This window comes from Leopardus geoffroyi, chromosome B2, assembly GCF_018350155.1.
Source record: "Leopardus geoffroyi isolate Oge1 chromosome B2, O.geoffroyi_Oge1_pat1.0, whole genome shotgun sequence".
In the NCBI taxonomy this organism is placed as follows: domain Eukaryota; kingdom Metazoa; phylum Chordata; class Mammalia; order Carnivora; family Felidae; genus Leopardus; species Leopardus geoffroyi.
Genome location: NC_059332.1, coordinates 78,278,010 through 78,399,905, shown reverse-complemented (window position 1 = coordinate 78,399,905; position 121,896 = coordinate 78,278,010). Strand labels below are relative to the sequence as shown.

General features: G+C 37.9%; 3 protein-coding genes across 4 annotated transcripts; 1 reads left to right on the top strand and 2 right to left on the bottom strand.

The window, feature by feature from the left end:
- Positions 1 to 413: 413 nt before the first annotated feature.
- On the bottom strand, positions 414 to 96,913 carry ZNF292 (zinc finger protein 292). Of its 2 annotated transcripts, XM_045498961.1 has the most exons (9): positions 96,801 to 96,913; positions 96,403 to 96,599; positions 46,009 to 46,163; positions 45,745 to 45,823; positions 43,385 to 43,520; positions 27,001 to 27,203; positions 20,362 to 20,498; positions 17,913 to 18,054; positions 414 to 9,921 (listed from the first exon to the last, which is right to left on the bottom strand). In XM_045498961.1, exons 2-9 carry the CDS (start codon positions 96,568 to 96,570, stop codon positions 2,770 to 2,772), a joined length of 8,172 nt encoding a protein of 2,723 aa, XP_045354917.1. In that variant the 5' UTR covers positions 96,571 to 96,599; positions 96,801 to 96,913; the 3' UTR covers positions 414 to 2,769. The 2 variants fall into 2 exon arrangements, with proteins under 2 accessions (XP_045354917.1, XP_045354918.1); XM_045498962.1 differs by lacking the exon at positions 96,801 to 96,913 and having other exon boundaries at positions 46,104 to 46,163; positions 96,403 to 96,492.
- On the bottom strand, positions 96,573 to 100,048 carry LOC123608699. Its single transcript, XM_045498963.1, has 2 exons — positions 99,296 to 100,048; positions 96,573 to 97,055 (listed from the first exon to the last, which is right to left on the bottom strand). Exons 1-2 carry the CDS (start codon positions 99,647 to 99,649, stop codon positions 96,573 to 96,575), a joined length of 837 nt encoding a protein of 278 aa, XP_045354919.1. The 5' UTR covers positions 99,650 to 100,048.
- Positions 99,741 to 100,942, top strand: LOC123609926. The gene is made up of 3 exons (XM_045500927.1): positions 99,741 to 99,938; positions 99,983 to 100,427; positions 100,804 to 100,942. Exons 1-3 carry the CDS (start codon positions 99,741 to 99,743, stop codon positions 100,824 to 100,826), a joined length of 666 nt encoding a protein of 221 aa, XP_045356883.1. The 3' UTR covers positions 100,827 to 100,942.
- The last annotated feature ends 20,954 nt before the right edge of the window (positions 100,943 to 121,896 follow it).

Here is a 121,896-nt window from a genome sequence, read left to right as displayed (position 1 = left end):
TTCCTCTCTCAAGACTGATCTTTTCTACAAAAACTTTCATTAATACCCTCCCCCAAATAGAGCATTCCCTCTTTGATATCTCTAGCTGTAGTATTTGAGTAGTCTTAACAGCTATAGCAACTGTGTTTGCTTACCTGATAGTCAAAAAATTGCCTTGCTAAAACTTGATCTGTCTAGCCCTTTAAAATAATTTAGCTATGCTGAATTTAACACTGCTGAAAAATTCCCAACTGTTACCATTTCACTTAACACGATGTATTTTGAATAATCTGTTCTGTAAGATTCAAATTCTTTGGATTTAAAAGAGGGAAAAAAATCCATTTTTAAATGATAAAAGCTTAGGTAAACTGAGATTACAGGAAGAAAATACCCCAAGACAATAGACTGAGGAAAAGTATACCATGAAAAATATATACTTTATGATTCCTTTTTAATACTTAGGCATTACATTCCATATCAAATTTTACCAACATGCTGTTTTATAAATTCATATTTTATACCATAATTTGAGTTTTCTGTTCCATGCTAAAAAGCCCACTCTTCCATAATTACTTTTAGCATACAGTACCTGGAATATAAAAAAAAAAATAACTCAGTGTTGGCAAACTTTCTCCTGATACGTAGGAGAACAATTACAGAAATGTCTAGTTAAGCTAATGAGCAAAAGAAAAGCCCCAATCCACTGGTATTTTCACGTAACTGTGGCTCATCACTACATTTATCAGAAATAAAACTACTTGCTACTGCACTATTTAGGGCAGTTTTGCCCAAGGCCTATCTTTAAGAGCTAGGTCAACTTCCAAGAAAACTGTACAGAAACATTCAGTTGTTAACAAAAATTTAATTTTAAAATCATTCAGAGTTAAGTTATTGTTAATTTAGAAAAAAAAAAACATGTATTAATCACCCATAAGAACAACTTTTATTTTAATAAATAACAGTGGGCTTGCCAAAGGGAAGGGATTTTAATGTGTCAAGTTTTATGCATATTGGTAATAAACTTTAAGAGGTGAAACCAACTATTCAATATAACCCATTAGGCCCTAAAAATAAAACTACAATACTTCAATAAAACTTAAAAAAATATTTTCCAAAAGAAAATAATTCACTCCTTGACCATGCTTATTTATTCAGAGTACCAGCAATTTCAGTTAAGTGCTTCATTTGTCCTGCAAATCTGATGTTGCACAGGGAATATACACATTTTCATATTATCACAACATCATCAATATCTCAGGCTAATAATATTGTGAATGCAACTAGTTTATAACAAACACAAAGTCAAAAATCAATGCTACTATATATGGCAAACAAAAACAAAAGTAAATCTGAGAAGATGTTTTGTTTCCAGTACTGACTTAGTTGGACTTCAAATGAAGGTCCTAAACTCCCCTGAAATAACCTCTATCTCTGGCCGTGAATCCACAGTATAAATATGGTGAATAGAGCTAACCTATACGAGCTAACTATATACTGAATAACCAAAATAATCAATTATGACAACTAATACTGCTCTGGAAGACCAATCTAATGAAAAAAGTATCATTAGATATGGTGGGAAAATACAAATCTGTACAATCTAACATCTATAAACAGTAAAATCAAAACATCCAACTTCCTTATAGAAAGTGTTTCATCTATGTAATTATAAATGTTAAGGACTCTTGCATTTTATAAACACAAGATGGGCTCACTTTGATGATACCAATTTTAAGATTTATAAAAATGTTTAAAAAAATCTTTCCACAAAAGTTTATACAGTTTAAAGCTATACACCAATCTATAAATCTCAGAAAATGGAAAAAAAAAAACTTTATAAGATCACATGTATAAAACAAGAAATGAAATGTGATTTTATTTAAGGCAATACTGGGCTACTTCACAAATCACCACCTCAAATATTTACACTGCTCCACACTACTAGTTTCTATCACATTCACAACGGATTTTTTTTTAATACCAAATGTTTAAAATCTTTGATGTAGTAAATTCTTTATTCACATTTCCATTATATTTCATGGAACCATAATAACTATATCCAATTAGAAGCAATGAAAAAAACTGTCGCTATAGGAAACTGCTAAAGAATCTGCTATAATTTCACATGAATACCATCCCCATATCCTAGAGGATAAATTTACAAAGCAGAGCAAGGTGTTGATACAATGTGCCTACTTTGTGAAAAGTAATTTTGAGATCTTGTAAATAAATGTTTTATGTAAAAATCAATGAACTATGGCAGAGTTTCTACTTTTAGTTTGAAAAATTCTTAATTTAAAACAATAAAAGAACAGTTTTAAAAACTTGATCACTTAGTTAAAAATTAAAATTCCAAATATAAATGTGTCATTTAATAGTTTAGACTTACACACTGCTGGTGGCAGCAAATGATTTACAATAATAAATATATACAAAAAAAGATATCTACAGAGTACTGTTCTACATGAGCAGTGACCTGGTGAAACATATCAATCACACAGATAATTCAGATTAGTTCATGGAAAGGGCAACTGGCTGATAGAAATCTGAGGTGTAGCTCAACTATTTACAATAACTGAAGTATTGATTCTGTTCCTCAAGTCCCATAGGGATAAAAAAAAAAGTTTTACATGACAAATGTCATGGTTTTTTTTTTTTTTTTCCTTTTTTCGGCCAGGTTAATTCATGTCAACAACAAAAATTAATGAAGAAGTGTCACAATTCTAGCATGCGTGATAACTTCCTATTTAAAATAAAACCGTAAATGATGTATTTATATTACATTAGGTATCAGTACTGCCCTCTCCCTGTTGCTTTACCCAAACTAATTTCTTTCATAACAGACACATCTGGATCATTTGAATGTACTTCAAGTTTTTTCAGACTGACGGTAGGTTTCATTTCCTGAAGCTGTTTTAACACAAGTTCAGTGCAATCTTTAAGAGTCTTGTCTAAAACAATTTTTACATTATCACTGCACTGAAGCTGTGATGGATTGGCAAACTGTACAAAGGTTTCACTTTCTTTACAAGAACATACATGATTTCCACTAGTCACAGCAGTCTTGTCAATATTTTTTCTTGAATTTGAATGGGACCCTTTCTTATTTCCACTATTTGGATGGTCTTTGTCAGAATTTTTCTTCTGCTTCACTGCAGACTCTTCAAGAAACTTCAGAAATGATACTTCAAATCCCATTGGTTTAAACGAGCTCCAGTCAAAAGATGCAGGATGCTCCTCCGTAGTCTGAATTGCAACAGCAGTTTCTTCTTCTTTATGTGTGCTACTTAACTCAACTGCCGATGTTGGTTCAGCTTTTTCAACTTTCCTCTTTTTATTTTGGGAGACATTTTTTTCTTTATTAACTCTCTTCAAATTACTTTTTTGTTTTTCTGACTGGCAGGGGTTACTTTCCTGAAAATTATTACTTACATTTGAAGAGGTATGAGCTTGGGTCTCCACACTTGCATTGTCTTCGTTTATTAATTTTGTAATAAATAATTCTGTTAGCTCATCCATTTCGTCTTTTTCATTTTTTTCAGTTTCCCTCTGTGGAACTGTAGCTGTTCTGGAGTTATCACTGCTCTCTGATACACATGTGTCAGAATTTTTCACATCACTCTTATCAACTTCTTGCTCAGAAGTTTCCTTTAATTGTGAGTTGCAACACCGTTTGAAGACAATGAGAAGATTACGGTGTTGTGATGTAAATGCCTTTGATAATTTATGGCATTTATAATGTCTAATTATATTGCTTTCACTTGTAACAACTGATGTACACCCCTTTATCATACATGGATACTGGGTTACAAATCTGCTTGTACACTCAGACAAGGCATCGTTCCTAGCCTTTATAGAATATACATGCTTTCCACGTTTCAGAGAATAAGGTTTATTTTCTTCAATCTGCACAATTTTCGCAGTCTTGTTTTCTAAATTATTTTTTTTCTTTCGTTTAGTCTTAGGCATTTTTATTCCTTCCTTTCCAGATCTGTGTTTTGTACCCCGATGTTTAGACTTTGTCTTTTCTTGGTTTGCCTTGCTTGATATATTTTCCTGACCAGGTGTTAATCTTCTTGGCCGAATCAAATGAGCTTTATGTTTGTCATTATGCTTATTAAAAATGTGTCGGAGGAGATTTGACCGAGTTGCATATATACGGTCACAGCCTTCACAGTCACACTTGTATATGCCGTCTTCTTCAGTTTTATTTCCCTTTATCCCAATTCCATGATCTGCCTCAAGATGAACAACATAGTTCAAATATGTAGTAAATGAAGATTTACACTCTAACTGGTCACATGGAAATTTCCCAACATCCACAGAAGCAGTCATACTTTCAATTTCCTCAGGAGTCATTTCATGAAGTTTCATGTAGTGCTGGATCAGACCAGTAATTGCTTGGAAGATTCGAGAACAGTCACTCACCTGACATCGAAATTCTTTCACAGTTTGTTTAGTTTCAATCTCTTCACTTTCTTTACCAGCTTCACTTTCCTCTTCAATCTCTGCAGAAAATGCAGGTAGATCTGATTTGTGGACAGCCTGGTAATGCAGAATTAAGTTTTGCTGTATAGTGAAAGCGGCAAAGCAACCTTGGTGAACACATCGATAAGGTCTGTAGGGACTGTATCTTGTTGGAAACTCATGGGAGTGGGAAACTGGCTTCTTGCGTTTTTTCTCCTCCTTTTCTTTTTTATGTCTCCTAATTTTCCGCCCTTTGGTTTGTATGTTTGTGAGAGAATTTGTATTACATTGTTCTGAAGTAACTGTAATCACTTGCAAAGAACTTTCTGTTTTTTCAGGACTTTTTTTTTCTACAAGCTGTTTTTCTGGGATCACTGCTGTATTACTGAGGGCATTTTCCTTCATTGCTCCCAATTCTAAAGCAGGCTGGAACTCCCTTTTATTTTCCTCTGTCATAGTTAGCTGTCTTTTTACTTGTGCAATTCGTGGAGCTGACAAATTTTCACTCTGAGATTTTCTTCCATAAGGCCTTTTTATTTTTAACTTTACCATTTCTTCTGTTGTAAAATGATGGACCAACTGGCAGTGTGCTCGGAGATTAGAATTTCTTGTAAATGTTTTTGTGCAGGTAGGCACTACACATTTAAATGGAGCAAATTTCAACTGATTCTTCTTAATTTCAAGAATCATCTCTGGAGTGTATTGATGAATCTTACCATAGTGCTTAAATAAAGCATCCTTTGTCATAGCGCTGTAATTACACCCTTGGTTTTGACACACAAAGGGTTTATTAACTTTGTCACTAAACTGAATGTTGCTTATCATTTCAGAAACTGGTTGAACCACTGTGACATTTGGGATTGGTTTAATGGGAGTGGGAGTCAGTGTCACTGATGTATTTATTAGTACACACTGAGATGCTGGAGTGGACAGGTCATTTTCTAATTTTAATTTCTGTAAGCCTTCTAAAATTTCCTGTATTTGATCCTCCTTATGCAATACTTCAGACTGAGGAATGTTACTTTTTGCTGGCAATACACCTATGAAGGAGGAAAACTGAGAAGAATCAGGTAACTTGCTATTTTGTACAGTGTTTACTGAAGGAAGCTGAATGTTATAATTTATTTGAGCATTCTGTGATGTTTCACCAACACCCTGAGATCCACTTTTTACTTCTAGTATTTGAGAATTCATAGCACTTTTAATAATTTCAAGAGTCTTTTCAAAGTTTTGTATAACATTGTCTTCAGGAATCTGCAAATCAGAATTTATTGAAGTTGTGCATGAATTCAAAGCCATCATTTGGGAATCCCCATTTTCAGTTTTTAATGTTAAAGGAGCTAACACCGTATGGGACTCAAGATTGGTTTTAAAGTTTTCTTTCACATCAGTAATAAATAACTGATTGTCAACATTATTTAATTTCTGTGCTAGGTTTTCCACCAAACCCTGAGGCTCACAATTTGGAATTACATTTGAATGGAGGTTAGTGGTTGGTATCTCAATACTCTTTGCTATAAGTCCCATTGCTGTCAAGTCACTTGTTACCAAGTTTTGGGAAGCATTGGGTGCAATTAGGGGAGGGGCAACTTTCTTTCTTCTCTTCGAAGCACTGTTTCCCTTTTTATTTAAATGACTAGACCTTGTGTTCTGAGGACCACTTATAACTGAAACACGTGAACTGTTACTGGTAAAATTTTGTGATGGCCCACTAGAATTAGGGAATGAACTAGAACACAAACCATTTTCAACAGTCTTCAGTAGTAAGTCATTTGTTGGGAAAACAGGTAAACTGCTGCATTCCTCAATGGAGGAAGTTTTGGAGTTTGGTGTCCTATTCTGGTTTGTCAGCAGGGTGTTTGGGTGGCATACAGTCTGCAACAGGGGTGGCACAGCTGGGTTTGGCATCACTGTTGCATTTACTTGTGCTGCATCTGAAACACAACCTGCTGGAACATGAGAAAGCATTTCAGCACCCTCAAACGTACTGGGAATGCCAGCAGTTTCCAAAGCCTGTTTAATAATTTCACTTCCTTCTTGACTAACACTGGTACTAAAGCTAGTCACACCAGTCCGGGGAAATGTATTTGGTAAAAATGTTGATGAGCGATTTTCAGCAGCAAGAAGTTGCAGGAATGATGGATCTTTAAAACACGCTTCTGGGTTGAAGGTAGACTGTTGAGGCTGCTGCAAATTTACCGCATTTGTGGAGAGAATCATGCTGGCAAGAAGAGAAGGCTGTCCATTATTCTGTAGAAGTTCTTGAGCAATTTCTGCTCCATCCAGTGGTTTACAGTAAGATCGCTTAGACAAGTGTCCACCCAGAGATCTGGGATTAGTAAAAGCCCTGTAACACCTGCTACAGATAAATTTCCCATCTCTGATAATTGCAGGCCATTTGGCCCTTTTGTTGTGCTTGGGTTTTCTTTCCTTCCCATTTGGGCCCCGCCCACGGTCTTTTTTAACTTTTTCAGGGGCAGACTGTTGGGCACTGGTGCTATTAAAGTCATTTGCAACATTGACTTGCGAAGGAAAAACTGCATTTTCACCATTGCCTCCCTTTAGAAAGGAGGAATTGGTGTTTCCTTCAATCTGCGAGGAAAAATGATTTGTATTATTTTCCAGCTGGGAAAAAACAGAATTAGCCCCATTATCTGCTGGTGAAGGGAAAAGAGACATTGAACTACTTTCTGCAGGTAAAGGAAGGAAAGGATCCGAGCCACTGTCAATATTCAAAGGCAAAACTGTTTTGGTTAGATCTTCCATTTGTGCTGGCAAGGCAGTAGTAGATAAATTTTCCATTTGGGAACATATAATACCACCACCTTGTTCATTTTTATCCTGAGAAGGTATATTTGGATTTATGACACTTTCCACTGAGGGCAACAGTGGAGCTGACACACTTGCTAAATGAGCTGGAAAAATGGAAGGCGAGACATGCTGCAACTGATTTGAACAAGTAGGATTCCCATTGGCTTTGGTCTGTGGTGTAAAAAATGCATTGTTAGAGCTGCTCACCTGTGATGGCAAAAAATAAACAAACTTGCCATTATTTGGTGTATTTAAGTTGTTCGATTTTTGACCTTTTTTACTTTTGCGCTGCATTTTAAATGCCGCATACTGGTCAGGGTGTGCTGTCTTCATGTGTTTCCCAATACTCTGTGAAGAATTATAGGTTCGAGTACATCCCTCAACCTGGCAACTGAATTTCTGACCTGGCGCTTTTGGAGGCACTGATGGAGTTCCTAAAGAACTACTTGGGTTGGGCTGTGATGGAACAAATGTGATACTTTCCAATGTCTTAAGAGGTAAATTATAAAGACTGGATGATGTTTTAACATTACCTCCACATTCAAACTTAGAAGCTGGTAAACTGTTTTGAAATCCTGCCTGGTTTTGCACAGAAAAGGTCATCAGGTTGTTCACTTGCCTTTCTAAGTTTTGTGGGGTAAGGTCACCTATTTTAAGGGTTTCTGAATTTACTAAAGGATTCTGAGTTATCTGGGCTTCATTAAAGCAATCCTGTTCTTTTCTTTCTTGAAAACCTGGACGACACAAATCATTACAAGTATCTTCAACCGGTGTATGTAAGTTTGTAACCAATGATTCACCAGTGCCTTCCACAGTTGAGTTTTCTTGCTTTCCAAAGTTATCCTCGATCCCCTGATTGAGGGACACTTTAATGGACACAGCCACTTCACTGGCCTGAAGCAGAGGAGTAGTCACTGGGTTTTCCAAACCATTTGACAATGGTCCATCAGCTTGCCTGAGCTCTGATGCAGAAATCTGGTCTTGTTTGGTCACAGCTGATTCTGTTTTGCTCTTATCCCAAGCATCACTTCTCTCTGCTGGTAAGGCGTTTTCAATGTTATTTTCTGAAGGAAGCATAGACCTCTCTTTCTCAATGCTCACTTCTGTGTTCTGATTCACTTTAGAAGGCTGAACACAATCTCCAGATGAATTAAGTTGGTCTTCAGGAGGCAGCACTTTTTCAGGAGTACTGTGATCATCCAGATGCTTTTCTAGCTCACTCTGAGAACGATAAACTTTACCGCAACCTGTGAACTTACAAGTATAGGTATTATAATGCTGTGCTTCATGATCATATAGTAAGTAAGCTTCTGAAAAAATTCTGCCGCATTTGGGAAACATACACTTCGCTCTAAAGACCTGATGTTCCTTTCGGTGTGTTAAGAGCTCTGCGTAACTATTAAAACCAGCCTTACATTTCATCTGTATACAGATATATGGTTTACTGCCACAGTGCATTTGTAGGTGATCATTAAGATGAGTAACACTTACAAAATGCCGTCTACAGTATTGGCAAATAACTTTTTTGCTTTGCATTTCAAGAAAGCGCTTGGCATCTTCATTATCCTTATGTCCCTTTACATGAGCAATTAAATTTTTAAAGTACTTAAAGCCCTTTTTACAAAAAGTTACAGGGCAATTAAATTCATTAACAGGTACTGGTTTCTGGACTGGGATCACTTCTGGCTCGTAAGATTTATCTTTGTCATCATTCTCATCATCTGAACCATCATTGTCATTAAATACTATGAAATCTGTTGAATAGAGACTATTCTTTTTTATAGGCCGCTGTTCCTGCTTGGTCACAGCATTAGTCTTTTGATTCTCATTGGTAGTTGTGATCTTAGGTGGCCTCCCCAATCTTCTTAATGGTTTCATAGCTGCTAGTCTCTCTTTACTAGATTGTTTAACATGCAATGTGACATGAGGGACAAAAGTTTCTTTAGAATTGAAGTTCTTTGCACATATAGGGCAACTGTAAATCCCATCTTTGTAATGTTTTTGAGCATGTCGTACTATTCTATGACCAAGGAATTCTTTGTCACACAACACACAATACTGCATGTAGGCTTGCCAATTCCTAAACCTAGCAGATATAAATCCTCTCTCTCTTAATTGTTTTATCTCTCTCTTCTTCTGCTTTTCATCACAGATGTCTCTGAGAAGGCCAGAATTAGCACCAACTCCACCAGAAAGTCCATTCATAGAAGCTTCTTTTATCTCTTCCTGGTAGTCTACTGCTTTCTCATAAACTTCACTGTCGTTTAGTTCATCTATTGAAGACACAATGGATGCTTCTTCCCCCATTAATGCAAGACATTGTCGTTTTAAGGTTTTCCAATCCCAGAATTCTGGATCAAAGGGCCACTGGGTTTTCAATACCAGTAAGAGCTCACAGCGTAGAGAATTTGGTATTGGAAGATTTTCTTCATCATATTTCTGATCTGGCTGGTTATACAACATTTCCACAGCATAATATGCATCTACTGTAGGCTCAAGAAGAAATTCACTCAGTTGACAAGCACGTTTAACTTCCAGATCATCAGGCAACAAGCAGGAAATGGTCTTGCAAATAGATATTTTCACTTCAGTGTTTTCTGTAGATTCCAAACGAAGGGCTTTTACACATAGTTCTATACAGGTGGCAAGTCCAGCCCCTTCAGTCTGTGAAAAAGCAAACAAGAAATGTCAAATGTCAATTTATACTTAACCAACCCTTATAAGTGAATTTGGTTATTTTTAAATTGAGGTTTGCTTTTCTCAAATTTTGCAAATAGCAACATATGAAAAACTGCCTCTTCTAAAGCATCGTAGCTTAGCCGTGTGTGTGTGTGTGTGTGTGTGTGTGTGTGTGTGTGTGTGTGTGTAAAATGAATTATAAAGAATAGCAGAAAATGGATAAGCACTGGGAACTAAGACAAGACCTGGGTATAAAATCATCTAATACAGCTAGGTAAACTTGGAAGTTATTACCATCTCTAACCGTTCATAGCCCACTTATAAAAGACAGATCAAAACAACACAAACTTCATAAAACTGCTGTATTAGTGAATATTATGTATTTAAAGTATCTGCTATAGTATAACGTCTGGCACATAGGAAGTGATCGATAAATGTCAACTCTATCACAAATTTCATTTCTTAACTTTGTATTTACAGTCCTTCTGAAATAAAAAAACTCTTAATCCAATTACAGAACTGAGAATGTCCCCCTATTTCCTAACTTACTAGTAATGAAAGGAGATTTTCACTTTTAACAGAATAATCTGATCCTTCATGGGGGAAGGGGTTGTAGTTCTATCATACATTGGCTGAATGCCATATCACCTACCTTGCTGCTGAACCATCTTAAAAATGAGTAGAAGGAGACACAATAAATGTTTTTCCTTTTGAATTAGCATTTTTTAAAGTTTATTTATTTTGAGAGAGAGAGAGAGAGAGACAGAGAGAGTGTGTGTGTGTGTGTGTGTGTGTGTGTGTGTGTATGTGAGAGAGAGAGAGAGAGAGAGAGAGAGAGAGAGAGCGCGCACGAGCAGGGGAGGGACAGAGAAAGAGGAAGAGAGAGAATCCTAAGCAGGCTCCACGCTGTCAGCGTAGAGCCCGACATGGGGCTCAAACTCACAAACTGAAATCACATAACCTGAGCTGAAATCAAGAGTTGGATGCTGAACTGACTGGGCCACCTAGGAGTCCCTGAATTAGCATCCTGAACTATTATTACAAGACAGCAGTAATGAAGGTAAAAGTTATTTGAAGATATATGAAGTGAAGAGATAAAAAAAATGGGTTTTTAAAGACTAAGGAGAACATAAATATAAGAAATAAGCCAGCTATAAGGTGTGGCCACGTTCATGGGAATGGAATATATGTTATATAGGATCAAAAGGCAAGAAAAAAGTAAGTAAAAAAAAGCTGATAGGGTCTGTATTTTCACAGACTAAGAAGGAAATAAAGTTTTTTGTTTTTTTACTAAAACAGAAGCTTAGATTTGTGATCCAAAAGGAAAGTGAGGGGAAGATAAATTGGTCTTGACTTTAGGAAAAGCAAGGACATAAAGACCAAGAAGAAAATGGACAAAAATAGATATGAGACCTATTAAATTTTTTTTAATGTTTGTTTATTTTTGAGAGAGAGACAGAGGATGAGCAGGGAAGGGGCAAAGAGAGAGGGAGATAAAGAATCTGAAGCAGGCTCCAGGCTCTGAGCTGTCAGCACAGAGCCCAACATGGGTCTTGAACTCACTGACTGCAAGATCATGACCTGAACCGAAGTCAGATGCTCAAGTGACTGAGCCACCCAGGTGCCTGAGACCTATATTCTTAAAAGTGACAGTGAAGAAAGGACAACTAGGAAAGAACTGGGACCATATGGTTGTCTCTAGCTTTCATATCAAACCTGTATAGTTATTTTATACTATTCCGAGATAAATCTGAGCCAGAAAACTTTTGTAGTAAAAAACATTTGCACCTCTGTTACATGACTTAGGGGCTACTTCTAATAATGCACAAGTGATGATGAAGGCACATATCAAAAGGACTAGTAAATATGTAGGGGACGAGAATTCTGAAAAAGGCTGTAATTATTTAGAAAATTCAGGAAATGGTAGAGAAAGAAAGTACTTTAAGAAAGGATTCAGGATATAGGGGTTTTGTGGATGAAGGACACCTACTCTGATGAAGCTGACTGTAACTATTCCATCACGTGAATGTTGATCTCTTTCTCTATAAATGACAAAAGTGGATTCAAAAATTTTACTTATTGCTTACAAAATGCAACTAAAATTATTTCAGAGAGAAATTCAACTGACAGTTCTATCCTAATACAGTTGGCTCCTGGATTCAAGGGTTCATTTCAACTCATTAAGAGCAAATGGCTTTGAGTAAATTTGCTTTAAAAACATCTTAATGTTGTGTAATTAAATGTGAAACCTTAGATGATGCCAACAGAAGTACAACAAAATTTTTATTCTTTTGAGTTTTCATCTTTGCGTGTGTATGTGTGTGATTGAAAATTAAGTTTACAGGCGATATTCAAATCATAAACTTGTTATATAACAAGTGTTTTTATTTTTTATTAATTTTTAAATTTTTATTTATTTTTTAAGTAGGCTCCATACCCAACATGGAGCCCAATGCAGGGCTTTAACTCCCAACCCTGAAATCAAGACCTGAGCTGAGATCAAGTGTCTGTTGCCTAGCCGACTGAGCCATCCAGGTGTCCTTATAATGGTGTTTTTTTTTTTATTAATTTTTTTTTATATTTACTATTTTTTAATTTTTTTTTAAATCTTTTTTTTTTGAGAGAGAGAGAGAGAGAGAGAGAGAGAGAGAGAGAATGCAAGTGGGAAAGGAACAGAAAGAGAGGGAGACACAGAATCCCAAGCAGGCTCCAGGCTCTGAGCTGTCAGCACAGAGCCCAATGCAGGGTTGAACTCATGGACCACAAGATCGTGACCTGAGCCAAAGTCACTTAACTGACTGAGCCACCTATAATAAGGGTTTTTAAAGATGAGTCTGAATTCACAATTTTCCATAAATATGTGATTAAACAAGTAATTAGCCTATAATAATGTACTTAATCAATAACATTAGTTAATAAAAGTACTGATAGCACCAGCCTGAATTTAAGAGTCACAGGAACAGAAGAAAGCTAAGTGCTAAAAACTCAGAGGGAGGAATAGAGACCCACCCCCTTCCCGCAGCCCCCAGACAGTGGTCCAGCACCAGGCAACCTTCTGAAAAAGACAAGGTTTTATATTTGGTATCCACCCCCCTGCCTCCATTTCTCTGTTCCTCTCCTCTGACTGCCTAGTGTCCTTGACCCAAAGCTACTTAAGGCTTACAGACTGGTTAGTTTCCCCATGAACATCCTATTCAGCTCTTCGCCATCTGTGCATACCATGTCTTACCCTGCTTTAAAATTCTTAAATGGTTACCTTTGTATTTCAGAATTAAATATATATTCTTAATTGGTAATACAAAAAGGCCTTAACAATCCTACCTATGCCTCATCTGGTCTAGACTCATCTTTTATCTTTTGCCCTACACCCAAATAGCCTATACTGCAGGTAAACTAAGCTAACTGTAGATCCCAAAATATGCCATTCTCTCATTTGCTTGATACCACTTGTGATATTGTGATATAAGAAATACATATATATTTTTTCATCCAGGGCTCCCAGCACATAGTCCTAAAACCTTGGTAATTTCCTAAATGATAAGAGCTATAAGGGAACCTTTTGTTCCCAGCTCCTAAAATAGCTCCAGAGCCTTAAACCATGAAACAGGTGTTGCTATTAATAAGTCCCTTTTAACCACAAAGGAGTTTGTTAATGAGGGGCTTTTGGAGAGCCCCCAGATAACCACCGGATGGTGTCTGGTAGTCAGGGGAACGAACTTGTAATTAGAGGGTTGGAACTTTCAGGTCTTGCCCCCACCCCCACCTCCAAGGGAGGGAGAGATGCTGGGTTCTGAATCAATCACCAACGCTGGCCAATGATTTAATCAACTGTGCTTATGTAATGAAGCCTCTGTAAAAACCCAAAAAGAACAGGGTTCAGGGACCTTCTGCACTGGTAAACATGCAGAGATCTGGGGAGGCAGCTTGCCCTTTCCCCCATACTTTGCCCTGAGCATCTCTTTCATCTTGCGCTTTCTAAGTCGTATCCTTTTACAACAAACCAGTAAGCTAGTAGGTAAATTGTCTTCCTGAATTCTGTGAGCCACTCTAGCAAACTAATCAAATCTAGGGAAAGATATTGTAGGAACTTCTGATTTCAGCCAGTTGGTCAGAAGCACAAGTGACAAACTGGACCTGTGATTAGCATCTGAAAGGGGTTGTGTGTGTGTGTGTGTGTGTCAGTCTTGTGGGATTGGGCACTTAATCTGTGAGATCTGTGCTACCTCCAGGTAAATAGTGTCAGAATTAAGTTGTAGGATACCCAGCTGGTGTCCAGAGAATTGTTTGATGTGAAGAAAACCCCCACACATTTGATGAACAGAAGTATTCAGTGAGTAGTGAAGAAAAGAGAAGTTTTTTCTTCACACTACTTTACATGCTTTTTCTAATACTAGGGACACTTTCTCCTCCCATTCTGTCTGGCTATCACTCAGTCAAAACAGACAAGTGGGTTGGATGGCCCACATGTTTGTGTGTCTCCATCAGTAGACTGAGTGCTATAGTGCAATACTGCTATATTTTTCAACCTTTTAATTTCAAGGGTCTAGGAAAAAGCATGAATAAACTGGCCAACAGTCTTCAACAAACCCTGGAATTGTGTTTTTTAAATTCATTTATTTATTTTTTTTAGAGACAGGGAGTGTGTACAAGCGGGGAACAGAGGCAGAGAGAGAGAAAGAGAGAATGAGAATGAATCTTAAGCAGGCTCCCATGACCCCAGGATCATGACCTGAGTCAAAATCAAGAGTCAGATGCTCAACCAACTGAGCTACCCAGGTGCCCCTAACTCTTGGATTTTTTTTTTTTTTAAGTTTATTTATTTTTGAGATAGAGAGAGACAGAGCATGAACGGGGGAGGGTCAGAGAGAGGGAGACACAGAATCTGAAACAGGCTCCAGGCTCTGAGCCGTCAGCCCAGAGCCCGACGCAGGGCTCGAACTCACGGACCGCGAGATTGTGACCTGAGCTGAAGTTGGACGCTTAACCAACTGAGCCACCCAGGCGCCCCACTCCTGGAATTTTTAAAAAGGGCCACCAGGTAACCCAAATCACTGACCTTGAGACTAAATTGCATCATGTGAAAACTGAGAAGTTTTACTAGAACCTAGTCACTATAGCATTAATTTTAAGGTCTCTTTTGGTCCTTAATAATAATCTAGGATTCTAGTTTTAAGATAAAACCTCTGCTTGATCAGATTTCAAAAAGTAAAAAACAAAGGGAAAAAATTTTTATGGAATGGGAAACAAGATTTTTGGGGCAGAGTAATTAGCAAGTTGCAAGTTATTCTTGTCAGTAGGTGTGCTCCCCTGACCAACTCTCTAAGCTATTATTCATGCTTTTAAGTGTTTTATATAGGTGCTTTACTTCTGAATCCAAAGTCTCTCCAGAAAGGCACTACTCAACAGAACTGTGACGATGGAAGTCTTTTTTATACTATTCAATATGGTAGTCACTAGCCACATGGGGCTACTGAGCCCCTAAAATGTGGCTACTGGCTACGACAATGCACAGTGTAGCTCTTGTCCAAGTTCTTCCCCTCTCTAACACAATCTCCTTCTAAGTGGGGTGTAAGTTTGACGGAGGAGAGTCACTTTTTACTTAACGTCCTTAATTAATCTAATTAAGAAATGAGGGGCGCTTGGGTTGCTCAGTCAGCTGAGCATCTGACTCTTGATTTCAGCTCAGGTCATGATCATATGATCACGGGATCGAGCTCCATGCTCAGCATGGCGCCTGCTTAAGATTCTCTCTCCTCTCTGTCAAAATAAATAAAAATGAAAATAAAATTTTAAAAAATGTAACACAAAGTGGTTAGAGTTAACAGGTGGTCAACAGAACATCAAGTTTCATACCCAATTTGTCTGGATTCTGATTTCAAGCTCCTTCTACTTTGCTACACTGTTCTTTAAGTGAGACATAAAGCCACTAGTGGCACAACCTATGTTTTAAAATTGCACATTAATTTTTTAAGAAACTTACTATTGTAAGTTCATTTTCTTTTAACTGCAACACTACAATATAGAAAATGGAAAATCAGAATGAATTAACAAGGCTGACAGAGGAAAAACTGGAAAGCAGGACTCATTCCTGTCCTTTACTTTGAGAGAAATTCTTTTCTCCTGAAAAGAAATTATTTCAGGAGAAAAAGTGAAGATATATGTAAAATTTATGGACCAACTACAGATTTAAAAAGTTACTTTTAAAGGGGGACAGAAGAGTATCTTTCGGTCCCTCCTTTAAAAAAAAAAAAACAAAACTACACATGAATTAAAAAATACTTCTTGTCATGCTGCACACCAGATTGTAAGGATTCCTAAACACTGTTTGGCATCCCATTCTATGCAATGTAGCAACTATGGAAAGTGTCTTCTGTGTACATTTAAAATGGGAACCAACTGCATTACTGCAAGGGTTATGCTATAAGAAAATAAATTAATCTTATAAAACTTGGATTCCAATTTAAATAAATAAATGGAAACACATAGGCAACCTCTGATTATTACGTGCCTCTTCAGTTGTATTTAATTTGTTTAATCTACTTATTAAATGTTTTCATTTCAATGACTTGTGTTTTATTTGCAAAAGTTTTTCTGACTCTTTAAAATCTGATCATTTTGATAGTGTCTTTCTTATACTTCAATCCCTTATTTTATGTCTTTAAATACATGTATTTTATAGAATTTTCCATAATTGTGTTAAACTACTAGGCAAATCTATTCTTTTTGTCTACCGAAATTTAGTCATGTCATGTTGTTTCACATGCTTTATAAATCTTGGTGGTTAAATTTACTTATGTCTTCAAATATATGTAATTTATAGTTTCTATCCTTTCATGTTTAATCCTATTGTTACTTCTCTCTGACAGAATTCCCTCATGACAAACTGCTTCATGTTCTGTAAATCTTGATCACAAACTCATCGTTAAGCAGGGCTTTATCTAAGAATCCTACATTGAGAGGGTATGTCCCTCCAAAGTTCTGCATTTGCTTCTGCCAGGTATCCCAGCTGTTACCAGCCCAGTTCCACCCTTACCTTCTTCAACATTACTTATTCAGCATGGGGATTTCTGGACTATACAGACAGGGTAAATCTGGACCCCAAATCTGTGTAAGGATAGACCTATGGGTACAACTGCTTAAAGAAAACTTTTTTCCTTCTGTGACCCACAGTCCAGTTGGACATGCACAAAGTTTCCTATCATCTATCTGTGTTAAATAAAAAGTAGTATTTTTCTAGTCTACTTTTTCAGTGAAATTATAGGACTTCAAGGTTGGGGAGGGGAAGGGGGACAGGGGAACTCACTTTCAGCTCCCTAACATGAGAGGGCCGAGCCCAAGATCTTATCTCCTATCCCCATAAAGCAATCTCCTACCCCCATGTGCATATTAAAACTCAAACCCCTTAGTTACCACAAGTAGTAACATACCCTAATCCCCACCCAAGCCAGAAGGGGCCCAGCATCAGCTCAAGCTTTCTGCTCCAGTTTTTAGGTTCTTCTTCATTTTGAGCCTAAGGATTTCCCCTCCCTAACATTCATGCAATCTCAGATGCTATACATCAATAGAAATGTTTATGTCATCAAGTATTTTGGGGCATTTTGTAGAAAAAGGATTTTTAGACAATGTAATCTGCCAAACTACCAACAAAGGAAGCTATCTCTCCATTTCTCTTCACACTTTCTAAATCTCTACAGAGCCAAACTATCAAAACAGCAGAACACATAGGAGTAAAAATTATAGAATGATAAAATACTAGAATATTACTTTTCTTCAGGCCAAGAGCAAGACTCTGGCTCTCATTTGCATTTTTAAGTTTCTCTATAACAAATCTCTATTATTAGACTAATAAGGAAAGCAATGTTGAAAACTCTAAATGAAATAAACAAAAATCACTGGAAGAAGTACCAAAATAATGTCTTTTATTAAAGATTATTTATATATCTTAAATTAAGAAAAAATAGCTTGATTATTCTTACCTCAGAATTAATAACTTTAATCAGGAAGAAAATGTGATATACCGTCTTGGTTAACAGAGAAAGCTGACGACATCTTTCTAGGTACACCTGTATAGATGGTTCTACTCTTTGCTGTAATTTACTCCAAAAGAGAGTGAGTTCCCTAAAAAAAAGAAAAAAAAATAAGTTGGAACAATAACGTAACAATCATGGACTATGTCAGTCCGGTCATTACATCTGAAATTAAAGCTGGTTTTAGATTCCAATTCTACATGTGAAGTTAAGTTTAAATAAAATATAAAATAGATCTCAATTTTTTAGAGACTAAATAAAATCAGGATATGATTTATCACTTTATTGACTGATATTTTTCAATCTCAGGGAGAAGCACTGCCTGTCACTAATGAAGCACCTCTCATTTAAACTAAAAGTATACAAATGGTAACTCTGAGTCACATCTGTGACTTTATATAATAAAGTACAAAACGTATGTATACATAAAATGCATATACATATATATCAATGGCATATTTTAAAAAGCATTTCATTTTATCTTCTACCTTAAATTTAAAATTGACCAACTGGTCAATTAAATTTAAAATTTTAAATTTAATATTATTAAATGTTAACAATCAATGATCACACAGAACCCAAAAGAAAGTAATTTAACTAATTTCTGTCAAATTGGTAAAATAAAGAAATTTTTGAAAAGGGACTTTAAAATTGATTTCAAACGCAATTAGAATGTATCTTTCATAGAAAATAATCCTACTGAAATGATGAATTTTCCTCCCTTTTACCTATTGTCCTATTTCTCTTCTGTCCTCTGTGGTTAATTTACACAAAAATCTTCTTCCTTGTTTCAAATGTTTTCACCAAGTATTCTCCTCAATACATGCCTTTCCTATTATTATTTCCTCAGTCTGCACTTCTAGGAACTCTGCTCTTTCACCACCCAATTGAACAACTTGCTCATTTACTGGATTTTAACCTATCTATGGAGGACTTCAAAAATCTGTCTCTCCAGTCTTGACCACTTCCACCTCTCTAGTTCTTTATAAGACTTCTCCACTTTGATCTCTTCTGAAACCTGAAACTTAATATATGAAAAAGATGATTAACATTCTTTCCAGTTCACCATCTTTCTAATTTAATGCATCATTATCACTGACCCTAACAGCCCCTGCTTTTTACTATCCTAAACACAGCTATCGTCATTTTTTTCGCCCCATCCAACATCCATAAGGAAGCCTTCGTAACTTCCCAGATGGACTGCTGTACTGGTTTTCTAGTTGATTTTCCTATCTCAGCTCTGTCCTGCCACTTCTTCATCCCAACTCTACCCTCACCATTCAGCCCCCAACCCATTTTTCTCCATTACTTGTATTAAACAGCATTTCTTACACATAAACATCTACTTTGCCTTCCTTCTTAAGACCTTATAATAGATTGCCTGTGTTGGTCATATGAAATACAGACTTTGATGCCTTTTTTAAAGCAATAGCACACTTAATTTCTTAGTCACTACTATTTATGTTACATAGAAAATATACTTGTCCTCAGTAGTATATGCATGTTATTTATTCTCCCTTCAGAATCTTCCTACCTGCCTTTTATATCAATCCTCTCTGTCCTGCATTTATGATTTTCCCTTCATAACAAAATTCACAGCTGCTCAGAAAACCTTTATAAACTTTATTCTTCTTTAATTACACATTTATTTAGCTTGCCTGTTCCATATTCATTTGTATGTAATGTGTTAGTCACTTGGTAAAAATTCTTAAATGTTAGAATATTGTAAACTAAATTTTGTGTTCCCATATTACCAATACAACACTGAAGACTAATAATGCTGTTCACTGAACAGATTGTCAGCTTTAGCTAACACATTAAGACAGGTGACCTTAAGATTTTTGAATCAGCTGAGGTCAACGGCTCCATTAGTTGCAAGCTCCCAAAAGATTATATAGAACAGGCTTTGCAGAATTGAAAATGTATCATATAAAGTAATGTGCACTGAAGAAGTTAGTGAAGTAAAATATCTCACAGACAGAAAATGAACTATATTTCTATACACGAATGATTAGCAGCTAATTATGTAATTGAAAGTGTATAATATGCAGAGGGAAAAAATACAGACATTCAATCATAGATTGCTTACATATCTGAAAAAATTGTTATTGTGGCATCAGATAAAATAAACCTTTCTTTCATCTTCTAATATCTATTAATTATTATACAATCATTACTGGTATACTAAGGAGTTGTGTGGTCCTTAATAGAAAAAAATTTTTAAGTTATAATATGAATTAGTTGACAGTTTACATAGCATGTAATAACTGCAAATAAGCTTTTTGTCTTGTTAAGACTTTAAAAGATTAAAAATATGTTCTTGAGCTCTCTGCACTCTCACAACCTATCTTGTTTTTTTGTTTAACAAAGTTTTCCTTACAAAATAAAATCAACTCACCAAGCACAGTACATATCTCCTTGTTGGAGCTGACGTGATAGAAATGCAGTACATAAGACAAGAGCACTTTTTTCATCACCCTCAGATTCTAAGTTACAGATCATTTCTAGTGCATCTTTGCAATCAACTTCTGAGATCTACAGAAAAAGGACACAGAAATATGCCATAAAATGGTTTGTATTAGGATATATAGCAATACATGTTAAAATCTTCACTAGATATTTACAGATCATTTTTATCAGTAAAACCTCATACTCATATACTATCAATTCATAGTTTGTCATTACTAGGCTGCAATAAAGAAATCTTTTTTCAAGTCAAAAACCAACTATTTTCAAGAACTTTACAAATATCTATATGTAAAAAACTAATGCTCATTGTAAGTACCCTCTACCCATTAATCAAGTCTATGATACTGAAAAAGAAAAGCTGTATTTTTCCCCTTTTTCATCTGGTAATTTAAAAAGCATTAGAATCAGCAGAAAGACACAGAGATCTACTGGATATAAACTAATAAAGTGTCTATTCATCTGAGGGAAAAAGGTATAATATGAAACATTTTATACTGTAGTTATACTACCTTTAAACTCATCTCAGCTTTCTATAAATCTCCATTATTTTTCTTTTCATATCAATTCATTTCATCTCAAAGCCTGTCAACAGCCATGCATACATAAGTATAACCTAGATGAAGGCAACTTCATTTAATTACACACATCTTATTGCTTATTTTTTGAAAAGTTAAAATTTACTATCATATTACAATGATTTACTACATAAACAGAACTTACATATGATCTCTACAAGCATTTGCTGTAAAACAAGAATATGGCAAACATCACATAATCACAAATCACCAGTGTTCCACAAAATAAAAAGATTAATTCCAACATATCATAAATGACAAATGGCCAAAAAAAATTGAAGACGATACAGAGCACTGGCACCCATGCACCACAGAGGTAACCATGCCCCTCCTTATTGATCTTATGTCTCTCCTCATCAACTTCTGAGTATGTCAGTGTGAGAAAGAGGGTGTGTGTGTGTGTGTGTGTGTGTGTGTAAAATATGTGTTTAGGACTGAATAAGTATCTAAATGAGGATAACTTTGAGGCTTATCTTTGAGAACAAAGGTTGCATGAGAATAGATTCAGAGGTCCCATTCTATACCTTAAGCTGCGCTAGAAAACACTAAAACAAGAGAAGACACAGCTCGGAGTTTGTGTGTTTAACAACGACTTCTGAAAGGAATTATGAAGTTAGTGGCAGCGTTAAGAGTGAAACTGGAGTCTTGGAATTCCAACTCCCTGGTGCAGTGCTCTTTCCACTATGCCTCTATCTAACTCCTTCTAACAAATCTTTAAGTGAGCTCATTTAAAAAAATTAAAAAGGGGCTGTACAATATGTAATCATACAATATTTTCAAATATCTATATCACATTAAGTGCACTGTCAGACATATTTTATTATTTAATCAGAAATTTTCTACTAGGTAGGCATTATAATTAACATTTTTTACACAATGAATGTGGTGTTCAAACAAATTATTTGCCCAAGTTGCAAAAGTTAATTAAGTGGTAGAACTACAAATCAAATTTTGTCTGATTGACATCAAATACTCACATTCTTTCCATTTAATCACATTATCTTTTACTGCAAACTGTGTTAATTTTAAACAATTATCCTGGTACACACATACAGACAATTATTAGAAGTCAACCTATGAGTTTTGTTTACTTTTTCATGTTAATAACAACAATAATAGCAGCTTCTATTTATTTGTGCCAGCTTCTTCAGAAATAGTATTGCTAAATCTGCACAATATCTTGCCTGGTAGATATTACTATTAACTTTTTAGAGATAAGGTTCAGAGAGGTTACTTGTTCAGTCACATGCTTAATTAGTGGTAGTCAAGATTTCAACCCAGATATAGCTTCAAAGTCTGTATTCTTTTCAGAATTCTCCATGCACAAGCAAGTTGAGGCCCTTTATTGCTAAATATTGATTTTCACATGTTCAGGTTTAATAAAAAAATCTTATATCCTGAAAATCTAATTTGTTTTGAAACCGATCTTTTGTTGTCATTCTTCTACACTATTTTTTTTTAATTTTTTTTTAATTTTTTTTTTTTCAACGTTTATTTATTTTTGGGACAGAGAGAGACAGAGCATGAACGGGGGAGGGGCAGAGAGAGAGGGAGACACAGAATCGGAAACAGGCTCCAGGCTCTGAGCCATCAGCCCAGAGCCCGACGCGGGGCTCGAACTCACGGACCGTGAGATCGTGACCTGGCTGAAGTCGGACGCCCAACCGACTGCGCCACCCAGGCGCCCCTACACTATTTTTTTTTTAATTTTTATTCATTTTTGAGAGAGAGAGAGAAAGAGAGAGACAGAGCGTGAGTGGGGGAGCGACAGAGAGAGAGGGAGACACAGAATCCAAAGCAGGCTTCAGGCTCCGAGATGTCCATAGAGCCCGACGTGAGGCTCAAACTCACGAACTGCGAGATCATGACCTGAGCTGAAGTCGAAGTCGGACACTTAATCAACTGTGCCACCCAAGCGCCCATGTTGTCCGGTTCTTCTAAAACCTAAGCCACTCTTCTTGCTCCAATGATGTAAAATGTGTATATTATATATAAGGAAACCTATTTTCCCAATGCCATTACTTACATTAGCTTACAGTTAATCATTAGAAATATATATTTTTATGTTAGGTAGCCTCTACATACTTATTTCATACATATACAACATATCGACTGAAACATTTGCCATATTCAATAATACAGAAAACCTCACTTTTTATAGGTATGCTAAGAAAACAATTTTTACTGTCTTTCATTTCCCTGATTTGCCACTAGACAGTCCTCTCAAAAAAACAGGACACTAAAGAGAATGGCAGGGAAAATGAAACTGTATTTAGACTAATGAATGGCTCTATTCAAACTATGAAAGTGAAATACAAGTCAAATATAGCTATCAATGAACAAGAATTATTATTTTTTTAAATCCAAGGCAGCATAAAGTAGCAATTACCAGTGTTTACCTAAATAGGGACTATTTATATAATATGGATATCTTTTCTCTATTGCTTTGAAAAATGAGCAAAAATTTAAGTACCAGAAAATTTAGAACTGAATAAATTTTTAAAATCAGAATGATCTGTTAAAGACATATTATGCTAAACTCTCTGTAAAACAGAAAAACCATTTCAAAAACATGAAAGATGAGGGGTGCCTGGGTGGCTCAGTCGGTTAAGCGTCCAACTTCAGCTCAGGTCATGATCTCGTGGTTCTTAGGTTCAAGCCCCACATCAGGCTCTGTGCGAGCCTGGAGCCTGCTTTGGATTCTGTGTCTCCCTCTCTCTCTGCCCCTACCCTGCTCATGCACACAGATATAAACATTAAAAAAATAAAAAAAAAAAAAAACCATGAAAGATGACTTTTAGGTTTTAATATGGCTCTTTATGCCAGGTATTCAAAAAATATAGAACATTTCACCAGTATTTATATACATTTACTGAGTATACTTTTAAAATGTATTGGCTCTAATCACATTTTAAGAAGTCTTTTTTGCTTACCAAGATAAAATTGCTTTCCCTCTATAAAATAATTTAAATGGTAAACCTCTCATACTAATAAAACATAAAATCAAATAACGAGCTTTTTTTTTTTTTTTTTAACTCTCAGGCTAGCAAAAATTTAAAAGACAAATAATCTCCAGTGTTAGGGAAGAGGAAATTTCATATGCTGTTTATGGGAATATAAATTGGCATAATCTTTTTTGGCTGGTAGTAAGTCCCTATCTATTAATTTAAAAATTCCTTGATCCAGGAAGTCCACTTCCAGAAATCTGTCCCACCAGTGTACCCCTGACAGGAATGAAAGGATATATATACAAGACAATAGTTCAAATGCCCCCTAGTCTGACTAAAGTTATTACAAATACATACTATGGAATTATGCAGCCATAAGAATGAGGTTGATCTATATGGAACAATATGGAAAGATGTTCATAATAAATGGGGAAAAAGTAATTAGCTGCCAGGGTGCATACATATATAGAAAAATATACAGAAAAAAAAATATATATATAACTATCAGAAAGGTTATATATCAAATTTCAAACTGAATGATTACTTGGGGGAGTATTAAATTGAGAAGTGATGGTTAGAGAGAAAGAAAATTTTACTTTTTAAATTCTATGTTTATTTTAATGACAAAACCAAGAGAAATACTGGATCTAAAATAAACAATGCTCACTTTGTTTTATACCTCTATCAAGATTACAGACCAAGCTAGTAATTCCAGAGAAGCCAGACAGACACTCCACTCTCTCAGCCCCATTCTTCAGCCATCTACCAGGGCTAGCTGCTAATTCTATTACAATGAAAGGATCCCTGGGGGAATAGTCAATCCCTTGCCTACTGGCTCACTTGGACAAGGATTTCCTCAAAAGGACCACAGAATCCAGCCTATGGTTGACTCTTTCCAGTATCTATTCCCACCATACTATAAGGAATGGGTAAAAACCTCAAATGCTTATAAGAACCAGACAAGTAAAGGTAAATGAATGTGTGTGTGAGAGAGAGAGAGAAAGAGAGAATACCACCTCTATCTTTGGGCAATTGTTCCAAAGTGACTACTTTTCCCTGGGGCAGAAATAAAATAGACCTTGGTGACAGCCAATCTTAACCCACTTCACATGGGAAATGAAGAAAAAGTTTCTATATGTTTGTAATAGGAACATAAAAGAATAACCAAACAATCTCTAAGCAAAGGGAGACTTTTAGCAAGAATGTGTAGACTTGGGGTGCCTGGGTGGCTCAGTCGGTTAAGTGTCAGAATTCAGCTCAGGTCATAATCTCACAGCTTGTGCATTTGAACCCCGCATCAGGCCCTCTGCTGTCAGCATGGAGCCTGCTTTCGATCCTCTGTCCCTATCTCTCTGCCACTCCCTTTCTCTCTCTCAAAAAGAAATAAACATTAAACAAACAAACAAAAAGAACATGGAATGCCTTAATTCTATCTGCTTAATGTAAGAAGGAAAAAAATCATTTCATAGGATATCAGAGATACTTGGGGTCCTCACAGAGAATTTTCCTGAGGACGTCCCAGAGCAAGCTGGGTTGCTACTACTCAACTAAACCAAAAGGAAACTTAGGTTCAGTATTGCGAGATCTTTTGATTATTCAAGAGAGTTAGAAATACAGATTCTTCCTGGAAATTACAAATTCATACTCTTCAACTTCAAACAGGACTTCAAAGCTAATCCAATGACCCTATGTTTAGAAAGTTTTCTATTAGAAGTTAAAGATTCTTTAGGCCAAGGCTTATGCCTTAACTTACATTTAACCCCACAGTACTTAATAAAAATTTGCTGAAGGGAGGATGGATGGACGGACAGATTGACATAAGGACAAGAGCTGAACTGATAATGAAAGCTTTATTTGAGTTGAAAAAAATCCAAGATGTAGCAGCAGCACAATAGTTAATTTAAGAATTTTAGAAAAACTGTTAAATACATTTCAAAAGCTATCTTAAGAAACTATATATCTGCCAATTAACTGTCTGCATAGCTATTCTGAACTAATAAGAAAACTTCAGTCTCCTACTTTGCTCTGATATAGAGACTAAAAAGCCAATTATCTGAGATAAAAGAGAAATAAAGAAAAAAATCTATGGATTAGCCAATGTCTAAACTAATGATATAATTCCCTAGGCTACAGCCCTGGGAGCTATTCTATCCAGCCTAGAAAATGCCAGACATCACTCTTCCCAGTATCCTCATTATCCTCACCATCCACAACAACCTTATTGGACCTAATCTTGGTCCAAGGCTACCATCTTCCTCTTCATTTTCTAGTCTTAAAAAAAAAAAAAAAAAAAAAAATCACACAATTACCTCTACAATTACAACCTGTAACCTCATGTAGGCGTTCAGGTTTCTGTCTGAGGCTATATTATGCAAATTCCCATTTGGACCATGATTCTACCTCAGAATTCTGTAGTATAAAACAAATAAATGAATACTATGTTTTATGTCAAACTAGAAGTAAAAATATCGTATGTCACACAGAGAAAATAAAGCTTTACATTAAATATACAAGTAAAATTGTGACCTATATATAGACATTTATCTATCTGTATTTATAACTTCTTCCTAGGATACATTATGTTTTTGAACACATTATGTGTGCATGCATGAGTGTGTGTGTGTGTGTGTGTGTGTAAAACAGAAAACATATTCTTAGTAAGAAGTCAAATAAATTCCAATAGTTACTTAAATTAGCCAGTTAGAAAGATCTACAAGTATCCTACAAGTATCAGGTAAAACTAAAGTTAAGGCCCAACTGCTGACAAATATAAACATCCTACTAAATTGTTAAGCCACCTCCATCTTTCCCATAATTTAACCAAAGCAGTAAAAAGATTCGAATTATTTAAAACAGAAGCTAGATGAAATCAGTTTACATATAATTCTGAAAGCTGCTTAGAATCACTACCCAAGAGCATACTGAAAAGTTAAGACTGACAATAGTCCCTCACTATCTAAAAGAAAGAGAAGTCAAAGACATTCTAATTGAAAATTAACTTCTTCATTTTTAAAATTAATTACTAACAAAAGAAAATATACTCACCTCTTCCATTAACTTTTCATTTGGTGATGATGTACAAAGACAAACAAGGTAAGTTTGCTTAAAACTACCTTTTGTACCAATCTCTGGATGGTCAGAACACAGCTTTGCTAGAGCAGTTGCTTGACTTAACTGATTGGTTTTGATTAGATGTTTAATTCTCATATCCAACAAGATGGGACCCTCAAAAGCTAAAAATTCATTCACTTTAAAAAACAAGACATAATAGATTATTAACATTTGAAAATTCATTTGCAATACAAATACTTATCAGGAATATATATATTTTTTTTAAGCACAGGAACTACTACTCTTTTTTCTTTGCAATTTTCTATTACTGTCACACTATTACAAAATACTTGACCTTAATAAGCAAAAGGAGATTACACTGCTAACTTTTAAAAGTTGCATTAAATATTTTTACCTGAGAGTACCATTTAGAATGAAGTGAATTAACTTAAAAATAATTTTGTATTGAATTCTAATAGCTATTGCTATTAAAATTATACTAAATTCTTTTCCTCACATTTATTCTTGAATACCAGAAAGTAGCACCCCTAGAAGTTTGCAGTACTGGAGCATTACACACTCATACTGGTAACCACAAAAGGATACTTGGATACGCTAGAGGATGAGATTCAACCAATAACTGTGTTCAGTACTGATGATGTATTTTTTATTTTACAAAGGTGAGGTCTATTTTGCTTTAATAGGTGTTCTAAAACAAATTAAATATCTATAGAAAAATTAAGGGAGTGGGTGAAGTCTGCTGAAACTTCCTTAGGTTTGTAACTTTTAAAACATTAACTGATAAACCTCAACATTTCCTCACGACCCACTTAAGCATAATACACTTCTACTCTGTTCAAGTCTTTGAATTTCTTACTGCCTGTTTGATGAACTACAAATAAGAATCTTTACTTTTTGTATTTGTGAGGGAGAGTCTAAATTTTAACAGTGCAAATTTAAACTCTTCCCTGTTTTCTTTATCACAATGAGAAAATCATGTTTAAAAATCTACTGGGTGATGGCTAGCCTGAAACCTTTGGAAGGCTTTTGGGAATACAATTTTAATACTCCAAATAAAACACACAATTTCTCTCTTTATGAACAGACTGGAAGATACGTCTAGTAAGCAATTTGTAAGTTAAAAGATGGAAAGTGAGAGATGTTTTTCCTTTTTTAAACATCCTTTGCTACCCACTAGTACCTTTATTTTTTAGGTATAACTGCACTATATTCCTGTATTCCACTGTAAAAAGACTCTCCTATAAGACAGTATAATAATCATGGCTCCTCAGTATTAAAACCATGAGCGAAGCATTTTAACACAGAAACCCAAATTCCATCCTTTTCTTGAAGTCTAGACCTTTGTACTTGCCACTTTCTATTCTACTCTCTGCCACATTAAACTAAATCAAAAAGTATAAAGACTGAACACAGAGAAATAAAACTAAACATAACTTTACAGTGCCTCTGACTATATGTCTTACATATATGGAGCATTACTTTTTTTTTTTAATATCACATGATTCTACTGGGGACAATTATATTGCAAATATCTTTTAACAGTTTAGTTCACTGCCAAACCAAAATCAGTAAAGATTTTAAATGAGAACTTAAAAAAAAAAAAAGTGAAAATAAAGTTGTTCTGGCTATAAGTAAGTCACAGACTTAAAAAAGTTTTACTTTCCTAGTCATTCTTTCAAAAGGAAAAAGCCAGCAATACAAAGTCTGGGAATTACTTAAAATATTCCCATTAAAACTCAAAATCAACAAATTCTGAGGACTGTGGCAAAGAAATTATTTAAAGGTGGCAAGTATTTAACAAAACTGATGACACTCTGAATAGAAACTCAAATCGTCCCTAAAATCTCAAATAGCAACATATAAATTAGAATGACAGATTGTACAAAATAATTTCTGTGCTAGTTCAATATATAGGAGGATATATGTTAATACTGTAAAATGTCAAAAACATAGTTGCACGTGGATTTTTTTTTTTTTTTAATGATAAGAAACCACTGCCACACTTAGGGCAAAATTGATTCCAAAGAAATACAGAGTATTAGAGCAGAAGGGACTTTACAAATCATTTTGTCCAGCTCCATCATTTGGCAGATGAGTAAACTGAGGCTCACAGAAGGTAAATAACGTCCTAAGGTCATACAGCCAGTTAATGACAGAACCAGGACCAGAAAGAAAAAATGGGTCCTCTGACTTCCAGCTTAATACAGTGGTGGCATTAGAAAACAAAATTCACATTTAACTAGTGTGTCTACTTTTTTTTTTTTTTTTAAAGTAGGCTCCACGCTGGGCATTTTTTAAATAGGCCCCAACAGGGGACTTGAACTCACGACACTGAGATTAAGACCTGAGCTGAGATCAAGAGTCAGATGCTTAACTGACTAGGATGCCCCTAGTGTGTCTACTTCTAATTAGAGTGGCACTGTATAGCAGTAAAGAGCTGTGAGGTGGCATTAACTTTTAAGGGAAAATAATTCTGAAGCACGGGGTTCAAATGGATCAAAAGTAGATTATATCTTAATACCCATTTCAGAACCTAATAAATGCTCACTCTCCCCCGCCTTTCTCCATTTCTTCCTCACTGCTTTCCTTTTTCCCATTCCTCTGTATCTTTCTCTATTCCTCTCCAATCCAGACATCACAGATGTTATAACATCACCTCAAAGACTACCTGTTTTAGTGCTTGCCAGACTTACGAAAAAAGTTTTATATTTATCCTTGAATAGCTAGTCATAGCACATCTCATTCCTCACCTTGCTTTTCCCATTCCCATTCTAGAAAAGTAAAAATATCCTGAATTTTACTGGTATGTAACCTTTTAATCTATTTTACCTGTATTTATGGACTTGAACAGAAAAGCAGGTTTTACCACATTTGAGCCTGTCAAGAGAGCTGGATTACATAAAATGACAATGTAAATGAATGTTTAGCCAGTTCAATTGAGAAAGTAAGAAATGGCCTCTTCTCATAGAATGCCACATACATAATATTTAAAAATACTAGTTCCTACATTAAAGATAATTAACTTTAAATATATTACAATATATATGTTGGATTTTTGTGATAAATCATTCCACAAATACCAAACGAGCATGTCCTATGCACAAAATCTTAATTCAGACTAGGTCCTGAATTTTCCTCAAAGTGGAATGAACTTATTAATTGGATGTGTATCTCCACGCCAAGATCTGCACACGATTTCCTCTGTAGCATCTCTGAACTAGCTATTTAACAACCATCTCAAACTCTGCATACAAAAATCTCTATACTGGGATGCCTGGGTGTCTCAGTTGGTTAAACATCCATCCGACTCTTGATTTTAGCTCAGGTCGTGGTCTCGCAGTTTGTGAGATGGAGCCCTCACTGGGCTCTGTGCAGACAGTGCAGAGCCTGCTTGGGATTCTATTCTCTCTCTCTCTCAAAATAAATAGATAAACATTTGGGGGGAAAAACCTCCATACCACAGCATATGTCATCTCAATCCACTTAGTTGTACTCAAAGCCAGGAATCTAAGAGTTGGCCTTAAAAATGCTCTCTCGTACTTGCTTCTCACCCACACATCCAATCCACCACCTAATTCTGTCACTTATAATTCCTAAATACTCAATCCATTCACTCTTCCCCATCTCTACTCCTGCCATTCACCCACTCCTCCCAGCCCAGTCTTTAATCTACCAGACCACTTTGTTGCACTTTGTTAGTCTCCTGCATCCACTCTTAAGCCATCATCTCCACTAGGACTTGCGTCTTCTTTTCTTTTCTTTTTTTAAATTTATTTTTCTTTTCTTTTCTTTTCTTTTTTTTTTTTTTTTTAAAGTACACACTTGATTGTCTTCTCCCAGTTTAAAATCCTCCAATGGTCCCTTTGCCTTCAGAGTAAATTCTAAAATCTTCATCATGGCCTACCCGAATCTGCATTACCTATTCCTTTTTAAAAAATACAATTTGTATTTATCATAAAAACAATTTAGCATTTAGATAAGAGAGAAAAAAAAAGAAAACGCATTCAAATTGGAAAGAAGTAAAATAATCGGACTGCAGATGACATGATCTTACATATAGAAAACCCTAAAGATTCCACACACACAAAAAAACAATTAGAATAAATGACTTTAGCAAAAAGTCACAGGATACAAAAATAAATTGCATTTTTATACACTAGCAATGAACAACCTGAAAAGGAAATTAAGAAAACAATTCTATTTTACAATATTAACAAAAAGAATAAAATACTTAGAAATAAACCTAACTGGGGCACCTGGGTGGCTCAGTTGGTTGAGCGTTCGACTTGGGCTCAGGTTGTGAGTTCGAGCCCTGCACTCTGTGCTGACAGCTCGGAGCCTGGAGCCTGCTTCAGATTCTGTGTCTCCCTCTCTCTCTGCCCCTCCCCTGATTGTGTTCTCTCTCTTTCTCTCTCAAAAATAAACAAACACGAAAACAAATTAAAAAAAAAAAAAGAAAGAAACCTAACCAAGAAGGTGAAATACTTGTCCCTGAAATCTATAAAACATGGCTGAAAGAAATTAAAGACACAAGTAAGTGGAAAGATTCCTGTGTTCATAGATTGAAAGACTTAATAATTGTCAAAATGTCCACCTATCAAAACAATTTAAGAATTCAATACAATTCCTGTCAAAATTTCAATGGCATTTTTTGCAGAGATAGAAAAATTTAGCCTAACATTCATATGCAATCTCAAGGGATTCCAAATAGCCAAAATAATTTTGAAAAAGATCGAAGTCTGAGGTGTCACACTTCCTCACTTCAAAATAATTTATAAAGCTACATTTTCAAAACAGTGTGGTACTGGCCTAATAACAAAGATATATAGGCAATGCTGTAGAACAGAAAGTCCAAAAATAAACCCTCACATATATAGTCAAATGATCTTCAACAAGACTGCCAAAATCACTCAATGAGAAATGGACAATCTTTTCAGCAAATGGTGCTGGGAAAACTCATATCCACATGTAAAAAAATGAAGTGGGACACTTACTGTATACCATATAAGAATTTAACTCAAAATGGATGGAAGATCTAAATTTAAGACACAAAACCATAAAACTCATAGGAGAAAACAAAGAGGATAAGCTTGAAGACACTAGACTTGGCAAGGATTTATTGGATATGACACCAAGGTACATACAAAAAACCCAAACACGGACAACTGGAACTACATCAAACCTAATTTTTATGCATCAAAGCACAGAATCAACGGGGTGAAAAGGCAGCCTACATAATGGGAGGAAGTATTTGCAAATCATATACCTGATAAGGAGTTGATATCCGGGATATATAAAAAATGTTTAGAACAATAAAATATCAAATAATCCTATTATAAAGTGGACAAATGACTTTAACAGACATTTCTGCAAAGAGGATATACAAAAGTCTAACACATGAGAAGATACCCAACTAATAATCATCAGAGAAATACAAATCAAAACTACAATGAGATATTACCTCACACCATTAGAATAGTTATTATCAAAAACAAACAAACAAACAAACAACCCAGAAAATAAATGCTGGTGAGGATATGGAGAAATTGGAACCTTTGTGCACTGTTGATGGGACTGTAAAATGGAGCAACTTCTATGGAAAACAATATGGAAGTTCCCCAAAAAGTTAAAATAGAACTAGCTACCATACGATCCAGCTATCCCACTTATGGGTATATACACATAAGAACTGAAAGGAGGGTCTTAAAGTGATATGCACATGCACCCCCATGTTTACAGCAATATTACTCATAACAGCCAAGAAGTGGAAGCAATCCCAATGTCCACCAATAAATGAATAAACAAAATGTGGTATATACATGCAGTGGAATATTATTCATTTTTTTTTATTTTTGAGAGAGAGCATGTGAGCAAGGGAGAGAGACAGAATCTTAAGCAGTCTCCACACTCAGAGCAGAGCCCAACACAGGGCTCAATCCCACAACCCTGGGATCATGACCTGAGCTGGAATCAAGAGTCAGACACTCAACTGACTGACGCACACAGGTGCCTTAAAAAGAAAGGAAATCCTGTCACATGCTACAACATGGATTATCCTTGAAAACATTATGTTAAGTGAAATAAGCTAGTCACAAAAAGGTAAATATGGTATTAAAGTAATCAAATCATAGAAACCAAAAGTAAAATGGTGCTTAACTACTGGCTGGTAGAAGTGGGTAGGGTAGAAGGAGTTGCTATTATTACAGAATTTTAGTTTTGCAAATGAAAAAGTTCTGAGACCTGTTTTACAACAATATGAATATACTTAACACTGAACTATACACTTAAAAATGATTAAATGGTATATTTTATGTTACATGTTTCTAACCACAATAAAAAAAATAAATTAAAAAATCAATGCAGCATTGTTAGTCACAAAAATCCAAATTTAGAAATTTAATAAAAACACAACACGTCAAGCTCTGGATAAGTGGCTCTTAACCCTGGCTGTACAATTATCTTGATCTTACAAAACACTACTGATGCCTGGGGCTCAGACCCAGAGACTATGGTCTGAGGTAGGCCTCTTAAGCACTGAAATGTCTGAAAACTGTCCAGGTGATTTAGGCACAGCCAGGATTGAGTACCACTGCTGTAGGTATCTAGATTTCAGTGCCCAAATTATACCAATTAGGGATAATCTTAATATTCACCCCACCCCTCATCCTTTCTTGAGGGAATATATTACATTTGTAAGAAATAGAATTTTTACTTAAAAGATTTCAGTCTTGCTTCCTTTTTCATTAATCTGAAACTTTATGGTCATAATGGATTATAGTAAAAATTTATGATAACTGAATTTTTGACATGATTGATATGAAACAGAATTTTTAAAAATTAAAAAAAAAAATTCTCTGTCAGAGCACCTGGGTGGCTCAGTCGGTTAAGGGTCAGGGTCTTGGTTTCAGCTCAGGTCATGATCTCACAACTTGTGGGTTCAAGCCCTGTGTCGGGCTCTGCGCTGGCGACACCAGCCATGCTTGGGATTCTCTGTCTCCCCTGTCTCTCTCTGCCCCTCCCCCACTTGTGCTGTCTCTGTCTCAAAAATAAACATTTAAAAAGAATTTTTTATTTAATAAAAATCCACATCATAGATGAACCTAGTTAGTATGCAACATTAAAATTTTTGTGTGAAGATCTCATTATGAGTTTTATGTTTAAGTTCTGACATATTTATCCACGTAACATTATTATAAGATACACTCATTAATGTTTCAAGATGTTTCAAGAAACCAGTGAGTGTATTTTAAAATCATTTTTAGTGAAAATGAAAATATGGGGGTCACTATGTTTATATTTAATTACATAATAGTAGAGTATAAATACAAATATGTCATCAGCCCAAAACTGTGAGTGAATACTTTTATAAGCTTACTGTAGTTTAATTCTGTCAGCTTAATTTTATCCCATCACTGATCCTCAAGGATCTAAGGGTTATATACAAGTAAAAGGCAATCTAATTTAGTAGTGATTTTTAAAATTTTTTTTTTTCAACGTTTATTTATTTTTGGGATAGAGAGAGACAGAGCATGAACGGGGGAGGGGCAGAGAGAGAGGGAGACACAGAATCGGAAACAGGCTCCAGGCTCTGAGCCATCAGCCCAGAGCCTGACACGGGGCTCGAACTCACGGACCGCGAGATCGTGACCTGGCTGAAGTCGGACACTTAACCGACTGCGCCACCCAGGCGCCCCAGTAGTGATTTTTAAAAATAAAATCTAAAATGTTCCCTTCAGTTATTTTGTATACCAAGACAAGGTCAGTTAAGGGCAAAGAAGAGAAGGGGACACAAAGCAATAGAAAAAGGAAATTAAACAAACAACAGAGGAAGGGAGGGAGGGACAACCAAAGAGAAACAAGTTAGGTCAACTGTATTCTTAAAAGTACTTAGTACAGTCTTTAAGGTTTTCTTTTTAGTAACTTTCTGTAAGAAATGTCCTAACACAAAAAAAATTGTCAGTAGATTTATTTATTTATTTAAAAAAAAATTTTTTTTTTTTATGTTTGTTTATTTTTGAGACAGAGACAGAGCATGAACGGGGGAGGGGCAGAGAGAGAGGGAGACACAGAATCTGAAGCAGGCTCCAGGCTCTGAGCTGCCAGCACAGAGCCCGACGCGGGGCTCAAACTCACAAGCTATGAGATCGTGACCTGAGCCGAAGTCGGACGCTTAACCGACTGAGCAACCCAGGCGCCCCTGTCAGTAGATTTAAGTCTAGGTTTCAGAGTCACCTCTTCTGGCATTCTCTGTATAGACAGGTAAAGATATATATATATATATATATATATCTTTATACAAAAAATATATATATTATATATATCTTTATAAAAAAAATATATTGTATATATTTTTATATAAAAAAAATACACCAAAAATGTACCAAAAGAGTGAAGGAACTACAGATTTCTTATCCAAAAGTAAATGCAGCTGTAATCATATCTGGCCTCATCCTATTTACCTGGAAAGTATGAGTTATCACCTGCTCTCTCCTCCCATCTCCCCTCCCTTCAAAATATTATTATATCTTATGTATACTAATACCTGATAAACCAAGGAACAATTCTCTACCTTCACTTTTAAATGCAAAGTTTATTACTGAAATAAAGACTTATTTTCTCACAAAACTCTTAAGGATTTACAAGTACTGTGGTAAAGCTTAAGCTTTAGAAATTTCCTTTGAAAAAGAATGGGTTCTGGGGGGAAAGACACTGCTGGGCTTCAAATTCAAGAAAGGACTGGAAAGATGATAAAAACTTAATCTGTGCAACTGCAAATTATCCCAATATATCAGAATAAGGGGAAAGGCTGAAGGGATTCAGTGTGACTGTAATAGGGAGCTCTCTCAGAGTCTAGATTGTAAAATGATGACATATACAAAAGAAGGGGAAGCAGGCTCAGGACCAAGGATACACACACCCTGAGTGTTATAGACCTGGTACTAATCTGTGTGAATTGTTATTAAAGCTAGAACCCAAGATGGCCCCTAGCTCACCAAAAATGTTGAGAACAATCAAACTGGCAAAGGTGGGTACCTTCTCGAGAAAAGTCTGTTGCTTGGGTTTGTCTATGTATTATTTATAATGACAGAGAAAAGGGAGACTTCCTCTTTTCTTATGGTGGTTCTGATAATAATAAACTTTAGATTTAAAAGGATAGATAGGAAAATGTAATTTTCAAAATGGGGCTGAGCAATAGAAATAATCCTAAATAAGAGTCTCAAAATTAATTATATTAAAAACATGGCTTGTAATTGTTCAGAAGAAGGTATGTGAGTGTTAAGTGACAAGACAGAGTCACTGAACACAAATTAGGTTATACCTGTCAAATTATCCCAAAATGTCCCCAAATGTATCAGAGACCCAAATATAAAATGCAAAACTTCTATGAGAAAAAATCTATAGAACTCTAGGTTTGGTAGTGAGGATGTATGTATTTATGTATGCATGTACTGTTATTCTATTTTATTTTATTTCAGTATAGTTAACACAGTGGTAATGAGTTTTTAGATAAAACACCAAAAGCATGATCCACAATAGAAAAAATTCCTAAGTTGGACTTCCTTAAAATTTAAAATTTCTGCACTGTTAAGGTAAAGGATAAGCCACAGACTGAAAGAACATATTTGCAAAACTTATAAAGGACTTGTATCCAAAATATACAAAGAACTGTTAAAACTTAACAATAAGAAAACAAATGATCTGATTAAAAAACAGGCAAGAATTCTAAAGGGATGCCTCATCAAAGAAGATACACAGATGGCAAGCATGCATATGAAAAGATCTTCAGGATCTTATGTCATTACAGAAATTGTTAACTGAAACAAAAATGTGGTATTACTATACACCTATTAGAATGCTAAATTCCCCCAAATAGGTAATACCAATTGCCAGTGGGGGTCTAGAGCAATAAGAATTCTCATTCATTGCTGGTGAGAATACAAAATGGTATAGTCACTTTAGAAAAAGTCTAGCATGGGGCGCCTGGGTGGCGCAGTCGGTTAAGCGTCCGACTTCAGCCAGGTCACGATCTCGCGATCCGTGAGTTCGAGCCCCGCGTCGGGCTCTGGGCTGATGGCTCAGAGCCTGGAGCCTGTTTCCGATTCTGTCTCCCTCTCTCTCTGCCCCTCCCCCGTTCATGCTCTGTCTCTCTCTGTCCCAAAAATAAATAAACGTTGAAAAAAAAAAAAAAATGTCTAGCAGATTCTTACAAAGCAAAACATAGTCTTACCATAAGATTTAGCAATCTTACTCCTAGTATTTATCCAACTGATGTGAAACTTGTGTCCACACAGAAACTTGCATGCAAATGTTTATAGTCGCTTTGTTTATAAACAGCAACTTGTAGCAAACAAGATATCTTTTAACAGGTGAATGGATAAAGAAACGGGATGAAGAATCTTTTTTATTGCTAATCAGCAATAAAACAGCAATGAACTGTTAAGGTATTAAAAACATAGAGGTCTTTAATAAGCAATAAAAAATACTCAGCAACAAAACAGAATGAGCTGTTAAGGTATCAGAGACATAGATGAATGTTAAATGCATACTGCCAAGTAAAAGAAGCTAGACCAAAAGCCTAGAATTATGAAAATCTCGAAAAGGCAAAACTATAGAGATGGTAAATAAATCAGTAGTTGTCAGGTGTTCAGGAGAGGGTTAAATGGGTGAAGATAGTAGATATTTTCACGGCAGTGAAACTATTCTGTATGATACCGTAATGGTGGATACATGGCCACCATGCATTTGTCAAAGCCTATAGAACTTTACAGAACAAAGAAGGAATCTTAAGACATGCAAATTAAAAAATTATTTAGGAGGTTGGGGACACCCAGGATGAAATGCAGAATACGGCAAAAAAAAAAAAAAAAATCTAACTGTACTACAAGTGTTACGAAAAAACTTTACTGGAAGAGGTGGGGAAATACTCATCTAACTTTGGATGAGTGGAGCCTATCAGAAAAATGGCAAGATACTGTACACAAGCATTGTACTCTAATCAATAAAGCCGTTTTCCACAGAGGTAGAAAACATGTACACTAAGACTGATTAAGTACACAGATGGCCAATGGTGTAGGAGGTCAGTCTGAAAAGGCTACATTATTGCATGACTCCAATTATATGACATTCTGTTTATGTGAGAGGTTATAGATAAGAGAAGGCTAGAATGATCCTTGTGGTATGGATTTGAGTGAAATACATCAGCATGAACACACTCATATTTAGTTTAATACACATACAGCTGGTTACATATAGAAATATTTACAGATGTGTATATACATGGCTTAGCATACCTACATATATTTTCTTGCTTTGTCTGTTGAAAGGTCCTAGAAGCAATGACACCTCCACAGCAATGAACACACCCAGTTATCAGATCTTAGTTTCTAATACTAGTCTCTAAGAAAAAGAACAAGGGCTCTTTGGAAAAATAGCTGATTCTAGGACTGGGGTAGAAAATATGCAAAATAAGCTGGAGCACCTTACAGTGTCAGAAAGCAAGGAAGTACTCAAATGAAAAACATAACCCACAATGAAGGGGATATGTAAAAGGGACGCAGAAGTTAAATCAAAGAGTTCCCAATGGCCAAAGCTGGGACAATTTGAGCAACTAAAATAAAGTAGTATTGGATTATCACCAAAGTAGACAATGAATATCCATTAGTCCATACTGATATAAATAAATGACTGAATAAAAGGGTTAAAAGACAAATCTGTGTAGAATTCCAAATAATTTGTATAGATACTGCCCCCTCAAGAAAGTGGAGCTTAAATTTCCACCTCTGAAGTGTGGTCTGTATGTAGTAACTTCCTTCCAAAGAGTACTGTATGGAAAGGGAGGAAAAGAATAACTTTGAAGTGGAGAAACTTGATAAACACATTACCTCATCCAGGTAATCAAGTAATGTTAATATCAACAATGAGAAGTCATGTGGAGAGTATGTACCCTTGATATGATGTGATAACAATGACATTTTACCTCTGTGATCTTCCTCCCCAAATCCATAAGCCCAGTTCTAATCATGAGAGCAACATCAGATAACTCCCAGTTAAGGGACATTCTACAAAATACCTGACCAGTATTCCTCAAAACTGTCAAGGTCATCAAAAACAAGGAAAGTCTGAAAAATTGTCACAGCCAAGAGGAGCCTAAGAAGACATGACGACTAAATGTAATGTGGTATCCTGGATGGGATCCTGGAACAGAAAAAGGACATTAGGTAAAAACTAAGGAAATCTGAATAAAGTATGGAAGTTAGTTAATAACAAAGTATAAATATTGGTTTATTAATTGTGACAAATGTAGCATACTAATTTAAGATATGAAGAGTAAGGAAAATTGGCTGTGGGGTATATGGGGACTTTTCACAATTCTAAAACTATTCTAAAAATAGGAAGTTCATTTTTAAAAATAATAAATTAGGTCATAGTAACCTGAGTATTAAACAACACTACTTAAAAGAACTCTAGCCAAGTACTTGTTATGGTCTTTCACCCAATCCTTATATACAAAAAAGGAGAACCATGGAGCAGACAAAAAGAAAAACAGGAATATTTGATCAAACAACCATAATCAAACAGTACTGATTAAAGGACTAAAAGCAAGAAGGAAGATTTCTAGAAATATCTCAGGGGCTAGGTTTCTGGACACGACCATTTTATGGTTATTATCAAGGACATGGATGTCAACAGAATATATGTTAATAAGAGGAAACTGGTAAGGACAAAAACCTTGAATAACAAAATCAAGACTTAAAAGAATATTGACAAGTTGCCGAGACAGAATAAATCTAACAGTGAAATTAAGCAGAACAGGGAAAAAAAGGCAATGCCTTGTGTGCCAAAAGACAAAGTATAAAAATGTAGTTGAGGGGTGCTTGGGTGGCTCAGTCAGTTGAGTGTCCAACTCTTGATTTTGGCTCAGGTCATGATCTCACAATTCTGGAGTTTAAGCCCCACACTGGACTCTGAGCTGTCGGGCTCTGTATTGACAGCACAGAGCCTGCATGGGATTCTCTCTCTCCCTCTCTCTCTGCCCCTCCCCTGCTCATGCCCCCTCTCTCTCTCAAAATAAATAAATAAACTTAAAAAATGTAGTTGATAATTTAAGGGTAGCATTTGTTTTTTAAAAATTTTGTGTGATTTTAGTAATGTCATCAAGTTGTATGATATGACTACCCAAAACGATTAATGTCATCTCAAGTCACACTAACATGTATAAAATGTTAGGATGAAAAATACGAGAGCACCAATGACTTCAAAGCTGGCCAGATCATATTTAGGGTACACATGAAGTTCTAAGAATTATACATTAAAGAGAACAACAAAATGCACTGAAAAACAGGAATCATGGGGACGCCTGGGTAGCTTAGTCAGTTAAGTGTGACTTCAGCTCAAGTCATGATTTTGCAGTTTGTGAGTTCGAGCCCTGTGTCGGGCTCTGTGCTGACAGCTCGGAGTCTGGACTCTGGAGCCTGCTTCGGATTCTGTGTCTCCCTCTCTCTCTGCCCCTCTCCTGCTCGCACTCTTTCTCTCTCTGTCTCAAAAATAAACATTAAAAACAAAACAAAAACCAGGAATCATGAATGTAGATTTAACATCTTTAAAAATCTCAATTGCTATGGCATGAAAGAGGGATTTATACTTTGGCATGGCTTTAGGGGTAGCACCAGATCCAAAAGATGGAATTCTAAGAATGTAGTTTTCGCAATTTTCACAGTGAAGATTTTCTAATCATAGGTTAAGAATGGACTGAACTACCTAGCAAACCATTCTCTAGAAGTGTTCAAGCAAAGGCCAATTTATTATCAGTGATGTTTTAAATGGGAGTTAAAAGTGGGCTTTAAAAAAAAAAAAAAAAATTCAGTCTTTACAATCTTGAGATTATGACCAAAGAAAGACGCAAGTAACATGTAAGCTTCAAGTTCCTGTGATATTCAAAGGCCATCTACCTGAATGTGTTGATTTAGTTATTACAGTTACTTTATTCTAGGATGCTAAAACCTTAAAGTGAAACCAGCATTTAAAATTTTGAGTTCCACCCACGCTCAATCCCCCAAATCAAAGAGCATTTCTTGGTTTAGCTGGGTTGTAGTGGGTCCAAACTTAGTCAATTAAAAAAAAAATTCAGAATTAAGTAGATTACTGTTCAAATGCATGAAAACTCTAGAGGCTTTACTATAAACTAATGAGCACAGCCTATTGAGGTGTACTCATTCTCTCAGCTCTAGCTCTTCACTTCACACTTCCTGTAGGCTAAATTAAGTTAAACTAAGGGGCTAGAGAGGTAAAACTAAAAGCTCCCCATCCTTTTCAACCATCAAGTTTGAAAATGTAAATCAATTCGTATTTTTGTGTAAAATGTTAATTCCTTCAAGTTTTCCAAAGCAGGTAATAAACATACACTTCTAGTTTATGTGTGTGATTAGCCATAAAATAACTCCCATCAAAGAGACATTCTAAGTAAAAGAGGACCAAGTAAAGACTATGGATGCAAAATCTCTGTCATTTCACATCTGAGTTGTATTAAAGTCTGGCTACCTATAACCCACTGTACTGTAAGAAACTCCTCTTGGCTAAATAGTCCACAAATTACTCTAGTAGCTATGTCAGGCAAAGAACAAGAAATAGAGCAGCACAGAAATGGGCAGAGACTTTGTTAATAGAAACAATGTTAAGCACGTTTAAGCAAGTAAGGAAACTGAGCACATGCTCTTTTAAAATAAATCTTAAATCTCTGCTAAGGTAAAAATTCCATTTTCCTGTTTAGCGTAATGTGTAAGTTTGGCAAAAATGCTATTCAGAAACTAACAACAGAGAAGAGGAGTTAATTCTTTAATTTAAGCTAGATGCAATTTTATTTACAGGTTTTAGGCTAGGTGCAACAGGCATGATATAAAAAGGAGAAAAGTCCTGACTTCAATTCCTGGCTCTGCCTCACATCACTGGCAATGTGATATAGAAAAGACAGCCAATCTTCCTGAGCCTCCATTTCTCATCTGTAAAATAGGGACAATAAAGATCCTGCCTTTTTCACAGGATCATTGTGAGGGTTAAATGAAACGAGTACTTCTAAAAGCACATTTCAAACCGTTAGGAACTATACAATGCAATTTGATATTATTATTAATATATTACATCCAATATTTCCAAAAGCTGGATAGATCAGGAAGTATAATTTGATTATAAGAACAAAATCACAGTGGTGTTAGTATACTAGGATAAAACTAATAAGCCAAAGGCAAAAAAAATCTAAGATTCTCAACTTTTACATGTTATTATTAACTTAAGTAATGAGAGTCCACTCCCCATTTCTCCAAGGTCTTGAGAACACTGTGGCTAATCTGTAGGTATCCATGATGGAAGGCGGTACTAAAAATCATCTGGCTTATGAAAATTAAGAAACAGATAACATTGCTAGAACTATCAGAAAAGCATGGAGAAATGGTTAAGAGGGGAGCCAGGTAGAAAAAAACCAGCTTGAAGAGAAGTTGGAGACTGGCTGGGAAGACTGTTTGGTAAATATCAAAATACCAGAAGAATTCACAAGCAATGGCCCTAACAACACTTTCTCAGGGCCTTCACAATTTGCTATTACATAGCAAAATACCTAGGGTTCGCCATCAATCAACAAGCAAAGCAGCAATAAACAACAGAAGTAGTTTATTTACTTCTTCAGTTAAATACCCTGGGAAAGGTCTGGATGAAATCTGGGTACTTTCCTAAACAATTTCAAGAAAAGTACCAAAGACTGTAACTGTGGTCTTCTTCATGGTGTATATAATTTTTGAACTCTTTTGAACATTAAGTGTTATACATATTATTAGTGATTTAGCCACCTACTTCAACAGGGTATCTGCCAGTTTTACTGGAATCATTACTGCCCAAGCTCATCCAATAACAACAAAACAGAATAAAATAAGATGGAGCAACAAGCTGAGAAAGAGTACTAATCTTAAAGGCAAAGACTTGAGAGTTCTAGCATGAATTTCTGTCTCTGTTTTAAGGAAAATCATTTAACTACCCTACTTCTGCTTCTCCATCTGTCAAGTAAGTTATCAAATATAAGCTAGACTGCCACCTGTCAGGATGTTGCAGAGTGAATTCCTCTACTGAAAAGATGCTGGGAAAATTTTTAGTTTTTCTGTTACTCTAAGATTGTGTAATATCCTATAAATACATCTTCCCCCAAATAAAATAAAGGTGAAGGGCCTGAAGCACCTCAGCTAAAACTTAATTAAATGGTCCTTCTCTGGGAAATCTTGAGATGAATTATACTTATCAAAACAATTTTTTTAAGTACTCATTTTTTTTTTTCTAGTCTAGTGATTTTTATTTTCTCTCTCTCTAGAAAATTTACCTTTATCCTTATCCAATGGTTCCTGGGAAAGAATAGTGCACAGTACCGGGTTTTTCCACACCCCAGTCTCTTGAGCTAGAGTAGCTAAAAAATGCAATTCACAGCTGCCATTCTCCATCAGCTTTTCATGAGCTACCTATAAATATTAAATAAACATCCAAAGAATTACAACAGATTTTTAAAAGCAAGCTTATCAGGCTCTAAATATAATACTAACTTTTGAAAAGACTTTTATCTTAAAATTTTCACATCACATTACAAAGTGCTGAATTCCTTTACTTCTGATTTTTTCAAGATGAATCTCCAGAACTGTACCAATTATAAATTTTAATAAATACAATGTATTTCTAGAAATAAGTCAAACTTATTTTTCCTCCAAAATCTAAACCAAGAGCAAAGTTATTTCTCAAGGAAGCTATCAGAATATCCATAGCATAAAAGACCTTACACATTTTATATCCTGTGTTAGTAAAAAAAAAAAACAAAAACAAAACTTTTTCCAAAAAACTACCATTAATAAGTGACAGATCTGCATCAAGGCCTAAGTGACAACATACACATATCCCAATAAAAGGGACTTTTGAAAACAACTAAATGCATGATTTTTCATTTATTTATTACATAGCCTTGGCAATATTCTATTTAAAGCTACGACACTAAAACTTGCTTACTAGTTGTTTCCAAGTGTTCATGCATTTAGTGTATTCTTCGAAACACAAAAGGACCAATAGTTTTTACCCAATTCAGAAACTGTTTATTGGGAATGTCTATGGGCAAAGGACTAGGGAAGAGAGCAACTGGTCCTGCATTTATGGGGCTTATCCTCTACTGGGGTAAAGAAAGGGGAAGCACAGGCTAAATGAAACAAATGCTGTTAAGCAGGTATAAAATAACCCCAAGGAAGCTCTGAAATAAGAGCAAAGTGTTATGGAAACTCTTAAAGCTACATACTATGTTTATACAAAAAGTCTATTCCTCAGAACCATAGAATCTTCCCACTGCAACAAGTTCCAGGGCTTGAAGAAATTTTCTTTAAGTAATTGCTGAAAGCTACCATATAAGGATTTAAAGAGTTATTTCCTTCTCATTAACCCATATGGAAAATATCAACTAGTGCTTCTGTTTCAAAAAGGAAAGTTTAAAAGTTTATCTTATGTCAACAAACAAAATAATGAGAAATTCAGTATTATATTTGCATATAAACAACTTAATTCAGGGATAGAGTGCCAAACAATGAAAAGTTCTACAATAATTATTTACCTAAAAATAAATACTTGCTGGGGAAATAACCTAAGACATGAGGTACTGACATGCTGAAGTAGAAACTACATGATCAAAAAGTTATTTGCAACGTGACAAACAAGACAAGACACCTTCCTTGCCACAAACAATTAAGTATTATGTGTAAAATACTATGTGAAATCCTATAATATTAAGATATGAATCCTACCTTCAAGAATTTTGCAACCGATGAAGATTTTAATGGTTAATATTGAAATAGGAAAGCTGATTTCTCTACCTAAAGATAGTTTATTTCACATGCTTCTAAAATTTGAGAATAAAATTCTCTTTAATGTATCTCCTACAGAAAAACATCAAGCCAAAACATATTTTAAGAACTCTGGTTAGAGAAAGAGACAAGTGTACTTTGTGAAACTAGCTAGCAGAAACATTCTTTTTAATTAATCAATTAATCAAAATGTACTTGAAGCTATAGTATATCCAGCACAATCTAGTGCTTGAAACAAAATTTAACATTCTTGAAAATATTCCAAGACAACTAAGTACTAAAATGTGTAGTACTACGTAAGGCAGAATAATAGCACTAAATAAAAAAGACAAAGCATGTGTTTTCAGTTATAGGAGAAAAGCATGAACTCTGGAATAAAGAACCTTGATTCAAATGACTACTCTGTAAAATCAACTGTACAAATTTGGGCAAATAAATATTTTAAAGTATGAGCCTCAGTTTCCTCACCTTTAAAATGGGAAAAATATACCTACCCCCACAAAGGATTATATGCTATATTAAATTCTTATAAAAATATTGCAGATGTTCAGCAATTAAACTGTTTCTAAATACAAATTAGGGCATTTTCTTTTGTTTTCCCTTACTGGTCTGGCAAAGTCCTAAACTGATCTTAAAGAACAGTGCAATATTCAACCAATCTATCTAAATGTATATATTCATTTAGCACACATTTATTGAACATATATTATATGCATGACATTAGTGTTAACAAGAGCTGCAATTAATGCTTGTTATTAGTTAGATGTTTTAAAGTGTAACCAAAAAATTTATATAAAGAAAACAGACATAAGATATGCCTATATGAAATCTAATAGGTAGATATTCTCACCTGCACCAGTGTCTGAAACTGTTCCCACTGTTTATCTGATAACTCGACAGGTAGGCACAATAAAAGTTCAACACAGCTTCTAAAAAACAAAAAATTGGTAACGATAGAAATAATTATTAAGATTCAAAGTAAAATAAAACAAATAATTCTAGTATCAGTAGGTACCCCAAAACTATTCTATTTAAACTATCATAAAAGACTGAAATACAGAATTAAAACAAAAGAGCTGTATCTGATTTTTTATTTACTCAAAGGTCTACTCACAATGCCAAGCGTTCCAGAACCAATGCTACATTTTCACATTCAGAGGTAAGATAAGGTCGGGCTTTAACATAACTTTGGATAGCCACTGTGTATACCTCCAATAAAGGTAAAGGATCTTCTGAAGTTTTCCATTTCTCTGCATATTCAAGGAGTGTCTGTTTTGGAAGGAATAATAAAAAATATTCAACGTAAATCAAAATACATACTGGCTAATTAGTTTTTCTCTCCTCCCTGAGAAATTCTGAAAAATATCATGCTTTATCTATGAAAACAAAAAGTAGCTTATACCAATTAAATTATTAAAAGTAATAAAGCCATAGTCTTACTTCTAGCAGCTCTATAGAGGAGAAAAGATTAGTGTTAAATCATCCAACAACAGCATCATTTCACGAAGGATGACTTCCTTAGTCAAAATGTCACCTTTCACCCCCAAACTTCTAAGATTTAAAAGTTGTTTTTTTTTTTTATTTTTTTTTCAACGTTTTTTTTTTTTTTATTTATTTTTGGGACAGAGAGAGACAGAGCATGAACGGGGGAGGGGCAGAGAGAGAGGGAGACACAGAATCGGAAACAAGCTCCAGGCTCCGAGCCATCAGCCCAGAGCCTGACGCGGGGCTCGAACTCACGGACCGCGAGATCGTGACCTGGCTGAAGTTGGACGCTTAACCGACTGCGCCACCCAGGCGCCCCTAAAAGTTGTTTTAAAAACAAGATACCTAGACCAGCTTGACCAGGAGGCATGTAGTAAAGAATTTCAAATATTTACACTTCTATTTTTCATATAGGGAGCATAAAATTGAACACCTAAAACAAATAAATTGCATATATGGTCAGAAGAAATTAACTTTTCAGTTAACAAAAAATAACGGTACAACATATTGCTATTTTTTATGACAAGTTTTATCATTTTAAAAAAATCATCTAAAGAACTTCAACAAATATAAAGTCAAATAACTTGTATAATAAAGTGCTTATTTTTTTTTAAATAGAAACTACTCCTCATCCCTTAATGAAGTAAATATTTCAAATGCACCATATCAGAATTACTAAAAGGAAAAAACCCTGTTTATTCTATAGAAAGAAGAGATGGAATAAACTGGCAGCAGCATTTAAGCAGACACCCACATTTAAGATTCTACAACTATTAAAATCGTGGGTTACTAAAAAGTATTATCTAAAAGGTTCTATAAGTATGCTAAATAAAGGACTCTAATTGTTTTTATAATATAGAAAACTGCCATAATTGGTCCTCTTCACACTTCAAGATTTAAGACTCGTCTCATCACGTGTAAATTCAGTGTCCTTTCCTAGAAAAGAGGGTATCTTGAATGAAAACTCCATGAGGGCTTATATTTTTTGGCCTACAGAAGCAGTTTTTAAAAAAATATGTAGGGGTGCCTGGGTGGCTCAGTTGATTGAGCATCTGACTTCGTTCAAGGTGATCATCTCGCAGTTCATGAGGTCAAGCCCCATGGCGGGCTCTGTGCTGACAGCTTGGAGCCTGGAGCCTGCTTCTGATTCTGTGTCTCCCTCTCTCTGCCCCTTCCCTGCTCATGCTCTGTCTCTCTCTGCCTCTCAAAGATGAATAAATGTTAAAAAAAAAAAAAAAAGTAAAAACAATATGTAGATAGGTAAGAAGGTAGGAAAGAAGTTAGGAAGGAGGAAGGAAGAAATTACATTCTACCATTAAACACTCAAAACACTGCCTTGTCTTCTCTACTACCTCTAATAGTAGTTAAGTGATCAGAGAGGATAAGGAAGGAAGAAAGGACTAGAAAGGGTAATCTGGTAAATTTAAGAGCAATGCAGCAACAACTCACTTTATGAGCAGTCATACATATATCCACAGACCCTGACCCTCTCCAAGTTGGACAGAAGTGCAGGTAACCTGGAGACCCAAGCACTCACTTGGCCGCTGATATCGGAAGTGAGGACAATCTTGAGGGACTGAATCCTTTAACCTATGGAATGTGATGCTAAGTTCAGGTAGTTAGTGTCAGGCGTTAATTGTAGAACACCTATTTGGTTTTGGAGAGTTAGAGAAATAGTATTGGGAAAAACCATGTATTTCATGTTAGCAGTAAAAAAAAAAAAAAATTCCTGCAACAAAACTTTTAAAAATCTAAACAAAAGCTACCAACTGAATGGAAAGATATGCATTTAGAGGTTCTTCTGTGATTATCTGTCTATTTCTAGGAATGAAATGGAGTATAATATTCTGTGTTTCACACATGCAAATGTTGGCAAGGTTGGTTTTAATGTTTTCCTTGGACATTTTATGATGATGTGACAGAGGATGACCTTACTCACATGTTCAAGAATTTCAGAAGTAACACCAACGATGCATACAATTCTTACTTCAGCTAGCACTTGTTTTTCTACAAAAAATTATTAAGTATCATTTTCCTTTTTCTGGAAAAACATGTTTGGATGTCTAGGGAATTTCATGCCTGGCAAATGTTCCTAATCTAACATAGATTAGATTGAACACTTAGGCCTCTTGCAATAATGAATCAATTTCCATAATAATAATAGCTTTTGCTAGAAGAGAAAATATATCATACCAATTTCCCAATAGTTCTGAAATTGTAAGCTTCCTTTTTAAAATTATCTCCTAACCTCCCAAAAAAAAAACCCTAAAGAAGGTGATATATTTCTACATATATATACATATCCAGGCATACCTCATTTTACCGCACTTCACTTTATTATGGTTCAAAGGTATTGTTTTTTGGTTTTTTTTGTATGTTTGTTTTTTTTACAAATTGAAGGTTTTGGCAACTTTGCATTGAGCAAGTCTATCAGCACAATTTTTCCAACAGTATTTACTTACTTTGTGTCTTTGTCACATTTTGGTAATTCTTGCAATACTTCAAAATTTTTCATCATTATTACTTTGTTTGTTACGGTGCTCAGTGATCTTTGATGTCACTACTGGAATTGTTAGGGCACCACAAACTGTATTCATAGGACAGTGAACTTAATCTATAAACGCGGCATGTGTTCTGACTGCTCCACCAAACATCTCTCTCCTTCTCCTTGGGCCTCCCTATTCTCAGAAACATAACAATATTGAAATTAGGGCAATTAACCCCGCTGTGGCGTCTAAGTATTCAAGAGAAAGAAGAGTCACATGTCTCTCTCTTTACATCAAAAGCTAGAAATGACTAACCTTAATGAGGAAGGCATGTCGACAGCCAAGACAAGCTTAAAGCTAGGCCTCCTGTGCCAAACAGCCAAATTATGAATGCAAAGTTAAAGTTCTTGAAGGAAATGAAAAGTGCTACTTCCATGAATACATGGATGCTAATAAAGTGAAACAGTCTTATTACTGATAATGCAGAAAGATTTAGTGGTCTGAATAGAAGGTCACCAGCCACAACATTCCCTAAACCAAAGACCCTAACTCTCCTCAATCCATGACAGAGAGGTGGGTAAACTGCAGAAGAAATGTTTGAAGCCAGCAGAGGTTGGTTCAAGAAAAGGTTTAAAGAAAAGAAGCCATCTCTGTAACATAAAAGTGTAAGGTGAAGCAACAAGTGCTGATAGAGAAGCTACAGCAAGTTATCCAGAAGATCTAGTTAAGATCATTAATGAAAGTGGCCACAGTAAACAACAGATTTTCAGTGTAGACAAAACAGCCTTCTATTTCAAGAAGATGCCATGTAAGACTTTCTTAGCTAGAAGGGAGAAGTCAATGACTGGTTTCAAAGCTTCAAGGGATAGGCCAACTCTCTTGTCAGGGCCTAATACAGCTGGTGACTAAGCTGAAGCCCATGCTGAAGATTCTAGGGCCCTTAAGAATTATGCTAAAACTACACTGCTTGAGCTCTACAAATGGAACAAAGCTTAAGGGATAACATATCTGTTTACAACATGGTTTACTGAATATTTTAAGCCCACTGTTGAGAAAAAGATTCCTTTCAAAATCTTATCACTCATTGACAATGCACCTGGTCACCCAAGAGCTATGTCAGAGATGTACAAGATTCATGTTGTTTTCATACCTAACACAACATCTGTTCTGCAGCCCATGAATCAAAGAGTTACTTCAACTTTTAATTATTTAAGAAATACATTTCATAAGGCTAGAACTAACTGCCCTAAATAGTGATTCTTCTGATGGATCTGAGCAACATAAATTGAAAACATTCTGGAAAGGATTAACCATTCAAGATGCCATTAAGGACATTTGTGATTCATGAAAAGATATCAAAATATCAACATTAAAAGGAGTTTCGGGGCACCTGGATGGCTCAGTTGGTTAAGTGTCCAACTCCTGATTTAGGCTCAGGTCGTGATCTCATAGTCTGTGAGATGGAGCCCTGTTGAGTCAGGCTCCATGCTGGCAGCACAGAGCCTGCTTGGGATTTTCCACCCCCACCCCCTCGTTCCTACCCCACCTGCATGTACGTATACTTGCTCTCTCTCTCAAAATAAATAAACATTCTTATTTTAAGAAAATGTCACTGTCACCCCAAACTTTAGCAACTATTATTCTGATCAGTCAGCAGCTACCATCAAAGCAAAACTCTCCACTTGCAAAAAGATTATGACTCACTAAAAGCTCAGATGATGGTTAGCATGTTCTAGCAATTTTTTAAACTAAGTACATATTTTTTAGACTGAATACTACTGCACACTAAATAGACTGCAGTATAGTATAATTTTATAAGCACTGGGAAACCAAAGAAATTATTAAAAAAAATTTTTTTTTTAACATTTATTTCTGAGAGACAGAAAGACACAGAGCATTAGCAGAACAGGGGCAGAGAGAAGGAGAGACAGAATCCGAAGCAGGCTCCCGGCCCTGAGCTGTCAGCACAGAACCTGACGCGGGGCTCAAACCCACAAACCGTGGGATCATGACCTAAGCCGAAGTCAGACGCTTAACTAACTGAGCCACCCAGGCTCCCCAAAACCAAAAAATTTATTGAACTCACTTTACTGATATTTGCTTTATTATAGTGGTCTGGAATTGAACCTCCAATATCTTTGAGGTATGCTTGTATCTACATTTTCCCCAAGACCTAAAGTTCTGAATATGTCTAGCTCTGCAAAGGGTATATGAATTCTGTTCTCCTGTCCTCAGATGAAAGAAGTTTTTAAGCTTAATTCTAATATGTAACCAAAGATGAGTTCTTTTGGGTTTAACAGAGTCTGACTGAATTGATGAGAAATATAACTGACAAATTACAGAATGTTAGATCCAGAAAGTATGTTAAAACCATCTTTTTTTTTTTTTTTTTTTTTTTTTTTTTTTTTTTTTTTACCTCATTTTACAGATGAGAAAAGAGGGAGAGGAAGCAGACTCTGGTGAAAAGGAGACCATTTAGGTGGCTATTTATTTAATAGTGTGGGAAAAACTTAAGTAGGGAGAGGGTAGAAAGATGACAACATACTGAGATGTTATGAAAAAAGTGATGACATGCTTGCTCATAAGGATTACATATAAGAGCATAAGTTAAAAAGTTGGTTAAAAAGCAAATATGTAAAAAAAAAAAAAGCAAATATCTATGTGTATAAGGCTTTGAGCGTTGGTATTCATAGAAGTATATTAATAGTAGAGGTTCCCTTGTTTCTCAGGACACTAAGATCAGCAGAACCACTGTGAAACTGAAAAAATCCCCAACATAACTGGTTATTAAATTATATTTCTTCAATTAAAAAAGAGTTACTTATTTATATCTACTTTATACAAGGGCTTTTAGGTGGGAATCTCAGACTGATCAGACTCATATTCTTTTCAGAGAATCAGAAAAGACTTTAAAGATCATTTAATTCTGTTTTAAAGAGTAATAATTAAAGGGTCCAGTGACCTGCACACTATGAATAGAACTGGTAATTAGCAAAGCCAGGCACCCTTACTCTCTGTGAAACATTCTGTCTGCTACAAACAGATATGGTTTGTGGTAATGTTAAGAGAACTATAAATCTGTGGTGTTACTTTATAATTACAAGTACCTTTTACCTGTATTGCTTCAATTATGCCTCATAACAATGAGAGGAAATACTACTTATCCAATTTGCCAGCCATACTAGGATTAAGTAACTTCTTTATCAATTAAGCTTATTTTATTTCATTTTTTAATGTTTATTTTATTTTTGAGACAGAGACAGAACATGAGTGGGGGAGGGGCGGAGAGAGAGGGAAACACAGAATCTGAAGCAGGCTCCAGGCTCTGAGCTGTTAGCACAGAGCCTGATGCGGGGCTCAAATTCATGGACCATGAGATCATGACCTGAGCCAAAGTCAGACGCTTAACTGACTGAGCTACCCAGGCACCCCGAATTAAGCTTATTTTAGTTGGAAGTAAGGAAATTCAACTCAAAGCAGCATACACTAAGAAAGCCTTCTCACATAACAAGAAATTAAGCGGAAGTTCCTGGACTGGTCAGCATAGTAGCTCAACAATGTCTTCAAGACTATGTATGACAAGCACGGAGTGTCACATGTAAGTAATGAATCACTAAAGCCTACACCTGAGATTAATATGACACTGTATGCTAATTAACTGGAATTTAAATAAAAACTTGAAAGACAAATAAAATACAAACAAACAATAAAAATAAAACACAATGCCTTCAAGAACGCACATATGCCTTCACTCGACCATCCTCAGGTGGTACCCACCCTCAATCTCCAGTCCTTAAGAGAGTGAAACAGGTTTCTTATCCAGACTCAGCAGTTACCAGAAAGATGAGATCATCTCTTCATGTAGATCTCATTTAGGAACAAGGAAACCGTTCCCAAAAAAACCCAAACCCAATTCCCATCAGATTTCTCCTCAGGTCTCAATGGCCACAATGGCATCACACACCCATGTAGAAAATCCCCCAGCCACAATGGAACCCTATGGTTGAGTTTTAAACCAATCAGAACTCACTCTCTGACGCTGGAGATAGGGCTTGACTCTCACACAAAGCCATGTGGAGGAAGGAAACTATGAATAAAATCAGGGTTCTATTAGGAAAGTAAGGGAGGGGCCAGTCTCACACTTAGGTTGTTTCACTATTGGTTTTTTCTGTCCACATGCCCTCAGGAATAAGTGAGGGGCGCCTGGGTGGCTCTGTTGGTTGAGCATCTGACTCTTGATTTTAGTTCAGGTCATGATCTCAAGGTCTGGGAGTTCGAGCCCTGCGACAGGCTCTGAGCTAGTCGTGTGGAGCCTGCTGTGCTCTATGCTGACAGCGCGGAGCCTGCTTGGGATTCTGTCTCCCTTTCTGTCTGGCCCTCCCCTGTTCATGTGCACACTCACGCTCTCACTCTCTCCCTCTCAAAATAAATGAAATTTTTTTTTTTTTTTTAAAAAGATCCTCTCTCTCCCTCAAAAAAAAAGTCACTATGATCTAGTTTTGGGAGGAGTGGGAAGGGGTGGATAATACAGAAGATAAAAGATAGGGAAAGAAACAAAGTTTTTCTGTAAGGCACCAGATTGTTTCCATTAACGAGTAAACTAAAAGTATGGCACGAAAATTTAAAACCATGTTATATGAAGAATGACTGATGGAACTAATGCTGCTTAATCTGGATAATAAATAACATTTACTGAATATTTACTAAAGACTAGGTGCTATTCTGAGAGCTTTACATGTAATACCTATCAGCAATTAGATAAATTACAGTAATATATTAAAAATGAACAAACTGGGGCACAAAAAGATTAAAGTAACAAGTCCCAAGACTACAGAGCTAGTTAAGAGGCAAAGAAGAGATTCCAACATTTTGGCTTTGGAGCCTGAGTTCTACTAAGTTCTATATTTCTGAAGAAATTTTTGATTCACAGCCAAATTCACAAATTTGAAGACTTGTCACATAAGAGTAGTTTTCTTCTGTGTGATCTCACAGAACAAACCAGGACCATTAGGTTAACAAACCAGGACCATTAGGTTAAAGTTTGAAGGAGATATATTTCTACCTCCTCTGAGGCAGAGCCATCAAACAATTAGAGTTAACCAAAACAGGACAGATTAGCCTCCTGGGACAAGGGGACAGATCAGTTATTCAAGTAGGAACAAGACTACTCTGAGTTCAGAATGCTGGAGAGGAGTCATCTTTTGGAGACGCATTCTATCATAGTGGAAAAGATACACTTACTGTGTTTCGGGGGGGGGGGGGGTTGGAAACTGGTGGTTCACAGAGGTTTTGATTACTGTATTATTTTTAGATTATTTGAGTTTCTAATCCTTAAAAATAAGCTTGGGGCACCTGCGCGGCTCAGTCAGTTAAGCGTCCAACTCTTGATTTCAGCTCAGGTCATGATCTCACACTTTGTAAGTTCAAGCCCCGCATTGGGCTTGCACTGACAGTGAGGAGCCTTTTTGGGATTCTTTCTCTGTCCTTCTCTCTCTCTCTCAAAATAAATACATTTAAAAACTAATAATAATAATAATAATAATAATAATAATAATAATAGTCTTAATAAAATTTGATTTCTGGCTTTTCTTTCTAAAAAAAAATTAAAAAGTGTTGGCAACCTTAGCCCCGTATACTACCATCACAACAACTGGCTGGAGCAGAGTTATGAGTCAAGGTCCTCTGGCATGGACTCTCTGGTTGCTCTGAGCCTCACCTAGCTGCCTCCCTCTTTAAGGGACCTATTTGACCCCTACGAGGTATTTGTGGAACAAGCCTAGAGAGGAGAAAGAAATACAAGTAAAAGAAAGGTTAAAGATAATGCTGCAACAGGATCTCTAATGCAGTGTTTTATGACCTGTCCACCCCCCTCCCCGCCACTCCCCCATCATCCTCTCCCTAAGGAACCTTTTTTTCCCACTAACCATCCCCCATCTCCAATGAAATGTTAATACCCAGACATACTGTATGAGCCACAAACTATTGTTATAGCTAAGGGTTTTGTTTTGTTGTTGTTGTTGTTTGGTTTTTTCTTTTTTCTTTTCCTCTCGAAGAGCCAATTTTCACCCCCTGAGAATAAAAATGCACACTTTAAAATTCTGGCTCTTAAACTGATTTCTCAGGGGCTAAATCAGCAGAGACTGGAACATATATACACTAGGTAGACAGACATTATACATTTCCAGCAGCTTCTTTTTGTTCCTCTAAGGATTATCAGGAGAGAAAACAAAAAAAGTTTTGAATAAAACCATAGGAGTGTTAAATTTAATGAACATAAGGATTAAATCCTTATGAAGATTAAAAGGATTAAATGTCTTATGTAGAGCTAAGACTAATGGAGTGTTGGATATGTTTATACTGTCACATTCAGCTCCAATTTATATCTAGGACTGTCTAGAATAGAAGCTCTCAAAAGTTTTGATCTCATGACTCTTTACTCTTAAGAATTACTGAGGATACCAAAGATTGTTTTTTATGTGAGTTACAACCATTGATACTTAACCATATTAGGAATAAAAACTTAGATTTTTAAACTATACATTTGAGTGGATTTTAAAAAATAATAAACCTATTGCACATTACTACAAATAAGGCACTTGTAGTGAAAAAAAGCTTTTCAAAAAATTAGTAAAAGAATGTCATTATTTTACATTTTTCAAACTTCTTCATTGTTTGACTTAGAAAAAACCAGGATTCTCCTATCTATTTCTGCATTTAATCTGTTGCAATATCACACAGCACGTAACCTCTGGAAGACTCCACTGTATACAAGTGAATGAAGACAAACAACATCTTATAGTTTTGACCTTTTGGATCCCCTGAGCATTTGCTGTGTAATACTTTTTCAATTTCAAAGTTATTAAAATTTGTGTGAAAAATTGTTGGCCTGGTAACATACATTTTTGCACCATGCTCTCTCCAAACTTCAGTAATTGTTTTAAAGTAGCATAAACCCACAAAAACTAAGAAAATAGAAATGGAGGAAAGAAACAAAATTTTAAACACTGAAAAGCATATGGAAGAGTGGCATTCTTAAGAAAAGTGACTGCTAAGGAGCCTTTACATAAAGACACTAACTGCAGGATCACCAAAGGGCTCAGGAATTGGGAGCATTAGGTGCCTCTGGAAATGGGAGTGAGGATGGGTCTAGGAAGAGGATTGGTTGAAAGTCTATTTAAGGGGCTAAGCCTCTCTGATCTCCTAGTCCCTCTCCACAGCTGGGTGACCCAAGCTAGGAACTGTTCCTCTCTATTGCCAGCAGTAGCTTATTCTGTAGATAAGCGTATGTTTGTTTGTTTGTTTGTTTGAAGGTGTCAGTACACAATTGAGGAGAGATATCTTACTTTCATAACAAGGCATCAAAGTCAACTTTACACAATGACTATACAAAAAGGTCCCCTTTTCAAGACCTTTTCCACAACTGGTAGCCAGAGCCTCCAGAGGGCTTAGTGGAGCCCTTTTCTGGGAACTCAAGAGAAAAGACCCAAAGATTCTGCCAGGCCTTTCCCAGGAAAAGAAATAAGCTCCTTACGGTAAAGACCACAACACACCCTACTCACAGGCTTGAAACTCTGAATCAGTTTTTAAGTAGTCTACCTTTAAATATGGACAGTGAAGGACCACTAGACATTTAAGGAAAGCATCTAATAGCGAGAGATCAAAACAAACAGTAAAACAAAACAAAACAAAACAAAAAGCCCAAAAAACAAAAAAGAAACTTGGAGTAAGCAGAGACTATGAGAGAAGACAATCCAAAAAATTATCATTACACCAAAAACAGTAATGATGCAGCAATAGCATCCCATCCAAAGCAATCTACACATTTAATGCAATCTTTATCAAAACACAAATAGCATTTTTCACAGAGCTAGAACGAACAATCTCAAAATTTGTATGGAACCACAAAAGACTCCGAACAGCCAAAGTATTTAAAAAAAAAAAAAAAAAAAAAAGCAAAGCCGGAGGCATCATGATTCTGGACTTCAAGCTATATTACAAAGCTGTAGTCATCAAGACAGTATGGTATTGGCACAAAAACAGATCAATGGAACAGAACAGAAAACCCAGAAAAGGACCCACACTATATGGTCAACTAATCAACAAAGCAGGAAAGAATATCCAATGGAACAAAGAAAGTCTCTTCCAGAAATGGTGTTGGGAAAACTGGACAACGAAGAATTAAACTGGACCACTTTCTTATACCATATAAAAAAAATAAACTCAAAATGATAAAAGACCTAAATGTGAGACAGGAAACCATCGAAATCCTAGAGAAGAACACATACAGAAACCTCTTTGACTTCAGCCATAGCAACTTCTTGCTTGACGTGTTCTGGTGACAAGGGAAAAAAGTTAACATGAACTACTGGGACTTCATCAGAATAAAAGGCTTCTGCACAGCAAAGGAACAATCAACTAAAAGGCAGCCTTAGGAATGGGAGAAGATATCTGTAAATGACATATCCAATGAAGAGTTAGTATCCAGGAGCGCCTGGGTGACTCAGTCAGTTAAGTGACCAACTCTTAATTTCAGCTCGGGTCAAGATCCCATGGTTTGTGAGCTCAAGCCATGCTGACAGCACAGAGCCTGCTTGGGATTCATTTCCTCTCTCTCTCTCTTTCTCTGCCCCTCTCCCCTTGCACTCTCTACTCTCTCAAAATAAATAAACATTTAAAAAATAATAATAGCAGAAATGAAATTCTCAAAGAACTGGAAGATACCTTGAGGAAATTTCCCCAACAAGTAAAAGGGATAAGAAAATGTGGAGGACAGTGCTCCAGGTCCCGTAATTAAAAACAGGTATTCCAGAAAGGCAAAACAGAGAAACGCAGGGAGAAGAAAGTAAATTTCCTAACCTAAGGACGTGAATTTTAATGAAAAGACCCAATAAGTGCCCATCACAATTCGTGAATGTAGTCCTATACCAAGGTACTTTTTCATAAAATTTCAGAGCTCAAAGACAAAGAGAGGATCAAAATAAGCTTCGGGAGGGGGAAACAGCAGACTTCTCAACAGCAGCACTGGAACCAAAGGAAAATAAAGCACTGCATTAAAAACAGAGGGGAAGGGGGGCGCCTGGGTGGCTCAGTCGGTTAAGCATCCAACTTCGGCTCAGGTCATGGTCTCGTGGTTTGTGAGTTCGAGCCCTGCAGTGGGCTCTGTGCTGACAGCTGGGAGCCTGGAGCCTGCTTCGGATTCTGTGTCTCCCTCTCTCTCTGCCCCTCCCCCTGCTCGTGCTCTGTCTCTGTCTCTCAAAAATGAATACACGTAAAAAAAAATTAAAAAAAAAAAAAAAAAACAGAGGGGAAGGGTGTCTGGGTGGCTCAGTAGGTTAAGAGCCTGACTCTTTGATTTTTGGCTCAGGTCGTGATCCCAGAGTTGTGGGATCGAGTCCCACGTCCGGCTTCTTGCTGAGCAAGGATAGAGCCTACTCAAGATTCTCTCTTTCTCCCCTCCTCTGTCTCTCTCCCCCACTCCTGCTTTCTCTCTGTAAAATAAAATAACTTTTAATAATTAAAAAAAAAAAAAACTGAGGGGAAATTATTTCCATCCAGCCATCAAAAGTATTAAGACAGAAAAGTCAGGGGTGCCTGGGTGGCTCAGTTGGTTAAGCATCTGACTCTTAATTTTGGTTCAGGCCCCACATGGGGCTCTGCACCGACAAATGTGGAGCCTGCTTGGGATCCTGTCTCCCCCTCTCTCTGCCCCTCCCCCATTCATACTCTCTCTCAAAACTTAAAAAAAAAAAATCATCTCAGACATGCAAGTTCCTAAAAATTTTACCTTCTAAGCACCTTTTTTCAGGATGCTACTATAGGGGGAATTTCACCAAAATGAGAGAATAAACCAGGAAAGGAGTATGAGTAATATCTAGGAAAAAGGAGTATCTAACAAAGAGAGGCAATGAAGATCCAAGAAGAAAGCTGTGTTAACAGGCCTGAAGAATAACTGCAACACAACAGACAGCTCTAGGAGGAATTTCTTGAAGATGAACCTGATAGACTACCTAATGTGCCTGAATAAGCTGAGAGGAGATTTATACAACTAAGGAAGACTTTGGATTGAATTTAATACATACATAAAAAATTTAGCTAAGAAAATAAGGTAAGTCTACAGAAAATAGCAATTGAACAATTAGAGAATGAACATTCTTTACCAACACAAATAAAACACAAACTAGACAGTCACAAGAAAAAATTAATATCATACATTTTATTCTTTGAACACAATGAAATAAAATTAGAAACTATTAACCAAAGAATACCCCTACAAAGAAAACTACAAACTTGAAACATTTAAATGTACCTCTAAATCATGGCTGGAAGAAATCATAACAGAAATCCGAGAATAATATTTAGACTTGAACTACATCAAAAATACAACATATCGGGGCACCTGGGTGGCGCAGTCGGTTAAGCATCCGACTTCAGCCAGGTCACGATCTCGCGGTCCGTGAGTTCGAGCCCCGCGTCGGGCTCTGGGCTGATGGCTCAGAGCCTGGAGCCTGTTTCCGATTCTGTCTCCCTCTCTCTCTGCCCCTCCCCCGTTCATGCTCTGTCTCTCTCTGTCCCAAAAATAAATAAACGTTGAAAAAAAAAATACAACATATCAAAATTTGTAGGATGCAACTAACACAATCTTAAAAGGGAAATTTATAGATGTATATGTTTATACTCCAACTTCTGCTATAGTTTTTTCTTTTAAAAAACCCACAAATTTGTTCTAACACAGTTTGAGCAAGACATGAATTTCCCACTTGCTTATGTGTGATTTTTTTTGGTGAGAAACATCAGGTAAAAGCAGAAAACTGAACTCAGCTGAAGTGAGCTGTGTAGGAATATGCAAAATACATACAACTAAAAACATGTACCATCTATCTCAGTTCACCAGGTGTGTTATGAGCCATACCTACACAGATGGTATTACACTTTCTTTCTTTTTTTCCTTTTCACATTTTTTTTCCTAATGTTTACTTATTTTGAGAGAGAGTCAAAGTACGAACAGGGGAAGGGCAGAAAGAGAGGGAGACACAGAATTGGAAGCAGTCTCCAGGCTCTGAGCTGTCAGCACAGAGCCCGATGAGGGGCTCGAATTCATGAACTGTGAGATCATGACCTGAGCTGAAGTTGGATGCTTAACCGACTGAGCCACCCAGGTGCCCGTCTTTTTTTTTTTTTTTTTTTTAAGTTTACTTATTTTGAGAGAGAAATTGAGTGTGAGACAGACAGACAGAGAGAGAGAGAGAGAGAGAGAGAGAGAACGAGCAGGGGAGGAGAAGAGAGAGACAGAGACAGAAAATCCCACACTGCCAGTGCAGAGTCCAATGCAGGGCTCAAACTCATGAACCGTGAGATCATGACCTGAGCTGAAAATCAAGAGCAGACGTTTAACCAACTGAGCCACCCAGGTGCCCCATGGTATTATACTTCCTGTCCAATGTCAAATAACTCTCCTTCCACCACCTCACAATAAGTCACAAGCTGTATCCCTCCTGATACCCACTTCCACAAGCAAACTTCAGTTCTTGGGTCAAGTACCACATTCATTTTAGTAGTTATGTATGTCTTAACCACTAAATGTGTATAAAACAGTACTACTGTTTTTAGAAGGTTCTGAGGGGGGAGGGCAGGAGGTAGGAGGGAGGGAGGGAAAGGGAGGAAGGAATGGAGAGACATGAAGTTTTTGAATGTTATGCCTCTAACCCCATTTTCTCCATAAGCCCCATGATTTTTGTTGTGCAATTCTCCACAGCAAGGTAATTGCTAGGAATACATATGTTGTGATAAAGCAAAACTGGCTGCATTAGAAAAGATACAATGAAAAACTTATAGAGGATATTATTGGGACAGAGAAGTCTAAACATATACTGTAATTAGATGGTATTATTGTGTCAATGTTAAATTTCCTGAGTGTGAAGGGGCAGAGAAAGAGAATCCCAAACAGGCTCTCCACTGGCAGTACAGAGCCCAGTGCAAGGCTCGAACTCACGAACCTCGAGATCATGACCTGAGCCAAAACCAAAAGTCGGATGCTCAACTGACTGAGTCACCCAGACACCCCCAGACCCTTCTTTTATATAACTTTGGAATACTTCCCATACTGATAGAGAATATTTTCCTATCCCTTGCAACCTGTTTTAACCAAAAGAATGGGGCAGGAGTAATGGAAGTCCAGCTGTAAGTTTAAAACTGTTGCTCTGTCTTCAGCTTCTACTATCAACATGAGAAGATATATCCAGACCACCCTGATCAGGAGGATGAGAAGTAATGGCATCCTGTTGCTCCAGTTGAGGCCAACCTGTGTCAGTCAACACCCAGCCAACTTCAGACCTGTGCATGAGTCCAGCCAAGACCAGCAGACTGCCTAGCCAACTGTCTCCTGACCTCCAGAAGTGAGCAATACATGCTTACTGTTACACATCATTAAGATTTTTGTGGTTATTCAGAATTTTGTGAAAACAATGAGGTAGTCAACTTATGTCAACTTAGACAAAGAAGAGAATACACTTGAAGTACAAAATTTTTTAAAAATTAAAATTAAGGGGCGCCTGGGTGGCTCAGTCAGGTAAACATCCAATTCTTGATTTTGGCTCAGCTCATGATCTTACAGTTTGCACATTGAGCCCCGAGTCAGCCCTTGCTGACAGTGTGGAACCTGTTTGGGATCCTCTGCTTCCCCATCTCTTCCCCGCCCTGCTTTGCCCCTCTCCTGCTCACTCCCTCTCTCAAAAATAGATAAATAAATAAGCATCTAAAAATTTAAAAAGTAAAAATAAGAGAAGAAATATATGAAACAAAATAAAGACACAAGAGAAAGGATCAACAAACCCAAACACTGGTCATTTGAAAGACTGAAAAATAAACCTTTTGACAAAATATATCAAGAAAAAAGAGAAAGCACAAATAAACAAAATTAGGAATGACAAAGGAACACCACTACAGAAACAATACAGTTTTTTTTTAACTCTTAAGATAATACATTAAATAACTTTATTCCTTATTTGAAATAGCTTAAAAATCTGAATAGAAGTATTTTAGAAAAGCTACTAAAACTGTCTCAAAAAGAAGCAGAGTCATTTACTCACTGAAGAAACTAAATCCAATTTTTAAAAATCACCACATGATTTTTATAGGAAAATCCAGGAAACAATCTGTTAGAAAACAGATTTCTTTATTATAGAAACTTTTGGAAAAAAGGAAAGAAAAAAGGGAGGGATGGAAAACTCTCCCAATTCATTGTTTGAGGCTACCATAAACTTGAAAACTGGGCATATGTAGTATGATAAAAGAAAAATCATAGGCCATTCTCACTTATAAACACAAATTTAGGGGTGTCTGGGTGGCTCAGTCCGTTGGGCATCCGACTTCAGCTCAGGTCATGATCTCACGTTTCGTGGGTTTGAGCCCCACATGAGGCTCTGTGCTGACAGCTCAGAGCCTAGAGCCTGCTTCAGATTCTGTGTCTTCCTCTCTCTCTGCCCCTCCCCTGCTTGCATGCTCTCTCTCTCTCTCTCTCTCAAAAATACACAAACATTAAACAGAGATTTAAAAGTCCTAAGTATTACCAAATCAAATCCTGCAATAAACACTTTAAAAAATTTAAAAATACTTTGAAACATGGGATGCCTTAGGTGGCTCAGTCAGTTAAGCCATCTGACTCTTGACCTCGGGGTTGTAAGTTTAAGCCCCTTGTTGAGATCCAAGCTGGGCATGAAGCCTACTTTTGAAACAATCGCACACTTACAGAAAAGTTGGAAATACAATATAGAGAAAAAAAACTTTCCTGAACCATTTGGAAGTTAGTTGCCAACCTGATGCCTCCACTGCCTTTAAATATTTTAGTGTGTATTTCCTACAAACAAGGACTTCCTATGACATAACAGAATATGACCATGAGAATCTGGAAATACTGATATGTTAATGCCATTTAATCCTCAGACACCATTCAAGTGTGCCAATTATCCCAACGACCCCTTATATAGAAAAGGATACAGTTCAGAACCATGCAATGTATTTAGTATCATGCCCCTTCAGTCTCTTAAGACCCACTTAGGATGCTTACACTATCAAAAATTATGGGCCAGTTATTTTGTACAATGTCCCTTAATTTGGGTTTGATATTTTCTCATAATTATGTTCATGTTATGCATTTCAGCAGGAACCTGGCAGAAGTGACAGTGAGCGATTTCTTCTTATTGTATCCTATTAAGTGGTGCCTGATTTCAATCTGTCCCATTATGATGCTCACTTTGATCACCTGGTTAAAGGAGGGTCTGCCCTCCTCACTCCCTTTTGGCTCTGACTCAGCATGCTGGAACTGGCTGTCTCTCTAAGTAATTCCACTCCTCACCCTTCTCCTCCTGCTTAGGATCTGACATCCTATGCCAAGGTTGCCCCTCTGCAGAAATGCCCCCCTCACCCTGAAGCCCCTGAAGCCCCACCTCAAGCTGCTCCCTTCCCCCTTCAAGGATGCTCTACTTACCACACTTGGGCTCTAAATCCCCACGCACAGCCATGTGAACCACCTCCCTACAGAGCATTCCTCACCTTAAATGGGCTCTGACTCCAGACCCGCTGAACTGCTACTCTGTGCAGATACCCTCTTCTCCCAATCTGGGCTTTGATACTCCCTCTGGGTCAATGCAGCACCCCTACTCCCATCCCCAGATACCCACTTCACCTTCACCTTACATAATCGATTAAAGATAAGGACTGAATTATTTGGGAAGGGAAGAAGAATGGCTACAATGTATTTTTAAAATGATGTTGGACCCAGGAGGATTCATCCTAGCAATAAGAGGGTGGTTTAAAATTAGAAAAATCTATTTACTGATTTACCATAGTAATAAATTTAAATGAAGAACTATGTGATTATCGCAATATTTACTCAAAAAAAAGGACATATAAAAATACAACCCATTCAAGGTAAAGAAAAAAACAAAACCTTTGCAACAATAAATAAAAGGATATCTCCTTAACATACTTGAGGGTATTCAGTAAAACCCACAGGAAAATGTCATACTTAAGGGTGTAAGGTTAAAAATATTTCCCTTTAAAGTCAGAAACAAAACAAAAATGCCTGCTTCTATTCAATACTGTATTTACAATAATCAGTGCGCTTAGAAAAAAAGTGAAAGTAATACAGTCTGGAGAGGAAAAATAAAAATGTCATTATTGTTAGACAATGGACGCATACGAAGCTGAAGGGGGTGCGGCACCTGGGTGGCTCAGTTGGTTGAATGTCCGACTTTGATTGTCCAACTTTCGCTCAGGTCATGATATCACAGTTCGTGAATTCAAGCCCTGTACTGGGTTTGCTGCTGTCAGAACAGAGTCCCCCCCCTCTCTCTCTCTGCCCCTCACCTGCTCATGCTTTCACTCTAAAAAAATAAATAGAACATTACAAAAAAAAAAAGAAGCTGAAGGGAATGTCATATAGTTGCAGTGTATCACAGCAACAGAAAAAAATCAATTCTGTTCACAGTAAGTAGAGAATAGAATTGTTCAAAAATACCATTCACAATAACTAAAAAATTTAACAAAACATTTTTAAGATCTTGTCAGAAAAAAATTATGAAACTTCACTTAAAGACATAAAAGGCCTGCATAAATGGAAATACCACATTTGCAGTAGTAAGACAAAATTTAAAGATCACAATATGACCTAAATTTAATCTATAAAATCAAAGCCAATGCCAATGAAATTCCCCATGGAGTTTTCATAACTTGATAAGTTGACTGTAAAATTCATACAAAAGGAAAAAACCAATTTTGAAGAGCCAGGTGGCAGTATTTGCCCTATCAGCTAGCAAAACTTATCCCAAAGGGAAACCAAGACAATGAAATATTAGTACAGGCACAGATGATACAAGAGAATTCAAGCTTTAAAACAGCACTAGAAATCAGTGCCATTAGAAATCAGTGACTTAAGTATAGAATATTCCTTAACTACTGCTGAAACGACCCGCTTTCCAGGGGAAAAAATTACAACTATTCCCAGCATACAGCAAAATGATATCCCATATGGACTAAATACAAAAATATGAAAAGCAATACTTTAAAACTTTATAAGAAGAAAATATGAGAGAGGAATATCTCAAGGGACAACGAAGGACTTCTCAAACAAGACACAAAACACACAACCATAAAGGAAGACAATGACAACTGCAGCAACATTAGAATTTACCTGTGTTGATCAAAATCCCACAAAAATCATCAAATGAAAAGCCACAAATTGGGGAGAAATATTTGCAACCCATACTCCCCCAAAACGCTTAATATATTCATAATATAAAAATAACTCTTGCAAATCAGTTAAAAGAAAGAAAGAAAGAAAGAAAGAAAGAAACAAACAAACAAACAAACAAACACATACGCAATCCAATTGAAATGGGCCAAGGATAGAAACAATTATCTAGGGGCGCCTGGGTGGCTCAGTCAGTTGAGCGTCCGACTTCGGCTCAGGTCACGATCTCACGGTCCGTGAGTTCGAGCCACACATCGGGCTCTGTGCTGACCGCTCAGTGCCTGGAGCCTGTTTCAGATTCTGTGTCTCCCTCTGTCTCTGACCCTCCCCCGTTCATGCTCTGTCTCTCTCTCTCTGTCTCAAAAATAAATAAACGTTAAAAAAAATTAAAAAAAAAAAAAAAAGAAAAAGAAAAAAGAAACAATTATCTAAATGGCTAACCAAGTATAAAGACAAAATTGTGATCAACTAAAATCCTGAGTTGACTTTGGGGTAAAAGATGCCTCTGACTAGAATCGGGGAAAGTGAAATGTTAAAAGCATTTCCCTTTAAAGTCAGAAACAAAATGAAAATGCCTGCTATCACTGCTTCTATTCAATAGTGGGTTGAATAGGGCTAATCAGTGCAATTAGAAAAAGAAATGAAAGTAATAAAGGCTGGAAAGGAAAAATAATAATGTCATTATGGTGGACAATACATACATAAGAAGTTTAAGAGAATTCCAACTACTAAGAAGCTTTTCAGAAGTCTGACTTAAAGAACTGATGTTCATCTACATCACTTCCAGCTCCCAAATCTGCCTCTGTATCTGAGTTTTGAGCTTTCCATCACTGTATTTTCTTCTGGGGATGCTACTTTTACACACTTTCTTCCAATAGTGAGAATTCAGGAAAGTCTCTTACTTACAATGAAATCCAACATTATTTCATCATCTTACTTCTTATACCATTCTGGCCCTAATACTTTTGCCCCACTTCTTTGTCTACTGTCCTTGGCAAGTGGCCAACATCATAGCTATTTCAGGAGCACTTTAGGATTTTCAAAGAATATCAATTATGGGAGCTTCCGGGTTGAACACAAGGAGGTGCTGGGAGAGTGGCGTCCCTGGAGAGGTCATAGAAGCTAGCTCTGTGCCCTTTCCCCTGGCCTTGCCCTATGCATCTCTTCCATCTGGCTATTCCTAAGTTACATTCTTTTAAAATAAACCATTCAGGTGTTGGGAAGATATGTAGTAGCTGAGCACCCTTTCTTCTTAACACCATCCTCAGAATCTGCTTCTGGGATTGCTTTCTCCCCATTCATCTTCTGAAGCAGCCAGGCATGGTGCTCTTTCATAGCAGTGAGGAACACTTCAGGCTCCAGAAAGGCTGGAGTTAATCGGAAGAGCACCATTCTCTCTTGAAAAAAAAGTTGCCACTGATATTTTTATTGGATAAAGTTCAAATATGTTTCAATTCACAAAGGCTAATTGTTGAACTAATGTCCTGAAGAAATTGTCCACAGGAGCCAAAGCAGAAGTCTCTGATGCCAGCAGAACTGGCTCCATTAGACCATGGTTCATCCCCTTTTAAAATCAATTGTTTTTCTTCTGCCCTACAAGTATTTTTTTTTCCAAATAAAGAAAAAAGCCTACACTTGTATCAAGTTCTGCATTAATCTGTGTTACACTGCCATCCATGATTTAAAAGGCTAGAATCTTGGATAACCTGTATCACTTTAAAAATACATGTTTTGGGGCGCCTGGGTGGCGCAGTCGGTTAAGTGTCCGACTTCAGCCAGGTCACGATCTCGCGGTCCGTGAGTTCGAGCCCCGCGTCGGGCTCTGGGCTGATGGCTCAGAGCCTGGAGCCTGTTTCCGATTCTGTGTCTCCCTCTCTCTCTGCCCCTCCCCCGTTCATGCTCTGTCTCTCTCTGTCCCAAAAATAAATAAATGTTGAAAAAAAAAAAATTAAAAAAAAAAAAAATACATGTTTTACTATGACAAAAGTCAATTATGAATAACATAATTCACACTCCCATACACTATTTCTAGGGAGTGAGGTATCACTCAGAAACTGAGCTTCTGGTAGCTTTCAATCCTAAATAATCTCCAATATGTATGCTATCCTCTCCAGAGCTTCTCAGAGAAGGCCTAGTTTCTTTGTAGCAGTTTGAAACGTGGCAAGAACATCAGGACCCCCAAATTTCCTATTTCTTACCCTGACATAGCTCATTAAATTCTAGTTCTTGTAAAATATATACTTTGCTATAAGCAAGTATCTGGTTACAGATGCAACCAGATCAGTTTCTTGGTGTAGAGGGTGTCAATACTGAATCAGACGATTCGCAATGCTCACAAGGGACTCTAATTTCCTATGAAACTCGATGTAATGGAAGTTGTGGTTAAAAAAAGAAAAATGCCTAGGGGTGCCTGGGTGGCTCAGTTGGTTAAGCGTCTGACTTCAGCTCAGGTCATGATCTCGCGGTTTGTGAGTTCGAGCCCCACATCGGGCTCTGTGCTGACAGCTCGGAGCCTGGCGCCTGCTTTAGATTCTGTGTCTCCTCTCTCTGCCCCTCCCCTGCTCATGCTCTCTCAATAATAAATAAACGTTAAAATAATTTTTTTAAATGCCTAGTACATAACCTAGAAAGGGAATGTTTTTCGATTCCATCCAATGAACTAATTTTCATAATGAACATAATTCTCTCATCCAATGAACAGCTATGTAACGGTTTCTGTACAATTCTGACTGTGGATTTTTTTTTTTTAACGTTTGCTTATTTTTGAGAGAGAGAGAGAGAGAGAGACAAAGCACGAGTGGGGGAGGGGCAGAGAGAAAAACAGAGAGGGAGACACAGAATGCGAAGCAGTCTCCAGGCTTTGAGCTGTCAGCACAAAGCCCGACGTGGGGCTCGAATTCACGAACTGTGAGATCATGACATGAGCAGAAGTCGGGCACTTAACCGACTGAGCCACCCAGGTGCCCCTGACCGTGGAATTTCAATGAACAGCTATATAACTGTTTCTGTACAATTCTGACCATGGGATTTAATCTCCACAACATTTCTAACTCTGTATTTATTTTTCAAGTACCACAACAGCATATGTCTGATTGACCTGTACCTTTATATCATGACTCCAATAGTCATACAGTCACAGCAAAGGGAAGCACATGTCAAGTCTACAGGGATGACTTTATTCTAACATACAGCTAAATACCATATGGGAAGTCCAAAATCCTACAGAAAATAATCCTCTAGGCAGAAATTAACCTTAATGTGTCCAGGAACTTACATATGCACATAACCATATTCAAAGCAGCAGAATCAAGATGCCATAATAGCAGCATGAGTTTCAATCTGAAGTTGCTGGGGCTTAGCCAGAAAAGGTACCAGAGTCTACTGAGTATGTCTATCATGGGCCAAATGCCACATATATGACATCCCCACTCTCAAAATTCATATGCTGAAGTACTAACCCCCAAGATGATGGTATTAGGAGGTGGGGCTTTTGACAAGTGATTAGGTCAGAAGGATAGAGCCTTCATGAATATGAGTAGAGCCATTACAAGAGAGATTCGAGAAAGCTCCTCTGCCTTTTCCACACATCAAGAAGGTGCCACCTATGAACTGCAAAGTAGGCTCTCACCAGACAATGAATCTGCCAGTGCCTTGATTCTGGACTCTCCAGTCTCCAAAACTGTGAGAAATGAATTTCTGTTGTTTTTAAGCCATCCAGTTTATGTTATTTTTTTTAATGTTTATTTATTTATTCTGAGAGAGAGAGAGAAAATACACGTGTGTGCAAGAGCAAGCAGGGGAGGGGCAGAAAGAGGAGACACAGAATCCAAAGCAGGCTCTGAGCTGTCAGCAAAGACAGGTGCCTCTAGAACTTTTAGTAACTATCCTGGATGGTAATAAAATTCATTAGAATCCAGTTTTTTCTGGGGCACCTGTGTGGCTCAGTTAGTTAAGTTTCTGACTTTGCCTCAGGTCATGATCTCCCGATTTGGGAGTTCAAGCCCTCCCTGCATGGGACTCTGTGCTGACTGTGCAGAGCCTCCTTGAAACTCTCTTTCCCTCTCTCTCTGCCCTTCCCCTGTTTACACTTTCTCTCTCTCAAAATTAAAAAACTAAAAAAAAAATCCAGTTTTTCCCTACTTATATTTATGCTCACTGATCCATAGAGAGCTTTGATTAAAGACAAATAAATAAGTTACCTCTTTTTCCTAGGAAAAATGTTAATCAACATAAACTGAACTATAAGGAGATGTGATCCATTCTCAACATAACAAATGGTAGGGGGACAACTGGATATCCACATACATAAAAGAGAAAGGAGACATTTACATCATATATAAAAATTAACTCAAAATGGGCCATACTTAAATGAAGAGCCAAACCTGTAAAACTTCTAGAAAAAAACACAGGATGAAATCTTAGTGACACTGGGTTAGGAAAAGAGTTCTTAGATACAACACTAAAAAGCATGATCTAGGGGTGCCTGAGTGGCTCGGTTGGTTAAGCATCCAACTTCAGCTCAGGTCATGATCTCGCAGTCTGTGAGTTCAAGCCCCGCATCAGGCTCTGTACTGACACCTAAGAGGCTGCAGTCTGCTTCAGTTTCAGTGTCTCCCTCTCTCTCTCTCTGCCCTCCCACGCTCATGTTCTCTCTCACTCTCAAAAATAAACATTTGATTAAAATAAATTTATAAAAAAAATAAAAGCATAATGTCTAAAAAGAAACAGTTGATGAACTGAACTTCATCAAAGTTAAAAATTTTACACTTCAAAAAACTCCATTGAAAAATGGAAAGACACATGGGGCGCCTGGGAGGCTCAGTCGGTTAAGTGTCCGACTTCAGCTCAGGTCATGATCTCGCAGTTCCTGAGTTTGAGCCCCGCGTCAGGCTCTGTGCTGACAGCTCAGAGCCTGGAGCCTGCTTCGGATTCTGTGTCTGCCTCTGTCTCTGCCCCTCCCCTGCTCCCACTCTGTCTCTCTCTCTCTCTCTCTCTCAAAAATAAATAAATGTTAAAATTTTTTTTAAATGAAAAGACACAAATTCAGTAAACTTGCAAGGTATGAAACCAAAATACAAAAATCATTTGCATTTCTAATAATATTATTTCTATTTCTATCATGAATTTCTAACTAATAACAAGCTATCTGAAAAAACAATAAAGAAGATAATCCCACTGACAATACCATCAAAACCAATAAAATACTTACGAACAAATTTAACCAAGGAGGTGACCTATACCCTAAAAACTCTAAGACATCAATGAAAAAAAAAAAAAACCCACAGAAGATACAGGTTTCCCTCACTATCTGAAAGTTCACTTTATGGGTTTGCTTTTACTAAAGACCTACATTAGTACCTGTTTTAAGGTACCTGTTTTAAGGTCTTTTACTGAAGACCTACATTAGTACCTGAGAGAAATCTAAAGAGGATTTTTGCTTTTATGAAATACCTGCTTCACTTTACACAATTTTGGCTTGTGAAGTTTCACAGCAACGCTCTACTTTAGGCTAGTGGGAGAAACCTGTAAATGGAAAAATATTCCATGCTCATGGATTGGAAAAATATTGTTAAAATGTCTGTAACTACCCAAAACAATCCACATATTCAATGCAATTCTATCAAAAGTCCAATGACATTTGCCACAGAAATAGAATAAACAATCCTAAAATTTGTATGGAACCGCAAAAGACCCCAAATTACCAAAGCAATCCTAAGAAAGAACAAGGATGGATACATCAACACTTCCTGGTTTCCAAACTGTATTACAAAGCTACAATAATCAAAACAGGATGACACTGTCATAAAAAGAGATATATAGATCAGTGGAATATAATAGCCTGGAAATAAACCCATATGTATATGGACAACTAATCTTTTGACAAGGTTGCCAAGAACACACAATGGAGAAAGTCTCTTCAATAAATGCTCTTTGGAAAACTGAATATTCATATACAAAAGAATGAAATTGGACCCCCATCTCATACCACTTATAAAAATTAACTTGAAATATATTGAAGACAAAAATGTAAATAAGACCAGAAACCATAAAACTCCTAGAAGAAAACAGAAAAAAGCTCCTTAGCAATCATTGCTCTTAGCAATGATTTTTTTTGGAATATGACACCAAAAGCGCAGGCAACAAAAGCAAAAATAGGCAAGTGGGACTACATCAAACTAGAAAGCTTCGGCAGCAAAGGAAACAATCAACAAAATTAAAAGGAAGCCTATGATATGGGAGAAAATATTTGCAAACTATATACCAATAAGGGGTTCATATCTGAAATGTGTAAGGAACTCATGACTTAAGAACAAAAAAAAATCCAACTAAAAAATGGGCAAAGGATGTAGACATTTTCCCAAAGGAGACATACAAATGGCCAAAAGGTATATATAGGAATAGGTGCTCAGTATCATTCATCAGGAAAATACAAATCAAAACCATAATGAGGGGTGCCTGGGTAACTTAGTTAAGCGTCTGGCTCTGATTACAGCTCAAGCTCTCAGGGTTGTTAGATCGAGCCCCATGTCAGGCTCCATGCTCTCTCTCCTCTCTCTGCCCGTCACCCAATGGTGTGGGTGCTCTCTCAAAATAAATAAATAAACTTAAAAAAATAATTTATGGTATGTCCATACTATGAAATGTTTCATTTAAAAAGAATGAAGTAGTTTTGAGTCTGCTTTGGAATCTGTGTCTCCCTTTCTCTCTCTGTCCATCCCCTGCTCATGTTCTATCTCTCAAAAACAAACATTAAAAAAAATTTTTTTTAAAGAGAGACAGCATGCACGGGGAGGGGCAGAGAGAATCTTATGCAGGCTCCACACTCAGCTCAGAGCCTGACTCCAGGCTTGATCTCACAACCCTGAGATCATGGCCTGAGCTGAAATCAAGACACTTAACTGACAGAGCCACCAAGGTGCCCCATAAAATTATTACTGTTACTTAAATTGGCATATTGTGTTAATTGAAGGAGGCTTTTTTTTTTAAGTAACTTCTTAGTAAGATACAATACATGCCATATGAATTTCATGTTGTATTTTCTTGCAGGAGCTACCCTGAAAGAAAAAATACATATTTGACAGCAACATATTAATTATTTTCTTCCCTATTATTCTTACTGTTGCAAAAATCCCATTTTCCTTTAAGATGATCAGGTTCATCCCCCTATAATTATCTTTATCTAGCACATTACACCCTCACAAAATTTCACATGTCAAAGAACAAAATAAAATACCATTGTTTCCATTGCAAGTGAGGGGGCAGAATTTGTATTTGTAACTTAAAAAAATTTTTTTTTCTTAACGTTTATTTATTTACTTTTGAGAGGGAGAGAGACAGAGGAAGAGAGAGCATGTGCACGCACAAGCAGGGGGAGAAGCAGAAAGAGGGAGACACAGAATCCGAAGCAGGCTCAAGGCTCTGAGCTATCAGCACAGACGCGGGGCTCAAACCTAGAAAGTATAAGATCATGACCTGAGCCAAAGTCAGATGCTCAACCAACGGAGCCACCCAGGCACTCTCTTTTTGTAACTTTTTTGAGAAGTATTTTTTTTCCCTTTCAAAAACATTCACTGTACACATAGCAATTATATCCCAAGTTTTAAAAAATTAGCCTCCTCTACAGAAAAGATCATTTGCTTTTTTTTTTTTTTTTTTTAAATTTTTTTTCAACGTTTATTCATTTTTGGGACAGAGAGAGACAGAGCATGGACGGGGGAGGGGCAGAGAGAGAGGGAGACACAGAATCAGAAACAGGCTCCAGGCTCTGAGCCATCAGCCCAGAGCCCGACGCGGGGCTCGAACTCACGGACCGCGAGATCGTGACCTGGCTGAAGTCGGACGCTTAACCGACTGCGCCACCCAGGCGCCCCAAGATCATTTGCTTTTAGGGACGCTTTGGTGACTCAATCGGTTAAGTGCCCAATTCTTTTTTTTTTTTTTTTTTCAATTTTTTTCAAGTTTATTTATTTTGGAAAAAAATAAAGTTTATTTTGAGAGAGAGAGAGCACGAACTGAGTAGGGGCAGAGAGACAGGGGAGAGAGAGAATCCCAAGTAGGAACTGCACTGTCAGTGAAGAGCCTAATGTGACGCTCAAACCCACAAACCACAAGATCGTGACCTGAGCCGAAAACAAGAGTGGGACTCCCAAATGACTGAGCCACCCAAGTGTCCCAAGCATCCAACTCTTGATCTAGGCTCAGGTCATAATCTCATGAACCCAGCAACTGAGCCCAAAGTAAGCACAGAGTCTGCTTGGGATTCTTTCTCTCTCTCTCTCTCTCTCTCTGCCCCTCCCCCACTTGTGCTCTCTCAAAATTAACTTTTAGGGGCACCTGGGCGGCTCAGGTCATGATCTCGAAGTTGGTGGGTTCAAGCCTTGCATCGGGCTCTGTGCTGACAGTTCAGAGGCTGGAGCTTGCTTTGGATTCTGTGTGTGTGTGTGTCTCTGTCTCTGTCTCTCTGCCCCTCCCCCGCTCATGCTTTGTCTCTCAAAAAAAAATAAATATTAAAAAATAAAAATAAACTTTTTAAAATATAAGAATAAATATAAATTTACTTAAAATACTAACTAGATAAATGTTCCATTGGTAAGATCATCATCTACAGAGCCAGGGACATCAGTTTTATCTTCAATTATATCTCTACACTAAGTTGTCACAAAGAGTGAAGTTAAAGCAGTAGGACCAGGAGGTAGGAACCCCCTCAAACAAGATTCTGGTATCCTACTGTTTTACTGATTTTACTATAAATAACATAATAACATAATTTATTTATTGCAACATACAGATTCATTACTTCTGTACCAGTATATAGGCTATTGGATATAGATTTAACAAATGTTGCTATAAAATCAACAATCAATTTTATTCTTTCCTCCTTTAATATCTTGAGACATCATCGTTTATTTTAAATACATATCACACCTTCAAAGAGAAAGCTAGAACTAGGGTGCACAAAAGCCAACACAGAAGTCAGAAATCCAGTATCCACTGAATTGAGAAGAATTCCTGGGAATTGAAGGCAGTATTAACAGAACACTAATCAAATGCACAGAAATAACTGCAGATATGTGGCAAATGTTATGAAAAATATGAAGAGATCTTAAAATTAGCAAAGCTACTGATTTTAAAACCTCACACGAAAACTCAAATATGAAAATGATGAACAATCAAATTTAGAGGTCTGCAAGTAAAACATTTAACAAGTCAGCACTACTAAGAAATCAGTCACAACAGCACTTCTGTGTCTCCTTTGCCTTACCAGTCCCACATCCTCTGGGAGTATGGGTGTGCTTTTCTTTTAATCCAACCTCCTATTTGGGTAACTTTTTATTTTATTTATTTTTCAATTTTTTTTTTAACATTTATTTATTTTTGAGAGACAGAGAAAGACAGAGTACTAGTCAAGGAGGGATAGAGAGATAGGGAGACACAGAATCCGAAGCAGGCTCCAGGCTCCAAGCTATCAGCACAGAGCCTGATGTGGGGCTCAAACTCACAAACCATGAGATCATGACCTGAGCCGAAGCCAGGCACTTAACCAACTGAGCCACCCAGGCGCCCCTTGGGTAACTTTTTAAAAGATAATTCACATGACTGTCATTTGTTAATATTCAAAAAGAAATGACCAGGGGCGCCTGGGTGGCTCAGTCGGTTGAGCGGCCGACTTCGGCTCAGGTCATGATCTCATGGTCCATGAGTTCGAGCCCCGCATCAGGCTCTGTGCTGACAGCTCAGAGCCTGGAGCCTGTTTCAGACTCTGTGTCTCCCTCTCTCTGACCCTCCCCCATCCATGCTCTGTCTCTCTCTGTCTCAAAAATAAATACACGTTAAAAAAAAAAGTTAAAAAAAAAAAAAAAAAGACAAAAAGAAATGACCAGGTAGAAATTTTTTGAGCTATCAGATATGCTAATATCTTAATAGAATTGAAAAGTTCTCACTTGATGTTTAGATTGTTTAGAGATATATTTAACCATGAAAACATATTCATTCCATTCCCTCATCCTTAACAATTTTTGGCACCAGTGGCTTTTAAGGATGACTCCTGCACAATTACAATCCCAGTAGAATGAATAAATGAATTTTACAACCATAGTGACTTTATTAATACTAAATTTAGTTTCCATGGACGAGGTGATGACCCAAATATGCCATGGATATGAGGGGAAAAGTACTGGTACTAATCTACAGGCTTAATGTGTAAGTATAGTATGTAATTTATTTCATTTTAGCCTACTGCATCAAATAGGGTCCAACCAAGAAATAGGAATCACACAGTAATTTGAAAATAAAAAGTTTCATTTAAAGAATTATTAATTATAACAGAGGAGTAACACATATAAATGCATGGAGAGAATACTAAAGAATACCAGAAGACTCAGTGAGAGTACCCAAGGCAGAAACAAACGTAGAAGGCCGTCCCCCAGAACTAGGGTATAGACCAAAGAGAAGGTGTGGTTGCAGCCTACTGGATGGCAAAGAAGCTCACCAGGTTGGGTTGTATGGGCCTAACAAGCTGGTTAGTGAGCACACAAAGGGAGATGAAACCGGGAGCCTGACCCAGCAGTGGCTGCATAGGAGAGCAGTAGGAAAACAACCCTCTGTGGTATAAGCAGATGTGCAGGGGGAGTTGGGGTGTTGGCTGCTAGCTCTCCAGGAAGGAGACATGATATCTGGGGTGTGCAATGTCCATGGCAGAGGAACTGGTGAGGTGGTCACTAAGTTGGGGCTGGGGTTGTAAGTTTACCAAGAATGTGTCTACTGTGGGCATTCTCTTGGGGCAGAGGACCACTAGATGTCCCCATACCTGTGCCACTAGTAGCCATGCAGAAGGAATAAGAAACAAAAACAGAAACCCCTTCCTTGTGTAGTGTCCCCTCAGTATCCTCTACTGACAAAGTTTAACATCAATCAAAGAAGAAATGCTTAAAGCATCCAATACCACAGAGCAAGTAACAGAGTTGATTCAGAGCTGAGAGGGAATATGATAACCGGCACACTTAACACTCAGGTGTCTTCATAAAGGGTAAAGCATGACAAAAAACAAACTGGAAATACACACAACATCAAGTGTGACTAAAAGACAATAATTAAAAAAAATTGCTGTCACTGCTGTCATTTCTCCAGTACAATCTGAAAACGGGAAAAATAAGCAAATATATTATCCTATTTAAGAATATATCTCAGAAACCTCAGCTACTCATAGCACTATAAACCAGTGGTTTTCAAAGAGAGAGAGAGTATACAGTGAAGGACAAAAGTGGGGGGACTTTTTCTATTGAATATATCTAAAACATAAACTTTATAATTCAGTACTCAGACCGAAATAAGTATATAAGCTGTAATAATAGGTATATGTGGAGAGAGAGAGAGTGTGTGTGTGTGTGTGTGTGTGTGTGTGTATACATACTCTCTCAAAATACCTTACTGTACTGTACTAACCCTTCTTCTTAGGATAAAACTGTAAAATGCCTACGTGATGAGACAAAGTGAGGTGAACGATATAGGTACTGTGACGTAGCATTAGGCTACTAGTGACCTGACTATATGTCAGAAGGAGGATCGTCTGCTCTGGACCACACATGATGATGGGTAACCAAAACTGCAAGAACAGTGAAATAGTGGATAAGAGGGGGAACTACAGTCTATAAATATAAATATATATGATTTATAATTAGACATTCCTATACTGAGGCTTCATATTCAAATGTTTACTGATAGAATACTCAATTAAAAGCAGCTTAAATATCATCGATGTAAACAATGACCCAATTTTTTCCCATGATTTTTAGGTACTTCTTTGTGCCAAATAAAGAGACAAAACACCTTACAAATGCAGATTTTTTTCTTAATCCAACAAAGAAATTATCTTAGTTATACATAGAGCTTAGAAACCGATTTCTTCAACCAGCTGCTCCCATTATAGTTTATAAATATCAATCACCTTTATAAATTTTTTATTTTAGAGAGAGTGAGAGAGTGGAAGCAAGGAAGAGGGGCAGAGGGAGAAAGAAAATCCCAAGCAAGCTTCACGCTCAGTGCAGAGACTGACATGGGCCAATCCCACTACCCCAGGATCATGACCTGTGCCGAAATCAAGAGTCAGACGCCCAATGTACTTACTGAGCCACCCAGGCACTCCTGTATCAATTACCTTTAAAAGATTCATACATTACTCAAATAAATTCAAAACTAATAAAATTCCCACTATTGCTAAACCAAGAGCCCTAATTAATACGTTCTTAAATAAGGCTAGTAATTAATCTCCACTACAATAGTAAAAGGCTTACATTCATTATTCTACTTTCCTAAAGTTTAATTTCAAATTCCTGGGGTGCCTGAGTGGCTCAGTCAGTTAAGCTCAGGTCATGATCTCGTGGTTCGTGAGTTCAAGCCCCAAATTGGGCTCTGTGCCGACAGTGCAGAGCCTACTTGGGATTCTTGCTCTCTCTCTGCCCCTCCCCTACTCGTGTTTTCTCTCTCAAAATAAATAAATAAAACTTAAAGAAAAAGGAAATCAAATTCTTCAAGTTTACTATTACAAATTCCCTCTGTACCCTAAAAGAAATGTCAAAAAACACTTACGGATTCCTCCCTAAAGGAAAAAAAAATTTATTTAATTTGCATTTTGCTTTTTGTTTTTTAAACATTAAATCATAGTTACTTACTTAGCCAAGTTATTTTACTTCTCTGTGCCTTAGCAATCTCATATAAATAGGAATAGTAATTCTACCTACTTCAGAGAGTTGTTGAGGATTGAGTTCATCTCTCAATTTCAATCTCTCTCCCTTTCTTGCCCCAACACACACACACACACACACACACACACACACACACACACGTTCTCTCTCTCCCACAAATACACACATTTTTAATAGTTCCTGGCACACAGCATTTAATAAATATAAGCTATTAAGATCACTATTATTAATCATATACTCATGTATACTTTATAAGAACTATATGTATTTGACCCAACTCAATCCTTGCCTGAACACTGATACCTAATGTGAGAACTGAGATGAAATAAAAGTGGTCAAAAGAAACCTAATTTCAGTAAGTAACAGCCTCTTAGGAGCACAAAATTCACTCTACTCTCCAATAATTAAAACATCTATTCAAGGGAAAAAGAGGAGAAAAACAATCAACAAGATTTAATTACCTATGATTCAGTAAAATAAGACACGGCCCCTGTTTTTAAGAAGCACCAATTTGGGAGTAAGTTGAGGAGACTAACAATCATAATACAGAGAAACTTTGATAAAAGCCAGAAAAAACATAAAAGTCTAACATAAATAAGGCAAATATGTCATTAAATCCATTTAGGAGTGTAGGAAAGCCTCATTAGAAATCTAATACCTAATAATTTTATCAGATTGAGGGAAAGAAATGTAGAGATATGGGGTTGATAAGAGGAAACACTAAAGGAAAAAGCTAAAGCCAAAGCACAGAGGTGAGGGAAGATATGAAAATTATAGTATAAGAACAAAACATAAAGACTTAAGGCTACGGAGAAGAAATATGGCTCCCAATTAGCCAAGTTGGTGCGTTGGGAGCCAGGTCATAAATCTGAACGTAAGGCAAGTGAACTTGAATTTTATTTTTCATGGAACAGCTTCTTATGTGGTGCTTACTAATGTGATGGGCACTGTGATGATGCCTCATTTAATCCTCACAATCCTATGAAGTAGTATTATCCTCATTTAATAGGTTAAGGAACTGAATCCACAGCTGCTATATGGTAGAACTGAGATTTCACCTCATGATATCTAACACAGAACCTGAAGTCTTCAACAATGGGCTGCCTTTTAAAATCTTTAAGGAGTGCCTGGGTGACTCAGTCAGTTAAGTGTCTGACTTCGGCTCAGGTCATGATCTCACAGCTTGTGAGTTCAAGCCCTGTATCTGGCTCTGTTCTAACAGCTCAGAGCCTGAAGCCTGCTTCGTAGTCTGTGTCTTCCTCTCTCTCTTTGCCCCTCCCCCAGCTCATGCTGTCTCTCTCTCTCTCTCTCTCTCTCTCTCAAAAATAAATTAAAAAATTTAAAAAGAGGATTGTTAAAAAATTGTTAAATAAATAAAATCTTTAAGGAAAGTATATGATATGATATGCTTTGAAAAGATAACTGATTATCTTAGAGACAATATAAAGACAGATTGAAGAGAATGGAGGACAGAAAAGCACCTTCATGAAAAAAAAATCTTTGAGTTTTCTTGCTGCAAGAAACTAAGTGGCCACTGATTAATATATCAGATCTAGCCAGAGAAGGCTACAGGAAGCAGTGCATGAATAAAATCAACAGAACTTGGTGAGTTGATTGTGGAGGTGAAAGGAGGAGTTAAAAATGGCTCAAGGTTTCAAAACCTAAGTTTAAGTGTGAGTGGGGGAAATGTCACCAATACTAACAACGTTTCTGTTTTGTGAGAGTGGAAGAATGTAAGGGAGAGTGATGAGTACAATTTCAAACATATTTAATTAGAAGTACCTGCTGAACTCCATGAGGAAGAGTTCCAGAGAGCCGGAAATAAGAGCTAAGAGCTAAGAAGAGTAGTAAGATCTAAAAGAATGGATACTGGGGCACCTGGGTAGCTCAGTCGATTAAGCATCTGACTTTGGCTCAGGTCATGATGTTGGGGTTCATGACTTCAAGCCCCACATCGGGCTCTCTGCTGTCAGCATGGAGTCCACTTCAGATCTTCTGTCCCCACCTCTCTCTGTACCTCCCCCACACGTGTGTTCTCTCTCTCAAAAAACAAACATTTAAAAATAAATAAATAAAAGAATGGATAACTGGAAATGCTATCCAGAGTGACAGGGGATGCTGTCAGAGTGGATGACAACTGAAGATTAGTATGTAAATCATGGATTATCAACTAGGGTATCATGAGCCTCTTTCTGATGAGACTCCAATTTCAGACACGATGGTAAAGTGGGAAAAATGGTTGAGGGTTACTCATGAAAAGTGCAAGGAAGAAAAGAACATTCGAGGAAATGACACCAAAAAAAAAAAATCCTGAGATATTGAATCTAGCCTTTTAAATAAATCAATGGTAGCTAATAATTACTGTGCAACTGCAGCAGGTAAAAGGGAGAGTCAGTGAAGGTGACTAAGGAGCAGTCACAAAAGGCAGAAGATTAGGAGAGCAGTGCAAATAAATCTGAAGGGAGATGAACTTAAGATCACAAACATTTAAAATGTCAACAGAGGCTGAGCAGGCAAGCTACTTCAGCTTGTAGCCATGAATGAGTCTAATACTGCCAGATTCCTGACATTCCAAGATTAAGCCAAACATCCATATTTCAATATGAAAGCTTATAACTTTTCATAAACTTTTTTAATGTTTATTTTTGAGAGAGACACAGAGAGTAGGGGAGGGGCAGAGAGAAAGGGAGACACAGAATCTGAAGCAGGCTTCAGGCTCTGAGCTGTAGACACAGAGCCCAAAGCGGGGCTCAAACTCACAAACTGCAAGATCATGACCTCAGCCGAAGTCAGCCACCCAGGGGCCCCAAAGCTTATAACTTTTTAAATAAATGTTTATTTATTTTTGAGAAGGAAAATGCACACGTGAGAGTAGGGGAAAGATGGGTGGGGGGGCACAGGATCCAAAGCAGGCTCTGCAATGACAGGAGAGAACATGATGCAGGGCTTGGACTCACCAACAGTGAGATCATGACCTGAGCCAAAATCAAGAGTCAGACACAGGAGCGCCTGGGTGGCTCAGTCAGTTGAGTGTCCGACTTCGGCTCAGGTCATGATCTTGTGGTTTGAGCCCCGTGTCAGGCTCTGTGATGACAGCTCAGAGCCAGGAGCCTGCTTCAGATTCTGTGTTTCCCTGTCTCTCTGCCCCTCTCCCGCTCATGCTCTGTCTCTCTCTTTCTCTCAAAAATAAACATTAAAAAAAATTAAAAAAAAAAAAAAAAAAAAAAGTCAGACACTTAACTGACTGAGCCACCCAGGCACTCCAAAGCTTGTAATTTTTAAAATGTGGACAATTACACTTTCTTACAAACAATGCAAACACGTGAAGTAATCTGAGCTGCTGGATTGCTACCTGGGTCTACACTTAATAATGTATTACAAATATGCTGAGCAAGTGACCTTTAAAAGAACATTTTCTTGGGGCGCCTGGGTGGCGCAGTCGGTTAAGGTCCGACTTCAGCCAGGTCACGATCTCGCAGTCCGTGAGTTCGAGCCCCGCGTCAGGCTCTGGGCTGATGGCTCAGAGCCTGGAGCCTGTTTCCGATTCTGTGTCTCCCTCTCTCTCTGCCCCTCCCCCGTTCATGCTCTGTCTCTCTCTGTCCCAAAAATAAATAAACGTTGAAAAAAAATAAAATAAAATAAAATAAAAGAAAAGAAAAGAACATTTTCTTTAGTACGATGGGTAGAATCCAAACTGCAAAGGAACGTAAGAAATAAGGACAACAAATACGGTAACTTTCCAAGAAGTGTGGCAGTAAAGATTAGAAAACAAGATTAAAAGGCCCCTTTTTAAGGTAGAAGTCTCATATGTGGAGAGACGGGCTTAAAGAAAATGAAAAAAATCCTAATATAAACGACCAACAGGGGCACCTGGGTGGCTCAGTCAGTTAAGCATCCGACTCTTGATCTCGGCTTAGGTCATGATCTCTGTGTTTGTGAGTTCGAGCCCTGCATTGGGTTCCATGGTGACAGTGTAGAGCCTGCTTGAGATTCTGTCTCCCTCTTTCTGCCCCTTCCCCACTTGCACTCTCTCCCTCTCTCAAAATACATAAACTTAAAAGAGACAGAGAGAGAAAAGAAAAGGAAAAAAAAAAGATAAATGACAACAAAGCAAAAAGATGAAAAAGACATATCTGCAAGTTCAAGGTCAGGAATGATGGAAAGAAAAATGACGAAGACACAGGAAAAGTGGAAAGGTTCTCTGAGAGGGTGGAGAATCTCAACTGCACTGATGGAAAGATCCACTTTCCAGGGAACAGCCACTACTCTGGAAACACTAGGAAGAAAATGAAAGCTCCAGAGAAAATAAGATGAAGATTTGGGGGAATGTGTAAGATGGCATAGGTCTTCTCAATAAACTTTAAAAAAGATTAAAACCTTAGCACTCAGTATATCTGTAAAACTATTTGTGTGTGAGTTGCACTATTTTTTTATTATTGCTTTAATGTTTATTTATTTCTGAGAGGGGGGAGGGGCAGAGAGAGAGACACACACAGAATCCAAAGCGGGCCCCAGGCTCTGAGCTGTCAGTACTGAGCCCAATGCGGGGCTCAAATTCACAAACCGTGAGATCATGACCTGAGCTGAAGTTGGATGCTTAACCAACTGAGCCACCCAAGCGCCCCTAAGTTTCACTATTTAAAAAAAAAAAATTATTTTAAGTTTCACTAGTATTTAATGTTTATTGTTCCTCTGAAAAGGTATGATTTCTCTATTCAGACAACATACATGTCAGCTCCATGCTTCCAGAGAAATAAATTTATTTTAAATCTCAGGTGCCAAAAAAATGAGTTTACTTAACATGCATGGTATGTAAAACAAAAGTAAGCAGCACAATTAAAACTCTTTAAAAACTAAATACAATACATGAAAATTGTTAGTGATGGCTTTATTATGTCATTCATAAACTATCTTCACCAGAATGCAAAGAAGAAAGGAGTAAAATTAAGAAATATAAGGGGAAAAAATCCCAGTTGTTTAAGAAAATAATGTCAGAAAAGAAGTATGCCTGAACCCCTTTTATAACTCTGGCATGGTACTGTTTTGTGTTAGATCAGTCCTTGTCAAACTTTGCTGTTTTATACATCAAGATATCAAATAAGACTTTGGGGTAAAGGAAAGGAGTTCCCTTAACAAAAAAAATTTTTTAAGTTTCAAAACCACTATCTAGATGACAATAAACAGTATTTTACTAATATTAATATTCATGAGGGACAATTTCAGATCTAGTCCTCTTAAGTGTATTAATATCTAGCACTTACTGTGTACTTCCAGCATCATAATATACAAAGTGATCAGCAAACATTATGCCTTAATCACAACAGCTTGAACACAGATATTATTACCTTGTCTATAGATGAGGACACAGACACAAAACCAAGCCTGAAGTCCAATAAGGGAGTTGTAATTCAAACCATAGTTCAAAATCTATACTTTTAGTTATAATGTAATACACCTTCTCTCATCCCCAGCCTCTCAAATCCCAGGTTTCAAATTTTGGATGAAGGAAAGGTTTCAATGGTAAAGCCACACACAAGTAATCTCTTTCCCCTTCACACCACCAAAATAAAAAAAAAATTTTTAAATATTTTTTAATGTTTATTTATTTTTGAGAGGGAGAGAGAGAGAGAGACAGAGAGAAAGCGAGGAAGGGAGAGAGAAAGAGGGAGACAGAATCTGAAGCAGGCTCCAGGCTCTGTGCTGTCAACAGAGCTCGATGCGGGCCTCAAACTCACAAACCATGAGATCATGACCTGAGCCGAAGTCAGATGCTTAACTGACTGAGTCACCCAGGCACCACAAAAGATTTTTTTTATAAATTATTATAAGATCAAATTCCACCTTCTCTAGAATATAGACTTCAAAAAATTTGGTAAATCAGTAGTTGTTATTTTTCAAAGTGATGATAATAGATGGCATTGAAAATGACAGAGTTTCCAAATTATGCTGGGTCATTATCACATATAAAACATCAAAGGTGGTTCCAAAGTAGTCTCTAAGTGTAAATGAAAATGTTTTTATATTTTAACAATCATTTAAAATAACTACGCCTTTTATCAATTCTTACAGCAAAGGTCTGTATCATTTCCATTTCAAGGATAAAGAAACAAAGAAAAATTATAAGAAGCATGCCAAGGGTCACAATAAACAATTTTGTGGAAACTAAAACCAGTGTCCTTAGAATCCCAAACCATTAATTCACAGTATCTAATGGGCTGTCAAGAAAAGTATATATGAAAGACAGGATACAAAGAACAGGTTTCTTTCATCAAGGAAAACAAGATTTAGAAAAGATTCGCCCCCCCCACCCCGGGGTGGGGGGGGCGGGGGGTGTCAAACACCACAAATGGTTTCAATGACGGTAGGTATATCCTCAAATGTCTTTTTGTGTTAAAAATAATTTCTCTTTGGGGCGCCTGGGTGGCTCAGCTTTCGACTTCAGCTCAGGTCATGATCTCGCAGTCTGGGAGTTCAAGCCCCACACTGGGCTCTGTGCTGACAGCTCAGAGTCTGGAGCCTGCTTCAAATTCTGTGTCTCCCTCTCTCTGCCCCTCCGCTGCTCACACTCTGTCTCTGTCTCTCAAAGATGAATAAATGTTAAAAAAAAATTTTTTTAAATCTCTTTAAGGTAGCATTTACAACATCAGGTCACGTTTTCAGAAATATTTATTATAAACAGGTCACAATATTGAATATACTAAAGTCTGACTCACTTCTTGTCAACATACTCAGTTTTACATACTAGGGTGAATTCTTAATTACTAAAGAAACACCTAGTTATGATACAAGCATTCCGAACTGTTTCCTACAAAATATCTTCATGCTGACCATGAACTTCATGATCACTTTGAGGATGTAAGTTTTATTCATAATATCGGTTATTATGTGTAATATCCCAATTTAAGCAGGCAACAATTTTTTTTTAAATTTCCCTAATAGAGCTTTAAAATAAAGTGATACAAATATGATTTGGATAAGTCCAAATCACAGTACATCACAAGATTCAAACTACTTAAGTATCAATTTTAACAAGTATTTTATTAAACTTTATGTTTTATTCTTTAGAAATATAATCTGTGAGGGGCACCTGGGTGGGTCAGTCGGTTAAGCATCCAACTTCAGCTCAGGTCATGATCTCACAGTCTGTGAGTTTGAGCCCCACATCGGGCTCTGTGCTGACAGCACAGAGCCTGGATCCTACTTCAGATTCTGTGTCTCTCTTTCTCTTTGCCCCTCCTCTGCTCATGCTCTGTCTCTCCCTCTCAAAAATTATAAATAAACATTAAAAAAAGTTAAAAAAATATATAATCTTGTGAAAGTTTTTTTCAAAATATTAAAAATAAAAATTTGTATTTTGCCGAGTATGAATTGATAAAATGTTAATACTTTTAAGTTAGACATGTAATGTTTCAGGTTTTTTATTGACTGAGACCATATCTGCAAAACTTAAGGAAAGATCAAGAAATGCTTATATAGAAAATACAAAATGTAAGCTATTAATTTGGAGTTAACAAAATTCTAGGGGCATCTAGGTGGCTCAGTCAGTTGAGTGTCCAACTCCTGATTTCAGATCAGGTCATGATCCCAGGGTCATGGAACTGGACTCTGAGCATGGAGCCTGCTTAAGATTCTCTCTCTGCCCCTCTGTTTCTCTCCCCAGCTTAAGTGCACACTTCTCTCTCTCTAATATAAATAAAATAAAATTCTAAATGCCTGGTTTTGATGATAATAGCTCACCTAAAAAAGGCAGTAAAATCACTGCTACTTAAAGGAAATAACTGTCTTTCAAAAATCACATATATCTGCAGGGCACCTGGGTGACTATGTTGGTTAACCATCTGACTCTTGATTTCGTCTCAGGTCATGATCTCACAGTTCATGAGTTCAAGCCCTACATAGAACCTACACCTGCACTGTCAGTGCACAGCCTGCTTGAAATTCTCTCTGCCCCTCCCCCACTCTCTCTCAAAAATAAATAAATAGGGGCACCTGGGAGACTCAGTTAAGCATCTGACTCTTCATTTCAGCTCAGGTCATGAGCTCATGGTTAGTGAGTTCAAGCCCTGCATCAGGCTCTGTGCTGACAGCATGGAGACTGCTTGGGATTCTCTGTCTCCCTCTTTGCCCCTCCCCAACTTGTACTCTCCTGCTGGCTCTCTTCCCCCCCCCCCCCACTATAAATAAATAAACTTAAAAATAAATAAACATTTAAAAAATAAAATACAATAAAATCCTCTCTCCCTCTACCTGCTCCCCCCACTCTGTGCACCCAATACATGTGCACTCACTCTCCAAAAAAAAAAAAAAAAAAAAAATCACAGGCACCTGGGTAGCTCAGTCAATAAAGCATCTGACCAACTTCAGCTCAGGTCATGATCTCATGGTTCATGAGTTCAAGTCCCACATTGGGCTCTGTGCTGACAGCTAGGAGCCTGAAGCCTGCTTCAGATTCTGTGTCTCCCTCTCTCTGCCTCTCCCCCGCTTGCACTCTAACCCTCTCTCTCTTAAAAATAAACATTAAAAATTTTTAATTTTTTTAATTAAAAAAATTTTTAAAAATCACAAATATTTGCTTCAATTAACTTTGGTAAACCAAAATTACTACAGCATACATATCTGATATGCTAACTTTCATATATCCCCATAAAACTGGTTGGGGTAGGAATCAAGTCAATTATTAATTACCACTTTTAAATTTAGATTACCTCTTTATAAATATAAAACCTGTATCTACAAGGTATAAAGTTAATATATAACATTACCTATGTCAGGCATCAATAAGGATGCCAAATGTTCCACATGAATACACTGTCCAGATATTTGAACTGCTTTATTTTAGCCATTTAACCAAATATCTGTCTTCCTAAACAAATGCCTAATAAAATTTAATATTTTCTAATGATTCAGTGTCATACCAAACAAGTATTACATAGTAATGATGAGATCCTATGAAGCAATTTGGATTAAATGGGACATTTAAACAAATTGAATGGTATTTAATCCTATGATCTCACAGGTCTTCAGATTAAACAATTCACTATTAGTAAAGGATCTAACAGTGCTTGTTCTGAACATTAAATCTTTCCTCTTCAATTTGCTTAGTCCAGCCTCTAACTCCAAGCTTCACTCTCACCCCAGCCTTATTTTTTGAAAGAAAGCATGAGCTAAAGATCTTGTCCAGATTGCAGGGGAGCTCATATTTGAAATCAAATCCATCCGGCTTTCTACTACATAACATGGCTCCTCTAAGTCAAGTCACCAAGGAAGTAAAATGAACAGGTATACTTGTAAGGAATGAAGAGACCAATTTAGATGGAGCAGAAAGTTCCCGCTGAACAGTGAAAGGATGGACAAAAATAAACAACAGAGCAAACAGAGCCCTGGGCTAAGGCTTAAATTTGTATGTTATGCTATGCACCAGTATTTCTCAAATTCGGTTCCATGGTCATAATGCAGTTTCCAGCATTCACTGTAAAAAAACTTAAAACTGTATTTTAATTTTGATGCTCCTCCTAAATAAAATATAAGAATGTTCTGAATCAGCTAGAAGGCCAACTGATAAACTCAGGACTGCCTACCTTTGTACTTAACTACTAAACTGAGCACAGTGATGACCCTACAAGTAGTATTTTTCAAACTGCTGGTTATGACTATCAGTGGACTATAAAATCAAGAGCAGCTTTTCAAAATAATAATAAATAATAAAATAGAATGCATCACACATTGTAAGGGTATATATGGTTTTGTGATAGTTCAGTGTGACAACTAAGTGCTGAAGTTAAAAAAAAGTTACATCTTAATCTATGAGCTGAGGTCAAAACTTGTAACTGTAAGATCTATAGACTCAGTCTCTTCGGTTTCTGCAAACTCAAATTTGAGAAACACTGTTGTAAGTACTGGACTGCCAATTAGGCACAAAGATAAAAGCAGGATATTGGGGAATTTCATAAATAGAAAGTAAGGTTAAAAGCAAGTTCATCAGTTAAGAAAAAAAGAGGGCCAAAGACTAAGATAAGAACTAGGATGCTATTATTGGACTGTACAATGTATAGACAGCACAAAACACCAAACTGCGACTAAATTTAATATTAAGGTGAACTATTGTAAATAAAGAGGTTGCTCTACAAATTTTCCAAAGTTTGAGTGATGTAGTAGGGATACCCTTCTTCTACTTAAAGAATGAGATTAAGGGCGGGTAGGTGGCTCAGTTGGTTAAGTGTCTGACTTCGGCTCAGGTCATGAGCTCATGGTTTGTGGGTTCGAGACCCACATCAGGCTCTGTGTTGACAGCTCAGAGCCTGGAGCCTGCTTCAGATTCTGTGTCTCCCTCTCTTTCTGCCCCTCCCCCACTGGCTCTTTCTTGCATGCGTGCGCACACACTCTCCCTCTGTCAAAAATGAATAAACATTAAAAAAAAAATTCTAAATAAAGAATAAGATTATTAAAAGAGACTAGATGGGGCACCTGGGTGGCTCAGTTGGGTTATGTGGCTGACTCTTGATTTTGGCTCAGGTCATGATCTCAGCATAGCGTGTAGCCTGCTTGGGATTCTCTCTTTCTCTCTCTCTCTCTGCACCTCCCTCACATGCCACATGCGCTCTCTCTCAAAATAAATAAATAAACGTTTAAAAAATCTTAAAAAAAAAATCTTAAAAAAAAAAAAAAAGACTGAAAATATCTTTTGCCAAACTAAGAGAAAAGGAACAGAGAGCTGTGCTTTGATTACTGAATATGGGTGACCAAAAAAAAAAAAAAAAAAAAGCAAAGACAGGGCTATAGAGGAAAAATTTTAATTTGACCTATAAAAGTGCCTGAAATTGCAGTGGGGAATAAAGGAAAATGAGATATGTGGTAGATCGTTACATAAATGATCGCTAAAGAATCACATCTCCCTGAACCCAAAAGCAGCTGGGTTTGATCACTTGTTGTGCCCAAAGGGACCATGGCAAATGCGACACATGTAGAGGTTTAAAAAGCAGTTGTGCGGTAGAACTTGTTCTCTTCCTGCCATGTAACAAAATCCTAGGTTACCTTACTAGATGATAAGAGTGGGGATGAGCCAACCCAACTGAAGAACCTTGACCAACCCACCTGACAACCACAAGACAAATCAGTGAGACCATCTGGGACATTCAGCCCCACACAACCTACCAGCTGACTGCAGACCACCCAACAGACCCACAGACTTGAGAACAGTAATAAAAACAGCTATTCTTCTGGGGCACCTGGCTGGCTCAATTGTTAGAGCATGTGACTCTTGACCTCAGCTGGAACCTCAGTTCCAAGCCCCAAACACCTCTTCTTCCAAAGCCACTATGTTTTTGGGTAGTTTGTCACACTGCAATAAAACTGACTCAGGATACTTCAAGGAAAAACAAAGTTGGGGGTGCCTGGCTGGTTCAGTCAGTAGAGCATGTGACTCTCAATCTCAGGGTTCAAGCCCCATGTTGGGCATGGAGCCTACTTAGGAAACAAATACCAAAGGTTTTACCATTGTGAACTTCTTTTTGTTTGTTTCAATGCCCCAAATTTAGAAAAGAGAGTCTTTAGTCAATGTAACTATATATTATCTACACTTAAAAGATTCATTAAAATTCCTTTGTTTGGATCCTAAACCCTTAGCCTGGTTCTTACACTTTTCTAACCTATTTTTCAAACCAACTCCTGATATTTTCATCCAAGATGCCAGTTTGAAGTCGTTCCATTTTTCTGGGTGTTTATTCCCATCCTTCCCACTTGTTTGGTTATCTAAATTCATTCAAGACCCAATGTAAATAGTGTTTTCCTTTCCTGCTTAATTTTTACTAAATTAATTTCAAAATGACCAGTTCTCTTACTTCATACTCCACTTATTGTACTTATGACTATTTTACTATCTAATATTATTGCTTAACTCAATATATGCCTTAATTTTTGTAAGAGCTTTGAAGGCAGAGAGCTCCATAATGCTCCATAGCTCCCTTAGTACTCCCACATGAGGAATTTAATTATCTAAAATACATTAAGAAAAGATACATGTAATTGAATTTTAACATATCTTCTTGGCTAAATATATGTATTTACAGACCGTTAAGTTTTTGAAATGCAAAGTCAAGGGGGGGAAGGAAAAATTTTTTTTTTGTTTTTGAGGTTCACTGCGCAACTCTCAAGGCTGAAAGAGAAATAACAAATCAAGAGGTTCTCCTGGAAAACAATACAGGGAGTATGTAACAAATACATTAATAACAAACTTTCCATTTTATAAATGAGGCTTCTTTCATGGTGACTGGTTAATTTTATGAACTGGATTTATGTGTGGGAGTTGGAAAAAACAAGGTAATTTCTCAACTTTGACAGAATTTCAAGGCAAGTAAATAGACCAACAATTTCATATAGTTAAGAACATATATTTTCAAAGATCCTTGGTTTTGCAGATTAGTGATATAAAATATTATGAAGAGCAATTGCAGAATACATCTTATCTTGCCCTATTTCAATTTAGGACCAGAAAGTGTCAAAAAGGAGGCAAGCAAAATTTGGTAAAGTTTTCCTTTGCTAAAATTGGCATAAGCATATTCTGGAAAGTAGAATTTGGTATCTCTAATATGAAATCATACTAATTATGAACATTTAAAAATTTATTTCCCCTGAGCATTACCTACACTTTTAAAGTTTAAATGACTTATTACTCCCTCAATACCTAAAGTAATTATCACTAATTAACAAGCAAGCCATCTTTTCTTCTGATTAGAAGTGTCCTAAAAATTAACTTAAGATATCCTCTAATAATCAAAAGAATAAAGTTTAGCTTTTTTTAAGAAAGCGAGCATTTTCAAAATACCACTATAATAAAGCTAAGAAAACAGGCAGATAAGCAAAAGAATGAACTTGTATCAAACAGATGAAACTAAAATATACACTAAAATATTTTAACTATATAATTTAAGTACTCAGTAGCTCTTCTAATAGTTTTGATTTTTGTTTCTTACACCAATAAGGCACTAGTTAATACAAGTACTAAGGCCCAGCTCAAATCCTATCTCAGTAAAGCTTTCTCTGATACCCCAGCCAGAGTGCTTACCTCCTACTTTGAACAATTTATTGAAATTATTATGCAAAAAATTAACTTATTTATCTAACTAGCCACCAATAATTAACTAAGCATGGCCACAGACTGGAATTACCATGCAGTTTAAAAATAGAAAAACAAAGGGGCGCCTGAGTGGCTCAGTTGGTTGAGCACTGGACTTCACCTCAGTTCATGAGCTCGTGGTTCGTGGGTTCAAGACCCGCATCGGGCTCTGTGCTGACCGTTCAGAGTCTGGAGCCTGCTTCAGATTCTATGTCTCCCCCCTCTCTCTCTCAAAAATAAATAAACCTTAAAAATAGAAAAACATATGGGGTGCCTGGGAGGCTCACTGGGTTAAAGCATCCGACTTCAGCTCAGGCCATGATCTCATGGTTTGTGAGTTCAAGCCCCACATCGGGCTCTGTGCTGACAGCTCAGAGCCTGCAGCCTGCTACAGATTTGTGTCTCCCTCTCTCTCTGCCCGTCCCGCTCACACTCTGTTTCTCTCTTTCTCAAAAATAAATAACATTAAAAAATTTTTAAAAAGATGGGGCGCCTGGATGGTGGCTCAGTCGGTTGAGCATCCGACTTTGGCTCAGGTCATAATCTCGCAGTTCATTAGTTCAAGCCTGGCGTCGGGCTCTGTGCTGACAGCTCAGAGCCTGGAGCTTCGGATTCTGTGTCTCCCTCTCTCTACCCCTTCCTCACTCATGCTCTGTCTCTCTCTCTGTCTCTCAAAGATGAATAAACGTTAAAAAAAATTTTTTTAAATAAAAAAAAGAAAAACAGATTTACACGAGCAACTATGGAATGATCTCGAAGAGATATTTTTGGTGAATAAAAGCAAGATGCAGTATATAATATGTCCACTTAATTTTTTAAAAAGGACAAATATGTATTTCTGGAAAGATGGATAAAAAAACTATTGGGGAACTGTCTTTGTGGAGGGTGACAGGAGGTCTGGGGTTGGAAGATCAAGTTTTTACTGTATGCCTTTTCTCTGTTTGAATTAAAAAAAAATTTCGGTACACTACATTTTCAATTTAAAAAATAAAATAAAAAAATAAAGTAAATCTGTTAATGATACACTGTCTTTTGACACTTCTTCAACTACCATCTTGAAGTTTCATTTAAATCTTATTATTTTATATACTAGGGTCTTCTGTATCTTATATCCCCTGCTAACATCTAAATCTAGTCTTTGCATTAAATGCTTTCTTAAAAGTACAGAATTTGAATTATATCAAAAGGTCAAACCTCTGCTTTAATCAGGACAATAAAGGATGCTGAAATTGCTACCCACTTACCCCAGTAAAAGTGAATTGTTTTAGTAATTGTTTAAGTAATTACTTGCAATTTCTACTAAGGAAGCAGAAATTTTCTTGACCTCTCAAGCTCAGTGTGAATTTAAGTATGGCCAAGCATTTACCTGGACCTGTTCCAGATTAATCACATTTCTTAATATGCTAACTATATTATCTTAAAATGAAAAGGGCATAATAACTTTTAAAAGTCTTCCTAACACGTTATTTTTCTTTCTGTTGTGTTCCTCCAAAGAACATTCTGGGTATTTAGGCAGAGGAATACTTTTCAGTGGGGTGTAACTGTCCTGATCACCTCAAAAGTTAGCACCCATGGCCCATGGGCACTAAATGTCACTATCACATCCACAGATCCTGCAAATGACAAACTGACCCCACCTATTTTCATATGCCTTAAAAGAAGAGAGCTTCAGGAAGAAAAGGACTATGCCAGTTGAGAAACACTGCTTGTATGAATGAAAGCATGCAGATACAAAATACAAACTTATTTCCACAAATCAATCCAACCTTTTCAAATAATTATCGGTCACCAGAAGATAAATGGCCAAAACCAGTCACAATTCATGTATTAATCAACCAGTCATCCAGCCCGGTATATAATGCTGTCAACATCATGCCCCAACAAATCATTCTTCCAACTATTACTAAGCTATTACAATGGCTTAACTTTTTCAGTAATTATTTTAAAATCCTTTAAGAATAATTCTTCTATTGAAATGCTTTTGTTTAAACTTCCAAATAAGTAGCTTTCCATTTTACTACACTGATCTCAGAAATAAAAGATACAAATCACAGTTTACTACAATTAGTTGTTTACCTTCCTTCAGAGACTGCAGGCTCCTTCAAGCCAGGGACCAGATCTGCCTGGCCCACAGTGTAGGTATTCATTAACGATGGTGAGTGAGTGAGTGAATACTGACCAGGTCTAACACAAAAAATAGCCCAAGAAGTTCCAACTATAATCAATTTTTATATAGTAATTATCCTGACACAAATAAGTGCAAGAAATTACTTCTGGCTATCCTATATTCTTATTGTAAGCGGATTTTAAGAAAATTAGTAAGTCAGGGTGCCTGGATGGCTCAGCTGGTTAAGCTTCGCACTTCTGCTCAGGTCATGATCTCACAGTTGGGGAGTATGAGCCCTGCAATGGGCTCTGCACTGGCAGTACAGGGCCTGCGTGGGATTCTCTCTGACCCTCCCCAGTGTGCATTCTCTCTCTCTCTCCTCTCAAAATAAATAAACTTAAAAAAAAATAAAATTAATAAGTCAATTACATTACCCATATTAAAGCTAGCTTGCAAAGATTTAAGGAAATTTTTGAGTTCTGACAGGTACTCTCTTACGCTCATCCTTTCCCACCTTTCCCTCCTCCTACTTCAGCTTTAAGCAAATGTTCAGGTATAAAAGTAAAAAGGGGGCATACTTCCAACTCAATATAAAGAAAACAATACTGTTAACAGTGAGAAAAATTTAATGTCTTTTATTTCTACTTTACTTCTCAGAATGCAATCTATTGTACTTAATTAAAAAAAAAAATCTACTAACTAGGATGTATAAGCAACTTCTACTTATGTAGGTTTCACCATATTCTCAGAAACTCATCTGTTGCTGAGGTAAAAATTCAAAATATAAACGAATTCATTTCTTTAAACTAATTCATTTTTTAAAATAAATGCAAGTTAGGATCACACAAGCACTAAGCGTTAACACATAGAGAATATTAACTCTGAAGCCCACTGACAAATATTTATCTTTGTCTTTCTGAAGCATGTAAATATCCCAGTTTTGTGGGAAACCCTTACATAGAAAAAGCTAATCTCAACGCTAGAAATCAGGACATAATTTCTAGCTCCCTAGCATTTCAAGTACTGTTTTTAGATTGCTCTAATAAATTCTTTGTTAACCACTTCTTTGCTCAACTCATATCAGAATGTTAAGTAATAATGGCTGGGATACAATTTTAAAGAACCAATCATGTTTCAAGTTACCTCCCATTTAACAAAATCACTAAACAGTAACAGGTTACTTAAAAACAACAACAACAAAAAAAAACCAAAAGAGTATGTTCTAGAGGGATCAAATATCAGATACACTCTAACTGTTCAAGTAATGGAGATTACTTTTAAATGCATTTAAATTATTGTGGGATTTTAATGCATGAAATATTTCATTATTCTTGAAATCCACAAATCCAGTATTTGTTTTATTATGTTTCCTGTAGCATGGGTCAATAAAAACTATTTACATATTATAAGACTAATAGCTTAAAAGGAATACAGGAAATTCTTTTCATATCAATAAAAAGAAATGCTGCTTCATCCATTAAAAATACTTTGGAAAGTGATAACTTTATGATGTGGCATACACTCAAAAAAGTCCTACCTGCATGAGATTCCATTTTCCCAGAATTATTAATCCTGCGTAAAAATATTGCTGGCCAAGCGTGTTTACATTAGTTAGCCTTAAACCCATCTGTGGACACTGCTATCTGAAAAGTATCTTTAAGCAAAGCTAGACTTTAATACTTTTCAAAGGCTAAAAATCAGACTTCACTTATAAAGACAGACTTTCCCTTAAAAGGGTGTTAAGTATTCTTTTATATCTGAAATAAATACATCTAAAAGACCAATTAACAAGTTGGTAGTTCCAGGCAGGTCAAATTGGCAAATTTCAACAATTCTTTAAAACAAGGATTCAAAGAAATGATGGAATCTCTAAGTTTGACATAAGTATTCCCCAGACCTAGAGTACGCTAAGTGGGGAGCTTTCACATTGCATATGCTGCTAGAGAAGTCACCACCTAATCTGACAAAGTTTTGGTTTTTTTTTTAGATAATGTACTACCAAATAGTGACAATAACGTGCATATTGAATTTTTTGTAGGTGTTCGAGTATCCCTTATCTTATGAAGAAAAAATTTCAGAACTTGGAGGTGAAAAATTAAGTGAAAACGTAATCTATTCGAATATTCTAAAATGGTCCTCCCATTGTTTGGCTTAAGCTCACTATGTTTCCAAAACAATTTCTCTATGATGATACATTCACAAATAAACTCTAAATGGGACCTGCATATATGGTCTTTTTCCTCCTCAAGACAATCTAGCCAAAATCTTCACCACAACCAGTAACAGCACCTTGAAATTTCAAACGTAACTGGAGGGTTTTTAATCAAATCCAAATGTAGACCCAAACTCTCCGATTGCTATCAAGCAGTGTTACTAGCATTCCAAATCCTGCTTAGAACGCAGTTACTGGAAAGCAGTGTCCTTGTGCAAGAAAAGGAAGGAAAGGTCTGAAACTGACCTGAGCACAGGTCCACAAGAACCTCAATCCTCTCCTTTTCACCAGAAGGCCAAATAGGGAAGGATCCAAGTAATAAGGGTGGCGGGGAGATGCGGGAGGAAGGGCAGAGGAAACCGTACTCCTCCAAGGGTGAAAGCAAAAGAGAAGCGGACTCTGGAAAGCCGCCCCACAAAAACATTCGACCGTAGGAGCAGGGAGAGCTCCTCTCCTCTACCGAGGAGAGCAACCTTCACACCATGGAAGTGGTGCACCAAGCAAGCAAAGGCAGGAAAGGACAACCTCTGCGCCCCCCACCCCCGAACGTCTCGGCTAGCTCCAAGGGGTCGGCGGGGACTGTTCCCAGAACGTCAACAAAGGCCCCTTCAGTCCTAAGGCGAAACTCGAACAACAAAGGCCGGGAGACAGGGAGGACGGGGCCGGGGGCGGGACGGATGAAAGCAGGGGGAAGCAAAGGAATCAAACCAGTGGGGGCGGAGGCCCGTCGGAGTGGGAAACCAGAGGCGCAGAGGCGGGGGGCGCGGTAATCCCCAGTGCACAATAAGAGGAGGAGGAAAAAGGGGACCTGGCCTCCATTCCTCCCTTACCCTCTCCCTGCGGCGGAGAGGGCTCCAGTCTTCAGCCGTCTACATCTCCTCAGCCTCGGGGACCGCGCAGTCCCGAGTTCGGGGAAGGAAAGGGGCGGGGGGATTTTCCGCCCTGACCACAACTCCCTTCCCCCAGTTGGGAACTGCCGACAACAACCGCCACAACGGCAGCCACACAAAGGCGCTTGCCTCGTACTCTCCGCTCCCGCCTGGGCGGCGGCGCCAACGATGCCCCAGCAGCGACGACCACCGCTCGGCCGCCAGGCGCTCGCTCGCCCTCTTCCCTCTCTAGCTGGGGAAAAGGGGGAGGGGACCCCCAGGCGCCCTCACCTGGCACAGCTGCTGACAGTACTCCGTGGCCGCTTCCACGGCCGGCACGCGGCTCTCCCGCAGCTGTCGCTCCAGCTCCTGCAGCCGCTCGCCCAGGCGCTGCAGCTCCGCGACGCAGCCGCCTCCGCCGCGACTCAACCTCTCCTGCTCGGCCTCTTCGTCCGCCATCTTCACACCCCGCTCCGTCGCGTACGCACCTGGGTCACGTGATAACACAATGCCACGTTCGGCGGGGTCACGTGCCGGGCGCGCTCGCACGCCGCCGAGCACGTACAAAGGGCCCGGTGGGGAGGATGGGGGAGCGGGGAGATTGGCGCGAGGGAGCCCGAGGGAGGTGAAGGGAAGGGAAAAGGAAGAGGGCGGGGTTGGGGCGGTGCGGAAAACCGCGGTTTACTTACCCCTAGCGGGAAGTGGGCTGCTGCGGCCGAAAGGGGCGGGCCGGTGGAGGCCTGCTGTCGGTCACGTGGGCGCTGCGACCGTGGGGGGGTGTGGGGGGGAACCCTGGGGAGGGGCTGCCCTCTCCAGTGTCCCGATTCCGGCGTGGCTTTCCCCAATCCCCGAAGTCTTCTACGGACGTATGTCTTAATTCCCCAAGAGGACGGGTGAGCGAAAGCTCTGGGTGGGCTGGGGCAATGGCAGCATTTGCGGTTGGCCTGCAGGCAAGCCAGAGGCAGGGGAAAAGCAAGAAGGTAAAACCTACCCATGGACCACAAGCGTGAGAGCCAAAGTGGGATTATGGACTGTCAAAATTGTCTCTGACTTCTCCCCAGGCGGGCGGAGGAGGGATCTAGTGCCTAAGGTACTAAATCTCACCCCACTTGACTCTCCCCTTCAGCCCCAAGAACGCCTCTCCCCGGGAAACACAATTCTCTAGGGGGTGGAGGCAACAAAGAAAAATAACAATTGGATCAGAACAGAATGAGGTTGAAATCCTCCCTCTGGAGAACGGAGCGAATTCATGAAAAGCATAGCTTAAAAGATTTCACTCTGTGCAATTGTGGACGTTGTAACCAGACGATTTTTAAATCACGAAAACATTCCTAGAATAAGTGATAGCCAGCTAATCTGTTTCACTATGATTTAAGAGTTTTTCCTACACGCTACAGAAGTCACCATCACTGAAAACACTCTATATGAAAGCTTTTGTAAAGAAAGTAGGTCAAGAAAAAAACCAGCAATAACTCCATTAAAAATCACAACGGAGGAGGGGAAGATGATGCTAAAAGAACAAGGTTATCAAGAATGATTATAAATTCAACAGCATTTTTTTCTGATGCTGCAAATAGACATGACATTCTCAACCATATTTTATTTACAACCTGGAAGGAATGAATACCTGACGCTTGAACAAAACAGTAGAAGAGGCACTACAAAAAAGTCCTTAACCCTGAAGTTCAGAATAATAAAATGAATATTTTGTTAGTAGTAGAAAATTAGACAAGACGCTTATCTTTCTTAAAACCGAATGGTCTACAGAAATTCAGAAACAATGATACTAATCAGGCACCTACTTTTTTCACTATCATTCCAAGTGAACTATATTTTTCTAGTACAAGAATCCAAAATAAGATGAATCCCTTCTGTGTGCAGCATCCTCTTCCAGGGATTTCTAGTAGCTACAGACGATATTCTAGATAGTATGTTGTCTAGAATGAATGTTTTGTAAAGCATCAGTGGTGGCAACCTTTGTTAAATGCCATTATATAAAGTGAATGGACACAACTGAACCCCTTATGAAAAACAGTATCAGCTAAAATATTAGTATAACATATGTATACTCTTATTACATAGTAACAGACAAGTTCTTCAAATATTTACTTCTGGAAGAATCTGAGGAGTACATTCAAAGGCTAAAGACCAGGCGTATTTTTTAAAGTATCACTGATAGCTGAAAAAGCAACAATTAAGGCAGCTAATAGATCTTAATATTTGCAGCTCACTTTCCCAAGTGAAGTATTTCGACATCCAAAACTAGATTTCTCCAATTTATATTATTTTAGGATGACAGTGAAAATTTAAAAAGTAAGAAATATGAAATTAGCCAAATGTATCAGTAAATCCAAAGATAAATATCAAAAGGTTAGCAAGGCATATTTTCAACTTCAAGCATAATGGCTTATACCACACCTAGTCTATAAAAATAAAAAGGGAGAAAAGAAAGGAAAATACATGAAAAGAGAAATATATCCAAATACTGATTTTACAAAAATAGTCTGAGAATGGTCATTCCCTCCTCCTGCCCAGGATAGCCCTAAAAGCAAGACTTGATTAGCAAATTGATTCTGAGCCCTACTAAGGTCTTGCAAATGTCCCTTAGCATGGATGGCTAAGTCCTTCATGTTATCTTTGAGCTCTACCTCCCCATTCCTCCATTTAGAGCCTACAGGAAATGGAAGGACTAGGGGTGATTGGTGTAATTACTTAATCATTTGTTACTGAGTATTTATGTGCAGGCACTGCTTGGTTTGGGGAAATCAAAAGTGAATAAAACCTATTCCTGCCTTGAAGAAGCTTATGCTTGTGATGGAGAGTCACCTGCAAAGGTATTATACACCACATGACAAGTATTCTGTTATGAAAATGCATGTAGATTCAACTCAGAACACAAAAGTCTAACTGAAGTGCTAACTAGAATGTCCATAGAGTGTCAACAGAAGTGCAAGTTTTTAATTAAATGAGGATTGGAAAAATACTATCCCTTATCGGGTCTACATTGTTTGGAGATCCCAGAAATCTCATTCTTATCCATAGAAAAGGTGTATCAACAAGTACACCACTTATTTGTACCTAAGTCCATTTGTTCTTAAATACCAAACGGTCAGCTCATGGGAATCCTTACACACACACACACACACACACACACACACACACACACACACAGACACTTACTTACTGAGACGTTCCTGGGGGAATTCGGAGATTCGGTCCATGGAGAAACAAGAATAAGCCCTAGGGAGGAGAGAATCCACCTCTCTGGGGACCCCAGTGTCTGCGCAGTGAGTGCTCGTGCCCATTTTGGACACAGCGCGACTGCTATGGACATGATATAATCATATGGACTTTCACTCCCAAGAGACTCTATTTCAGAGCAAATTTGAGAGACAGTAATAGATCCCCACCCCACCTCTGCGATCAATAAAGCTGGGGAAACCCTTAGGGGACAGATGTATCTGCATCCGGGCGGCCTGTGCCTGCCCGTTTCGCGAGTTGCCCGGCCTGCCCTGGCCCGCACCTTGCCGGTGCACATTTTCCCCCTAGAATTCTTGAAATAGCAGGGCCTAGGGGCAGGAAAGGAGCTGGGTTGTGCCAGCTAACAGAGCCAGAGGGCCGTGCTAGGGATGAGCGAGAGCGGTGTTTGCAGAGAACGGATAGCTAGGGCTGAGGCCGGCAGGTCCTTCCCACGCCGGGCGCAAGAGAACCACCGCAGCCAGGCCCCCGCTTCAGCATGCAGGCAGAGAGCGCGAGGCCAGGAGTTGGGAGGAGAGAGCGCGCCGCCCTTGAGTCGCTGTTTCTCCCTTCCCCGGCTTCCTCCCTGGGCAAGGGCGGCCGAGAAGGTCCACAGGATTAGAGCCGGGTTAAGGCTGGCTCCGCTCCGCTGACCCTGTATGCGGGTCCCCAGTCGGCCGAGACCACGCTGGGCTTCCCGGACCGCGGCCCACGGCTCGCCCGCCCGGCAGCCGCGGGGGTGCTTGCGTCCTCAGTCCCGGGGCCGCCCCGCCGCCTGCGCGCTAGCATTGGCCACGGCGGCTTTTCCACCGAGCGCTGCAGATCAAGTCCACAGAGCGGTGTGCCTCCTGGCCCCGGAGCAGCGGCCGCCGGGGGCCTCCAGGTAGAGAAACGCTGGAGCCTAACCTGGGCACGGCGGGGCCCCGGGCCTCCGAAAACCGACCGAGCGGGGATGCTCCAGTCTGTCCTGCGGAGGCCGCGATGCGGGCACTGTTGCTTGGTCTCCGGCAGGCTCAACCCGCTCTCTTCCAAAGAGCTGGGCCGCCGGCCCCACACAGGCCGCCTGCTGGAACTCAGAGGTGAGGGCTGGAGTCTGTCGAGGGTTCAGTCCAATAGAAAGTATCTCTAGAGTCTGGGAACCACCGTTGGTGCCCACAGACACAAAGAAGGACCATTGGTTTAAAGCTCTATTGGCATCAGTTAAAAGCATATCGCACTTTGACAGGGAAGACATTTTTCTTGAGAGCAACAGTGAAGGGAGTCAAATAACATGTTGAAAACATGGGGCAGGTGCTGTTCCAAATACTGAAATGATTGAAACGCACCGGCACATAGGACCCACATTTAGGTGGATTAATTTTATTCCTTGGGTTGTCCCAGATAGAAGATGGACAGGTAATTAAATGAGGAGGGGTATTCTTATTGCCTATTTGGATAATTTTTTTCTTTCCACAGGAGAAAAAGCCAGATGTGAATGAGAAAGGGCAACAATTCTTTAAGAAAATGCTTTTAATACAGCCTCAATTATTCAAATTTAGAAATCAAGCAAGGTGAAAATAACCACTAAATAAAGCAAAATAAAACCTTGGAAGCATGGAAGTGTTTGATACACTGTTTCTATAGAGAATCCTTGAGTTAGTTCCCAGTATCTCTGCAAAGAAGCAAAGAGAGAAATCTACAAAGTGCGTCTCTTTTCTTATATTTCTGAGTTTTAATCACTGTATCTCATTTACCTCATTGGAGATCGATCAGAAAGTATTACTTTTGTGGCATGAAGGGGCAGAAAAGTTTTCCCTTCTTCCCTTCTAGGTGCTAGTGATTAAATTGCTAAAAGACAGATTAACAGGAGAAAACAAAGTTTAGTAACACCTCTTGTATACAAGAGACTGACCCAGGAAAACTGCAAGCCGGGGTATGGTTGTTATGCAAATCTAAGGCCTAGCCTTTTCTATTGATAAGAGTTTCTAGAGGTTGAATCATCCCTTTCCAGACACGAAGGAGAGAGATACTTTTGCAAATGGAGATTTACCTTATAAATATAAATATTTCTTATAAAAGAGTAACTTCCACTCAGTTCTCAGAGCTTTACCTGTGTCTGCTGTTTCTTAAAAATAGCCAGCTTAAGGGGCACCTAGGTGGCTCAGTCGGTTAAGCGTCCGACTTTGGCTCAGGTCATGATCTTGCAGTTCATGAGTTTGAGCCCCACATGGGTCTCTGTGCTGACAGCTCAGAGCCTGGAGCCTGCTTTGGATTCTGTGTCTCTGTCTGCCTCCCTTCCCACCCCCCACCCCCCCCCCCCCCCCCCCCCCCCCCCCCCAGCTAGCAATCTCTCTCTCTCTCTCAAAAATTAACGTTAAAAAGATTTTTTAAAAAACAGCTTAAGATAATCCACATGCTCAGAGATACATTTTGGGGTAGCAAATACTGCTGGCCTTCAGTCTCACCTTTGAAACTTTAAATAAGTTTCATAGTCAAGTGGCATGAGTTGCTCCATCTCACTGAAGTTGTCTTAGTCCTGAAAATTGGTCAGTTCAGCTAAATGCTTGTCTCATTTCAGGAGGCAGTCTAGGTGGGCTCCTAAAGTTAGGCCTATATTGTGCAAGCAATCAGGTAATTAACAAGAGCCCATATCTTTGGTGGGGGGGGGCGGGGAACAAAGGTTAATACTTGGAGCAAATTATAAATCAGTTTCTTAGCCAGTAAACCAGGAAAGATTTCTAGATGTCAGGGTTGAAGCATCTTCAGATGGAGTGAGGGGAGGCAGTGACCATCTGAGAGATTTTCCTGGGTTGCACTTTGAATGCTTCTGATTAAGTCATCACTCTACCAGTCAACTTTCTGAAAGGACCATATAGCAGCAAACACAAAGAAGCTTGTCTAAATATGAGCTATGGTAGCGATTTCTCTGAAATTTATATATCCAGTGTCTAGCTTCAGTTTGCAGGACTTCAGGACAAAGGACAGTTTTGGTTCTCAGTGATTTCAAATCCAAGGATGGGAGAAAACTGGAAACATTAGTTTTGAGATTATAGCTAGATGAGGAAACTAAAAGAATTTAGGATCCATCCAGTTTACAAGAAATACCAAAACCTCAAAGACAATTAACATGACTGGAGGTAACAGGACTAAAATCTGGTATCTACGCAAGTTTTATAGTTTCAACTGAAGCATAATACCTTTCTACAATCACTATTTTCTCTTATTTATAAATGATCTAGGTATTCAATAAATATCTCATCGTTTATTTTAACTTAGCAAAGTTTCAGGTTACCAAGAAATTTGGAAAACTGTTTTTAAGTATACATACCTTAAAGTATAATTATTGCTAAAAAGTTGATAACTCTTATCCCACTTACATCTATCTAAATAATTTGTTCCCAACAATTATGTTTAGAAGAATTTGTTTTTAAGCCAATTAAATTAGACCTCTCCTACAAATTAATTTTAGTAAGAAAAATATCACACATCTATAACATGTCTATATATATATATGTATATATATATATATAGGCACACATAAACAGACACAAAGAGATCTTAAAGATTAAAAAAAATTTTAACTATGAAATGGGTATAATAATGCAAAACTCATTAGTTTATAAAAAAGAAATTGGATTCAAATTGTTTCTGGCAGATGGAATAAATTAAGGTTACCTACTTAGCTTTTTCTAATATATTTGTGAAGAATACATTTAAGATTTTTTTATTAGTCCACTTTCTAAATACCTACCCTTCTCTCTTTTTCTTATGATAAGAAACCTTTCCTTAAGTTTGCATTTCAAATAATGGCTCTTGGGTCCCAGAGAAGATGGAGGTAGAAAATCTACAATACAAAGTCACAGAGAAATTATCCAAGTTTTCTCAAAGATGGTGAGAGAGAGAAACCGTAGGGACTCCATGAAAAAAAAAAACAACATACATTTTTTTCTTTGCTCCTTTTCCTGCTTCTATTCTTGCTAGAATCATTCTTGCACCCCCACTATAATGTACGTCCTCCTTATAAAGGTCACAGAGTTAAGGATTTTTTTGGAGACTTCTAGCACAATGGGTAACACCTAAGGAGTGACCAGGCAAGGTTGTCATGTACGTTTTCCAAGATCACTAATTCCAGACACTTTGACACCAAAACCCTTGGTTTTAGGGCATAAGTGACTTATGGAGGACACCTGAACACTCGTCCTTGCTCCACACCCGTTCCTGGATGCCTGAGAGGACACGTACACAGGACGACTGTCCTCACTACAAACTCCAGACACCAAGCAAAAAAAATGAGACGTGTTCTCCTTTTCCTTTCTGAGTCTTCCAGACTCTCCATCTGTCTTTGCTCTCTCTTCATATATCATCTGTAAACTCTGGCCTCACTTTTTGCTGGTTGGAGTTTGATTTCTATCCTTCATCTAGCTAAGGACCCTTGTAGCTGGTCCTTCAGGTCCTTGGACCTGGCCTGCCTATACAATGGGAGTTTTGAGGGTGTATTTGCCTATTATCAGAGGGTTATGTTAATTACTATTTGTTTTGTTTTGTTTAAGTAGGCTCTATGCTCAACGTGGGGCTTGAACTAATGACCCTGAGATCAAGAGTCACATGCTCTACCAACTGAGCCAGCCAGACACCCCTACATTAATACTATTTAAAATGTTTCCTTTCCTTAAGTGCAAGACATTTGTGTATTCAATTTCCTGATCTTTTAAAATACCTACAAGCTTTTAAGATGAATAGGGGTTTGGGGATTGGTGAGGATGGTAAGCTTTGAATTGCTTTTAGAACCACATTTCTGGCTTTGTAGAGATTTGCAACACAAAGACCATTGTTTCCAATTCCTTTAAAGAACTGGATTGCAGCCTGAATATCAAGGATCTGACCTACCCATCCAATTAAATTATTTTCAATTTGTTTCTTTATATCCGGAAGACTTCCATTACAAATAGAATGGGAATTTAAAATTTTCTGTGTTCTAGAACTTCAGGGTTTAATGTATTATGTCTAAAAAGTTTGCATAGGGGCACCTCGGTGGCTCAGTTGTTAGGTGTCTGACTCTTGATTTACACTCAGATCATGATCTCATGGTTTGTGAGTTCAGTCCCTGCATCGGGCTCTGTGCTGACAGTGTGGAGCCTGCTTGAGATTCTATCTTTCTCTCTCTGTCCCTACCCTGCTTGTGTGCTTTCTCTCTCTCCCTCTCCCTCCCTCTCTCTCTCTCTCTCAAAAATAAATAAACATTAAAAAATAAATTAAAAGTCTGCCTAAAGCATTTAACAAAGGCCTTTGGATGCTCTTCTTTTCTGAATGCATAATTCAACCTTTGACCAATTCACTTTAGAGGGAAAGCCTCTAATATTACTCCTCTCAAGCCCTTATCAGCCTCCAGCTGAACTATTTCCTGGTCATTTGTAGGAGGGTCTGGAAGAGATTCTGATCATCTGTTTCTTTTGGGTGGGGGGAGTTCCCCCCAAAGGGCCATCTGGCTTGTCTGATAACTATAGTATAATCTTGAGAGGGAAGAACACCTCTTAAGAGCCAATCTAGATCCCTGTGAGTGGGCTTATGAATGACCAGTAATCTTTCCAACTCCTCTCTAAATTTTGTAGAGTCTTCTGAAAGTGGAGGTAAAGGGCTTTATAATTTAAAAGATCTGTTACTGTCCAGGGGACATGAATTTTTTGCGGTGGAGGTCCAGGATACATCCACAAAAAACATTGTATAGGAAGGCTTGAAGTTGGCACAGTGTGACTACAGAGCCCTGGAAAGTAGGAGGGATTGTAAGAAACAGCAAAGTTTCTACCACCAGTCTCAGGTGCTTCTGCTAAATTCACTTCCTGACTTAATGTTTACATGAGTAACATATATACCCTAGTGATGAAGTTTTTGGGGTAATGGTGGGGTCCAGAGCCCAGAGCCAAGAAAAAATTCTTGAAGACATCTTTGGTGCAAAATGTGATTTTTATTAAAGCATGGGGACAAGACCCCATGGGCAGGAAGAGTTGCACTGTGGTTGTGAGGGTAACATTATATACCCTCAGGTTTGGGGGTGGGGGGGGTCAGGAATAGAGTAAGTCTCTAAGGTATTTTGGAAGCAAGGTCTCCAGGACCTTGAGGGGCTAACTGTTGCTAGGGAAATGCCATTTACTACTATTTAATAAAACCTCAGTCATGAGACCCTTCAGATGTATATCAGGAGGCCATAAGCTTGGAGTATGATTGCCAGCATATATCTTGGGGCAGTTGAGATAAACTAAGTTTCCAAAAGAATTTTTATATGTTAAAGTAGACTTATAGGTTCCTGGGGGGGGGGGGGGGGGTCAGGATAATGTTAAGCCAAGATTTTCTTTTGCCCCTAGCAAAGTGTCATCCTTCAGTCCGCTGAGCTCCTAGAGGGAGGTCACTCTGCCAGTTTCAAGGACTTGACAGTAGGCTATAGGCAGTAAGGGAACTTAATTTTTCATTTGCCTTAGTTTCTCACACTACCATGGCAAATACTTAAACCCCTTTCCTTTGTTCTTGGGTAGCCAGGAGTGTCTAAGTAATATCACACATATTCCACCTGGGGGAGGGGGGGCCTGCCAGCCTGTATTTTGCCCTCAGCTTGCCCCCACACTCCCTTATCACTGGGGCTGGAAATCAGGCTAGAGTGCTCTCCATAAATCTCTTAAAGAAACGTGAGTCAAAATAGGCAGCTGGGTATTTAAGGGATTTTCTGGGGATGGTAGGGGAGTTTTGGTATCTGAGGGAATTTGCTGGGGCACTGGGGCTAGATTTTGAGAGGGGGGATAGACTAGGGTCACAGAAATACAAATATCTTCTGGAAGGTCAGGGACAGGGAGGTGGGGATAAAGGGGTGTTTAAGAGTGGAGAAGGAGAATTTACATTTGATGTGGGCTCTAATTTTTATGCTTTGTTCAATTTCTGTTCTTCCATCCTATTAAGGGAGTCTCTGAGGCTAGCCATCATCCTTTGTATCTGCTTTTCAATTTGGTCTTTCCATAGGTAGCAATAAGACAATTGTTAAGGATGAGAACTCTTTAGGAAAAAAAATTACATGTAGAAATTTTTCCAGTTAAAAGGATTCATCATCTGACCATTAATGAGTAGGAACTTATTTTAATCTCAATAGTGACTCAAAACGACAAAACTTTTTATGGCGTAACCATGGACACAAGAGGCATCCCCAAAGGAAAGTGCAAAAGATACAGCCCTCACAAGATTCAGAAAGTTCACTCCCAGAGATAGCCTCAGAAAGCAGACTTCGTTGGCACAAGTAGTAAGAATTGTGTAGTGAAGTGTATCCGGTTTCCCAGGAGAATGTGAGATGCCTCCAGTTACAGACCCACTAATCTGTGACACTGGTAAGGAGCTACTGGAGTGAAGCTTTTCCAGCACTAACAAGACAACAGAGGTTGAGACAACCAAGGTCCCTTATGGACCAGGACCCCTAATAACCAACTGCCTTGAGAACTGAGTGTAGGACAAAGAGAATGTTGATGCCAATTGTAAGTCTAGGTTGTTATCTATACTTCTGACCATCTGGCCATAAACCAGAGGTTCCCATGACTCCCTCTCTTTTTGGATCCACAGCCTATTCTGCTGTCTGCCAATGCATCTTACGGTTGGCAGTGAGAATATTCTCTCTGGTCACAAAGCCAAGCGCCCAAGACATAGAAAAGACCAAAGGAAAGCCTCATCCAGTTTTTCTTATATGCACATTAACAACTTTAAGCCTTGCATCTCTTGGAGTCAAACTAATACCTTAGAGGGACTGGGTGGTCCCTCATTGCACAGAAATTGTCTTGGGGTTGGTGGGTAACCTAATGTCAATCTAACCTGTTCTGTGACCAACTTATCCTAACAGGGGATTCTTTGGGTTAGGTGCCAAGTACTTGAACAGCTCTTCAGTGTTCTATTTGTGTCCACTGATATAGTGGCTTTGGCTTCCAAGATGTCCCTTAACAACAACCTTTATACCTTATGCGCACATTAACTACTATGGCCAAGTTTATCTAAACTTGTCTGGTCTGGTAGAGAACCATGAACTCCCAGTCTGAGGCCAGATCAAACAGCAGGTTTAGAGGAATGCCTCTCTGCCTGTGTTCCACCTTATGCTTTTCTTCTCTATGACAAACAATGCAACAGACAGGAACGAAGAAAAACATTGACTATCTCTGGGAGGAAAAGGATCAATAAAAACTAAGAGTACTCAAAACAAATCTTTACCAGAGTCACTATACCTAAGGAATTAGTCCTGCAAATATTTTCTCCTGCTAATCTAAATTTAGAAAAGCAGGGGGAAAAAAAAAAAAAAAAAAAGACTCATCACTTCTGCTTCCACCAGACCCTGGAGGCAGAAATCAGGAGACTGACATGGTAAAAATTCTTACCTTCTGCCAGCTTTTTGTCAGAAGTCCCAGAATCTCTCAGCTGCAGCGGCCCCAGAACAAGCAGTCTCCTGCCAGAGTGATAGTCCCACCTGTATTGCCAAAACTGTAGGGTTGGAAAAGTTTTCCCTTCTTACTCTCTAGGTTCCTTGGCTGGCCTAATCATTGAATTGATACACAACAGATTAACAGGAGAAAAATAAAGTTTTTTAAAAAATATATATTTTTAATGTTTATTCACTTTTGAGAGACAGAGAGTGAGGGGAGGAGGGACAGACAGAGAGGGAAACACAGTCTCTGAAGCAGGATACAGGCGCTGAGCTGTCAGCACAGAGCCCAAAAATGGGGCTCGAACTCACGAGCTTTGAGACCATGACCTGAGCTGAAGTCTGATGCTCAACTGACTGAGCCACCCAGGTGTCCAAAAAATAAAGTTTAATTACATGTATATGAAGGGGTTCAGGACAGTCCCCTCCCCAAATGTGCCACTTTGACACGTGGATTATGTTGAGCTGAAGGCACTTGAGACCCGGTGGGCTCAAGAGAAACTTTTATCCCTCCCTTAACCACAAAGAAGAATCTAAATTGGGGGTCTTTCCGAATAAGAATTGTTAGCAGATATAAACTCCATCTGAGTGACCCATCTGTATGGCACGGCAAACATCTAATTACCAGGCATCTGCTTGCTGTTCCTATCACCCTGTGGAGTGCATTCCTTCCTTGGAAGTCCCAGACCCCTACCCTCTTTTCCTTAGTTCAGAATGACGTGTATGCCCATTTTACCTGTCTTTGGAATTTCCATGTCTATGTGAATTCCCTATGCATACGCCTACTAAATTTGATTTTTTTCCTGTTAATCTGTCTTATGTCCATTTGAATCTGAGTCCAGATTCAAATCTGAGGGGACAATGTGGGGTGATCTGATTGGGTGGAGACTGGCAGCACAGGTGGTGAAAGAATTCACACAAAGCAAAACATACAAGAAAGAGGTTTATTGAATACACTGCAAGGGAGGGACAGTAGAGACTGTCTGCCAGGAGGCAGTGGTGAGGGCTGTAGTTAAGGGGGGAAGGTGAGGAGGTACAGAACTGTATAGAATTTCCCTTTTTTGGTACCTGTGCCTGGTTGTCAGCAGCCCATTGGTCAGCTAGAGCCTATGGCTAGTTCAAGGTGGTTTGTCTAATGAGCCTGTTTGCATGCAGCCCACTGATCGCTGTGGGCCCTTTCACCTTACTCAGGTTTTCATTGCTTGAGCCTGTTGCCTAGAAGTGGCCTCCACAGGCAAGGCTTCTTGCTCCCCGCTATATACTTCCTGTATACAAGGGAGAGACCCTGGAAAACTGTGTAACTCTCTGAAATGGCCAAAGCCATCACCTTAAGTGTCATCTTCAGCTAAAGACAAAAGATGTTGGACGTGGGGAGTCTGTTATGGGAGGTTACCAGGAAAGCACAGCAAAACAGGTGTGGTTGTTATGCAGATTTAAGTCCTAGTCTTCTCCAATGATTGAGTCATTCCCCTCTTCCTGGCACAGAGTGGGAGACACCCTTACAGAGATTTCCTTTGTAAATATCAATGTCTCTTACAAAAGAGTAACTTGTACTCAATTTTCAGAGCTTTACCTATGTCTGCTGTTTCTTAACCAGTTTGTAAGAATAACCAGTTTAGAATAATCTTCATGCTAAGGAGACACATTTTGGGGTGGCAAATTCTGTTCCCTTTCAGGCATCTGGATTTTTTTTAATGCTTTCTTTTATTGAAGTATAATTAAGATACAGTGTTACATTACTTTCATGGGTACAACATGTTGATTAAACAATTGTATACATTACTCAGTGCTCATTCCAGTAAGTGTGGTCACCTTGTGTCACCATACAATGTTATCAATATTATAGACTATATTCCCTGTGCTACACTGTTCATTTCTATGACTTATTTATTTTACCATTACAACTTTGTGCCTCGTAATGCTCTTCAGCAATTTCACCCATAAGTATCTGGATTTTTAAAAATAGGACTGTCAAAGTGTGATGAACTTGGAAATGCTCAGGTCCCTCTTCCCATTTTAGGACATCAACTTTAAGGTTTGCTTTAAAAAGTCTTGCTGATTTTAGGGATACCTGGGTGGCTCAGTTGGTTCAGCATGTAACTCTTGATCTCTGCTTAGGTCATAATCTCATAGCTCATGAGATTGAGCACTTAGATTGTGCTGTGAGCTCAGAGCCTGCTTGGCACTCTCTCTTTCTCCCTTTCTCTCTGCCCCTTCCTTGCTCTCTCTCTCTCTCTCAAAATAAATAAATAAACTTTAAAGAAAAAAGAAAAAAAGTAGTTTTGCTGATTTCTGTGATTCTTACAGACATTATTCAATATAACAACAACAATCATTCAATGAATATCAATTTGAGTATTTAGTATTCTATTCATATACTGGGCAGGTTTGGTCCCACTAAACACTTACCCTCTGTCATAACCTTTACAAAATTGTTCTCTTACTATTTCTCTCCCCACATCCCTATCCTCTTGAGTTCCTCTCTAACCAGACCTCCTCTGTGAAGCCTTCCTTGGTCTGCTTGGTCTGCTTGGTCTTCCTTGGTCTGCTGAAGTCTAGGCATAACATCTGTCATGAGAGCAGATTTCACTCATTTGTTCTGCTTTCCCTTACCTGCCCTTCCCATACAGAAGTATCAACTCTTCAAAACTCCTATAGCTTTGATTTGCTACCTTACTCTATTTGGTTTGGAATCTGTCATTTTGCTTTTTATTACAGTTAATATATAGATGAACCTTGGTCAAAAGGGTGTAAGCCCTTTGAGGGTAGGGATTGTGTTTTACATTCAGCCCCTGTTCTCTAATACCCTTTGGCACAATAAGTTGTCGATAAATGCCCATTGAATTAAACTCAATTCAGTTTATATTTTATAGCCATATGGGATATGGATTTATACTTACCCTCATTATCTAAAATGTCCTAGACTCTGCAGGGAGAACAGATGCTCTCCAAACGTAGGAGCTTATTTACAACTGTCTTTCAAATATTTGGGGGATCTATACTTTAACAATAAAATTGTCTATAGTCAAAGTTATAACTCAAGTAGAATCAAAAGAACACAAGGTATCTACTGAGCTGTTACAACTTAATGGATGAACTGCAAATACGTGGGCTCTAGCCTTCTCTTTCACAAACTTAATCTGTGCTGTAGGTCTCATTTAATTTTGTCTTTGCTCTTACATTTTGTCACAATATTGATTTTTTTTATTGCCTTCTTGAGAGATTCTAAATTTCCAATCCAATTGTTTTCTTAACATGACTGGTTCTTTTTGCAATTTCTTCACTGTGAGTTTACCAGCTAATATTCAGTGCACTGCTTAATAGGAGCCCTCACTATCTTCCTCGAAATCTAAAGGGAAAATAAATGCAAGGAGATTATTTCTGGGTCCAGGTAGGACCTATTCTTCAGGATCTGAATTCTCTGAGAGAAAAGCTTTCAAACTTCAGTGTGATAAAGTTCATTTGGACAATGTAATTTCTATGCAGATTCCCAGACTACACTTCTAGACATTCTGATTCAATAGACTGGGGCTGGGCCCTGGAAACCTACATTTCTAGCTATAATTTCAAGGGCCTTCAGATCATACTGTTCTAGACCTATATTTATCTACTTCTACCTTTTCTTCCTTTCCTCCTAACTCATGGCCTGTGCACCAATTTTTTAAAAATGTTTATTTGTTTTGAGAGAGACAATGTGCGAGAGAGGCAGAGAGAGAGGGAGAGATAGAATACCAATCAGGCTCCACGCTGTCAGTGCAGAGCCTGCTGTGGGGCTCAATCTCATGAACCATGAGGTCATGACCTGAGCCAAAATCAAGAGTCAGACACTTAACGGACCAAGCCACCCAGGTGCCCCACCAATTCTTTCTTAAGTAAACTCTACACCCAACATGGTCTCAAACTCAAGACCCCAAGATCAAGAGTTGCATGCTCCACCAATTGAGCCAGCCAGGCACCTCTACCAATTTTGTAAAAAATGCCTAAACATCCTCCTTCTACCTTCACCCACCAATGGGCACAAAGCACTTTTTAAAAACTTATGGCCAACCTTCATAATTTGTTCTGATCATTCTAATTACCCAAAGCCTTTGTTTTGTGAATCATTTGAATCCTAAGCCCTTAGTTCAATTTGGCACATAATTGTTGTGCTTTCAACAAATGTACATTTTTCAACACGTTTCTTAAGCATTCTCTAGTGAGGTTACTTGTTGAGAAGAACTTCATTACTTTTTTTTTTTTTTTTTTTTTTTTGAAGAGGGACAGTGCAAGCTAGGGAGAGGAGCAGAGGGAGAGAGAGACTCTGAAGCCAACTCCATGATGAACCTGAAGCCTGACACAGGGCTCAATTCCACAACCCTGGGATCATGACCTGAGCCAAAATCAAGATTTGGGTACTTAACCGAGTCACCCAGGTGCCCCAGAACTTTATTACTTCTTAACAGCTCTATAAGCAGGTGTGTACAGGGGTGTTTGGATGGCTCAGTTGGTGGAGACTGTAACTCTTGATCTCAGAGTTGGAAGTTCAAGCCCCATGTTTAGTGTAGAGATTACTCAAAAAAATCTTAAAAAAAAAAACAAAGCAGGGGTGTGCAGGGATAGAATAAAGAGAGTTCAAAACTTTCCCTGTTTTATCTGTTATGATAAAATGCATTTTTATTAGTTTATTTATTTAATTTTTTAAAGTAATCTCTATACCCAAATGTGGGACTTGAACTTACAACCCAAGATCAAGAGTTGCATGCTCTACTAACTGAGCCAGCCAGGCATCTCAGATAAAATGCATACTTATTATTTTATTTATTTATTTTATTTTATGCTTTGAGAGAGACAGAGAGAAAGAATCTTAAGCAGGCTCCATACTCAGTGTGGAGCCTGACATGGGGCTTGATCCCCTGACTCTGGGATCATGACCTGGGCTGAAATCAAGAGTTAGACACTCATCTGACTGAGCCACCCAGGCGCCCCTAAAGTGCATTTTTAAATACATGTAAGAGAAAGTAGAAAGGGAAGAAAGACTTAATTTGAAATTTGATTTCTGGGGGGGTGCCTGGGTTGCTCAGTTGGTTAAGCATTCAGCTTAGGCTCAGGTCAGATTTCACAGTTCTTGAGTTCAAGCACCACATCGGGCTGTCTGCTGTCAGCACAGAGCCTGTTTCACATCCTTTGTTCCCCCCCCCCACCCCGTCCCTCCCCTGCTTGTGCTGTCTCTCTCTCTTTCAAAAATAAGTAAACATTAAAAAAATTCTTAATAATAAAATAAAATAAAATTTGATTTATGAATTCCAAATATCCATGGTTCCAACAGTTCTATAATTACCGATTAGGTGCTGTTTATTTTAAAATTACAAACATAATTCATGTTTGCATATATTTTTCAAGTAGTAAAGACAGACATAGAATTTTAAAAAAATCTTCCTCATTCATGACCTCTAGTCTATCACTGCACTTAGTAACAGTTTATTTATTCTTATAAGTAATTTTAGAATTTATTTATATTTCGAATAATTAAGAATTTTCTTCAGCATCTGTAAGCATTTGTGTGCGTGCACCCTCTCTCTCAAAAATAAATATTAAAAAAGTAATAGTTTATTTAGAAATCTTTTCATATCAACATTCTTTGCTGTGGTATTTGTGTGGTATTCCATGGTATAAATGAAGATGATTTAATTACTTATATCATTGATGAGCAATTATTTCCTTTTTTATATTACTATAAAAATGCTGCAGTGACCTTCCTTGTGCATGTATCTACTTATTTGAGCAAGTAAATATCTATGGGATAAATTCCCCAGCAAGGAATTATTGGATCAAAAGCAATGTGTGCTTTCAGTCTAGTCAGATATTGCCAAATTGCCCTCCCAAAATGTTGGACCATCTTATAGTCCCATCAACAGAGTAGAAGAGAGCCCGTTTTCTCTAAATCCTTAGTAGAACTGTGTTTTGTAAAACTCTTAAAACAACTTCATAGTTTAAAAATAGTATCCTATTTTGACAAGCATTTCTAAATTTTGGGTCGAATTGAGTATCTCTTGACTTGATCATTGCTCCTATTAATTTCTGAAGGATATAATCAATTAAAATCAGAGACTATTTTAAGCAATTGCTAACTCTGTATAACATTAATATAAAATTTCATAAATATAGTATGCTTGGAATTGTTTATTAAGTTACATGTTCAAATATACCCTTAAGGGAATAACTTACCCATTTTTAAAATTTTTGTTAACATTTATTTATTTTTGACAGAGAAACACAGAGTGCGAATGGGGGAGGAGCAGAGAGAGAGGGAGACACAGAATCTGAAGCAGGCGAAGCAGGCTGTAGGCTTTGAGCTGTCAGCACAGAGCCCAACATGAAGCTTGAACCCGCGAACCATGAGATCATGACCCGAGCCGAAGTGGATGCTTAACCGACTGAGCCACCCAGGCGCCCTAGGAATAATTTACCCTTAAGTCAATAGAGGAATATTGACATGGAGCTAATGTTTCTTTCTTATTTAATATTTCTGCCAATTGAATAGCTTTCTGGTGTATTATTCCTCTTTTGAATATGTGACAAAGATAAATGGCTTGATTTCTAGGAAGAGTTACTGATTTTATGCATACAATATAATGTGAAAGAAGGAAGCTACTTCCTTTACCCTTTGCTTCAGGATGCTTGAGTCTTGCTGTCGCCTCCATTCTGCTGCAGCATTTCCTTCTCTGGTGCTCTGCCCTATTTTAAGTGTAGAAAGTAGCAGATCAGGTATAAGCACTCAACTGTCTGCAGCTTTGGTTCATCACTTAGAAAGCAAGAATCATTTCTCGCAGAGCACTGACTGGCACAACACAGCAGGGGAGTCAAGCTGAAAGGAGGAACCATGAGAAATTTGTTTTCTTTTTGCTTGAGTTTCCTGTCAAATGCATAGAACCAGGACTTAAAAATGAACCAAATGTGGTTGAAAGGAACTTCTAATATTAAAGTCAAAGCATGGTTTTTTAACTTCCAAATGATCAATATGTATTGCTCCTCACAGAAGTATTAGAAACTACCCTGTACTTTTTATTTGAGGTTATAAGTGTATAACTATAAAAACTAGTTTTATAACGAACTCAGTCTTTTGGAGTATTTTGCATCTTTCATAATTTGAAGTCTTTTTAAAAAAATATTTATTTAATTTTGAGACACAGAGAGACAGAGTGTGAGCAGGAGAGTGGCAGAGAGAGAGGGTGCCACAGAATCCAAAGCAGGCTCCAGGCTCTGAGCTGTCAGTACAGAGCCCTACATGGGGCTTGAACCCACGGACCGCGAGATCATGACCTGACCCAAAGTCAGACGCATAGCCAACTGAGCCACCCAGATGCCCCTACACTTGAACTATTTATATGGGAAGCAAAAGACTTTTTAAAAGAATAACTGATTACCATCACTTCCTTGTATAATTTTTTTTTTTTTTTGCACTAAGAATTCTCACAGTTACTCCAAATGCTTTCCCTTCAAAGCACAGTAAATCACCTGGTTCTGTTAAAGATGACTGTGGATTAATACGTGTGCCTGGAGTGTGTCGTGTAGGATGCCGAGAAACTTGCAGCAAAGACCTTCATGAATTGAAGCTCAAGCTCCTTCCTTCCTTCCACTTCTGATCTCATAAAGCCACTTTCTTTTTTTTAGTTTATTTATTTATTTTGAAAGAGACAGAGACAGCATGAGGGGAGGAGCAGAGAGAGACAGAGACAGAGAATCTCAAGCAGGCTCTGAGCTGCCAGTGCAGAGCCCGATGTGGGGCATGAACCCACAAAACTGTGAGATCATGACCTGAGCCAATACCAAGAGTCAGATGCTTAACTGACCGAGTCACTCAGGTGGGTGCCCCAAAAGTGAAGTTAAATTTATAACAAACTTAATCTGCAGTGAATGATACAGGCTTGATTGGAAGTTAGAAGACCTCACAACGCAATGGAAATTTTTGCCACAAAATGGAGGAAATACTTGAACAAGTCTAGACAAGGGACTTTTGAAGAAATGCAAGAAGTCATCTCAACTCATCATTGGTAAAACTCCATTTTGCGTAAACCTTTGTGTACTTTGGAGCCCATTAGAAGAATGACGCTGATAGACCAGAAAGAATCTGTACAGAGTCAATGAGGGTGATAAGAACCGAGAGTAAGCATTAGTTTCTTAGGACTGCTGTAACACAAGCTACATGGCCTGAAACAACAGAAATTTATGGTCTCATCGTTCTGGAGGCTAGAGTTCTAAAATTAAGATGTTGGCAGCACCATGCTCACTCTGAAGCTGTGGGGGAGAATCCTTCTTTGCCTCTTCCTAGGTTCTGGTGGTGGTGGCTGTAAGTCCTTGATACTGCTTTGTTTGCAATTCCAGTCTCTACCTCTGCCATCGCATGCCATTCTCCCCATGTGTCTCTGTGGTGGTTTGTCTATGTATCTATGTGTCACAAGGAATTTCTCTCTTCTTTTAAGGACACCAATCGTATTGGAGTAGGGCCCACCTTAATGACTTCATCTTAATTACATCTGCAAAGACCCTATTTCCAAATGAGGTCACATTCACAGATAACAGAAGTGAGGACTTTGACATAACTTTCTGGGGGGACACAATCCAACCTGTAACAGGGTACGACCTACAGAGATCTTTTTTTTTGAGTTATTTATTTATTTTGAGAGAGAGAGCACGTGCACACACGTGAGGGGGGGGGGTGGGTACAGAGGGAGAGGGAGACAGAGAATCTCAAGCAGGCTCCACACTTAGCATGGAGCCAGACAGGGCTTGTACTCACGAACCGTGAGATCATGACCTGAGCTGAAATTAGGCGCTTAGCCAACTGAGCCACTCTGACATGCCTACAAAGATCTTTTAAAGTTGAAATGTATTTTAGTCCAAAAATGAGTCTTTGAGGATGTGATAAATTACAATAAGCCCTGGAGTATTCTGGTGGTCAGAATAATGCCCTCTCACCTATAGATGTCCATGCCCTAATCCCCAGGACCTGTGAATATGTTAGGTTACGAGACTGGGGAGATTTAGAGTTGCAGACGGGATTACGGTTGCTAATCTGACTTTAACATAGGTGATTACTCAGAGGGGACCTAATGTCATCACAAGTGTCCCTTAAATGTACAAGAATGAGGCAGAAGAGGAGGATGTGAGAAAAGCTTGACAAAGCATTGCTGGCTTTGAAGATGTGAGGGGGCCACCAGCCAAGGAATGTAGCAGCCTCTAGAAACTGAAAAAGACCAGAAAATGGATTCTCTTCTAGAGCCTCCAGAAGGAATGCAGACCTGTCCAAACCTTGATTTCAGCACAGTAAGACCCATTTAGGACTTCCAAACTCCAAAGCTATAGGGTAACAAGTTTGCATTGTTTTAAGCCACCAAGTCTGTGATTACTTTATTTTAGCAGTCATAGGAAACGAATACAAGTGCTAGTGTCATAAAAGGAAGATAGTATTTAAACTGGTCAATTTTAGTATAATTAGGAACAACATCTTGGTAGACGTTAAAATAGACATATTTAAGGTAGGTGTTAGTAATTTGGCTCAGAACGATTTATAAAAATCAATCGCTAATGTGTTACTGCTGGAAGTAGTTAAAAGATGCTGTGTTAAGTAGACAAGAGATTTTGATGCAGAGAATGTTTCCACATTTGTTCAGTAGCATATACTTAGAGGATAAGTAAGCCTTTCACTTATATTTCTTGTGCTTTGTTTCCCTTTACCAGAATAAAACTTACTAAAATGATGTGTATGCCCGTTAGAGTGTGTTGAATTCAATTAACATGGCTGGATTTAGAATTTCAATTTCACTGGCTGTATCAGAAAGTTCACCTGTAACCAGCTCCCTCTGGGGAAGATTGCCTTCCTGTGTAATCTGATTTCCATAGTTACATGGAATGAGAACCTGGCTCCTTGAAAACAAGGTATTGATCTGGTAAGAATCTACCTTATTCTTATTCATAAAAGCTGTTTTCAGCTGCAAGCATTTAAGTTTCTGAAAAATCACCCTATTCTAAAGGAATACTAACTAAAGCTTGAAGTGATGATTGTTGCCCTAATTATGCTTCTAACATTTTATGGGTTACTATGTAGTCAAGTTGTATCATATTCTGCAAAAATAAGATTAGCCATAGAGAAGTCAGGAAGTTTCTGGCTTTGACTTTTCTTCAAACTGCAAATTTCAAATGATCCTTATCCCCTTTGGTTTGTTGGTCTTTTTCAACAAAATACCTCTGATTCTAATTTATATACCAAAAGGCAGGAGAGAGGTCAGAATGATTATAAAATGATTTGTGAGCCCAGAGAGTTTATGGTTATTTTATAAAATTCCCAGTATCTTGCAGCGATTTATTGCTAATTGTTAAATTTAATTCTGTACCAAGTGTTTACTCCCTTCCTTTCCTTTCCTTCTCTCTACTATCAAAACATTCCCTAGTGAGTTCTTTTAGAACTGTATGTGTGCATGTACATGCATACTGCCATTCCAAATAATACCAAGTTCAATTTCATGAGGATAATGTGTAAAAATCATTGTAGCAAGTTTCTTTAAACCAACCAAGTAAGTAAGCCCTATACCCAATATGGGGCTTGAACTCACAACCCCAAAATCAAGGGTTGCATGCTCCACTGACTGAGCCAGCTGGGTGGCCTTGCAGCAAGTTTCTTTACATTGAGAAAGAGTGCTTATAGTACTGGTGATGCTCTGCCATATCAGTATAGGTGAGACTTACTCTCTGGTAAACACTCAGCCATGAAATTCCTCCTGGCAGGTGGGAGAAACCTGCAGGTGATTACCAGAACCCAAAGCAGTAGTGCAGATTGGATTGATGGGCTGTGATAAAGGACTAGGTACCCGTATTAAGGAGCATTATACTATATATAGGAATCAGGAATTCCAGGCACTCTGTAAACATGGAAACTGATGTATGAAAAGTCCGAGGTCCTGGCATAGCAACAGCTGATTTCTGTGATCTCCATATTTTCTATACCTGGAATTGTCTGAGTTTCATTACCAGGACCTCTAAGTGATACTTAGATTCTTTTATATATGGACCCATCCACAGTCACATTCTCTTTTCTTTTCTTTTAATTTTTAAATTGTCTATTTTATTAAAAAAATATTTTTTTAACATTTATTTATTATTGAGAGACAGAGACAGACAGAGCATGAGCATGGGAGGGACAGAGAGGGGGGAGACACAGAATCTGAAGCATGCTCCACGCTCTGAGCTGTCAGCACAGAGCCGGACACGGGGCTCGAACTCGCGGACTGTGAGATCGTGACCCGAGCTGAAGTTGGACGCTTTACCGATTGAGCCACCCAGGCGCCCCATAAATTGTCTATTTATTAAAATTTTTTTAATGTTTATTTATTTTGAGAGAGAGACAGAGCATGAATGGGAGAGGGACAGAGAGAGAGAGTGAGACACAGAATCTGAAGCAGGCTCTGAGCTGTCAGCACAGAGCTCTATGTGGGGCTCAAACTCATAAACACAAGATCGTGACCTGAGCTGGAGTTGGACGCTCAACCGACTGAACCACTCAGGTGCCCCTAAAATGTTTTTTTAATGTTTATTTAAACATGTGGGACTCGACCTCACAGACTGTGAGGCCATGACTTGAGCTGAAGTTGGACGCTCAACCGACTGAGCCACACAGGTGTCCCCATAGCCACATTTTTAAATCTCCTTAATTGCAGCTATGTATTTCCCCTTCTACTCTCAAATGAATTAGTGTCATATTCTAATTTAGGTGCCACAATCACTTTAATAATTTAATATTTAAGTTTTTTTTAATTTTTATTTTAAGTAGGCTTCACTCACAACCCTGAGATCGAGTCGTATGCTGTATAGAGTGAATCAGGACCTTGTCTTGACTCGGGGGCAGGTGGTATAATCAAATAACCACAAGCAATTCATGTTCATACAGCTTTTCCTAAAGAGAGGAGTTTGGTTTTGCCTTCTTAGAAAGCAAACACTCTACCTCCAACCCTTGTTCTAAGCGAAGGTTTTCTATGCAAAAATTGCAGAAAATCCAAGTAGTCTCAAAATATCCTGCTGTACTGCGTTACCAGAGACGGAGCAAGTTTGGAAGGAAAACGTTTCCAAATTTTCACATTCCAGCTATGTGAAGTAAATAATTATTTTTCTGAATTATATTTCCTTTGATTTTTGTTAATTAGTATTGAGAATCGCATTATTTTCTCAGTAAAACAAATCAGAGCCTTTAAAAAAAGACTTCACAGCATACAATAGCAAGGGTACATTCAAACTCAATTTAGTAAGTGTTATGTTAGGTCCTTGGGGTTTTTGATTGATGATATACCCATGTATATTACTTGTGAAATGTCTGTTGATTCCAGCCATATGGTAAAAATCATTGCTTAGTGGAAAACAATAGCTGTGAAATGATAAAATGGAAAACACTATAATATTTATTTTTAAAAAGATGAATAGGAATTCAATGAATGTAATAAATTCCTCTTGTAACATAGTTGACTAGCAGTAATAAGAATGTAGAAACTATTGGGAGAAGAATGTAATATTAACCACTTTTTAATAAAAAGTCTTTATAACATATATCTTCAGCAGCTAAATTTAATTTCCTACAGCTCTTCGTATACAGATAATTTTCACTCATACAAGCTTTTGCATTATTTACAATTAGTTCACAGTTCATGTGATAGAAATTTTAGCAAGAAAATATTAACTTACTCCCCCGAGATCAACAACTTGCAAATACATTCCTTGTCAGAGATGCACTGTCTCCGTTTTTTAACACCAAGATAACAGCGCCTTACACAACTATTCTCTTACTTGATTAGGGGCAAAATGTCACCTTTGCTGAAAGCAACCCACTGCTTTCACAGCAATCAAAGATCAAAACCCCACTTTATAGATAGAAATTGCACATGGATTTTCATAGGAATAAAGGTTGTTGATAGTGTCAAGTTGTTGCCTGAGCTAAGACGTGGGGAATCCTAAAGGAATCCAGGATAAACTTAATATTATGATTCATTTAAAAATATTATTTAAATTTATTACAAAATTCAATAAACTTAATTTTGATTCATTTAAAAGTAGTACTTAAATTTATTATAAAATCCTACTTCCAAGAAGTATTAGTGAAAAATTTTTTTAAATGTTTATTTATTTTTGAAAGAGAGAGAGAGAGAGCACGAGCTGCGGAGGGGCAGAAAGAGAGGGAGACACAGAATTACAAGCAGGCTCCAGGCTCTGAGTTGTCAGCACAGAGCCCGAAGGAGGGCTCGAAGTCACAAACTGCAGGATTATGACCTGAGACTAAGTCGGATCCTTAACTGACTGAGCCACCCAGTTGCCCTACCTGGAAGTATTATTTTAATAACTTCTTCAATAATTATTGCAGTACCACCGACATTGAACCAAATTATCATAATCTGCAACTAGATGATGTTTCAAAATATGGATGGATGTGGTCCCTTTTTTTTAATTTTTTTTAATTAAAAAAAATTTTTTTTTTAATGTTTATTTATTTTTGAGACAGAGAGAGACAGAGCATGAGCAGGGGAGGGTCAGAGAGAGAGGGAGACACAGAATCTGAAACGGGCTCCAGGCTCTGAGCTGTCAGCACAGAGCCCAACGTGGGGCTCGAACTCATGGACCGTGAGATCATGACCTGAGCTGAAGTCGGCTGCTTAACCAACTGAGCCACCCAGGCGCCCCCCTTTTTTTTTTTTGTTCTTGTTCCCTTAACTCTTCCCCAATAGCACACAATAGGTCATCATTGCCCCAAGGACAAGTGAACCAGAGAACCAAGGCAGCAACTTCCTGTTTTGTTTGCTTTCAAATCTCCAGGACCAAGTATAACGCGAAAAGATTGGAAAGAATACTTGATCAATGAGTTTCACTCTGCCCCTACCTCCCTTTGTTCCTGCCTGATAGCAATGAAAACAAAACAACCAAACCAAACCACACCCCCATTAGAACCTCATCCTGCATGGGAAGAGGAAGAGAACATTGGAAAGAAACAGTAGGCAGGTGTCAGTGAGAGGTCCCTTGAAAAGAGGTCTGCACCTCTTCAAACAACACTCTGGGTTGGGAGAGGGATGTTAATAGACTCTCCGATAAATTTCGGTATCTGAGAGTGGGTGTGTCTAGTG

Bases quoted from the DNA above. Each gene is read 5' to 3' on its own strand.
- LOC123609926 (XM_045500927.1), top strand. From the start codon at position 99,741: ATGAGCGAGAGCGGTGTTTGCAGAGAACGGATAGCTAGGGCTGAGGCC. The intron at 99,939-99,982 runs GCAAGGGCGGCC...AGCCGGGTTAAG, and splicing joins TTCCCCGGCTTCCTCCCTGG to GCTGGCTCCGCTCCGCTGAC. The intron at 100,428-100,803 runs GTGAGGGCTGGA...TTCTTTCCACAG, and splicing joins CCGCCTGCTGGAACTCAGAG to GAGAAAAAGCCAGATGTGAA.
- ZNF292 (XM_045498961.1), bottom strand. From the start codon at position 96,570: ATGGCGGACGAAGAGGCCGAGCAGGAGAGGTTGAGTCGCGGCGGAGGC. The intron at 20,499-27,000 runs GTGAGTATATTT...CTTTTTCTGTAG, and splicing joins ATGAAAAGTTAATGGAAGAG to ATCTCAGAAGTTGATTGCAA. The intron at 18,055-20,361 runs GTGAGTTGATTT...TCTTTTTTTTAG, and splicing joins GGAGATATGTACTGTGCTTG to GGAACTCACTCTCTTTTGGA.
- LOC123608699 (XM_045498963.1), bottom strand. From the start codon at position 99,649: ATGTGCACCGGCAAGGTGCGGGCCAGGGCAGGCCGGGCAACTCGCGAA. The intron at 97,056-99,295 runs GTAAGTAAGTGT...GCTTGCCTGCAG, and splicing joins ATTCCCCCAGGAACGTCTCA to GCCAACCGCAAATGCTGCCA.